Below are 144,179 nucleotides of genomic sequence, written 5' to 3' on the forward strand. Positions count from 1 at the left end.
CGGGGCCTGAGTCCTGGATTGCATCTCCTTGGGAAACGCTGATGTTCTTGATGTGCAACAAGTCTGGCATGAGAAAGGCAGCTCTCCCTGTGAGGTCCACCAGGTCCTACCTTTGTAATTGCCTACATTCAGGCTCTGAAAAAGCACAGGAGTTTTGAATCAGGAGTCAGTCTGCTAGAGCGTGCATCTGGCACTTTGCGTAAGCAAGGCACTTTCTGCTATTTGAAAGTGATGTGGTTTAATCGTTGTAAGCGCCAACTGGACAGACCATTTCCATTTTGTACGTGGGAAAACTGAGGCACACAGATATTTAAGTGATTTACCCCAAGTCTCAGAGCTGGAAAGTAGGAGAGCCAGTTTTTGAGACCAAGAAATCTAGCTTAGAGAGTTTCCACTTTAAATCACCACACACTACTCATTTTGTTTATGAGCTAGAATTGAACTCTCTCCATATTAAATCTAAACATCATTATAGGCTTTACTGTACAACGAGTTTTCTAGAAGTGTAACTACTACATAAAATACGAAAATGTTATTTTTAATTTTAAACTTACCAAGAATTGCTTGTCATTTCAGAAAATCGAACTTTTAATATTGCTAGCAGTATTTGAGTTGTCGGTACCTCCCTACTGTACAATGTTCATCTGTAGCAGATGACATAAATATAAGCATCTGACTGCTTAATTGTAACCCGTAGTGTCTTTCTGAGTATTGACATGCTGAAATGCATATTATTTTCTAGTTCAATCTGTTCAGGTTTTGGGTCAGGTTTTTTTGTCTAGTAATGTTTATTGAAGGATAATTTAATACACTAAAATTCAGCTTATTTAGTGTGCACAGTTCTATCAGTTTTGACAAATGCATAGTTCTGTAGCTACCAATCAAGATACAAAGCTATTCCATCAACCTTCAAAATTACCCTTGTGCCCATTTGTAGATTGGAGCTCCATTCACAAAAGACATGCAGAATACACACCTATAAGCAGTAATTGCATCATTTATAACACTGTGAATCAGTGTGTGTCAGTAGTTTATCCATTTTATTGCTGAGGAATATTCCATTAAATGGATATACCTCAGTCATTTGTCCATTCATCCACTGAAGCGCACTTGGTTTAATTCTAATTGGGGTGCGTGCATGCCTGCTAAGTGGCTTCAGTCGAGTAGGACTCTTTGCAACCCTATGGACTGTAGCCTGCCAGGCTCCTCTGTCCATGGGATTCTCCAGGCAAGGTAATTGTTAATAAATCCTTTACAAATATTTACATGCAATTTGAGTGTGAATATCAATTTCATTTATGTTGGATAATGACTTGGGAATGAAATGACTGGGTCGTATGATAACTATGTATTAAATTTTTAAGAAACTGTCAAACAATTCTGCAAAGTGGTTGAATCATTTTCCATTTCGACCAGCATGTGTGGTAGTTCTACATAGCGGACATCCTCACCAGGGTTTAGACTAGTCATGGCTTCTGTTATTGCTTTTACTGAACATGTACTGAAGCATACGGAGTTTTCTTTTATTATTGAACCATAATTGCTTGATAACATTTTGCTAGTTTCTGCTGTACAAAGAAGTGGATCAGCTATACATATACACATTTCTCCTCTGTCTTGGACCTCCCACAGATCCATCCCACACGTTTACGTCACCACAGAGCACCGAGTTGAGCTTCCTGTGCTTTATAAAGATAGGTTCCCACTAGCTATCTATTTATGTCAAACCTAATCCTCCAACTCATCCCACCTTCCCCTTCCCCCACTGGGCATACTCATCTGTCTCTATGTCTGCAACTCTATTCCTGCCTTGGGAATAGAGGCATCTACATCTGTACCATTTTTCTAGATTTCACATAGATGTTGATATACAATATTTGTTTTTCTATCTCTGACTTACTTAACTCTGCATGACAGACTAATTAGGTCCATCCACATCTCTACAAATGACCCAATTTCTTTTCTTCTTATGACTGAGTAATAATCCATTGTATATATATACCAGCATATTGTAGCTTTAATTTGAAATTTTTATTAGTGTCAGACTTTATTTTTGGGGGCTCCAAAATCACAGCAGATGGTGATTGCAGCCATGAAATTAAAAGACGCTTACTCCTTGGAAGGAAAGTTATGACCAACCTAGATAGCATATTCAAAAGCAGAGACATTACTTTGCCAACAAAGGTCCATCTAGTCAAAGCTATGGTTTTTCCTGTGGTCATGTATGGATGTGAGAGTTGGACTGTGAAGAAGGCTGAGTGCCGAAGAATTGATGCTTTTGAACTGTGGTGCTGGAGAAGACTCTTGAGAGTCCCTTGGACTGCAAGGAGATCCAACCAGTCCATTCTGAAGGAGACCAGCCCTGGGATTTCTTTGGAAGGAATGATGCTGAAGCTGAAACTCCAGTACTTTGGCCACCTCATGCGAAGAGTTGACTCATTGGAAAAGACTCTGATGCTGGGAGGGATTGGGGGCAGGAGGAGAAGGGGACGACAGAGGATGAGATGGCTGGATGGCATCACTGACTCGATGGACGTGAGTCTGAGTGAACTCCGGGAGTTTGTGATGGACAGGGAGGCCTGGCATGCTTCGATTCATGGGGTCTCAAAGAGTCAGACATGACTGAGTGACTGAACTGAACTGAATACTGTTTAACACTTTTTTCGTGAGATAATTTGATATCTGTATATGTTCATTTGTCAGCTGTCTGTTCAAAAATTGCCCAATTTTTATTCTGTTGTTTATTTTCATATATTGATTTCTGAGATTTCTCAATGCTTTCAATTCAAGTTTTATCAAATATTTATTTTCTAATATCTTGTCCAAATGTGTGGCTTGTCTCTTTATCACTGTAAAAGTGGCATTTGAAGAGGAATTTTTAATTTTGATGCACCAAATTTATCACTTTTTTCTTCCTTTATGAGCCATGCTTTCAGAAAAGTCCAAGGTATTTTTGCCAAATCTAAGATCAAATATATTTTCCCTAATGCTTTCCTTCAGTATTTTATATTTATTATGAGCCACTTCAAATCCTAAATGGTGATGCTGTGAAAGTGCTGCACTCAATATGCCAGCAAATTTGGAAAACTCAGCAATGGCCACAAGACTGATAAAGTTCAGTTTTCATTCCAAAACCAAAGAAGGACAATGCCAAAGAATGTTCAAACTACCCCACAATTGCACTTATTTCACAACCTAGCAAGGTCTTACTCAAAATTCTCCAAACTAGTCTTCAACAGTACATGAACTGAGAACTTCCAGATGTACAAACTGGATTTAGAAAATGTAGAGGAATCAGAGATCAAATTGCCAACATCTGTTGGATCATAAAAAAGCAAGAGAATTTCAGAAAAAAACATCTACTTCTACTTCATTGGAGAAGGAAATGGCAACCCACTCCAGTAGTCTTGCCTGGAAAATCCCATGGACGGAGAATCCTGGTAGGCTACAATCCATGGGGTCACAGAGAGTTGGACATGACTGAGCGACTTTACTTACTTTACTTTACCTTCTGCTTCATTGACCATGCTAGAGCCATTAACTGTGTGAATCACAACAAAATGGAAAATTCTCAAGAGATGGGAATTCCAGACCACCTCACCTGCCTCCTGCCTAACCTGTATGCAAGTCAGGAAGCACCAGTTAGCACTGGTCATGGAACAACGGACTTGTTCCAAATTGGGAAAGGAGAACGTCAAGGCTGTATATTGTCAGTCTGCTTATTTAACTTCTATGCAGAGTGCATCATGTGAAATATTGGGCTAGATGAAGCGCAAGCTGGAATCAAGATTGTAGGGAGAAATATCAATAACCTCAGATATGCAGATGACACCACCTTTATGGCAGAAAGCAAAAATCAAAAAAAACTAAAGAGCCTATTGATGAAGATGAAACAAGAGAGTGAAAAAGCTGGCTTAAAACTCAACATTCAAAAACTAAGATCATGCCATCTGGTCCCATCACTTCATGGGAAATAGATGGGCAAGCAATGGAAACAGTAACATGCTTTATTTTTTTGGGCTCCAGAATCACTGGGGATGGTAACTGCAACCAGGAAATTAAAAGACACTTACTCCTTGCTTACTCTGAAGAAAAGCTATCACAAACGTAGACAGCATATTAAAAAGCAGAGATATTACCTAGGAGAAATAGAACACAGCCCCTTAACTCTCAAAATATAAAACAAAACATAATAAATCAGAAATCTAAATGTAAAATCTAAGTTCGTTAAATGTCTAAAGAAAAACGTTGCATAGACAAAATGTATTTCCCAGATGTGATATGAAAAGCATTAATCATAAAAAGTAATGACTGACTTTTTAAGAATTAAAACAACCTTTGTCTTATATGATACTGTTACCAAAAGAGGAAGTGAAAAAACAGATGTGAAAAAATAAAATATGTTTGCCAGATAATTTTTATCAACAATATATAAAGAGCTCTGGCAATTAGATAAAAACATAAATAACACAATTTGAAAAGTGCATACAATGTTTATTTATTTGGCATTTCACAAAGAATATACCTGAATGATGAATAAGTGAATAAAAAGCTTCTCAACATCATTAGTTAGTTATTAGAAAAATGCAGATTAAAATCACGATGAGATACCTCTTTATAGTTATTGAATGACTGATAATTAAAACAAAATAGAACAAAAAATAATAATCTCAAAGGCTGGCCTGAATGTGTAACAGGAGGAGTGGTCACACACTCCTTTAAAGAGCGTAAGATGCCACAGCCACTTTAATTTTTTTCACATTCATGTGCAAGTATTTTTTGGGGGGGAAGGAGAAGTATATGTTTTTATTTCTCTTGGAACAGAGTGGAATTACTGGGTTTTAGATAATCTATGTTTAACATTTGAAGAGGAGAATGAAACAATTACTTCTGTAGCTCAGAAGTTTCTTTAAAAGTTAAACATATGTTACTTTAAGATAACATATGAGAAGAGCTACTGCCTCAGAAATTACTCCTGGCTCACCACCCAGGGAAGGAAGACTTCACGGTCTTGATTTGCAGACCAAGAAGGGAGAAAAAGCTGGGAGGTTGTTCTCTTTAGCAAAACGATTGAGGACCTCCTAGCAGATCCCAAGGCATATTCTTTCAGCTGTGAAATGCTTCTTTTTTGTTTTAAGTTGCATTCTCCTTTTCCCCTTTCCTCTAGAAAGTCTCAATAAGCAAAGTCTTTTTCTGTCTTCCATCACTCTTGAGTGTGTGTCACAATTTATCTAACGTGAACATTAGGTAAGGATCATAATGACATAGTTTATATTTACTGACCACTTTCTATATTCCTTACATATATCACATTTACTTCTCTTGGGTGTTTTGGGGTATAAACCTCTGTTCTTTCTTTCACCTTATTTATGGAAAAAGTGGAGCTTAGACATTTTTCTCAAGGGCCCACAATTAGCTTGAGGGCCGGATTTTGATTTTAGGAATATTGATCTTATTTTTGCCACTGCAGGATCCAGAGGCAAAGACATTCGGTGAATAGCAGATGATTGAGGAACTGACCAAGGTATGCTTTTTACCATGAATGGTGATAGTTCCTCCAGAAACAAAAATAGTCAAGTATGTGGCTCCTTGGAAATCGGTGTTTCTCATTCTAGGCACATATATGGCCTGGGTCTCAACTGCCTGAAGCAAAGTCAAGCTGTGTAAGAGCTTAGTAGTTTTCTTACTATTTCCAGGTTGCATTACCTGCTGTCTACTAATATCTTTTTGACATTTTGATGGATATTGGTCAGAAAACTATTGTTAAGCCCATAATTTCATTTCTCCATAGGTGGTCTGAGCTTCTTCTAATTAATTACAAGCACATCTTGATGAACACTTTCTCTTGGTGCTCAGTTCTCCTAACGTACTTGAGCCAAAGTTTATATGTGTCATCCAGAGAAGATATAGTTATTCTTCTTATAAGACATAGCAAGTTAGGGTGTACAGTAGAAGGACCCTTAAAGATCACATTCTTTCATCAACTCGTAGCTTTAGCTAGGCTAAGAAACATTTTTTTGAAGTCTTGTGATTTCTTGTTCTATACAAATATTGAAGTGGCACAGTTATTCACTGAGACTCTTCACCTGTAGTTGAGAAAACTTACCAAGCTCTTCTTTCATGAGGCAGCTGTACGATTTGAAGAAATCAACCTTTAGCCCCTTTCATGAGCCTCAGTTTCCCCTTCTCTGACCTGGAGGGTTGAAGTAAGGCGTGTGTCTGGTCATCCTCAACTCTAAGGTCTTTAATTATTATATCCACTATTTCAAATAAAAAAAAAAGAATGATTTCAATCCTGTTCTGTCTTCTGTGATGATATAGTTATGTTCTCATCGGATAGAAAATCCATTTTTTATATGCTTTCATTTCAGTTCAGTTCAGTCATTCAGTCGTGTCTGACTCTTTGCAACCCCGTGAACTGCAGCACGCCAGGCCTCCCTGTCCATCACCAACTCCTGGAGTCCACCCAAACCCCTGTCCACTGAGTCGGGATGCCATCCAGCCATCTCATCCTCATCCCCTTCTCCTCCTGCCCCCAATCCCTCCCAGCATCAGGGTCTTTCCCAATGAGTCAGTTCTTTGCATCAGGTGGCCAAAGTATTGGAGTTTCAGCCTCAGCATCAGTCCTTTCAATGAACACCCAGGACTGATCTCCTTTAGGATGGACTGGCTGGATCTCCTTCCAGTCCAAGGGACTCTCAAGAGACTTCTCCAACACCACAGTTCAAAAGCATCAATTCTTCAGCGCTCAGCTTTCTTCACAGTCCAACTCTCACATCCATACATGACCACTGGAAAAACCACAGCCTTGACTAGACGGACCTTTGTTGTATGCTTTAGTTCTCCACGAATCTGTGTCTTTAGCAGAATGAATAGTATAAGGGCATGCATGAAAAGAGAGAGACATGCATACACTGCCTTGTTAAAAAGGTAAACTATGTGTTCACGAAGCCAAAATCATGACCTATATCTACCAACGGGTTTATTTTATCATAAACTCTGAAGTTTTAAGCAACTTTGTAGTGTTTCTTATCTCAGGTAATTGAATCATACTGGTATTATTTGAGTAGTTTATGCAAAGGGAATTAGAGCAATACAGTGGTTAAAAGTTTTCTTTGTAGTAAAATAAGCTGTGTTCAAATTTGATTTCTAACAATTACTAATAATAATGCCTACACAATTTTGTTATAAAAATAAATGAAAACATGTGTATAAGCTGCATGCATGCTCAGTCCCGAAGTTGTGTCTGACTTTTTTGTGGCTCCATCCACTGTGGCTGGCCAGGTTCCTCTGTCCGTGGATTTCCCAGGCAAAAATACTGTAGTGGGTTGCCATTTCCTTCTCCATTAGATCTTACCCACCAAGGGATCATCCCATATCCCCTGCATTGGAGGCAGATTCTTTACCACTGAGCCACCAGGAAAGCCAGTGTGTAAGGTAACTGGCCTCTGTTTTCTATATCTTTGAATAAAAGCATTGGCTTGGAAAGGTCATCAATCCTCTCCTCCCTCAGAGGTTTTGATAGACTCGGTGAGAAGTTCCACAGACTAATGGGGTGGTAGTGCCATAATTAAGCCAGATTTTGTTTTGATTATTATGTGTATCTCCCCACTCCTTTGTCTGGAAAGCAATAAAATAAATCTCACTTGAGCCACATTATAAGACAGTGAACTTCTTTCTGGAAATGGCACTCTAGAGACAAAGATAGTAAGTGCCTAACATGTTTGAGCAGATCATTTTTACAGGCAGAAAACTACTGCCAATAATAAATAGTCCAAATAGAATTATAATTATGATATATTCATGAACATGATGCATTTGACTTTTCTTCCTCATTCAGCCAGGAAAAGCAAAATAAAGTAACATCCCATTACTGTCGATGTATTTTGCTGGATGTGCATATTCATTTTTCATGTAGGATTATGCAGTGTTATCCCCATAAACAAGACTGGCACACATTATTAATTTGATAAATCAGCATAATTAAATGTGACTGCTTAATAAATAGATTCATAGATTCTTCTATCCACTGTAGAGAGAGTACATTAGTGCTCACTTTCATAGTCATTAGAGGCATTCCCAAATCTCCTCCTCTTTCTGGGCAAAGAGTAAGATGGTAGGGCTTTGCCCCTTTTTGAAGTATGTGTGGATTTATGATATGCTTTGGCAAATGTGAGCAGATGTGATGTATTGCTTCTGGATGGAAGCTTGAAGAAACGTATGCCATTTATAGCCTGCTGTCCCTCTGCCATGGTAATCACGGGAGGAGTACACATCAAAATGTGTATGTGCTTCAGTGGCTGAATCTGGTTCTTGCAAAATCCCCAAATGCTCAGAGTCCTCCTGCTGACCCAGTGGAATATATGATCTGGGGGAGAATTATGTTTATCATGTTAAGCTGTTGAGATTTGAGGCAGCGGAGTCGTGTGTATAGCCAACAAGCCGAATGCTCATCTTCCAGATTTTACAAGTCCTCCATTTGTTCCTCACTGCATGTAGAATGAAATCCAGATTTCTTGCTATGGCATAAGTTACTCTGCCTAAACACCAACCGCATCTCTTGCCTTCCACATTCTCGCTTCAGCCAGAGTGTATCTTTGCTTTGTCTTTGCCAATCTAGTACTTTAAAAAGCAGCATCTGCTATTATTAAGAATAAACTTGAACATCTTTTCTATATTTGAGAGCCATTTGTCTTTTATTTTCTGTGTGGTCCAAAAGGAAAATCTTAAATTCTGTGATTATAACACCCAATTAAATTCTTATATGCAGCCTTGTGATTGACGAGTCTATTGTCAATCTTTATTCTTCTTTATGCATAGATGATATTCTTTTTATTTTTGTAGAGTTGTAAAAGTTCTGTTTTGATAGCTTCAATGTTACTACAATATGGATTTCATGTATGTGCTTATTAATTCCATGTTCATATTTGAGTGTGTGCTACATGCGTGCTAAGTCACTTCAGTCGTATCTGACTCTTTGTGACCCTGTGGACTGTAGCCCACCAGGCTCCTCTGTCCATGGGATTCTCCAGGGAAGAATACTGGAGTGGGTTGCCTTGCCCTCCTCCAGGGCTCTTCCCACCCAGGGATGGAACCCGCGTCTCTCGCGGCTCCTGCATTGGCGGCTGTGCTCTATACACTAGTGCCCCCTGGAAAGCTCTCGTGTTCTGAGTAAAAACTACTAAATAGTAAATCTTTTTCTTTGGCGGGGGAGCATGGTAATTCTGGAAATCCTTGGTACTCATTTCTTGACGTTTTCTCCCTTTATTTTGATCAACTGTGAAAACTATTCTAAGAATGTTGACTTTTCTAATCCTCATTTTTAAACACATTGTATATTTTACCACTTCATTTCTTTCTGATGTATTATGGGAAAGTTCTTCAAATAATTTAACTCACCGATTGTCCTGTAGCTCTGTCAATTTCACTCTTCAAGTCTTTACTGATTTCTTTCTGTCAACCATCGTAGATTTATTCTGGGTTTTACCGTGTGATTCCTTGATTTTAGTTTATCTTTTCAATGTTATAGTTTCTTTGTTGATAGCTAATTTGATTTTATAAAATTTTATTTTGCTTGTTTCACTGATTCCTCAGAACATCCACCATGTGTATTTCCTAGTTTTTTAGTTATGGCATACAGGGATATGTACTTGACGCAAGACTCTCCAGCCTTCGCTTATGTCGGTTTTTGTGGATTCCGAGTGTGGTAGGGATGTTCCTCAAGGAAGGTGGACATTAACATTGCTCTCAGCGCCTTAGTCATAGTGTAGTCGCTAAGCGGTGCCCGACTCTCGTGACCCCACAGACTGCAGCCTACCAGTCTTCTCTGTCCATGGCATTCTCCAGGCAAGAGTACTGGAGTGGGTTGCCATTTCCTTCTCCAGGGGATCTTGCTGACCCAGGAATCGAACCCAGGTCTTCTGCATTGCGGGCAGGTTCTTTAATGCCTGAGCTACGAGGGAAGGTACCATTCAGGATCGTCAGTTCAGTTCAGGACAGTCGCTCAGTCGTGTCCGACTCTGCTGTGCCCTAGTATTTTTTAAGAGCTTGCTGCCTCAGTTGTAATTGCATAGCTCTTTGAGTATAGAAAAAGATATAAGGATGATAGAATTTTCAAGAGATGTTTTCATCTTGAAAGAAACTAGTCCTTTTGCCTCCAGTGTTAACTACTTTCATCACACCAGGGCTATTATATTTTCCAAGCTCAAGTTCATGCCAAAAAAGCTGATGTCTCTCTGATTCCAGTGAATGCATTCAAACAAAGCTTCAACCAAACAAAGTGGAAAATGAAGGACATGTGAATAAATTTTCTTCCATCTTATCTTTGGGTAGATGCTCAAGTATTCTGCCATTTGGACCACTGTTTTCTTCCTTGTGTAATTTTACCCTGTTGTCAGGTAAACAAGATTTCTTATGGAAATTTTCATAGGCCTCTGCAGCAATATTTACTGTCATATGTATTACACTATCCTAAGGTCCTCCTATAATAATACATCCAAGTTATTTCTTGTTTTTATTTTGAGATTGGCTGTGTCTACTTAAAGGCTTACATTTAATCATTTGTGTGCATTTAGAATTTGTGGGAAATAGTTCCCTTCATCTGTGTAACCTTGCCAAGTAACCAAAAATTACTTTGACTTTGCCAGTTATATTTTTGGAACTAATTGGTGTTATTGATTCCTTATATTACTCTCTTTTTATTGTTTGTGTTGGTCACTCAGTTGTGTCCAACTCTTGGTGACCTAAAGGAGCCCATCAAGCTCCTCTGTGCATGGAATTCAGGCAAGAATAATACTGAGCTGCCATTCCCTTCCCCAGGTGATCTTCCCAACCCAGGGATGGAACCCAGGTCTCTCACTGTGGACAGATTCTTTACCATCTGAGCCACCAGGGAAATCCATATTATTCTCTACCTATGATTAATTTATCAAAAGATCAAGCTAACAAAAACACATTGTTAAGAGAAGAACCAAATAAAATTAAAGCTAGCAAACACAATGGACCAAATCAATAAAGCAAAAAGCTGAATCCTAGAAAAGATCAGTAAAGTTGATAAATCACTAAAAGATGAACAAATAGGAAAAGTCACAAACTACTAATATCAAAATTAAAAGAGGTGATATAACTACAGAGCCAATAGACACTACAAGGATAAGTCAATACTACACACAACTCTACACACAAAATTTGATAACAGGAATGAAATGGACCAATTCATTGAAAAGTATTAAGTACCCAGTAAATACAGTATTATAATAATTTAGTCAAAATTTGAATATTCTTAGAAATATTTTAAATGTCTGTGTTTGTAAGCTCCTGAAAAATAAATCTCCAGCTCTAGGTTTCAGCTGAAAATACATTTACACAATAGGCTAACTTATGCACTCTTTTATAGAAAATAAAATAAGAGACAAAAGGCTTTCCTGGTAGTCCAGGTGTTAAGAATCTGCCTTATAATGCAAGGAACTCAAGTTTGATCCCTAGTTGGAGAACAAAGAGCACACATGCCTCAGAACAACTAAGCCAGTGAACAGAGAGTTTATGCACCACAAGGAAGGCTTGCACAGGACACAGGGAAGATCCCATGCGCTGCAGCAAAGGCCTGACACAGCCAAAGAAACTAAGTAATTAAAAAGAAAGAAAGAGCGAAGACTTTACAACTTGTTTTATGAAGCCAGCATTACCTTGAATGGAAACTAGATAAAGACTGTAAAAAAAGAATAAAGAAAATGAGACAAAAAGTATAAATATATGTATGTCCCTTAGGAATATAGATGAAAACATTCTTTATATAATGTTAGAAATTTAGAAATGTGTCAAGGCTATGGTTTTTCCTGTGGTCATGTATGGATGTGAGAGTTGGACTGTGAAGAAGGCTGAGCGCCGAAGAATTGATGCTTTTGAACTGTGGTGTTGGAGAAGACTCTTGAGAGTCCCTTGGACTGCAAGGAGATCCAACCAGTCCATTCTAAAGGAGATCAGCCCTGGGATTTCATTGGAAGGACTGATGCTAAAGCTGAAACTCCGGTACTTTGGCCACCTCATTCGAAGAGTTGACTCATTGGAAAAGACTCTGATTCTGGGAGGGATTGGGGGCAGGAGGAGAAGGGGATGACAGAGGATGAGATGGCTGGATGGCATCACTGACTCGATGGACGTGAGTCTGAGTGAACTCCGGGAGTTGGTGATGGACAAGGAGGCCTGGCGTGCTGCGATTCATGGGGTCGCAAAGAGTCGGACACGACTGAGCGACTGAAGTGAACTGAACTGAAAATGGATTATATACCATGACTAAAATAGAGTTTATTTTAAAGATGTAAAAGTAGGCCACTATTTAAAAATCAGTCAATGTAACCCATTATATACTGATAAATGATTAAATATTAATTAATTCACAATCCTTTAAAATAAGCTAGAGCCTCAGAAAAGATTTACAGCTTGAATCTAAAGATAACTATGCTGGAGAGGTAGGAAAAAGTGGAAGGATATCTATTTCCTTTTTCCTTAAGCTGCCTGGATGAGGTTTACCAACATTATGGAAGGTTATCTGTTTTACTGAGATCAATTTAAATGTTAATCTCATCTAGAAACACCCTCCCAGAAGCATCCAGAATAATAATGAACCATATACCTGGAAACTGTGACCCAGACAAGTTGACACACAAAATTAACCATCACAGAACTAGTCACATACCTTGAACAATTCCAATTTTCTAAAATTGAACTATAATTGTGTAAGATGTAACCACTGGGGAAAACTGAATATAGGGTACACAGAACTCTCTATAAAAACTTTTCAACTTTTAAATCCACAAATATTTCAAAATAAAAAGTTTTTCAAAACCACATTAGACGTTTAATAGTCAAAGAACATAAAATCCAGTTTACAATGACTGTTTCCCCATACCATCATAAAATTCATATTTGAAACTGAATTGCATTTCTGTTCAATTTTGCAGTGAAACTAAAACTACTCTAAAAAATAACATCTATTTAAAAGGAGAAAAATGGATTGGATAATTCCTCATTTCTTTTATTCAGTATTTTAGTTGGTTAATTTCCTATTGAGAAAATTCACAGGGGTTTCTCCCTCTGCCTGTGGAGTTGCATTTCTCTTTGTTCAAGCACTCTTACTCATTGTATTTCAGTTTAAATGTCATTTCCTTAGGAAATATTTCTCTGTCATTCAGATTTGTCCTGTTTTCTTGATTAGTTGTTATCACTGCACCGTGAGTTTTTCCTTTGTAACATTTGTCACAGTTGTAATTAATTCACAAAGCTCTTTTTCATAATATCTGTCTTTGATGGAATAAACTTTATTCATTTTCATAAGCTTTGACTAGTGCCAGTTTGGCAATTACATAACACTTAGTAAGTATGTACTAAATATTTGTTAAATAAGTTATTCCATCAGAGTTTGACTCACACAGAATTAAATGTGGAAATACTCTGAGAATTTAATAAGAAAACTCTGAGACACTGGCAGAGTTATTGACAACTATAAAAATGGAGTACCCTGTTTTGCAATAAGAGTCATGTAGCACAACAACAGAAAGGAAACAATAACAGAACAAAAAGCTCACAGATTGGGAGAAAGTATTTGCAAATGCTGTGACCAACAGGGGATTAGTCTCTAGAATCTGCAAGCAGCTCATGATGTTTAATAGCACCAAAACAAGCAACCCAGTCAACAAATGGGCAGAACGCCTAAATAGACATTTCTCCCAAGAAGACACATAGATGGCCAAGAGGCACACGAAAATATGCTCATCTCTAATTAATAGAGAAATGTAGATCCAAACTACAATGATGTTTTCACCTCACATGAGCCAGAATGGCTATCATCAAAAAATCAACAAACAATGAATGGTGGAGAGGGTGTGGAGAGGAGGGAAGCCTCCTTCACTATTGATGGGAATGTTCACTGGTTCAGCCACTATGGAGAACAGAATGGGGGCTCCTTAAAAAATGAAAAATAGAGCTACTATATATATATATATATATATATATATATATATATATATCTCCTATAATCCCATTCCTGGGCATATATCCAGAAAAAAAACATGATCTGAAAGGATACATGCACCCCAATGTTCATCACAGCAACTATTTACAACAGCCAAGACATGGAAGCAACCTACATGTCCATCGAGCTATGGATAAAGATGAAGTGCATATATACAAGGAACACTAGTCAGCCGTGACAAATAATGAAACAATGCCATTTGCAGCAGCATGGATGGATCTAGACATTGACTGATTGGAAAAGACTCTGATGCTGGGAGGGATTGGGGGCAGGAGGAGAGGGGACGACAGAGGGTGAGATGCTGGATGGCATCACCGGCTCGATGGACGTGAGTCTCAGTGAACTCCGGGAGTTGGTGATGGACAGGGAGGCCTGGCGTGCGATTCATGGGGTCGCAAAGAGCGGACACGACTGAGCGACTGAACTGAATTGAAGTGAAGAGATTGTCATACTGAGTGAAGTAAGTCAGACAGAGAAGGAGAAATATCATATGGCATATGTGGAATCAAAAAAGAAGCTAAACCAATGAACTTAAAAAATAGAAAGAGACTCACAGACTTAGAGAACCAACTCGTAGTTCCTAGGGGAAAGGATGGGGAAGGGATAGTTAGGGAGTGCGGTACGTCCGTGTACGCAGTGCTGTATTTAAGGTGGATAACCAACAAGAGCCCACTGCATAGCACAGGAACACTGCTCAATGTTAATTGGCTGCCTGGGTGGAAGGGTGCTTGGGGGAGAATGGATACATGTTTATGTATGGCTGAGTCCCTCTGCTGTTTACCTGAAACTGTCACAGCATTGTTAATTGGCTATATCCCAATACAAAATAAATAGTCGGAAAAAAAAAAAGTCACAGACCAAAACCAGCTGAGCAAGTAGGCTTTAACCTCACTATTATCTGTCTAGTTCCATGTTCGCAGAAACCTGCACCTTTGTACCTGCACAGAGAAGTAACCAATGCATACGTGCTGAATGAATTACTAAGACCACAATTATAGACAGGGCATGAGGTCTGAGAACTGAATGAGTTTCTGGCTACAAAACTGTACTGGAAGGAAGGAAAGCATGGGGCAGAATATTAGGTGAGTTCTACCAAAGCTCATTGGCCTATATGCTTTTTTTTCAGGTAAAATTTGTGTTAAACTGGAGGTAAAAAACCTAGCTTTATTATGTGTGTGCGTGATCAGTCATGTCTGATTCTTTGTGATCCCATTGACTGTAGCCTCCAGGCTCCCCTGTCCACGGCATTTTTCAGGCAAAAATACTGGAGAGGGTTGTCATTTCCTTCTCCAGGGGATCTTCCCAACCCAGGGATAGAACCCCTGTCGCCTGCCTTGCAGGTGGATTCTTTACTCCCTGAGCCATTAGGGAAGCAGCTTTATTATAAGCATGACGATTCCAAGAACTATTATAAGCATGAAGATTCAAAGAACAAGATAGAACTGCTATCATCTGTACATTGGCTTATCGGAAGAGCAAAAATTCTTTAACTTTAAATCACTGTTAGAGCAGCATTCAATATGTGGTAAACAAACCACTCATTCCCCAAAATTTAACTGCTCCTTGCTTTGCAAGTGAGCTTCTGAGAGCAATATAAGTGTTATCAACAGCCTCATACTGTCCAGGAATTTGTCTCACTTTCTGACAAGTGGTCCTTGTTTATTATTTTTTTAAGATGAGCAAGCTGCTTTTGCAATAAATGAGCAATGCACAGCTGTGCTTTTAGAAGACTCTTTTTTTTTTTTTTTAACCGAAAGACTGTAGCTCAATTCAATAAACATTTATTTATACTATTGACATTTTAAAATTTGCCTCTTTCTCCTAAAATGAAAAATAATGTAAGAAAAATTCTACTCATTAAAGATATTAGAAATTACAGTTATAGTTTTCATGGTTAAAACCCTTTCACAGAGAAATATATCCAAATAATCAAGAAAATAACACCAGAAATTAAAAAGAAGTTACAGCTTCCCTAGTGGTTCAGACGGTAAAGAATCTGCCTGCAATGTGGAAGACCCAGGTTCGATCCCTGGGCTGGGAAAATCCCTTAGAGAAGGAAATGACAACCCACTCAAGTATTCTTGCCTGGAGAATCCCATGGAGAGAGGAGCCTTGTGGGTTACAATCCATGGGATCGCAGAGAGTCAGACATGACTGAGCAACTAATACTTCTTCTACTTCTTTATATATATATGTGTGTGTGTGTGTGTGTGTGTGTGTGTGTGTGTGTGTGTGTATATATATATAAACAATTACTTTTTAAAATAAGAGTAAATGATGAACTTTAGGTCAATAAATTTGAAAACTTAGATCACAGGGGAAATTTTCTAGAAATGTGTTTCCAAAACATCACAAAAATAAATGTAGAACTTGAAGAGCCCTAAGAGCATTACACAAAAATAATCAGTAATTAAACATTCACTTATGTAGCAAACCAGGTCCAAATACTTTTACAGCAAGTCATAGATAACATGCAAAGTATTTCTATAATCTATAAATTCCTTTAGAATTTGAAAGCAGAGGGGATGGTTGCCTCTTATTTTGTGAGCCTAGAATAATTTTGTGTCAAATTAAATATGGATGATATAGAAAAGCAAAATCCCAATTCACCCATGAACAAAGATATTAGCAAAATATCTAAAGTACATATTAGCAGATTTAATTCAGCACTATATAAAGAATATAATATATCATGATTAAGTCAATTCAACTCCAAACATGAAAGAAAGACTTTTTAATAGAATATCACTCAATTCAATTTGCCACATTAAATTTAGAAGAAAAATATAATGATCTCAATAGATAGAAAAATAGCTGAAGTAATCAATGCACTGAAGGATGCTTATTGAACAGCTACCTTGTGTCAGATATAGATTCTAGAGATACAAGAAGAATTTTTTGCTGCGTGGGATTATAATGGATTATAGACTTAATAAGATTTAACAACTATAGGGCTATCCTGGCGACTCAGTGGTAAAGAATCTGACTGCAGTGCAGTAGACATGGATTCAGCAGCAGACAGGGGTTTGATCCCTGGGTTGAGAAGATCCCCTGGAGAAAGGAATGACAACCCACTCAGTATTTTTGCCTGGAGAATTCCATGGAGAGAGGAACCTGGCTAGCTACAGTCCATGGGGTTGCAAAGAGTTGGACACGACTGAATGACTAACACACAAGGAAAAAATAATAATAATAAAGAAGAAATATAATGGAAATACCATAACTACAAAAAGACATGGTTGCCAGTTCTATCAAAAACATGCCAAAATATAGTATTTAATTTTTACAATTGGGAATACTTCCTTTAAATGAGAAACCAGGCCAAAGTGACCAATATCATCATTTCTATCCCACATTTCTTTGGAGGTCGTACCAAGTTCTGTGAGAATAAAAAATTAAGGCATTGCAAAGAAGCAAAAATATATTTTTTATGCATTAAGATTAATCAATAAGATGATTTACTAAAATTGTTAAATGTAACAATCTTAACAAAATGTGTTAAATGTAAGCACAATATAACCAAATAATGTTCCAACATATCAGTGACAAAAGTTATGAAAAAAAAATGTAAGTAAAATATAATTTCCAACAGCTGTACACAAAAGTTATACATCACTCAAAAATAATACATTAACAATTTTATGGAGAAAACACACATATATTCAAAATATATCATTATTAAAAAGGTGATATACAGTATTCATGAAAAAGAATAGTCGATATTATAGATGTTAATTCTATCCCAATTAAAATCAATTAATTCAGTTGAATTTCAATTAATTTCTGACACAAGTATTACACATTTATAATATGATTATTGCTACAGAAATTATTATATGGTTAAAACTATGAGGCTGGTAAGGGAATAGAGGTCAATGGAACAAAATAGAAACCTCAGAAATAAATCAGTGTATATATTAGCACTTGATACATGACAGTTTTGATATTTTAGACGAGTGTGTAAAGAGTGGATATTTGGTAAATGTTACTGGGGCAGAAATTTATGTATGTGGGAGCTGTACTTAACAGATATTAATTCCTAGCATTCTGTGATGATAGCATCACAAATCTCCATGGGTTGAACTACTGAAAAAAGAGCAAATTTTTTTTTTTTAATTAACAACAGACATCTACATTAAACTGGAAAGTATGTAATTGGAAAAGGAAGGTTTGACCTCAGGAACAAATTAGAAAGTTTAAATTATTTAAGAAATAAAACTAAAATTAAAGAAGAGTACAACAGCAAAAAAAAAAAAAAAAAATCCCTGCAGATACTACCTTAAGGGGAAAAAATAAATAAAAGGGATAAAATGGAAGGGAGAAAAGGGAGAAAATGGAAGGGGTAAAGGAAATGAGTATCCTGTTCAGATGCAGACTGTGACATGAGACAACCTTCCTCGTCCTAACAGCCGCCACAAGCTGGATAATTTGTGAACTGAGGACTCAGGGATTCCCCGCGAGCCAAACCCCAGACAGTAAGGAGAGCCTCAGAAGAGAGCAGCAGCTTAATGCTGCTTTCGTCCCAGTTGCAAGTACAAGAGGAGGAGGACTGGGATCTGCCATAGACGGGGTGGGCGGGGGTGTTAGAAAGGAGCTGAACTTTTTAACGAAATATTAATGGCCACTTGTGGTCAGCTGGGACAGATTGTGATCGTGAAAGGTCCCCTTGCCATGGGTGATTACAGAATGCCCAGGACGGGTACCCTGAAAGCCAAGCCAGAGGAAGACAGTTGACAAAGTGCACCCTGGGGTGCATGGGGGGCGTCCCCGCAAGGGCAAAGCGTTCCCTGTCAGATATCAGACCAGAACTGAGAGAGATCCATTCGATGCGCTCTGGGGTTGATCATGAGGATGAGACAGAACTGCTGACCGAGTGGCCTCCTTTTCCCGTCTCTCTGAAATTTCACCCGAGTAATCCAGGACGTCAGAGTGGAGAGGCATCTTTCCATGGCATATTAGGTTGTCACAGCAGCTGGGACTGCTCCCTGAGGGGGTCGGCAGGACCGCAGGACTGGAAGAGACCAGGTAAAGGGGAAGGTGGGGAAAATTCCCGGGGGCCAGAGACAAGGCAGCTCGGTGACCAAGCAGAGGGAGGTCGCCCACAGACCCAGGACCCTGCAGGCTCCGCTACAAAGCAGGCGCACCTCTGCCAAGCAGCTTGTAGATTTTTAGTCTCAACATGTTTTTAGTTTTCTCAACATATTTTGATGAGCTCAAACACAGACCGGTCTGCAGCACGTTTGCTAAGCCCCACCCAGGATTACCCGTCAAATCTATTTGACTATAACATAGTGACCTGACAGGAGAAAGGGGTGCCTCATTCTGGAATATTAATATAAGTTATTTCGGTTTCTATTCTTCTTTTAGACAAACTGTCACAGTATTAAAAATAGAATGAATGACAGAAGCAGACTATATCTTTATTCAACGTTCATGTGTAACATTCACCTATTTCAAGCAAATGTTATTTACGAGGCTTCTCCATAAAACCTCAATAAATCCCAAGGTATAAAAATAATAAAAATAGCATTCTTTGATCATAATGAGAAAAAAATAGAAATTGATTTAAAAGACAGAAGGGAATGCTTTTCCATATTGCAATATAAATATAAATATTAAATAATTCTTAGGTCAAAGGGTACATACAAAGGGGTTTTACAATTACTTTAAAGTAAAAAGAATAAAAATATGATACAAAATAATTTGCGGAATACAGTTAAAACTGTATGTGAGTAAAAAATTATAGTATTAAATATCTATATAAATAAAAACAAGACAAAAATAAAATGGAATAATTATCCAGTTCAAAAAACAAATAAAGGACAAATTTTAAAAGAACTGATAGAAAGTTTCATAAACATAAATCAGAAATAAATGAATTAGAAAACTGATACACATAGAACTAATAAATAAATGTCAAATTTAGGTTCTTTGCAAAATCTATCCTGCTTCCAAAGCAAAAATTTAAACCTAGATCAAGTAGATCTTTTTCTTACAAAACTTACCAAAACGAAATTGAATATATAGAAAATATAAGCAGATTAATTACCCTAGAAGAAATGCAGAAAGTAACTAAAGAGCCCCCACCAAACAGCTTCACCCCTAGATGACTTAATCTAGGAATTTTACCCATTTTCTGTCAGGTTGTCTAAAACTATATAAACTGCTCCAGAGCATTGAAAAGAACTCCAAACTTCTTTATAACATGAATTAACATTTATCTTATACACTGCATAAAACTGAATATATCTCACTTATAAATATCAATGCAATATTATAAGATGTAACACTAGCAAATAGAATCTAATAGTACATTAGTACATTAGAAATAATACAAGATAAACAACTGTAGTTAATTCAGTAACGGAGGTATGGTTCCATTTTACAAAGACTACAAATATGGTCATAAATAAAATCATATAAATTAATTTTGAAAGAATTCCAAAGATTCAGAGAAAGCATTGCCAAATATCAGCAGACATAACAATAAAAATACACTGAATCAAGTAAGACTTAATTGACCTCACTAACGTGATAAAGCATACCACTTAATCAATAAGCAAGCATTTTACTTAAATCAAAGCACCACAGGTTTTCCAACTGTAGGCAAGAAAAGACAAAGATATCTTCTTGGCTGTCTCATGGTGCCAGCGAAGAAAACAAAATATCAGAATATAAGATCCAAGGCTTCAAATCAGAAACCCTGAGAGTTGCACTCATATATACCAGAAAGTGACAGTTTCTTGCAAAAACTACAGTGTGGTTGAGTCAGCTCAGGCTCCGTTTGGATTAAGGTCATCTGTTGTCACCTTATATACCTTATAGAGAATATGATGAGCCTCTAGGGAAAATAATAGAGCCTGGAGTTTGTGGAGATTGCATATTTTTCCTGAGCAGGTTGTGTATTTATACACACACACACACATACAGGATCAAATGAAAAAGGAAACAATAGAAACAAAAATATATCCATAGGTATTTGAGTAATTATAGATATCAAACATGAGTGAGGGATAGTCATTCAGTTGTGTTAGATTTTTTGCAACCCCATGAACCATAACCCACCAGGTTCCTTTGTGGAATTCTCCAGGCAAGGATACTGGACTGGGTTGCCATTACCTTCTTCAGATATAAAACATTGATATTAAAATAATTGTGATTAAAATATTTGAACAAAATAGATAAAAAAGAATTCATCACACAACAGAAATTCTTTAAAGTGTAGATAGAATAAAAGGCCTAGAATTTAAAATAGAACTTAATAGATGGTTTCAACAGCACATAAAGCAAAATAGACAGGAACATTAATTAAAGGATGATAGAAAACTTACAAACAGATTCATGAAAGATTTCAAAGATCAGAGAAATAGCAAAATTTATGTGAGGGAAAGTTTGGCCATGTTGTCTCAGAGGATAAATTTGCAGAAATGAAGAAAGGTATATAAAGGGCCATTCAGTGAAGTACTAGAAATAGAGTAAGTCACAAAACTACCCGTATGTGTGTTAACAGGGAATTTTTAGTTAAGTTACAAGTTGATTACTATGCAAGCTGCTAAACGCAAAAAGTAATAAGAGTCAGAAAAAGAGGTATTACATTTATAAGAATCATGAAATAAATGATGGCCAACACCACAAATAACAAACACCAGAGGAAGATAATTAAATCAGTATCGAGAAAAATTAGAAATGTTTGGAAATTGAGCATCACACACTTAAAAACTCATGAGTGATAAAGAAACTATTAGCAAAATTAGAAGGTATGTTGAATTAAATAACAATAAAAATGCATCTTAAGAAACTTCATGTACTTTTGATAAACAAATGCACAGAAAGAAATGTATTTAAAAGAAAGGTATAGTTTTTAAAAACTCATGTTAAATGTGAAAAATGTGTCCAATTTATGACCTATGCTTCTGAGGAAGCTAATTTTAAAAAAGAGTGGTTATAACAAAATATAGACAGAAGGTAAGAATAAAAATATAAATAAGATGCTAATTTAAGATCAGAAAATAAACAATAGAATTAGTGAAAATGAAGATGGATCTCCTGCCTAGATCAATAAAATTAGTTTTATTAGGAATAAAGAATAATTATTAAGATGTGAAATAAAAGATAGGACATCCCAAGTGGCTCTGTGGTCATGAACACACCTGCAATGCAGAAGACACAGGAGACTTGGGTTTAATTCCTGGGTTGGGAAGATCTCCCGGAGGAGGAAATGACAGCCCTCTCTAGTATTCTTGCTTGGAAGATTTTGTGGACAGAGGAACCTGGTGGGCTATATAGCCCATGGAGTTGCAGAGAGTGGACATAACTGAGCACCCATGCATGCAAGGGAGTACTAGAAGCAACTGTATGCACAGATATTCATCAACTCTAAGTAGACAGATTCTTCAAATCCCATGAACTATAAAAATTCACCCCAAATAAAATAACATAAACAGTCCTATAAGCATTAAACAAATTTTACTTTTAGTTTTAAATCTGCTCAAATAGAAATCCCTAATCAGATAGTTTTGCTGGTGAGTGATATAAAATCTTTGAAAAATAAATAATTTCAACTTTACACAATCTCTTCCAGGAAATAGAAGGAACACTTCTAAACAGCATTGCCTTGACATCAAATTCAAACAAGGTATAAGAAAAAAAGAAAAAACAAGCAAAAAATACTCTTGAATTTAATATTTATCCTGAATATAGAAGCAAATCTTTAATGAAGTATTATCAAATTGATCCAATAATATAGAAAAAAAGGAAATTACATAATATCCAATTAGAATTTATCTCATGTATGCAAAGTTGATAATTTTTTCTAAAATCAATCAGTGTAATCTATAATCAGAAAGATAAAAAGGATAAAAACATATAATTTTGCCAATAGTGGCAGAAAATCATTTGGTAAATTCAATACCTGTTCTTCGTAAGTCATCACTTAGCATCTGAGTCTTTGTTACCCTAAGGACTGTAGCCCGCCAGACTCCTCTGTCCATAGGATTCTCCAAAACTGGAGTGGGTTGCCATGCAGGCAGCTCTACTGCTAGCGCCTCCTAGAAATTCATCAAATCAGACAAAAAGAAAACTTCCTGAACCCAATAAAAGGTGTCTACAGTAAACCCTGTAGCTGGAATCATACTTACTGGTGAAAGACTGAATAACATCTAAAAACCATCAGAAACAGGGCCTATTTAGTGAAATAAGTCAGGCAGAGAAAGACAAATATTCTGTCATCACTTATACTTGGAATTTAAATAATAAAAGAAATAAATATATATAACACAACAGAAACAGACTCACAGATATAGAATGCAAGCTAGTAGTTGCTATGGGTTGAGGAAAGGAAGAAGGGCAAGGTAGGAGTATCAGTTCAGTTTAGTTCAGTTTAGTTGCTCAGTTGTGTCCGTATCTTTGCAATCCCATGGACTGCAGCACGCCAGGCCTCCCTGTCCATCACCAACTCCCGGAACTTGCTCAAACTCATGTCCATTGTGTTGGTGATGCCATCCAACCATATCATCCTGTCGTCCCCTTCTCCTCCTGCCCTCAATCTTTCCTAAAATCGGGGTCTTTTCAAATGAGTCAGCTCTTCGCATCAGGTGGCCAAAGTATTGGAGTTTCAGCTTCAGCATCAGTCCTTCCAATGAACGTTCAGGACTGATTTCCTTCAGAATGGACTGGTTGGATCTCCTTGCAGTCCAAGGGACCCTCAAGAGTCTCTCCAACACCACAGTTCAAAAGCATCATTTAGAAAGATGGCAATGATGACCCTGTATGTGAGACAGCAAAAGAGACACAGATGTAAAGAACACTGTTGGACTCCACGGGAGAAGGCGAGGGTGGGATGATTTGAGAGAGTAGCACTGACACATGTATATTACCATATGTGAAATGGATTGCCAGTCCAGGTTTGATACATGAGAGAGGGTGCTCAGGGCTGGTGCACTGGGATGACCCTGAGAGAGGGGATGGGGAAGGAGGTGGGAGGGAGGGTCAGAATGGGGAACACATGTACACCCATGGCTGATTCATGTGAATGTATGCCAAAAACCACCACAATATTGTAAAGTAATTAGCCTCCAATTAAAAATAAGATGATAAAAAAAGCATCAATTCTTCGACACTCAGCTTTCTTTATAGTCCAACTCTCACACTCATATATGACTACTGGAAAAACCATAGCCTTGACTAGACAGACCTTTGTTGGCAAAGTAATGTCTCTGCTTTTGAATATGCTGTCTAGGTTGGTCATAACTTTTCTTCAAAGGAGTAAGTGCCTTTTAATTTCATGGCTGCAGTCACCATCTGCAGTGATTTTGGAGCCCAAAAAAATAAAGTTTGACACTGTCTCCACTGTTTCCCCATCTATTTGCCATGAAGTGGTGGGACCAGATGCCATGATCTTAGTTTTCTGAATGTTGAGCTTTAAGCAAACTTTTTCACTCTCCTCTTTCACTTTTATCAAGAGGCTCTTTAGTTCTTCTTCCCTTTCTGCCATAAGGGTGGTGTCGTCTGCATATCTGAGGTTACTGATATTTCTCCTGGCAATCTTGATTCCAGTTTGTGCTTCTTCCAGCCCAGTGTTTCTCATGATGTACTCTGCATATAAGTTAAATAATCAGGGTGACAATATACAGCCTTGATGTACTCCTTTTCCTATTTGGAACCAGTCTGCTGTTCCATGTCCAGTTCTAACTGTTGCTTCCTGACCTGCATATAGGTTTCTCAAGAGGCAGGTCAGGTGGTCTGGTATTCCCATCTCTTTCAGAATTTTCCACAGTTTATTGTGATCCACACAGTCAAAAGTTTTGGCATAGTCAATAAAGCAGAAATAGATGTTTTTCTGGAACTCTCTTGCTTTTTCGATGATCCAGCAGATGTTGGCAATTTGATCTCTGATTCATCTGCCTTTTCTAAAACCAGCTTGAACATCTGGAAGTTCACAGTTCATCTACTATTGAAGCCTGGCTTGGAGAATTTTGAGCATTACTTTGCTAGCATGTGAGATGAGTGCAATTGTGTAGTGGTTTGAGCATTCTTTGGCATTGCCCTTCTTTGGGATTGGAATGAAAACTGACGTTTTACAGTCCTGTGGTCACTGCTATATATACAAACTTCTTTGTATCAAACAGATAAGCAACAAGGATATGTTGTACAGCATAAGGAAATATAGCCATTGTTTCATAGTATTTTCAAATGGAAAATAGTGTATAAAAATATTCAGTCACTATGTTTTACGTTTAAAACTAATATTTTAAGTCAACTGTACTTCAACTAAAAATAAATTAAAGCATTGTTTAAGATATCCCAAAATAAATAAAATGTGAATGAAAGCAAATAAACTATGATCTAGTCATATAATTCTAAATAGCAATGAAAATGAATAAATTATAGTTATAACTGCCAACATTAGTTAAAATTATAAACATTATGTTGAGGAAAGTAAGTCACTAATAGGAAAATACGGGTATACCATTTGACTATATTTGTATAATGTCTCAAACCTGGATATTTTAAATTATATATAGTATATGGATATGTACTTAGGTGATAGAATTATAAAGTAAACCACAAAACCAAGGGACTGATTATCCTGATCTAGAAGGGAAGGATATGTGACCCAAACACAGCCTATAGAAAGCACCTCAGTTACTGGAAGTGTCTGAACTTGGGTGATGCTTATGGAGATTTTATTTTGTTAATGTTTTTAAAACAGACACTACGAAATTTTCTGTATTTGTTAGAATGAATTTTATTATAAAAAATTCTGAAATACAAGTTATTTTTTAGTTTAATAATATAGTATAGTTGATTTGCAACGTTTGTTTCTGCTGTGAAGCAAAGTGATTCAGTTACATATATATAATTTTCAAGACTCTCTGTCTATGATGGTTATTAAAGAATATTAAGTAAAATTTTCTATGTTATACAGCATATTCTTGTTGGCTATCTAATTTATATATAATACTGGGTATATGTTAATCCTTAACTCCTGATTTATTCCTCCCTCCCCCCACCATCTTTGCACTTTGGTAACCATAAGTTTGCTTTCAAAGTCTGTGAGTCTGTTTCTGCTTTGCAAATAAGTTCATTTGTCTTACTTTTTTTTTTTTTTTTCTAGATTTCAAGTTCTTAAAAAGAATGCTTCCAGTTGATTTTAATTTAATTTGTAGATCTGTTTAATCAGTATTGAATGTTTTAGCTGATTGCATAAAGTAGTTAAAACATTGGCCTTCTTCTCAGAGTGTAAATAAATAGAAATAGAATTTAGATAAAAATTTATTTATAAAACATTAAAATCTGTCTATCTCTGAAACTATGGGACTTTGTGTCTAATTATTCTCTCAGAACTATCAGTGTTAAATAGGAATAATGTTGTGTCATCTCCAACTCAGCAGAAGCCCTATGCTTTTATTTGGGATAAAGTATCATGTCTAGAGAAGAGTGAAAGGGGAAATCAACTGTTATATGGCCTCCCCACCGAGATAAATATCCACCTCCCATCAAAAGAATAGAGAGGCCCCATCCAGAACAAGACCATCCCATTCAATAGCTATATTTTTAATTGTTATCTTTTTTCTTACAAATCACTAAGTCAAGGCAAGAAGCAAAACTGGGTTCCAGATAATTTATTCATATAAATGTTGTTTATAATTGAAGGAACATTTACTCAATACCTGTTCGAGGCCAATGTAGGAAAAGCATGAATTGCATGTCATGATCTACACCTCAAAGAATTCACAGACTGATCAAAGAGAAAGTATCTAAACATATCATTGCAACATCTATCAGTACAGAAAATGAAGTACATACTCCATACAAGGACACCAGTGAGAAGAGGTAATAGACGTTATTCAGAAAAAAAAAAAAAAAATGTTGAGCCAATCGTCAGAAAAGATAATGTATTTGTAGTTTTCTGGGTGGCATTGCTTAATGATATACAAGTCATTGTACAAAAAATAGCGAAAGTGACCATGCATTGTTTAATAATAATATCAAAGTTGTAATTTCGAAGATGGCAGAAATACAGTACCATTTTTATCTTCTTTTTCAGTTATCAGTTTTCAAAGATGCGTGTCACATCCTGAAAAATGCAAGCTTTCCATTTATCCATTCACTCAGCACAGACCGAAGGCCGTCTGTGAGCTTTGGCTGGGACAGTGACAAAGCCGTGGCCCCTGGCCAGCCCCTGGTGCTCACAGTCAAGAAGTAACAATTCCATAGGTTTTATTGTCAGTCTCTTCATACGTTTGCTTTCTCATGACTCACCCTCACACTCCATTTATATCTTCTCATTTGGAGAGAAATCTTTTATAAGTAGAGTGTAGTCGTTTCTTTTGTCCCGGGGAAGGTTCACAGAGGCTACAAATTATCCTTTCTTTATAGAAAAGTTGGCCTCATAATAATAACTCCCTTTATAAAGGCCTTGCAAAGACTTTTCCTTTCCATGTGGTGTTCAGAGATTAATGGGAGTGGTGTCCACATATTTGTGTCCCTGCCAGACGGCACCACTTATCTGAAGCCAGTGTCAGGGCCTTATGACTATTAATCACCTCTCCAGTCCCTGAAATAAAATCTGCATTGTATACTTCTTGGACTGAGCAGGGGAAAGGGAATGGTTTGGGTTGGGGCTGCTTCTCATCATTAATTTTCAATTATGAGTGCAAGAACCATCCCAGCTAGGCCTCAAGTTGGAGGGCAGGGGGTAAGAAAGCCCTCAGGGAAGAGTAATAAGGGCCACATGGAAGAGGGGGAAATCTGAGACTTATAAGCTCTTTTTTTGGAAAAGAAAAATAATAAACAATTTATAAAATTCCTCACAGGGAGGTATATAAAATATGCCCGTGCTAATTGGGAAAAGTCATATGAAGGACAAAACATGCAGACCTTTTAAAGGTGTAAATAAAAATTACTAGGCTTCACCTTTGCTTAGAGCTGAAATTATGAACCCAACTTTCTTTACTAGTTAAGATAATCGTTCCATTAAAAAAAATTATTTTCTTGACGCTTCTTTAGTTCTACTGGCACTTATTTCTCAGCCAAAGGAAAATGTTTCATAGTCTTTAGAGACCTGTTTAGGAGTTCTTCTCATGAGCAAGCACAGATGATCTGTTTAAAAAGGAGGGGGGAAAAATAATTAGCCTCCTTTGTTAGAACCAAGAAATCTGCATAATAAAAAAGTAACATTATGGGTGTTGTTCTATATTTTAGAAACAGCTTTCTCATAGAATATCCTCCTCTAACAACATTCCATGATGTCACTTTCATATGAATCCTATCCTTCACCTAAAGCACCTAACGATCAAGAAGGAAAATCAAATGCTCCATATCATAGATTCAAAGTAACATAGGATTTCAATTGCAGCCGCCTGACTCTAAAGACATTCTTTACCTAACATTTTGGTTCCTTTGAGTCTTTGGAAATTGATATATTTATATGGAGCTATTTTATACAAGCATTCAGGCATTATTCTTATGAACAGAAAAAGCCACCACCCAATACACACACAAACACACACAACCCTCATGTCATTTCAGATTTTACTCACATTTGGGGATATTAGTCAGATTTGGATCTGTCCTTCTCATTCCATCCCCATCTCAGTCCCTTCTTCCATTTTCTTCTCCTTGAGGAATAATTCCTTGTTTTAAACATTTTGGATGGTGTAGTGCCTTCATCTGACTACAAATGCTCTGTAGGTCAACTGATTTGTTCCTACTTCGCTAATCAGACGTTCACTCTAAGGACCTTGAATCCTGAAGGAGGAAAACGAAGACCTGAGGTATCCTAAAATGTGACTATGGCTCTTGCTGTTACTCCTTAAATTCTAGTGCAAAATCCTGGCACTTGTCAGCTTCACCAGGATTCAATGAATCCTTCACATTCTTCTAATATAGACCCTGTTTGAGAAATCAATAATCCGTTTATGTGATTTACATTCAAAGATGTGACTGATCCATGCAACCTTGAAGAGTTATGGATTGTGAAGATACCAGTTTGACTCTTACACTGTGATTTCTTTCATATATGAAATGGATTCTTAAGACATAGACTAGGTAAATTGTTCAAACATCACTTGGAACATGACGTAATGCTCACATAATAAACATCATAGTGCTGATGTCATGATAACATTTTAATGAGGTGTTTCCTCCTTTATCTCTGACTCAGAAAATACACAGTTTATGTATGTGTAGAGAACTTTGATTGCACTGTTCAAATTGGCTATGTAAGGTAAAAATTCAAGGCTGAGCAAACATTGAAAGTGTTTAACACCTTTTGAAGGCACAATTCATAAAATATAAGATGAAAAATCTATTTCTCAACCATTTTTATAGGTATTAGACATGAAAAAAATTCCCATTACTGAATTATACTTATGCATTTTTAACTGCACACTGTTTACAAAATCTTACAATAAAAGCTATCATAGGTTATTATTTTTTTATTGTTCTATGAACAGTATCTTTAGAAAGACTTCTCCTTGATTAACCAAGAATTTTAATTCTAGGACCGAAACCATCAATTTTATGTGGCTTTTCCCATTCAAGACTTCATGTTGATCTAGCTGTCTGAATTATGTGTAATAATTCTGGCTTGGGAAATGAAAATGGCAAATTTTATGAAAAATAATCCTGTGTTTAAGAATTTTCAATCTTATTTTCAAGATTCATTATTGCTCTCTTATACTTTTAAGTCTTTGTCACCAAATGGGCTTTTATAGTAGCATAATACCAAAGTAAAACCACTGGAGAATAGATTTACGTAGAAAATGTGTTAGAGGAAATCCCTCATTGAGCGGCAAAAGCACGTGTTAAATTTCAAGTCTGATGAGAGTGACGCTGGCTTTTATTTATAACGACAGCTGCTTATAAAGCTGTGGAGACAAAATAGATTAAGAATTTCCTGATGCTTTTGCTCTGAAGATCATGTGGCAGGAAGGAACTTGGATTTGGAAATTGAAGGAGAAATATAAATTTAGTTTCCCACTTACCCCTAGGAGTTAAGAGTAGAGGTTGACTGGTCAAAGCAGTTGATTAAGTAAAAATGGGCCTGGATCTGAAACCTAGGTAATGTATCCACGTGAAGTATCCCTCCTCCATCTCTGCAGAGCATATGTGTCTCTGAAGAATACATCAGTAAGGACTGACTTTATTTTCTTGAATCTTTAATGTGGATTGGCACTTACGATAAGTAAGTTCTTCAATCAGAAGGAGCATATAAAAATAAAAGATGCTTAAAATTTTTAGTTTTACTCCTTAAAAATTATAGGAAGGAAGAAAGGAAAGAAGGAGGGATGAAGCAAACAAGGAAGGAAAGGCATGGATGATAAGACAAGGAAAAGGAGAAGGAAGGAAATAAGTGGCTAAATACTGAAGTGTTAAGCCACATGGCTCAAAGACTGAATCTTTACTGCCTGGATTCAGACCATGATCTAGGTTCACAAACCATGTGATCCAAAGCACACTACTTAACCTCCTGGTGATTGAGTTTCATCATCCGCGATATGAACTAACATGTCCCCTAGTTCATAAGGTCATATTAAGTATTGCAAACACTGAGTAAGTAGAATTTTAGAACAGGGCTTAGCACATCATAAGCATTACAGTGTTTATCATTATAAATGAAGTTTCCACAAATCTCAGGACTGTCGCAAGAGCTTCCACAGATACTCAAGGCAGTTATATAACTGAGTCAAGCCCACCTGGTGCCCCCCCAGGTCCAGTATTCTCACAAACCAACAGCTTAACTTCACAGCAAAGTGGAGACTTGGCAGGTGGCTCCATGGTAAGAACCCACCTGCCAATGCAGGAGACAGGGGTTCGATACCTGGGTGTGGGGGAGATCCCCTGGAGAAGAAAATGGCAACCACTCCAGTATTCTTGCCTGGGAAACCCTATGGACAGAGGAGTCTTGGGGGCTATAGTCCATGGGGTCGCAAAAGAGTTGGACATGACTTAGCAACTAAACAGCCATGTAGCAAAGACAGAACGCCCCTTGCTTATTCCTTACCCATCCTCATCTACAGCATTCTTCTGCTTCTGTGTAAAAGTTTCCCCTTAGAAACGTTATGTCCTTCCTTGGTCTCTCTTATGGGTTGAATTTTATCCTCCCAAAATTCATATGGTGAAGTCCTAACCCACAGTACCTCAGAATGTCATCTTGTTTGGAAACGGAGTTGTTGCAGATATAACTAGTTAAATTGGGATGAGGTTTTACTGGAGGAAGGCGAGCTCCTGATCCGATATGTGTGACGACCCTGGACGCTGATGAGGTGGACAGAGAACATCACTGTGAGGACTGGAGTTATGTGACCACAAGCTTAGAAACACCAAGTGCTGCGTGTGTGTGTTCAGTCGTGTCAGTCTCCTTGCAACACCATGGACTGTAGCCCACCAGGCTCCACTGTCCTTGGAATTCTCCAGGCAAGAACACAAGAGCGGATTGCCATTTCCTTCTCCAAAGGATCTTCTCGACCCAGGGATCAAACCCAAACCCCTTGCATCTCCTGCATGGGCAGGCAGATTCTTTACCCCCTGTGCCACTTGGGAAGCCAAAGGACACCCAAGATTCTGGTAAATCAACCATAGACAGAGGTGTGTACGAGATTCTCCAAGATAGTACTCAGAGGGAACCAGCCAGGTCAACGCACTGACTTCAGGCTTCTAAGCCTTCAGAATTCTGAGACAACGTGCTTCTGTGGTTTAGCCGCTCAGGTTGTGGTACTTTGTCACAAAAGCCCTGGCGCACTAGCAGGACCTCACTGAAGAGAAAACCTGCCGCCTATCCAACTGGCTAAAGTTTGTGACCATCAGAAACCTTGGGTCTGGAAGCATCTGTGTCTGGCCAGGGCTCTGAAGCCCTTGTGGCCCCAGGACACTGACAGAAAATGCCGTCTGTCCTGGTGCCTTTTGCACGACTTGTGACAGATGCCTAGTGAGTGTTTCACGTCCTCTATGTAGACAAGGTCTTCGTATCGTTGCATGAAGTCACTTTATATGGGAAAATAAGAGAAAGATCAAGAGACTTGCAGTTTGCCTTTGTCAGTTCTGCCACTGGTGAAAGTGCAAACTGGAGCAAATTATTTACTGTCTTCTAATTCCCGGGCAACTGAAGATGCAAATAGCCTCTTTTTTGCCCCAAAATTTTAAAAAAAGTTATCATTCATGCCAGTAGTAGATATGTACTGAACATTACTGGTAGACATTAAACAAGATGCTGTGGAATTTAAAAAAAAAATACATAAAACGTCTACACTTGAAGAATTTAAAATACAGGAAGGGAGGCAGACACATGCATATACAATTACAATATGCAATGAGAAATATTTGATTAGAATTGAAGCTACATGGTTCTATAGGTGAATGGTGAATTCAGAGAAGAAAGGCATTGACATTGCTTGGGCATTGGTGGAGGAGAGAGAAATCACTTAGCAAGCATATGTGGCTGAGCAAAAGCTTGACAGATTCCATGACATTTGAACCAAACCTTGAGGAATGAATGGCAATTTACCAAACAGAGAAATGCAGGAAAGTGTGGCTGCCTCACAGGTCCATGGTGCAGTTGTGCTTCTGGGAGGCTTGCCTCAGTCTATGTGGCTCAATCTTATGATGCACACACCAGCAAACAGCTGGAGATAAAGTCAGGAAAAGATGAGTTTCAAAACTTCTCTAATCTTAAAGTGCTAGATTATCAGAAATAAAAATTTCCTATCCTCCAAGTTGAAGAAAAGGAAAAACTGTCCTTTGGTCAATGGTCTCAAACCCTCATCAGAGACGTTTTTAAAACCATTTCAATATTTTGGTAGCAACTTATCTTCTTAACTTGACTTCTCAGCCAATCAGCAACTATCTGGCTCCAGTGATTATGTCTGTTAGAGGCTGAAAGATCAGGCAATCTGTATCTGGATCAGGCAATTCCAAACACGTTTGCTTCTAAATGCCTGCATATCCCTTACTTCATACATCCCCAAGCCCAACATAACATAAATTTCTTATTAAGCTCTTTCTTTCTTTGTTCAGAGATATTATATGACTAGAGCTATCCTTTGCTTAGTTCTATCCTTTGCTTATACTTTTACCAGGTGGAATTCAGCTTTGATTTCATATTATCCTCATCTCCCTCATTTACTAAAATATTTAATAAGCACTGACTCTATGCTTACCACAGTGTAACCTGAGGTTGCACAAACTGGCTCCATGAAGTATGGGAACTGGTCCAGGGATTCATCTACAGAATCATATGGATGCTAAAATAAACACACATATCGTTCTACAAATAAAAGTGGATGTAGAACTAACAGTTGTTGGCTATCTATAATGAGACATGAATTGTACTACTTGCCGTGTATAGCTACTTCCATTAAACATCACAGCAAGACACAACTTGGAGACTGAACAGCATAGAATTATAAACTATTGCTTTCCGCATTTTACTTTGTAAAGAAATAGATAAAAATAGGTAAAAGGACTACTTACACGGGTATATGTTGAGCACCTACTTACATTTGTACATTTTAGTCCACTGATACTTTGGGTTTGAAGATTATATTATTCCTACTTTACAGATGAGGAAACTGAGACATGAAGAGGTTATGTAAATTTCCGAAAGACTTACAGCAACCCACTCCAGTATTTTTGCCTGGAGAATCCCATGGACAGAGGAGCCTGGCGGGCTACAGTCCATGGAGCTGTACGGAGTCAGACACAACTGGAGCAACTTAACATAGCACAGCTTATGTCTCACTCGCTCGCTTGCTAAGTCGCTTCAATCGTGTCTGACTCTGTGTGACCCCATAGACAGCAGCCCACCAGGCTCCCCCGTCCCTGGGATTCTCCAGGCAAGAACACTGGACTGGGTTGCCATTTCCTTCTCCAAAGCATGAAAGTGAAAAGTGAAAGTGAAGTCGCTCAGTCATGTCCGACTCTTAGCAACCCCATGTACTGCAGCCTACCAGGCTCCTCCATCCATGGGATTTTCCAGGCAAGAGTACTGGAGTGGGGTACCATTGCCTACCAAGATGTGACGTTTGACTTTCATGATGACATTTAATTTTTTTTTATTGGAGTGTCATTGATTTACAGTGTTGTGTTAATTTCAGATATACAGTAAAGTGAATCAGTCACACATATACATACATACACTCTTTTTAAAAAATACTATTTTTCCATATAGGCCATCTCAGAGTATTGGTTAAAGTTCCCTGTACTGTAGAGTAAGTCCTTATTAGTTATATATTCTACATATAGTACTGTGTAAATGTCAGTCCCAATCCCCTCTCTACCCCGATAACCACAGTGTGCTTTCTACACTGTGACTCTACTGCTGTTTTACAAATGAGTTCATCTGTACCATTTTTTAGGTTCCATACATAAGCAGTGTCATATGACATCTGTCTTTCTCTATCTGACGCGTCGCTCAGTATGACAATCTCTAGGTCCATCCATATTGTTACAAATGACATTATGTGCCCTTTTCTATGGATAAGTAGTATTTCATTGTATACATGTATCACAACTTTATTATCCATTCCTCTGTCAATGGGCATTTAGGTTGCTTCTGGCTCTTGGCTATTGTAAATAGAGCCACAATGAACATAGGAGAGTGCACATATCTTTCTGAATTATAGTTTTCTCTGGGTATATGCCTAGGAGTGTGATAGTCATATTTTTAGTTTCTTTAAGGACCTGCCATTCTCTCCTCCATAGGGGATGTACCAATTTATATTACCACCAACAACACAAGAGGGTTCCCTTTTCCATGATGATATTTTTGTTTTAAAAATTAACATCTCATAAAAATATATTTGTGAATAAAACATTAAGTAAATAAGTAAAATGAGATTTAAAGAAAAAAAAATAGTTCCAGTAGTCATGTACAGATTTGAGAGTTGGACCATAAAGAAAGCTGAGCACTGAAGAATTGATGCTTTCAAACTGTGATGTTGGAAAAGATTCTTGAGGGTCCCTTGGACAGCAAGGAAATCAAACCAGTCAACCATAAAGGAAATCAACCCTGAATATTCATTGGAAGGGCTGATGCTAAAGTCGAAGCTCCAATATTTTGGCCACCTGATGTGAAGAGCCAACTCATTAGAAGAGTCCCTGATGCTGGGAAAGTTTGAGGGCAGGAGTAGAAAAGGGTGACAGAGGATGAGATGGCTGGATGGCATCACTGACTCAGTGGACATGAGTTTGAGTAAACTTAGGGAGATAAGTGAAGGACAGGGAAGCCTGGAGCGCTGCCGTTCATGGGGTCACGAAGAGTCAGACCTGCCCACTGAACACAACGGCAATATGTATTTATTTATTCGGCTTGCTGGGTCTTAGTTGCTGCGCAACACACAGGATCCTCAATCTTCCCTGTGGCATACAGGGTCTTTAGTTGTGGCATGCAAACTCAGTTTCGTCATTCAGGATTTAGTCCCCTGACCAAATTTCAAACTGGAGTCCTTTGCGTCAGGAGCATGGAGTCTGAACTATTAAAGGGAAGTCCTAGTAAAATGCATTTTGACACGATTCTAAGCAGTTTAAAGTCATAAGTTTTTATAGTTAAAAGCAAATACATTTCTCCTTTTGGTCAAAAATCACTTGAAAGACACTAAAGATTTATGTGTATTTTTCTTAATTTCATACTGAAAATGTGAGTGCTTTCTCCTCAATGATACCCTTCTGAATAGAGATTAAGTAAGCCATGTTCAGAATTTCATACCCATATACCTCAGCGAGGGATGTGATAATGAGTCAATTAATTTTGCTTCTTAATATAGTTACAGAAAATGCTGAGTTTTAGGCAGAAGAGTTTTCTACAACACTTTATTTTGATTTGCAAAGGGCTAGGAAAATATCCATATCTTGTAAGATCAGAAAACATAAGGAAAGTATAGCTATGTTTATAAAGTTCTACTTCAAGTTTCTGAATGATGGCAATGGGTTCATCTCTTTTCTTGTATTATGATTTCTGGTATTGCATTCTAAGGGATTTCCCTGGTGGCTCAGATGGTAAAGCATCTGCCTACAATGCGGGAGACCTGGGTTCGATCCCTGGGTTAGGAAGATCCTCTTGAGAAAGAAATGGCAACCCACTCCAGTATTCTTGCCTGGAGAATCCTACGGATGGAGGAGCCTGGTGGGCTACAGTCCCTGGGGTCGCAAAGAGTCAGACATGACTGAGCCTCTTCACTTCACTTCACTTACTGTATTCTAAAATAAACACTTGCTGAAACTTATAGGAAATAACATTAATACTAAATGGATAAACCCTCAAATTAATACAAAAATAAAATAATTTACCCTTTCTTGCTCTGGGTCTTTTGATGTAAGTCTTTTGAGACATAGCCTAAGGGAACAACTTTGCAGGCCTTTAATATGGCAGGATCAAAGAACTTACTAGAAGGAGTTACTTGAGAGGAATCAGTGATTGCATTCCCCTAACCTACAAAAACAAAATAAAAATTTTAAAAGGCAGAAAACACTCTCTAAATCATATGGGAACCTATTCGGAGGTATCGTGTTCCTTTTATTCAACCAAATAACAGGAAAGTATGTCTACAACTATACATTCTGATGTATGGTCCCCAGCATTGAATTGTTAACAAGCCCTCTACATATTTAAACATATTCCACAGCTTTATAAACTAATTTTAACAAACAATTAGAAGATTATTTAAAGCTTTTTATTTGAAAAAAAAATTTAGATTAACAGGAGAATCGCAACAATAACGCAGAGTTGGTTTAATTCTTCACCCAGCAATGGACAATATTGTGATTTTACAGAGCTAGGTATATGCATCAAAGCTAAGAAATGAGAATTAATATAAGATTTATTACTAACTAAACTTCAGGCTTATTTTGAATTTTACCGGATTTTGTACTTAATGTCCTTTTTCTCATCCATGAGCCAACCTAAGAACAGTGCTTATATATGTCATGTCTTAGTCTCGAAACAGCGAGAACTTCTTTTTCTTCTCCTTCTGTCTTGTCTGTGCTTTTTGTTTGTTTGTCTGTTTGTTTTTGGCGTTCCATGACCTTAACACTGTTAAAGAGTTACAGAGTTTTGGTAAGTTATTTTATAGAAAATCCCTCATTGGACTTTGTCTGATGTTTCCCTCTGACTGAATCAGAGTTCTGGGTTTTGAGGAAGAATACCACCATGAGGCGCCTTTCTCACGAGAAATCAGCAACAACCTGATGATAACTTGATGCACTGCTGTTGTCAACCGTGATCACTTGGATAAAGTGCTATCTGCCTACAGGGGGCAGTAAGTAGTTACCACTTTCTCCTTCTGACTTTCTAATCCCTGCTTCTGCTGCTGCTGTTCCTGCTAAATCACGTGAGTCGTGTCCGACTCTGTGTGACCCCATAGACGGCAGCCCACCAGGCTCCTCCGTCCCTGGGATTCTCCAGGCAAGAACACTGGAGTGGGTTGCCATTTCCTTCTCCAGTGCATGAAAGTGAAAAGTGAACGTGAAGTCGCTCAGTCATGTCCAACTCTTCGCGACCCCATGGACTGCAGCCTACCAGGCTCCTCCGTCCATGGGATTTCCCAGGCAAGAGTACTGGAGTGGGGGCCATCGCCTTCTCCGTTCTAATTCCTAGATTCTGCAAAATCCATTCCACATTCAAAGGGAGGGGAATTAAGCTCCTTTTTTTGGAAAAAGAGTATGAATAAATCTATAGTCCTATGTTAATGCCACCATGGTAATTAATAAATATTAATATTTTGGAAAAATGCTTTGGGACCAGCTAAATATCTGTTACTCTTTAAGGTTTGTCCACTAATTTCATCCTTCATCAATTGCCTGGAAGAATGGTTACTGCGCTGTTCTAATGGTTATTTTCTGTTTCTCTCATCCTTTCTTAGTTTATTATTTGGAATTCTTCTGTAAGGAAGATCTACACAATTTCTCTCATTTGTGCATCCCTTATTTATTCAATCCTGTGTTTATGTCGATATGGATACATAATACTAAACCCTACATTAATTAATTTTGGTATTCTAGGTATATTAGGACTTCATATTTTTTATCTCTACTGCTGATATTAACTATTTCATGAATAGTTTTGATGCACTGAACATCACACATTTTATCCAGAAGAGGAACTATTCTTTTTAATGAAGTTATATTAAGGAACTTGGGTTTGGAAACAAAAATACTGAATCAGGTTATTATCTTCACTCCCATTCCAAAGGAAACTTGCTGGTGTTTTTTGTTTGTTTGTTTGTTTTAACTCCCTAAAGGCACTTAAAGTCTTTCTTTTTTTCTATTTGGTGGGGCTAAAAATAAAAATTTTGGAGCAGGTTTACATGAGAAGATTCAAAGAGAGGAAAGGATTAAAATACAAGGGAGGAAGATAACCAGGATTCATTTCATTTTATGTACAATATAAATGCCCAGGAATGGGGGATTTGTAATAAATTGTGATTACCCATAGAAAGAAATATTACTCTTTGAGACCCCATGGACTATACAGTCCATGGAGTTCTCCAGGCCAGAATACTGCAGTGGGTAGCGTTTCCCTTCTCCAGGGGATCTTCCCAACCCAGGGATCAAACCCAGGTCTCCCTCATTGCAGGAGGATTCTTTACCAGCTGAATCACAAGGGAAGCAGAGATATTACACAACCATTCTAAAAGTGTTTTTAAAGAATTTGTAATAGCATGGTAAAGGTCAATGATAAAATAAAGCAAACTATGGCAGGATTAAAACTAGACATGCAACATGATCCTGATTTTGTTTTCCAAAAAAAAAGAAAAAAAAGAAGAAGAAAGTAAAAGAATATAAAGAAAATAAATATTTTCATAAATATGCAAAATATTTAAAAAAATTAAAAATCACTAAAGGGTTTCCACCACCTAATAGGATATCATGACACCTAATAGCCTACTTGGCATCTCCTGAATTAATTATTGAATATAAGAAAATATGGATAGTAGTTAAAGCTGGGTGGTAGAATATTTGATGACTTAATATTTCTTCTTTATGGTCTTTGTATATTTTCCAAGCATTTTTATTTTCAACATGTATTATTGGGCATTGCGATAAGAAATTGCAGTTTAAAAATGACAGATAGCAGTTGGTTTCCAAATGTCCTCAAGCTTGCAAAAGTGACCCTTGATGAGAATTATTTTGCTACTATATCTCCTAGACATTATTTTTAGAAAGAAACAATATTGAGGAAAAAATAAATTAAAGCAGGTCTTTTCTAATTAATCAACCCAAGAACTTGGCCGCTCTATATGAACGGGGTAGGTCACCTGAAAAGCAAACAGAATAATCATAACTGCTTTAAGAGTCTTTGAAGTTATAGATTAAGCCAGTGGGAAATCAGCCAGATTGCCATTATAGCTGAACAGCGCCGGAAGGCCCCAGCAGCCAGTGTAATTATGCAAGCTTTGTGAGCCTTGAAAATTTTGTGATTGTAATGCGTGCTCTCAGCCTTCATAAAGTTCTATACCAACCTGCATTCTTTAAACTGCTGTCTGGCCCAAGGCTGAGCAATAAATTAGGAGAGAAAAACTAGTAGAGCAAACTCTGCCTTCCTATCAGAAGTTTCTTGACCTATTGTGTTCCTATATGATGCAGGAGCAAACTTGCTTCACCCTTGAGTCACTAGCACCACTTGGGTAGGGTGGAGAAGCTGTCCTGCCCATGAGCTTTTTCTTAGTGGGCGGGCACCGGCATACACACATCTGTGTCTAATTATGGCTGGAATCTCAATTATAAGAGACCAGCTGGGTGCAGACAGGGGTCATTGATAAGATTAAGGACTCATCGTGGTGTGGCACAGTGTTCTAGGGAATAGGAGAGGTGAGTTTTAAAAGGATGCTCCGATAATCAGTGTAGGCAGATTTCTGGGGGGCTCTCTTGAACGTGAGCGCTGCTCTGTACTCAAATTCTACTCGAATGCAGACTGAACTGAAAGAAAGGGAGGTCTACTGCCATCCTAACATGGACCCTTATTTAAGTAATGACATAATTCAGGGAATGGGTGGGAGGGAGAACAGATCATTAAAATGTCTTCACGATTGTACAAGGACAGAACCAGAAGTGAGAGGTTAAAGGTTGATGCTCAGAAGAAAGACTTTCATTCCCACTTGAAGATGAACGTCTGAAGATAGCCAGAGGTTGAAGGAGAACTCCAGGGAGAAGGAGTCTCCAGTGAAAACGAGTGTGTTCCATCAAACTTAAGCAGTAAAACCTTTCTTATGTGCGACCTTTGATTCTTCTATAGATTCTTTGCCAAAGACAGCATTTCAGACAAGCAGCATCTGGTTTGGGATATCTAGCAAAAAATATCCTGTAGGACAATGGCCTTAAAATGTGAGGGGATCAGATCACATTAAGGACTTAGTATAAACTATTGACTCGTCTACCCCCTATACATATTTCTCAATACCTCAAAAAATGCACGAATCTAGACCTTCAGAAACACCTCCCCACCCATATTGCACTAAAGCACATGAATGCATGAGCCCTAGATTAACAATTTCTGATGTGCAAGTTGATGACATAAAAAGTAATAAACAGAAATATCCATTACGTAGAGTTGGGGGAGTAGAAGGAAGAGCTTTCACACCCCATCATAAAAGCAGAGCCCAATAGGAGGAAGACAGACTTCCTTGTCTTTCCTGGCAAGAGCTCAGCCATTAAGAAACCGTCACACTTCAGTCAGTGAAAAGACATGGAATCTTGGTTTGCTGTAGCCTTCTCGACTTTCTTTTTCCCTCTATAAAAGAATTCTCTCCATTTTTTCTGGGGACTTGTACATGACTCACCATGGTTGAATTGTAATTCTTTGCTGACTTTGAATAAGCCCATTTTACTTGAGAAATAGAACTTCGACTATTTGTTTTAAATCAACAATGATGAGTAATTTCTTATAACTTTTTCTCCTAGAAATTGAAGAAACACCTCAAATCTTACTGCTAACCTAGTTTAATTTTTTATAAGAGAGACCATTTTTTTTTAATTAACTGGGACAATGAAGCAAAGAGAAGTCAAATATCATTGATAGTTATTTGGCTGTGATTTAAAGCTGAGAAATGTGGTCATCTTTTTATTTTTATCTTTTCTATTGTTTATTTAGCTATTGCTCACCTCCAGTCTATCAACTGGTTTGTAAAAGTAAGAAGGAAGTTTTAGGGTTGGTAAATTTTGTCTGTGGAGTCAAGAACATTCAGTTTATAAACATGAAATATAGCCTATTCTTTTGTGTTTTAACATTTCACATGATGTGAACACAAAGCTACACAGACCATCGGAAACCATTTATGTAATTAAAATTATATGATAACTAAAATTTTTATTCTCAATATTACAAAAAACGTTTATTTTTAAATGGTTGATTTACTCGCATTTATTATTGCTGTTGTTCAGTCACTAAGTTGTGTCTGACTCTTTGTGACCACATGAGCTGTAGCACACCAGGTTTCCCTGTCCTTCACCATCCCCTGGAGTTTGCTCAAATTCATATCCATTGAATCAGCGATGCTATCTAACCATCTCATCCTTTGCTGTCCCCTTCTCCTTTTGCCTTCACTCTTTCCCAGCATCAGGACCTTTTCCAGTGAATCAGCTCTTTGCATCAGGTGGCCAAAGTATTGGAGCTTAAGCCCCTGCATCTATTCCTCCAGTGAATATTTGGGGTTGATTTCCTTTAGGATTAACTCATTTGATATCCTTGCAGTCCAAAGAACTGGACGTTTAACATTTGTGTAAAAAAGAAAATGTATTTCAATTAGTTTAGAAGAGCACAAAATCTAAAACAATTTAAAAATTAACAAAATTTGATAGGGCTTTCAAAAATAATAGCCCCAAAGCAAATGTTAAAATAATGTAAGTATTATATTCTCATCCTGTTCTTTCCACTGCACTCAGTTGCCTCACTTTATAACTGGAGATCAATGCCCATAGGAAATTTCCTAAAATCCCTTTATGCATATTTTTCCCTATCCCTAAAGGAATTAAAGTTTATAGAATATCCACTTATCTTTAGAATCTGAGACGTTTTATAAAAATGTGTAAACAATACACTCACACATGTTAATATTCTAACAATATAAACATAATATTTTACCATAATATTTATCATTTTATTCTGGGAGCATTTAACGTTGCTTCACAGACAGCTGAAGAAGAGAGGTGGTTCTTGATGCATATAGTAGAGATGATGATGTCTTTCCTCCTAAGCCTACCCAACTTCCCTCTTTAGAGCCAGACCCTTCCCCAAGCAGCTGCCAGCTACTGATGTTCAGAACTGAGCCCTTATGAACACTTACCCAAGATTGTGGTCTTCCCAATGAGTGATTGAGGCAAGATAAGTGATAAGTCCAGAGGACCATTCCAGTCCCAGAGCATCCAATCCTCAAGGGCAATTGGAATCTGGTCACCTTTCACTGTCCAACCAGTCATCCTCACTTCTTACTTTGGGGGGAGGGGGTTGTATCCAATTCATACTTATTCTTTTCTTGCATGTTTTCCTTATATATATTATATTTATGGGCTTCCCTGGTAGTGCAGTGATAAAGAATCTGCTTGCAAATGCAGAAGATCTGGATTCAATCTCTAGATCTGGAAGATCCCCTGGAGAAAGAAATGGCTACCCACTACAGTATTCTTCCCTGAAAAATCCCATAGACAGAGGAGCTTGGCAGGCTGTTGTCCATGGGGTAGCAAAAGAGACACAACTGAGCAACTAACATTTCCTTCCTCATCTTTATCTTAATCAATAGAAAAAAAAAATTTTAACTAAAGACTTTATTTGGATTCTATCTGTTTCCATGAATGTCATTTTTCTGTTCCAACACTTAAATCGGGACACCACATTGTGTTCAAAAACTGTATCTTGTTAGTCTCCTCCAATTTATTGTAACTCCTCAGTGTTTTTCATTATCTTAACAATGGCAAAGACTCGTGGTCAGGTATTTTATAGAAGGTGTCTCACTTTGGGTTTGTCTGATATTTTCTCATCATCACTCTAGAGTTACTGATGGGGTAAAATTACCTCAGAGCTAAAGTGTTCTTCTCATTACATCCTATCGAGGGTACCTGATATCCACAAGACTTATTACTTGTGACTTCATCTTTGATTATTTGCAGCAGGTAGCATCTGCCATGGAGAAGGCAATGGCATCCCACTCCAGTGCTCTTGCCTGGAGAATCCCAGGGACGTCGGAGCCTGCTGGGCTGCCGTCTATGGGGTCGCACAGAGTCGGACATGACTGAAGTGACTTAGCAGCAGAAGCAGCATCTGCCAGGTTTCCCACTGTAAAATTGCTATTTCTCCTTCTTCTACTTCTCTCCTGAACAAATTCTCTCTTCTCAATAAAACTCCTGCATGCAACTCTTAGTCTCAGAGTCTGTTTCTACAAGATCCAAATTAAGAAAACATGTATAGCAACATTCGTTGTAACTTGAAAAAATAAACGCTAAATAATTTTTCTTTTAAATTTAATTTTGTCAATATGTACAGGATAAGGGCTTCCCAGGTGGCGCTAATGATATAGACTCTGCCTGCTCAAGCAGGAGAAGCAAAAGAAGCAGATTTGATCCTTGAGTCAGAAAGACCCTCTGGAGAAAAAAATGGCTACCCATTCTGGTATTCTTGCCTGTAAAATTCCATAAACAGAGGAGCCTGGAGGTCTACAGTCCATGCGGTTGCAAAGAGTTGGACACAATTGAGTGACTGAGCACACACACATAGGATAATGGCAATATAGTCACAGTTAGTATCAATTTTGCAAGCATACTGTTACACTAAGAAGAATATACATTTACAATGTCTAGCTAGTTTAATAGTATTTTTAATGCAACAGCTCTAATTCGAGGAGCTCATAGAAATAACAATATTTATTCAATATCTGCATATATTTTATTACTTACCTATATGTTATTCCTGGTTGTGATCTGATATGGAAAATGCACAAAGTCATGTTACAAAATACTGTGGTACAAGGATATAAACCTCTATCTTCACCAATTGCCCAAACTACTAATTAACCACACCAAAAATCAGAACATTCCATTCTGAATCCTTTAAACCACTTTAGTGAAATCATATTTTATGAAAATCCTTAACATTAGTAGAATTTACACTGAAAATTACTGAACCCAACATTCTCACTGACCAATCAAACTTTCCACTGGAAAAATCTTTTGAGAAAGCTTAGTCAACCATATAATGCCATTGTCATTTCAATTTCAGCTAATTTTTATTTTCAGAAAATAAATACTTTTTGAAAATAATTAAGTTATTAACTTTGTTTTTTCCTCTCAATTTATCCAAACTGGAAGGTTTTTATAATAAAAACCTTCAAATTCTCTCTGGCTAATCTCAGCCTCACATGGGCTATTTGAATATATCTGTCAAATTGATAGGTGCAGCATAAACTCTGTATTTTCTGCTCATTTGCTAAATTACTTACTTTGTGAAAAGTCACACATTTTTCACATATTTTAGGTAAACAGTAGTATCTAGCCTCAAAAAAGCCAGCTTCCCCCTACTCCTTACTTCCCCAAGCTAAGCAACAGTATTCTTGGTAGTTTTTCTAAAAACGCACAGGAAAGGTGATGATTTAGACTCAGGCTTTGATGACGTTTACTGCAATCACCTCAGAAGACAAAACATCCTTCATTTTTGTGGGTGGAATCTTTGAGAAAAGTGCACACTGGTGCAACTTATCATGTGTGATCATGATACCAGATTACTCTTCCCTGACAGCAGACACAAATCCTGAATTTCCCCCTTGGCATGGTGGGGTCATCCTTGCTATAAATTGAGCCACATATATCAAGTTAAAATGAAAGTCTCCTTGGGGATTGAACAGACTGATTTCCTTCATAGTTCAATGAAATCGTCCTGGATGGACACATGGCTTTCCTCTCGCCATTGCATTCTTTGGGCCACTGCTCAAGTGTTATCTTATCAGTGAGAAGGATCCAAAGATTTGATTTAAAATAACTCACTCCCCCTGCACTGTACTTCTATTCCTCTTCCCTACTTAATTTTTTTTTTTCTCTGTGACACTCATTATTACTATCCTCATGGGCTCTGTATCTTCCTTATTTTTAAATGTTTCTCCTTGTTCCGGAATGCCAAGAATATGAGAACAGATACTCCTTATTTTTTCCGTGTTTCATTCCTAGTGCCTACAACAGTGCCCGACATGTAGTAGATGCTTCCATGTTTTTAATGAATGCATGAATTAATCCATCTGTTTAACAAATATATGTGGATTGCATGCTACTCTCCATACAGGGAAAGACAACATGTCATGCTGACCTTTTATGTTACTTTAAAACACACAAACAAAATATATTAAAAAATTTAATCTATTTCCAAATAGTTTTTCAGCATTATAATGACTTCTCTCTACTTAAAACTAATAGCTTTTGCTCCTCTCCACCTCCTTCTGTACATTTTCTATGAAAAAAAAAAAAAGAGCAATGTGGTACTGTGTCTTTGTCAAACTGCTTTTGCTATATCATTAAAATGTCAAATTAATTTCAATGATTCAAATAATAGCTTCTTAGAAGGCCCATTTTTCTCGAGCAAATTCGTAGCCTAGAAATTATCTGCTGTGCTTTTCTTTGTCAGAACCAAGATTTTTCAGAACTTCAAAGTCTATAAACATGTGCACTCTACCTAACTGTGCTCATGTGCATTTCTGCCTAACTGTATTGACCATTACCGTAGGGTTGCTTAAGCCTCCAGGGTTATACCATGGTTTAAATAACGTTTCACTCACTCTCTACCAATCTGGTTGCATCTTGCTGAATGTACTGAGGTGTCTCCTATTTGCTATTAATTCTTGCAACCTTAAAAAAATACAGTAAACGTTTGAAAGTAATAAGCATTTCTTTGTATTTTTTTTTCCCCCAAAAGAAAGTTTGGTTGTGTCACAGGATATGTTCAACGATGATCAATGTCATTAGTCTATAAAAGATCAGAACCAAGAAGTCAAATTGTCACAATTTTATCCTAGTAACATATGATTGTTACCTGAATATATGGAAAAATATACTAATATGCATCATCTTCCTTAGTACATCAGGCCAGTCTTAAGAATGATATTCATATCTGAAAGGCCATTTTCAAGTGAGACGATAGCATGATGCCTCATGATTTTCAGAACTTCATCACTACTGATACTCTTATGTAGCTAAGACTATCAACTTGTACCATTTTTTTAAAGCTACGATTTAAAGGTTTTCTTCAGAAATTGCAGAAAATTCAACATTCAGAAAACTAAGATCATGGCATCTGGTCCCATCACTTCATGGCAAATAGATGGGGAAACAATGGAAACAGTGGCTGACTTTATTTTGGGGGGCTCCAAAATCACTGCAGATGGTGACTGCAGCCATGACATTAAAAGACACTTGCTCCTTGGAAGAAAAGTTATGACTAACCTAGACAGCCTATTAAAAAGCAGAGACATTACTTTGCCAACAAGGGTCCATCTGGTCATAGCTATGTTTTCTCCAGTAGTCATGTATGGATGTGAGAGTTGGACCATAAAGAAAGCGGAGTGCTGAAGAATTGATGCTTTTGAATTGTGGCGTTAGAGAACACTCTTGAGAGTCCTTTGGACTGCAAGGAGATCAAACCAGTCCATCCTAAAGGAAATCAGTTCTGAGTATCCATTGGAAGGGCTGATGTTGAAACTGAAACTCCAGTACTTTGGCCATCTGATGCGAAGTGTTGACTCATTTGAAAAGACCCTGATGCTGGGAAAGATTGAAGGAGGGAGGAGAAGGGGCGCCAGAGGATGAGATGGTTGGATGGCATCACTGACTCAATGGACATGAGTTTGAGCAAGCTCAGGGAGTTGGCGATGGACAGAGAGGCCTGGCGTGCTGCAGTCCATGGGGATACAAAGAGTCGGACATGACTGAGCAAATGAACTGAACTGAACTCAGAAAATTCAAAACCAATGAACATGCCTTTGTCTATGAGTTTACAGGGGCCATCCCTGAAAGGATGTGTCACAGGTAACAACATAAGGCAGCTGGTGAAGGAAGTTGATGTGACAGACTTATTCATTGTTTGGCTGTTGGGGTGGTTATAGGCTATAGCAATTGGTTCCATATATACATTCCCAGTCTAGGTCCTTCCAATGCTATTATGAAAATTGCCTTCACACTGAGATGATGCGTAGCTCTTTCTTGTCACTTTGATAGTAGTCATCACCAGACAAGATGCGCAGTGGCTATGAATTAGCCCTTGCTGGAAATGTCTTCCTTTTGCTTTGGTTACATTGCATTTGGTTTACTAGATTCCACACTATCCTCCTCTTCCAGGTTCAATAGCTTATTATTTAAGTTAGACTTTCTTATTACAGGAAACTTTCCATTAAAGAAGATTTCAATTTATGAACATTTACTCCTAACATGTTTTTCAATTTTCTTGTCGTTTTTCTTCATTGTCAGAAGAAACAGAATAATCTTATCCATACTTTCAAAGGCAATTATTCATAAAACAAGAAGGATGGAATCTATTTCACATTGTTTAAAATTTGTGTCTTTTCTTTGTCAGTTCTTGTTTCTATCCTAACAGCCTTTGGGTAAAATATTTTATAGTTTGGGAAAAAATTGCTTTTTACTATACAAAAATTATTAAGAGCACTGGTACTATAAATTTTTCTTGCAATTATAAATGTTACTGTATGAAAAAACATCTCAGTTAAAATGTTACTCACAGAAACAACCAGGAGATTAACAGAGTGACAATCTCATTTCCTTTCATAAAACACTTGAAACATCCACAATAACGAATTCCCTAAAATAAGCATTTCCTTTAAAATATTGAGGGTTAACTTGGAAGTATATTGTTTTAGTAATTCTCCTTTGTTGGAAAAGATTGAGAGATGTCAAGTCCTTTCTTAGTTGTGTCTCTTTCCATGTTTCATAAGTTGCAATGTGTATTTCACTGCTGATATCGCTAAGTCACTTCAGTCATGTCCAACTCTGTGCAACCCCATGGATGGCAGCCCACCAGGCTCCCCCATCCCTGGGATTCTCCAGGCAAGAACACTGGCATGGGTTGCCATTTCCTTCTCCAATGCATGAAAGTGAAAAGTGAAAGTGAAGTCCTGTCCGACTCAGCGACCCCATGAACTGCAGCCCACCAGGCTCCTCCGTCCATGGGATTTTCCAGGCAAGAGTACTGGAGTGGGTTGCCAGTACCTTCTCCAGTGTATTTCACTAGAATGAATCAAATTCATTCCTCTAAGTAGAGGTATTATTTCTCATGGCTACCCTTAGCGTAGGCATTTTTTCCTTTGTCATACATATAATAGACATTCAATGAATATATGATAAAAATATAAGTGAATGATACTTTTAAATGCACTTTCTAATGTACTCAGAATATCAGAATAGTGAACAGTCTCTGCCTCATGACACATGTTTTATGAAGCCACCTTGATGAAATTAATTCGATTGTGTAGTCAATACATTTTTCACTGTCACATATTATTCTCTGCAGGGGATGAAAAGAGTAAGGTACATCTGGTAAAAAGAGTTATGCATATTATATATATATATATATGTAGAAAACTTGGTGGAATACCATGACATGTAACATGATCAAATATGGAACTGTCATTGCACAAAACATATTCTAGGAAATACATGAGAAGAGATCATCGTTTTCTCATGCTAAAATATTCTCTCAGTCATTAGTTACTATTTTTAAAAGATATAAAATAGCTGGATTTCTTTGAACACTCTCCAACACACTGGTCAGTCTACAGGCTCACCCCCTTTTTACTTAAATATATATTGGCTGCCACTGACTGGCACCATCTGGAGAGGGCAGAAGGAGGTCATTTTTGACACCTGGAAGCTTTTTCTCTGGGTAATGGGCCATAACTATTCTGTCAGGCATACATCTCATGGTTTCTACCACCTTCTCCAGTGAATGCCCTGTGGTAAGTAGGTCGGGGGAAGAGCGGCAAAGTGGAATAGGTGCACGTGACTTCTTTTCATTAAGTTTCATTCCAGGAGGCACCAACAAACTGTCTGGAAAGTAGAATTACACAGGTTCACAGGCAGGTCTGAGACTTCAATATTCTGAACTACATTTTGATCTTATTAGCATCTTAAATTTATCTTATTACATTCCTGAGATGATCACTTCTGATCGGCTATGTCAAGGGGTAAGCCCAATGACCAGCATATTATTAAAATGGATACACATATTAATATTACCTTACTTTACCCATTTTGAGCCAGAGAAAAAGGAAGAAATACTTTATTTTCACCTGATTAAAATGATTATAACTGCTGGTTGAAACTAACAGAGTACATAAAAGTATAAAGATAAAAATGAAATTACTCTGAATATTCAGCCATTCACACTTTGATATATTAAACATTTCTTCATGTTCTCAAATAGTTTGCTATTTTTGAAAACTGAGGAAACGAACATCTCAGCAAGTAATCTTCATTTGTGTTTCTGATTATGCCCATGATGTAGTCCTAGATATAGAATCGAGTTTAGTTTTAGAGTCAATATTTTATCATATGCTCTATGGAAAAGTCTTATCAATTTATACTATGGCAATATAATTGTTACCTGATAATCTCATCTTGACTAGTGTCTCTTGTTTTACATTTTACAAAGGAAATTGCACTCTAATGTTTATTTGTTTAATTTGACATCTTCATATTATTAACTGTCTTGACTTTGATTATATTTATTTTAATTTTGGCAAAATATGTTGGAGTTTAAATATTCTTTTTGATAATCCATATGCACTTTGTCCTAATCATTTGTTTACAATAATAGATGAAAATGCATCTTCTGATTTGTTAATTGCTTTTTACTTTTACTTATGCCAGCTTTGATAAACCACTCCAAGTTGGTTGTCAACTTTTTCTTTATTTTCCCTCTGCTTTCTTCTATTATATATGCCCTATAAAGGCTTTCTGCATAGGATTTTATGCTATATTTTCTTCATTTTGGGTACTCTTTTAACTTTTTCATATTAAACTTTTTAATCCCTCTAATTGTGTGAATGTAAGTGTATGAGTATCAGTCAAACCTAAAGGAAATCAACCCTGAATATTCATTGGGAGGACTAATGCTGAAGCTGAAACTCCAATACTTTGGCCCCCTGATGCAAAGACCTGACTCTTTGGGAAAGACCCTGATGCTAGGAAAGATTGAAGGCAGGAGGAGAAGGGGAAGACAGACGATGAGATGGTTGGATGGCATCACCGACTCAATGGACTGAGTTGGAGTAATCTCCGGGAGACAGCGAAAGACAGGAAAGCTGGGAGTGCTGCGGTTCATGGGGTTGCAAACGACTGGACTCGACTGAGTGACTGAGCAGCAACACCAACGTGGTTTTGCACCTATTCATTATTTAATATAAAAAGAAACCTTAAATTTCTCTTAAAGATTAAAAAGTTTTCAAAAATTGTACACTTTGCTTTATTTACATCTCTCCTTCAGTGGCTGAAAGATTGGTGTGTTGTTTTAAGTCCATTAGTAGTTCACTTTGTGCTTGAAATATTTTCTAGAGTTTTCCTTTCTCTTTTTATTATACCAAAATAATTAAGCAGGATACTTTGAAGAGTCTTTGTAAGATCTGAAACAATATCAAATTCACCACTTTTTAAAAAAATTGGAGTATTAGATTCTTATTATTAATGAAGTGTTTTTTTTTTTTCATTTTATATCTTCCTTCTCAAATGTGTAAACTGGTATTTGTAATTAGACAATTGTTAGTATTATACTACATAACCAGTTTTAGCACCCAACAGCAAATTTTACATTTTAAATTTTGATTAATTTTATTTGTCCAACTTTCATAATTTAATATATGTTTTCAAAGAAAGTTTTATGCTAAAAATGATTCTCCATTTCTTACCTAAATTAGTAACCCAGAATATTAACTACAATAGATATTTCTTGACTTCTTTAAGCATCCCATCCATCCTTTGAGAAAAGCCATATTACCTGACTCATAAACTTGGTGTGGGAATTACGTGAACTAAAGTGAGTTAACCACTGTGTTTGATGCTATTCAGTTAATATCATTACTGTGAAATTCTTTTAATTTCAGTGACAAGGGATGTAACTTGGCTAGCGGGAAAAGTCCTTGGCTATAGGACTGGTCCCTCAAATCAATGACCTGTCTTTTAGCATTTAGTGTGCTAGAGGAGATATCTGAAGCTTGTCTGAATTTTATTCCATTTTTATTATTATGTTTTTGTTATAGAAGATAGATGCTTACTTGTTTTTACAATTGATGAAAATATGTGTCACTTTCTCAAGACTGATTATCCCTGATTCATGACGACACATTTCAATCCATACAGTTAGACGTTTTTTCATCTTTGGAAATTCTTCATTTATACTGATAAATTTTTTTTTTCATTTCACTTTTTTTTTTTTAATTTTCTGCACTCATCTCCAGATGCTCCTTTAATTCAAAGGTTGTCTTTCCATTATCTTTTTAAATCACATCTGAACCAGTTTTCCTTTTTCCTGCCTCTGGGAGAACCTCTCTGGTTTATCATACACTCACTGATTTAATATCGCACTGTGTTTCTGCCCTAGATGTGGCATGCATCTGTTTTTCTTTCTTTTTTTTCTTTTAGTTTACTCCTTCATAGTGGGTTGAACTTTATCCTCCCAAAAGTCAGGTTCAAGTTTTAAGCCCTAGTAGCTGTAAATATGAACTTCCGCAGAAATAAGGTCTTTACAAACGTAATAAATTTAAAGATTTTAAGATGAGATACACTGAATTTAGAATGAACCCTAAATCCAATGACTTGCATTATTTTGTTTTTAAGAGAATGACATTTGAGACACAGAGACATGGATGGTGAGGCAATCTGTAAAAGGAAACAGATTTAAACCGAAGAACTCCAAGGATCACTGGCAACCAACAGTAGGCAAGAGAAAAGTGTGGAAAACATTTTCCCCCACATCCTCCAGAAGGAGCCAACTATTTGGGATGCCTGCGTTTGATCATGTGATTTCCATAACTGTGAGACAATAAATTTATTGTGTTTTCATATGCAAGATTTGTGGTAATTTGTTGTGGCAGCACTAGAAAACCCAATTTTTATTTTATATTTTTAAAATTTATTTGACTCTGTTTTCTACTAAATAACAAGAGTCCAAGAATTAGGAAATAAGTTGTCAATTCTATTGTTTATTGCTTTTTTTTTTATTTCCTTACTTTTCTTCTTTTCCTTTCAAAGATATTTTAGTAGGAAATTATGGAGGTCTCACTGGGGAATAGAAGCCAAATACTATATTAAATAGAACCTTTAACTGTATTGATAATGAAATGACTACATGTATAATTATAAATAGGCGATACATTGAAGATCAACTCACATTGTATAGGATATGAGAAAAAGAAAATCTAATATACTGTATGATATTTAATATTAAATGCTAGAATAACCCTTTATAACTCTAAAAAGAAAGTTATATTCAAGATGGGTATCTTTTTAAATTCAATGCACAAAAACTGTCTTAGTTTAGATTTCCCCAGAACAAAATCCTAAAACAAAGATTAGAGTACAATTAGTTTATTTGGGAGGAGATTCCCCTGGTAAAGGAGTGAGGAAGTGAGACTGGGATGCAAAGTCAGCCAGTAATGGTTGCTATCAAGTAATAATATGACTGTAGATATCTGGAGCTTAGTCATTCAGAGAACTCTGGACATTAGTGTAAACCATGTTACTTCACATGAGAGGAAGTATTTATATACCAACTGCCTTCTGTCATTGGTGAGTCTGTTCTTCTAGGTGGGAACGACAGCATTTTCTGAACACTAGTTTGCTAACTGGGTGGGAAATCAGGCTCTGATTAACTAAGATAGGTCTTAGGGAAAGAATACAGATTTTGTAAATTAAAACTCAAGTCAGTGCCCTCAAGTAGAGGGCATGAACTGGATACCAATCGCATCTGCCACAGTGGCATTAAAATGCAGGGATCCTCTCTGAATTTCTGAAGGTCCAAGGTTAGCATTGCCAGCATTGAGTCCATATGGACAGAGCGCTGACACCGTGGGAGCTCTGGATGGCATTTCTGCAGTTCTCTTGACCTTCCTGTCACGGTTGCTAGTTGACTGTAATATCTCTGAGCTTCGTGTTCCTTTAACTACAAGTCAAAGGAGAAGAAAAAAAGGACCAATGCTCAGCAGAGATTTTCTCTGCATGAATCTCTTTTTAACAGGAGAGAAAAATCTAGCATGGAACCCCCAGTAGTTCACTGATGTTATGGAAAGAGGAAGGGACCTATTTTACCTCAGAGGAAGGACTCTTAGTCTAGTGTTTGAACAAATCTAAGGTTTGACAGCAAGGGAGATGTGGAGAATGGAAATGACTTCTGGAAACAACAGCCTAGCCTACTAAAACACATAAAAGGAAAAATGAGCCTGCAGATGTTTTATGTGTGAAAACTGTTGCCTCAGTTTAATTTTCTTAACTATTCTCATATAATAATTCTTAGAGGTAACAAGCTAACATACTCATATACATTATACATATATAATGTATATACACATGTATATAATATACACATGTATAAGTATATATATGCATGTATATATATATACACATGTATACATACACATGTATATAATGTATCAGATCAGATCAGATCAGTGGCTCAGTCATGTCTGACTCTTTGCGACCCCATGTACATATAAATATATATACACACACACCCCTGTGTCTGAGTGGGTATCTATCTCTTTGAATTTCTTTCAACGTGATCAGTTCAAATTTTTCAGCATCGTCAAAATTTAGGGAGATTATCTCCTAGTTTTTAAGTATTTCAAGTCCCTTCTTGTTACTTTATTTTCTAGCAGTTAGTACTCTATGTAATCATAGATCTTAATCATTATTCCCATCTAAAATTTTAAGTTTGAGTCATACATAACTAAAATGCACCCAGTGAAGACTCTACAAGGACAGTGAGTCTCTCTCTTGGACAATTTTTGGACTCATTTAATTAGAAATTGTAAACATGAGTGGCGTCTGTCCTTTCATATATTAGTATTGACATGTGTGCTATCTTAGGTAGGTCTTGTTTTTAATTTCCATTGCATTTCATTCAATAGCTCCCCAGAACTTAACAGATTTATAAGCCTAAATTAAATTTAATTAGACAAAGAAAAACAAATTGTTCAGAAAATAATGAAGCATTATCCTAGATTTTTATGAACTTACTTTTAGATCTAAAAAACTTCCCACACCCTTTGATTTGGGAATTGTTCACTTCTCTAATAGACACAACTCCAAAGCTCAGAGGCTTGACACCATACATTTGTTTCTCACTTCATCAAAATGAAATTTAAAGCAGAGTTCTTAGCTAGTCTAAGTGGTGACTCCAAGATCAGATCTTAACTTTGGTTTTATTATCTTCAGTAAATGGTTTCCAAGACCACTAAGCTGGGGCAGATAGAAAGCACATGTAGGGAAAGGCTTGAGAGATTTGTGAGGGTAAGTCCTAGAAGCAGCATGCATGAAATGCTCACATTTCATTGTCTAGACTCAGACACATAGTCAAAACTAATTGCAAACCAGTCTAGGAAATATAGCCTAACACTGTGACCAATAAAAAAAAAAATACACTTGGTGATCAATTCACACCACCACGACATTCTAATAATTGTAAATTGCAAGAAAACAGTTGCCATTCACTAACAAGCAAGTAAATAACAATATGAGGTGCTTTCTAAAGTTTATTCATTAAAATATGTTGTCATTTTAGTAAATATTAGACCAAACATTGAGTATCAGGTTTGTGATTTTCATATCAGATCAGTCGCTCAGTTGTGTCCGACTCTTTGCAACCCCATGAAATCACAGCACGGCAGCCCTCTCTGTCCAACACCAACTCCCAGAGTTCACTCAAACTCACGTCCATCAAGTCAGTGATGCCATCCAACCATCTCATCCTCTGTCATCCCCTTCTCCTCCTGTCCCCATCCCTCCCAGCATCAGAGTCTTTTCCAATGAGTCAACTCTTCGCATGAGGTGGCCAAAGTACTGGAGTTTCAGCTTTAGCATCATTGTGATTTTAGATCTCGCCAAAATGCTTTTTGAAAAAAAAAATGCTTTATTCTACAAATATTGTTGTCTACTATCCACTAAGAATTGTAAGTGCATTTAGCATTGTACATTAATAATATTTTAATTGTTTAGTCTAACCTAATACAGATAACACTTAAGAAATAATACTGATTTATTTTGAATAAATACTAATTTATTCAGGTCTTTATACATATAAGAATAAGAGAACTTCTCATTTCATAAAAAAAAAAAAAAAACGAGAAGTAACTGGTGCTGATTTTATTCACTATCACAGAAAACACACTGGTCATAGAAAACACTCTTCCAACAAAATAAGAGGCAGCTCTACACATGGACAGATGGTCAACACCGAAATCAGATTGATTATATTCTTTGCAGCCAAGGATGGAGAAGCTCTATACAGTCAGCAAAAACAAGACCTGAAGCTGACTGTGGCTCAGATCATGAACTCCTTATTGCAAAATTCAGACTTAAATTGTAGAAGGTAGGGAAAACCGCTAGACCATTTAGGTATGACCTAAATCAAATCCCCTACGATTATACAGTAGAAGGGACAAATAGATTCAAGTGATTAGATCTGATTGAAAGAGTGACGGAAGAATGATGCATGGAGGTTCATGATATTGTATAAGAGGCAGTGATCAAGACCATTCCCACAAAAAAGAAATGCAAAAAGGCAAAATGGTTATCTGAAGAGGCCTTACAAATAGATGAGAAAAGAAGAGAAGCTAAAGGCAAATGAGAAATGAAAGATACAAGCATCTGAATGCAGAGTTCGAAAGAATAGCAAGGAGAGATAAGAAAGCCTTCCTCAGTGATCAATGCAAAGAAATAGAGGAAAACAATAGAATGGGAAAGACTAGAGATTGCTTCTGGAGAAGGAAATGGCAACCCACTCCAGTGTTCTTGCCTGGAGAATCCCAGGGACAGGGGAGCCTGGTGGGCTGCCGTCTATGGGGTCGCACAGAGGAGATTGCTTCAAGAAAATTAGAGACAACAAGGGAACATTTCATGCAAAGATGGGCTCAATAAAGGACAGAAATGGTATGAACCTAACAGAAGCAGAAGATATTAAGAAGAGATGACAAGAATAACAAGGCTTCCCTCATAGTTCAGTTGGTAAAGCATCTGCCTGCAGTGAAGAAGACCTGGATTTGATTCCTGGGTTGGGAAGATGCCTTGGAGAAGGAAATGGCAACCCACTCCAGTATTCTTGCCTGGAGAATCCCGTATACAGAGGAGCCTGGCAGGAGTCCGACAGGACATAGAGACTAAACCACCACCACCATACAAAAAAGATCCTAATGACCCAGATAATCATGATGGTGTGATCACTCACCTAGATAGAGCCAGACCTCCTAGAATGTGAAGTCAAGTGGGCTTTATGAAGAATCACTACAAACAAAGCTAGTGGAGGTGATGGAATTCCAGTTGAGCTATTTCAAATATTTAAAAGATGATGCTGTGAAAGTGCTGCACTCAATATGCCAGCAAATTTGGAAAACTCAACAGTGGCCACAGGACTAGAAAAGTTCAGTTTTACTCCTATTACAAAGAAGGGCAATGTCAAAGGATGTTTAAACTACCGCACAATTGGACTCATCTCACACTAGCAAAGTAATGCTCAAAATACTCCAAGTAAGGCTTCAACAGAACTTGAACTGAAAACTTCCAGATGTTCCAGCTGGGTTTAAAAAGGCTGAAGAACCAGAAATCAAATTGGCAACATCCATTGGATCATAGAAAAAGCAAGAGAGTTTCAGAAAAACATCTACTTCTGCTTTATTGACTATGCCAAAGCCTTTGCCTGTATAGATAACAACAAACTGTGGAAAACTCTCTAAAAGATGGGAATACCAGACTTCCTTACCTGCCTCCTGAGAATTCTGTATGCAGGTCAAGAGCAACAGTTAGAACTAGACATGGAACAACAGACTGGTTCCAAATCAGAAAAGGAGTACGTCAGGGCTGTATATTGTCACCCTGTTTTTATTTAACTTACATGCACAATACATAACGGGAAACGCTGGGCTGAACGAAGCACAAGCTGGAATCAAGATTGTGGAGAGAAATATCAATAGCCTCAGATATGCAGATGGCACCACCCTTATGGCAGAAAGAAAAGAGGAATGAAAGAGACTATTGGTAAAATTGAAAGAAGACAGTAAAAAAGCTGGCTTAAAACTCAACATTCAAAAAACTTAAGATCATGACATCCGGTCCTGTCACATAATGGAAAATAGAAGGGAAACAATGGAAACAGTGACAGACTTTATTTTCTCGGGCTCCAAAATCACTGCAGATGGTGACTGCAGCCGTGAAATTAAAAAAAAAAAAAAAAAAAAACACTTGCACCTAGGGAAAAAGCTATGACAAACCTAGACAGCATAAAAGCAGAGACAAAGAGATGAAAAAAGAGAAAAAGAGATGATTGCTTTACTGACAAAGGTCCATCTATTCAAAGCTATGGATTTTCCAATAGTCATGTGAAAATTGGACCATAAAGAAAGCTGAGTGCTGAAGATTCAATGCTTTTGAATTATGGTGTTGGAAAAGACTCTTAAGAGTCCCTTGGACTGTAAGAAGATCGTGCCAGTCAAACATAAAGGAAATCAACCCTGAATATTCATTGCAAAGACTAATGCTGAAGCTGAAGCTGCAGTACTTTGGCCACCTGATGTGAAGAACTGACTCATTGGATAAAACCCTGATGCTGGGAAAGATTGAAGGTGTATGAAGAAGGGACAACAGAGAATGAGATGGTTGGATGACATCACCGACTCAATGGACATGAGACTGAGTATGCAGGAAGTTGGTGATGGACAGGGAAGCCTGGCGTGCTGCAGGCCATGGGGTCACAAAGAGTCAGACATGACTGAGCGACTGAACTGACTGAACTGAAGGCGACTTCTCTTATGCGATGTAAATGGATGACAATCATTCTCACCTAATTACTAGTACAATGATGTAAACATGCTGGCTTTTATGGAGAAATGTCATATTTAATTTCAGATTTGTATTCAGTGAAGAGCAGAGTTTCTATATTTATTCTAGTTCACTCCCAGAGCTTGAAATATTGTGGCTATGCAGTATATTTTCAACTTCTGGAAAAAAATTAAAAACTCTGTCTCAGGCAAATTGCAAAAGCATGAATTTTTAAAGCAGATTTATTTGCATGGCTAGCTTTTGTGTAGTTTGCTTTTGTTTAGCTTAACCTGTTTGCTTTTTAAATGACGTTAGGGAATGTGTTAAATTTGTAAAATTTGGACTAGTACATCTTCTCAGAATTTTTTTTTAATTTATTGAGGTATATTTGCTTTAAAATATTGTTATTTTTTGCTGTACAGCAGAGTGAATCAGTTATACATATACATATACGTCATCCTTTTTGGATTTCTTTCCCATTTAGTTCACCACGGAGTATTGAGTACAGTTCTCTGTGCTATACATCAGGTCCTGAAGTAAACACCGAAATGCAAGGCTGGACACTATAAAACTCTTAGAGGAAAACATAAGCAAACACTCTGACATAAAACCCAGCGTGATCTTTTTAGACCCACCTTCAAAGATAATAGCAAAATTAAAACAAAATTACAAAAATAAAACCAAAAATAAATGGGGCCTAATAAAACTTAAAAGCTTTTCCGCAGCAGAGGAAACCACAGACAAAGACAAAAAGCAATCCTCAGAATGGGAGAAAATGTTTGCAAATGAAGCAACTGAGAGGGCTCCTTGCTGTTCAGTCCGGCTCTTTGTGACCCCAGCTCTTTGTGACCCCACGGACTTGGAACATGCCAGTCTTCTCTGTTCTTCACTGTCTCCCGGAGTTTGCTCATGCTCATGTCCATTGAGATGATGATGACATATAACCATCTTATCTTATTCTCCAAAATACATGAATACAAACAACTCATGTAGCTCGATATCAAACAACAAACAAACAACCCAATGAAACCAAAGTGGAAGACCTAAATAGACCTTTCTCCAAAAAAGGCATACAGATGGCCAAGGAGCATATGAAAAGTTGCTCCGCATCACTGATTATTAGAGAAATGCAAATAAAAACCGTAGTGAAGTATCATCTAACACTGGTCATCATCTTCACAGAAATTTAATATTACAAAGGTTCTTTCATCATTTTTGTTTATCTATGAATTATACCTCTAGTTAATCGTTACTGATATTATTTTTGCTTTATCATTTTCTTGTTGGAATTGAGAAACAGTGAAACCTTAAATCACTTCCTGGGGACTCCACTGACCCCTAGATGCTCCACCTTGATTACAAAGAAATCAAAATTCCTGACTCAGACAGAGGCTGTTTCCCCACCTCAAGGAAGATAAAGAATTAAGAATTGCCCACACACACACACACACACACACACATATCCTTGAAAAATAGAATGAATGATGGTTTAGGAACAAGGCATAGGCATATGTTTTCTGGTCTCAAGTCAGACTTCTTCATTAACCTTCTTTCTGCAAAATGTAAAGAGAGATCTATGTTATTTTTTTTCTCTTAAATGTAAAATGAAACCTCAAACTGCCAAGGTTTATTCCCTTGTTTCAAGTTTATTCCCAATACTTGAGTAACCTTTCTTGTGAGGTCTGCATAACATAAAAAGAGAGAGAGTTATTCCTTTAAGAATAGCATCATATATATATATATATATATATATATATATATACACACACACACACACACACACACACACACACTATATACAACAAATCAATAAGCAGAAAGTGTACCTAATTATTGATCTTTATATTTGTGAAGAGCTGTTTTGGAAGGTAGGAACTAAGGGCTACAAATCAAGTTGTATTTTTATTTGTTAAAGTAAGAAGTTAAGAGAAAATGTCTGAGGAATTACAGAGTTGGATAGTGCCTATTTTGTAATAAAATTATCTTAGGATTATGACACAAATATAAGTATATACTCTCAGTAATTACCACCTGTGCCTAGTATAAGGCAACAATAACCTAATGACCAAATATTTTGTCTTAATGTGAGACTCGTCGTGTATTGTTTGTAATATTATGCTATTATAATGTTATATTATATTATTATATATTATAATATGTATTATATATTCAAAATTAGGCAGTAAGTTCTACTTACTTAACAAAAGAGAGTATGAATGGAGTTGAGAGTCCTTGCTTTGAAAACTTTTCCTCCACGCATATTTACCAGGGAAACGTGATCTGCTAACCCATTGTGATAGCCGGGCTCCAAGACGGTCCACAGTAATTCTCACCATCTGGAGCTTGCACCACGATTATCCCTTTCACAGTTCATATGACTGACCTGTTCAATCAAGAAAATATTGCAGAATTTATGATGTGTGACTTTCTAGGCTAGGTCATAGAAGATAATGTTACTTCTACCTTGCTCTTGACCATATCATTATTCTATAGGAAGCCATCCATTAAAGCCAGCTCCCATGCCTTGAGGACTTTCAAACAGTCTGTGGAGAGGTACACACAGCAAAGAAACGAAGCTTCCTGCCAATAGCCAGTATCAGCTTGCTGGTGATCAAAGTCAGCCAGTTTGGAAGAAAGTCCCCCAGACTCAGTCAAGCCTTCAGAAGCTGCTTTATTAGCTAGCATTTTTAAAACAAACAGTTAAATCAGAACCATCCAGCACAAATAGCATATTCAAAATGTGGAGGCAAGAAAGACCATTTCAGAACTGAAAGGTGTTATATTTGCCTTGGATATCGATTTCACTCAATGGCTTCAGGTTAAAAACTCCTGGAAAGGTTGGAAAGGACATTCTCAATGATTACATAAGAAGGTTGTGCTGCATGCAGTTCAGGTTTCCTAGGCTCTTTAGTAGATAAGACAACAAAGACTCCCGTATGTATCTCCTCTCTTTGACTTGCTTCAGCTCATATCCACATGTTTCTCACAGATCCAAGTTGGATTGTGTCTTTGAGTGGGATGAGATGAGAGAGGCTTTGCTTTAATATCCACTTCAAATGTAGAAATGACTTCATGTGAATTCTCCTCAGTTCCCCTCTGTATCTTCTTTTAGAGGCTGGTTATTTTGAAAAAAATATTTTTTCCTCCTAGTTGAAAGTCTGCTTTCTTAATCGCAGTGCATTATTATTCTTTGATAAGCCTTAGAAATTTAGGCGATATAAATATTTCCCCATATCCTGACAATTAATTTGCATGCTCAATGTAAGCGAACTTGAGCTAGTTTAACCAAAAAGGGGAAGCTTATTTTGAGGTGGTAACTCTGGCTAGAAAGGTTGAAATTACTGCATAAACAAGACTTCTAGTTCATTGCTTTTGAGGATTGTGACAGTTAACAGAATTACTGTGAGCTCAGTAACACTCAAAGCTATAATAAATATAAAGACTAAATTTTGCAAGAAAATTTATGACAAAGTGTTGTAAAGATTACTTCTTTTTACATATATCCACATGGCAACAGATCACCGTAGTTTCAAGAAAGTTATCTGTGAAACTGACATATGTTAGATGAATCTGTGTAAACATGATGTACTGTTGGTGGTTTTTAGTATCCGACTTTTTTCTAAAGCAAAATTTAAAAAAGTATTTTATGAATCTCAACATTAATTAATTAATTAATATTTATTGTTTTTCAGTTGCCAAGTTGTGTCTGACTTTTTTTGACTCCATGGACTGCAGCATATCAGGCTTCCTTGTCCCTCACCATCTTCCAGAGTTTGCCCAAGTTCAAGTCCATTGAATCAGTAATTAATTAATAAGTATAATTAATTGATTATATTGAGCTGTGCTTCCTATACATCCTACTGTTTTATTTGAAATGTAGTTGTTTATTAAAGTACAATGAATCTATCCACTTTTCTTCAGCAGTTTTATTAAATCCTCATTGGAAATTCTGGTCTGGCAAGAAGAAAAAAAAAGTTTTATTTATGTGGATAAAATATCTGAACATTCTTAGTTAATGGTATCAAAAACTTCTAAGGACACAGAGCAAGAAAGAATTATTTCAGACTGAGTGCTAGTGAAGGAAAAAATATATAAAAAGCATCTACATATGAGAAAATATATATCACTGTCAGCATCATTTTCTCTTATAAATATCTTAATCCATAAAGCAGGACTCTTTTCTTTATGGAAAACTCTACAGATACTGAATGTTTTAACTGCTTCTAAGATAAAGTATACTTAAGTGGATTCGTATGATTAACTGGTGATGGACTATGCATACTCTAAGACCAAATCAGAAAAAGGGACCTTTCTCAAAGCATGCTTTTAGTTTCCTGGCCTAAATTTGAACCAGTGATTTGAAGGACACTACTCTTCACGTTTTCAGGTTAGGAGCATATATAGGAAGAGGTCAGATTTTTCCAGAGAATATTATCTAGTTTTTTTTTTTTTTTTTTTTTTAATGATATAAGGGAGACTGTCAGGCTGGGAGTTCTCTCTCTAATGTCTTCATGTTCACCCTCTGGTGTGTCCTTGCCTGTTATGACTCCATACTGCCCCCACTGTAGGAAGTACATGCAATATAGAACCGCTTCAAATGAAAACTGTGTATATATGCATACCTATCTCCTCAGTCTTCCTCAATTTCGCTGTTGATTACCTTTAGAACTAAGCTTTATACCCCCTTCCCTTATCTCACAAAGTTCCAGGAACACAAGCTTGTAATTTATAACAAAGATTTAGTGAACATTCAGAGGTGATGGAGATTAGAGCATAAACAGCACTCAGCTTTAAGCAGAATGTCAAATATTAATGCTCCTGGAAAATCTTCATCCATTTCTTACTGCAGGAAACTTCTTGGGGGTCATGTCCTTCCTAACCCCCAGCTGTCAACAGAACATTTGTATCTAAGGATCCTCCCTCTTAGGTTTGCTTTAAGGTTCCCAAAATACTTCTCTGGGAATGAGAGAGAAAGCCCAACCCCTATTATTAGAATATGTAGAATATGTAATTATTAGAATACGTAGGAAAAAACCAGAAACTAAAAAGCTTTCTATCTAGACTATAACCAAAGACATTTTCTTTCATAGCCATTAGTTTGCACTTTTTCCCTTAGCAAATGAGTAATTCCCTTTATAAAAGAATGTTATTTATTTATTCAGTGTTTCAAGGCAAGATGACTCAAATTGTAGCTCAGTGTTAATCAAACTTATGTGCCCCCTACCTGATGGCTCCATGGTAAAAAATCTGCCTGCACTGCAGGAGACATGGGTTTGATCCTGGGTCAGGAAGATTCCCTGGAGAAGGAAATGGCAACCCACTGCAGTATTCGTGCCTGGGAAATCCCATGAACAGAGGAGCCTGGTGGGCTGCAGTCCATGGGGTCACGAAAGAGTCTTGTACACGACTTAGTTACTAAACAACGACACAGCAACCCCTACTTACAGGGTTAAGCAGTACGTGGGGGAAGTAACGTGGTTGGGAGAGCTGCGAATAGTGAAGCAGCGTGTAACATCAGCGTGGTTGCCCAGCATCTCCAGGTGGCTAAAATAAAAACCAGACATATTACAAAGAAACAACTAAAAAATCTAATTTAGTTCCTAGGGGGAAGAATTCATAATAAATATTATTCTTATTCCAACTATATTTTTTTACAGAAATAGCATTCATCTAATTTGATAAACATAACCCACACTTGAAAGAAAAATTCATTTGCCAGGAGTCTAACATTTCTCAGGTTAGCTGATGGGTTTATGTCACTTGACTTCATAATGATATTTCTATGTAGTCTACGTTTTTCATGAATATTTGATAAATTTTAAATTTTTTGTGTATGACCATTTGAGTGGAATTTTATACAATGTTAATTTTCTGAGCATTTGAAATGAAAATTTGGTATGAAAATTTACTTTGGAGAGAATACCACCACTATTTGGTGGCATAAATGGAATAGATATTAATGCTATTGACTTATTTTTTGCACATAAACACAAGTCCAAAATCATTTGCAGATTTAACCCAAGGAAGCAATTTCTTCCTCAGGGCATTTTGGCATTTTGGCAGGGGTCTTGAGTTGCTTTTTCCTCTCCTTTTTGGCTGTTCTCCTTGGGGCTCAGAGCAGGGACTATCCATTAAGATCAGATGCATGTAATCATGATCAATTTCCTGCAAAAGCAGAAGGGGTGGGCACACAGATGCTTGGCCTCTCATTTTTTATTGTGTGTCCATGGGGGTGTTTTTCTATCCATAATATAGCAGCTGGAATCCAAGTCTGTAGTGGAGAGGAGAAGAGAGAAAATGAAACTCCTCTTAGGTATAAGATTATTCCCTATTTCTCTGGTTTCTTTTTCTTTAAGTGAATTTTCCACAGTTCCAGTTCTTCTACTACATGCAATGTGATGAAAGCTATGGGAACCTGGACTCAACTCAATGCATACTTATTTGACACCACAAACCTGAAGGAATGTCACTTTATTTCAAATGTCAGTATCCAGTGTTTCACAGAGAACAAATCTGCCATAGAAAGTCCCCAAAGTACCCATAACTGGCTATTGCTTGCTGGAAGTCTCAGCTGTGAAAAGGCACTTTCATTTTTGTTGGCACTCAATATATTTGGGGATATAAGGACACTAGGTACATTGGTAAGTTACACAATGAATAACAAAGAGAAAGCAGAAAGCTCTCTCGTTCTACAGAACATATGTACGATATATGCATGTATGTGTTTGCATGTGTGTATATATACCTACATAACTATTTTGTATATAACCTTTCATATATGAGTTGTGAATTCTATTGCTCATTTTACATATTAACTCAATTTTCTCATGAAAATGAAGGTTCTGACTTAAAGCTTCCTGAAAAAGCAGATTTTTCAATACCTCAATGCCATTTTCTTTCAGTTCCCTTGAAAATACTTTACTAGACCTACAATTTTATGATTATACTCTTAGCTTCATATCAAGAATAGAGATTATAAAATGTGCCACATGAAGAATATTCGGAATCTTTTATGAAACAGTTCCTTCAGAAATTGTTCATTATGATATTCAGTTCCTCTAATAATCAGAGCTTCAAAATGGTAGAACTAGGAAAAAGCATCTCATTATATAATTATTATGTAAAGAGAGTATATAAAATAATTTCTTTTCCGTTGGCAGGGAACTCATTGACAAAAGTTTAAACTTACCTCCAGTTAACTCTCCTTAGCTCCGACATCTTAATAAACCTTTCCACTCATCTTTAAAAATTAATAATAAGAATAGTAGTTATTGTAATAAAAGGTTTACTTCCCTTACAAACTCAGCAGACCTCAGGGCAGAGGGTGTGGTGCCTTAACAGTCGTTCTAGAGTGCTGTAAAAAGATATTTCCTCGGGACAGCTGGAAAAGTCACAGTTGGCTCTACACCAGTCCTACTTAACAGCTGGACAACAAGAAGGTTTGGTGCCAACAGCTAGACGTTTGTCCTCACATGAGGGCTGGCTGGTTGATTGGCTCCGTTTCTTAATCCAGGTGATATTAATTTTCCACGTATGCACAAACAGCCCAGCCAGTTGGTGAAGGTTCCAATGCAATAGACCTTCTGGGAATGCGAGCAGTTACCCTCCCAGTAGGCGTTCTCTTAGGCAGACTTCTTCTGGCATCTTCTGGACAGATGTTTTCATCTCAAAACAATGTCCCACTTGAGGCTTCCCATCACCAAGTTTCCCCAATTCTTCCCAAGCTTCCCTGGTTTCATGTACTCAACTGTCTATCCCTGTAGACCACAAACATTCTGCCCATCTTTTCTCAATTGGAAAATCCCCATGGTTGATCAACATGAAACTTTGTTTCTTGTGAAAACTAGACCACAGATTATTAGCAACAGACAACATTTGCCTCTCCTGTTGCTGAATGCAGAGAAGACTTGGTCTTCAGCAACAAGACCAAGTGTCATCTTCCCTGAGGAAAAGAATGAATTTTCTATTCAACATGACAGAATCATCTCTCTGCTATACATGGGTGCATGCTAAGTCCCTTCAATCATGTCCATCTCTTTGTGACCCCATGGACTATAGCCCACCAGGCTCCACTGTCCATGAAGATTCTCCAGGCAAGAATACTGGAGTGGGCTGCCATGCCCTCCTTCAGGAGAGCTTTCCAACCCAAGGATAGAACCCAGGTCTCCTGTATTGCAGGTATGTTCTCTACTGTCCGAGCCACCAGAGAATACATAAATCAATTCATATAGTAAAGAAAATAAGGTAGATTTTCATATGCAAATAGTTTGAAGATTGAAATTCTGCTGATCTTCATTGGTCATTAGTGCATTACGATTCACAGGAAGATTTTGTACAATTTCCCTCCATCTTCATTAGAAACATAATTAATTACTATTATCCTTAATACACTGATGAAGACTTAGATGCTCAGGTAACTTGTCTGGGAGAGCAGGACAGAGACTTAAAAGCTAGATTTCTCAGTCTCTTTCCTTTCTATCACATATCTAAACCATGCAGAAGCCTTCTGTTAATCCTTCAATCAAATCATTTTGTATTACCAGTTTTAGTACAGATTTTCTTTTTTTTTTTGTTTATGTTTTTATGGCAACACTTGCTCATGATTTTGAAAGAAGATGGAATAAAAATCTTAAGTACAATAATAAATGATGATTTATGTTTAAAAACAATGAAAATTTCACCAATATTATTAGTCAATTAAACTTCCAAATTTCAAAAGATGATGCCTTGTTTTGGAGGAAATGGAAAAACTATCCAATATGTGCTTTGAATGGTTTAAATGATTAATGCTTAGAATTTGTGCTAAAGTAATGGTACCTGCAAAAATCACTCTATTTTGTAAAGCAGAGAATCAACCTCATGGAAAGCTTTAATCTTAATTCTAGCTCTCTATGAGGATTTTACTCATTCACTTTAATAGGATGGATGTTTAGCCTCCATCATTCACCTTAAGAGACTTATGAGAGGCTCAAGTTAAGCAAATGACTAGAAATGTCAGGTAATTAAACATCTGGTCTCTAATCTAAAACAAATCTGCCCATGCCTGTGGTCTCTGTGACTTGATTCCTCCCAGGGCTCTCAGACTTTCAGCTGCTTTTGGCTACATTTAACCACTTTGTCAAGCCAGGCATCACTCCAAGTTCCTATAGTTCCTTAGATATTGTTTTCCCCAAGGATTTTACCTCAGTTTGCTGTGTCTGGTGCTCACACCTAAGTTTAGAGTCTCATTTCTCTCTCACTCTCCCTAGGCTAAACTATTGTTGAAAATAGTAATACTTACATATGTTTAACTTGGACTTTCAATTTCTCTGAGCCAGCATAGTCATGAAGAGAATCTTTACTTCCTCCAATCCTTTCCTCAAAAGCCACATCTGATTTTTGAGATGGACCTCAACCAGATCTTTAAAGCTCTTTAATTGAATACATTTTGCAAGGGTTCCACTAACTGCTATGAAAACAGTGTTTTCTCACTTGTACTCACTACAAACAGGCAAGATCTGGGACACTTCTCGAATTCCCTTTACATAATTTGAGTCAGCAGACTGTGTGTTCTTCTGTATGCCGCACATCCAAAAGATGTCATGCCAATGACGTTGACTCGAGTTTCCCTGGTGGCTCAGCAGTAAAGAATCTGCCTGACAATGCACAGGACCCCGATTCGATCCCTACATCAGGAAGATCCCCTCTAGAAGGAAATGGCAGCCCACTCCAGTATTCTTGCCTGGGAAAATCCCATAAATAGCAGAGCCAGGCAAGCTGTACTCTAAGGGGTTGCAAAGAGTTGGATGGGACTTAGGGACTAAACAACAGCAAGTGAGGTTGACAGCTAAGTGTTGCCCCAATAGTGGATAGAGAATGTTTGTAAATTTTGTCCTCCAGGAATCTGATTCCTGTTTTGGCTTATGTTTGGAGACCACTGCTCCTTCAGTCTCTCTCCATGAGCTTGGGGGTTGGGTAGGGGCGTGTTGAGAAGATGGATGGGTAAGGGGATGAGAGTGGAAGGGGCACTTCTAACCTTGTTTCAAGGCTAAACCAGGCTAATAAGCTTATTCTATCCCTTACACAGAGTAACTAGTTCAGGCGTGAGAACAGGAAGAATCAGTGCTTTTCAATAAGATTCAATCATGGGACTTTCTTGGAAAAGTTAGGAAGAAGCAGCTCTTCTTTTGTTGAGCTTGCTAAAAGAAGAGAATACAAGCAAAAAGCTTCTCCTGCAATCTTGCTTTAATGTTAATAATATGAAAAAATAGAGGAGATAATGCAAAACAGAGTCAAATAATTAGGCTGTCGGAGCCTCTCTTTATGTGTTTTAATAGAATAAATTCATGCATTCCTTTCTTTAAAAAATTGATTTGATTTGAATATTTTTTGGTTGTTTTTTACTTTTATCTTTTACAATCAGGAGATTCTTGACCAATATAACTTCACTTTAAAGGCTCAGAAAATTTCAGTTCAGAGGTAAGCTCTATTTGGGCAATGGTATAAATTGAAGCTTCTGAGTCCTGTTTTAACCCCAATTTGATTTCTTGTCTCAATTTTCAAATAGAATGGAGGGGAAGGAATTATTAGTTAGGTTTTCTGAAACTTCCAACATCCCATGGCACTTTGATTCCTCTTTTGTAAGGGATGGTGGTTTACAATTCTTCTTTCCATCACATAAACCCTAATCTCCTCTGTCTATACTGGCTCACCTGGGGTTGCCCATCTATTTGCCTGATTGCCTAATGTATAATCTTACTTGATAAAACAGGCATGGAACATACTTAAAGTAAAGAATTACTTGTTGTTTAGTTGAAACTCAAAGACAACTGGTGTCTATCTTTGTTTGTTACATCTGGCAACTCTACTCATTGTGATCATACAACCACATGAAAGAGCTGTCACTTACTACAGTTTCATCTGAATTAAATGTTAGCATCCCTTAATTATAGACCTAGTCCTAGTATTATCTATACTAGCAAGATTTTATCTGACTATTGCTTTTTATATTTACTGTTTTAATCAAGCCTTTATTGTGAAGTATCCAGGGAAATATAAAAAGAATATGGGAAAATGTGAGGTTCTTCAACATCCTGGGATTATTTAGTTTAAAGAAAAGACCACTAAAGGCCAGTGATGGGGGAGATATTTCCTCAGATAACCAAATGTGTATTAGATAAAGAGGTGGCAAATGCAATCCATAGTTCTATAAAATTTTCAGCTCAAATTATATGGAAAGTTATAGGATAGCATGTTAGATTCTAATTCCAACTAAAAAAAAAAATGACTGTAAAAAGTGGGCATTTGCTATGGAATGAAATAGAATGGATTTCTGCTTATAAAGACTGCAGGCATTTCAGGAAATAACCTGTCAAGACAATTATAGAAAACGTCCCTCTAGTGCTGGATTTTGCTGGCAGATCATGGAGAATAGTTTGGGGAAGTCAACACAAGCACAGATCTGGGAAAAAAAGAGAGATAGTGAACATTTCTGGGTATATGTACGTGAAAGTCGTTCCCACAAAAAGGCATGTCTATGGGATTATGGATAAAAAATGAACAGTAAAAATGTGTCACAGCTGGACCACCAGAACCTTTTAAAAAAAGGCAGGAAAATATTCAATTTAAATTGTTTCTTACATTTTGCTGGAATGTGAGTTCCTTCTATAATCTCAAAACCTTCTCTTAATGAGGTGCAAGCACAAGTATCATGTCATTAGATTTTGGGAATATAAGGGATAGGAGCAGTGAAGTGGAATTCTAAGGAAATGGGGTGGGTGTCACAGGTCTTAAAAAAATAAAAGGAAATAAGGAAGCTGGCAGAGAAGGAAGGTAAGGCAGGATGAAGTTAGGAGAATTCAAGCTGTCATGTGGAACTTTGGAAATTTAAGAAGAAATAATAGATGCCACAGGAGATAATATCTCAATACTTTTGCCCCATGTTTGAATATTAAAATATTTATCTCTTTATGTGAAGAGTGTGTGGAGCTATGCCAATGACATGAGGAAAACTGTATTTAACTTTTAGAACTTTCCATCAAGGTGATGTGCTTCTGTATATCACAATGGATTCCTGTAGTTATCCTTTCTGGCAAGAACATTGTAGAAGGCAGGCTTGCATTGGGTGGGGAAGTAGATGGAAGCCTCTCTCACCCTTTATATTCCACAATTATTTTATTGAATTCCCTGCAGCTCTGCAGAAGGCTGTTCTCTGACCATCCACTACACGGTGCTCACATACCCAGAACATGCTCAGACGGAGTTCAAGCTTCCTGAAGAATGAGTTTCTTATATGACTCTATGGCATCTATAATATGCATTAGAAATTATGTAATAGAAAATTAATGACAAACTTAATGAGTAAGTACAAATTCTTACAACTCTGCCAACAAATCAAGGAAATGTAGAAGCAAAATCAAAACAAAATGACAAAATACTGTGCTCAACTTGCTGTAAGATTAAGGTGCATCTATTGGGATCATGTAATTCTACGATAAGCTGATATATTTTTAAACTACAATAAGAGCAGAATTGTGAAAAAGATAGGAAGATAATGACCTTTCTTTCTCAAGCCATAAGCAATATCTAAAATATTATTCTTAGTTTTAGCTCTCTTTAATAATTGAGTAAGTTATTCATCTTCTAATCAAAAGATACAATGATAAATTTCTATACGTAGAAATACTAAAATTTATAAGGAAAATAAATATTTTTATATCCATTACTTCAATTAGCCAGTTTCCACTAATGTATTTTCTCAAAATGTTTAATACCTTTCAATGTGATTGCAGTGTATAAAATGCTTTATATTGCTTTTTTTTCCTGGTAGAATTTTATGGAATTATGCAATTTACAAATTCTTACAATTTTAATTCCTCTTGAATATTCCATTATGTAGTTATTATATTACAGTTTAATGATTCCTTTATCCTAAGGTTGTATCTTAAAAATTATAATTACCATGAAAATAAATTAACTTGAAAATCAGGCCTTTCTGTATTTTAAATTATGTTCTTTAGAGTCACAGAAATAGAATTTTTATATAAATGGAATGGACATCTTAAAAGGAATATAGATATAGTCTTATTCTATATTAATTGCCCATATTAATATATGATGTATATTAATACATGAACTTTATATGTTATTATTACATATAAATACTGTAATATTATTACTAAGCCTTTATAGTTTTATGATGTTCAAAATAGAAATTTGCATTTTTAAGATACTGGTCAGTCTTAATATTTTCCCCAATGTATATTAGCTATTCATATTTACTTTATTCATATTTGTTCTTTAGTTATTTGTTCAAGTTTTGCATATATATAATTGTGTATTATAATGTTGCACATCAATATTTACTATACTTTATTTCAGTTCAGTTCAGTCACTCAGTCGTGTCCGACTCCTTGCGACCCCATGAATTGTAGCACGCCAGGCCTCCCTGTCCATCACCAACTCCTGGAGTTCACTCAAACTCATGTCCATCGAGTCGGTGATGCCATGCAGCCATCTCATCCTCTGTCGTCCCCTTTTCCTCCTGCCCCCAATCCCTCCCAGCATCAGAGTCTTTTCTAATGAGTCAACTCTTCGCATGAGGTGGCCAAAGTATTGTAGTTTCAGCTTTAGCATCAGTCCTTCCAAAGAACACCCAGGACTGATCTCCTTTAGGATTTACTGGTTGGGTCTCCTTGCAGTCCAAGGGACTCTCAAGAGTCTTCTCCAACACCACACTTTAAAAGCATCAATTCTTCAGCACTCAGCTTTCTTCACAGTCCAACTCTCACATCCATACATGACCACTGGAAAAACCATAGCCTTGACTAGACGGACCTTTGTTGGCAAAGTAATGTCTCTGCTTTTGAATATGCTATCTACTTTATTTAGAATACATTAATCCTATATATTTTAATTTATTGCATTTATTTCTACTTTTTGATACTTGAATTTTTCGTTTGGTAATGTTACAGAGGCACAATTTTAAGACTTTTATGAGCTGAAATGTTTTGACCTATTAAGTATTATTTGGGTACATCTGACATTCAGTATAATATTGCATGATTTTTCCTATCTGTGAACCAACTAGATATTTTCACTTTTATTATTTTTCTTTTTTTTCTTTTTATTTTTTGTATATATATTTTTTTACTTTACAATATTGTATTAGTTTTGCCATACATCAACATGAATCCACCACAGGTGTACATGTGTTCCCCATCCTGAACCCCCCTCCCACCTCCCTCCCCATGTGAATTTTTAATTCATCTAACAAGTGGTTAATCTATTATATTAGGTTTATGAAGTAAGAGAGAAAGATCTACACTGATTCTTTTCTAAATGATTAACTGGCAAAGGTCTATTTATTAGATTATCTTTCCCTTCTTTATTGAAACAAGATAACTTTTTGCATCTATTTATTTATTTAACAAAATTGAATAAATTTCCCATCAAGTTATTTTTATTGCCCTTTCATTTTGAGTCCAATATATTTTTAACATTTGTATGTATACAAGAGTTGGACCATAAAGAATGGTGAGAGCCAAAGAATTGATGCTTTTGAACTGTGGTGATGGAGAAGACTCTTGAGAGTCCCTTGGATGGCAAGAAGATGAAACCAGTTAATCCTAAAGGAAATCAACCTTGAATGTCCTTTGGAAGGACTGCTGCTGAACCTGAAACTCCAATTCTCTAGCCACCTGATGAAAAGAGCTTACTCTTGGGAAAATATCCTGATGCTGGGAAAGATTAAAGGCAAAAGGAGAAAGGGGTGGCAGAGGATGAGATGGTTGGATGGCATTGTCAACTCAATGGACATGAGTTTGAGCAAATTCTGGGAGATAGTGGAAGACAGGGAAGTTTGGCATGCTGCAGCCCATGGGGTCACAAAGAGTTGGTGACTGAACAACAACAAAATTAATCTAAAAAATTTAAATCCATTAGTGTTATCTATCGATACTCTTCAAATCCAAAATTCCCTATGTTATCCTCATATCTTTTTCTGTCCACATTAATTTAAAAGTTATTTTACTAATTGAAAGATTGCTATGAAGATTTTTATTAAAATCACACTAAAGCAGGTAGTTATCTTTGTATTTGGGGTATATTGAATTCTGTTATTTTTAGCTGCCTTGAGACTAGGCAAGATAAAGTGAGTATCTCTGATCAGTAGAAGCTGGGTAATGCGACCTCTTGCTTCTAAACTAAAACGTGAAGAAATGAAGAAATATTCATGAACATTCTTCCGTAGCAAGTTGAAAAAGAAAGTCACATTTTCAATATGGTAAACTCTCCATCAGCATTATAGAGATACCACTACATGTAGAGCTCACTGGATATTTAATGTGGAAGGAGTTGGGCCTTTTCTGTGTCCCAGGATTGGTGATAACTTTCTTATTCCAACTTTTAATCTATCTTGACCTCTGCAGCACTGTTTTTGAATAATATTTATTTATCCTGGAGGAAAATCCTACAGGCATACTTTTCCTTTCTTTATGATACAGACTTCCCCTGACCTGCCACCCCATGGGCTTTTTGTGTTTCTTTTCCTTATTAGTTTAGTCTAGTTTTTTTTTTTTTTTTTTTTTTTTTTTTTTTTTTTATAGTAAGTGTGTAGGAACTCTGACTGCTGCTGCTACTTTGCAAAACCAGCTCCCAGATGTGATCCACTTTTAAGGATATGACTAGAGTCACAACATAAATATGAATCAAGAAGTAGGGGCTGTAGGCACAGATTTGGGGAGGGTGTAGCATTCCAGTGCTCCAAACTATGCTGTGTCCCAGGGAACTAAGGAATTTGAGGCTAGGAACAGGAACAAGAAAAGCTGGGATTCAGAGAAGTGAAGAAAAGAGAACTAGATTGGATAAGTAGAAGTACAGGTTAAAGTCCATTCTTAGCACATTATAGTGGTGAGGAATATTGATATTGAAATAGAAACTACATCAGGAACTGAGTCTGAAGCTCTAACTTTTCACTAAAACACTTAAGAGAAGTTAAGATAGACCTCAATTGGAATTGTCCTCTGAATACTCTCAGTCAGAAGCAAATCCACTTTGGTGTAAAGGTTCTTCAAGCAAGATCCACCAGATGCTCACAGAGTAATAACAAGCAAAACTTTACAAAGATTACCAGATATATAAGAAGGCAAGCCACTATACTTGTAACTCAGAAGAAAAATAGAGACATAAATTTTTGTTCGTTGATAACTCAAGATGTGAGTCAAGATTCAAAACAAATTGAAGATATGTAAAATTTTAGGGAAAAAAATGCTAATACAAGGATGAGTTTAAAAACAGAAACTCTCGGCAACAGAAACACAATCATTAAAAGGGGAACTTAAGAAAATGGAACATATAATTGTTAAAACTTAACTGATGAGTTAAGCAGAGGAATATAAACACTTGAAGAGTAAATTAGCAATATTAAAGAGTTTGTTAATTTAAGTATGTATTTTGTGTTAAAAATGTTTATGAAGTGGGAAGTATGAAATAGAAGTAAGATACATGAAAGACAAAATAAAGCCTGACACTTGATGAAGGCTTCGGAAGAGAAAAAGAGACTGCAGAAGAAATAGTTTAAGAAATGCTAAAAGTTAATTAACACATGAATCCACATCATGTTGATGTATGGCAAAACCAATATAATATTGTAAAGTAATTAACCTCCAATTAAAATACATAAATTTATATTAAAAAATAAGCACAAAATATTCCATACCATATTAAATATACATGTATCTCTACTTATTTTGTGAAACCATAGAACATCAAGGCAAATAAAAGATATAAAAAGTTGCTAGAAAGAATGAAAAGAAACTGAATAAAAAATGCTATTAGAATGAGAGCAATTGTAATTCACAATGCAGTGGGATAATATTTACAGACTTGTACAAAATTAACTGTTATACCAAAATATTGCTCACTTTGAAACAAAAATGGACAACTTGGAAGAAATGGACAAATTCTTAGAAAAGTGCAACTTTCCAAAACTGAACCAGGAAGAAGTAGAAAATCTTAACAGACCCATCACAAGCAGAGAAATTGAAACTGTAATCAGAAATCTTCCAACAAACAAAAGCCCAAGTCCAGACGGCTTCACAGCTGAATTCTACCAAAAATTTAGAGAAGAGCTAACACCTATCCTACTCAAACTCTTCCAGAAAATTGCAGAGAAAGGTAAACTTCCAAACTCATTCTATGAGGCCACCAACACCCTAATACCAAAACCTGACAAAGATGCCACAAAAAAAAAAAAGAAAAGAAAAAAAAAGAAAAAGAAAACTACAGGCCAATATCACTGATGAACATAGATGCAAAAATCCTTAACAAAATTCTAGCAAACAGAATACAACAACATATTAAAAAGATCATACATTATGACCAAGTGGGCTTTATCCCAGGGATGCAAGGATTCTTCAATATCCGCAAATCAATCAATGTAATACACCACATTAACAAATTGAAAAATAAAAACCATATGATTATCTCAATAGATGCAGAGAGAGCCTTTGACAAAATTCAACATCCATTTATGATAAAAACCCTCCAGAAAGCAAGAATAGATGGAACATACCTCAACATAACAAAAGCTATATATGATAAACCCACAGCAAACATTATCCTCAATGGTGAAAAATTGAAAGCATTTCCCCTAAAGTCAGGAACAAGACAAGGGTGCCCACTCTCACCACTACTATTCAACATAGTTTTGGAAGTTTTGGCCACAGCAATCAGAGCAGAAAAAGGAATAAAAGGAATCCAGATTGGAAAAGAAGAAGTAAAACTCACTGTTTGCAGATGGCATGATCCTCTACATAGAAAACCCTAAAGACTCCACCAGAAAATTACTAGAGCTAATCAATGAATATAGTAAAGTTGCAGGATATAAAATCAACACACAGAAATCCCTTGCATTCCTATACACTAATAATGAGAAAACAAGAAGAGAAATTAAGGAAACAATTCCATTCACCATTGTAACAAAAAGAATAAAATACTTAGGAATATATCTACCTAAAGAAACTAAAGACCTATATATAGAAAACTACAAAACACTGGTGAAAGAAATCAAAGAGGACGCAAATAGATGGAGAAATATATCATGTTCATGGATCAGAAGAATCAATATCGTGAAAATGAGTATACTACCCAAAGCAATCTGTAGATTCAATGCAATCCTTATCAAGCTACCAATGGTATTTTTCAGAGCTAGAACAAATAATTTCACCATTTGCATGGAAATACAAAAAACCTTGAATAGCCAAAGCAATCTTGAGAAAGAAGAATGGAACTGGAGGAATCAACCTGCCTGACTTCAGACTCTACTACAAAGCCACAGTTACTGGCACAAAGAGAGAAGTATAGATCAATGGAACAAAATAGAAAGCCCAGAGATAAATCCACGCACATATGCACACCTTATCTTTGCCAAAGAGGCAAGAATATACAATGGATTAAAGACAATCTCTTTAACAAGTGGTGCTGGGAAAACTGGTCAACCACTTGTTAAAGAATGAAACTAGAGCACTTTCTAACACCATGCATAAAAATAAACTCAAAATGGATTAAAGATCTAAACATAAGACCAGAAACTATAAAACTCCTAGAGGAAAACATAGGCAAAACACTCTCCAACATAAACCACAGCAGGATCTTCTATGACCCACTTCCCAGAATATTGGAAATAAAAGCAAAAATAAACAAATGGGACCTAATTAAACTTAAAAGCTTCTGCACAACAAAGGAAACTATAAGCAAGGTGAAAAGACAGCCTTCAGAATGGGAGAAAATAATAGCAAATGAAGCAACAAAGAATTATTCTCAAAAATATACAAGCAACTCCTGCAGCTCAATTCCAGAAAAATAAATAACCCAGTCAAAAGTGGGCCAAAGAACTAAACAGACATTTCACCAAAGAAGACATACAGATGGCTAACAAACATATGAAAAGATGCTCAACATCACACATTACCAGAGAAATGCAAAACAAAACCACTATGAGGTACCATTTCACGCCAGTCAGAATGGTTGTGATCCAAAAGTCTACAAGCAATAAATGCTGGAAAGGGTGTGGATAAAAGGGAACCCTCTTACACTGTTGCTGGGAATGCAAACTGGTACAGCCACTATGGAGAACAGTGTGGAAATTCCTTTAAAAACTGGAAATAGAACTGCCATATGACCCAGCAATCCCACTGCTGGGCATACACACCGAGGAAACCAGAATTGAAAGAGACACGTATACCCCAGTGTTCATGGCAGCACTGTTTATAACAGCCAGGACATGGAAACAACCTAGATGTCCATCATCAGATGAATGGATAAGAAAGCTGTGGTACATATACACAATCGAATATTACTCAGCCATTAAAAAGTACATTTGAATCAGTTCTAATGAGGTGGATGAAACTGGAGCCTATTATACAGAGTGAAGTAAGCCAGAAAGAAAAACAGCAATACAGTATACTAACGCATATATATGTAATTTAGAAAGATGGTAATGATAACCCTGTATGCGAGACAGAAAAAGAGACACAGATGTATAGAAAGTCTTTTGGACTCTGTGGGAGAGGGCAAGGGTGGGATGATATGGGAGAATGGCATTGAAACATGTAAATTATCACATGTGAAATGAATCACCAGTCCAGGTTCAATGCATGAGACAGGGTACTTGGGGCTGGTGCACTGGGATGACCCAGAGGGATGGGATGGGGAGGGAAGAGGGAGGGGGGTTCAGGATGGGGAACACATGTACACCCATGGGTGATTCATGTCAATGTATGGCAAAACCAATACAATATTGTAAAGTAAAATAAATAAATAAAACTGAGATTTTTTAAAAAATGAAATAAAAATGGTTAGAATTACTTCAAGAAGTTATCATAAGGAGAACTTAAAATTCTAAAAGAAGACTATCAGAGATCAAAAAATAATGGTGACTAAAAAGAAGATAAGTTCAGAAAAACATTTTCTCATACAATATTAATATTGAGTTTAATAAGCTACATAATTTTAAGTAGGAAAAAAATATCATGTAAATAGGGATAAAATATTTTAACACAATTTGTTTTCTTTGGGGGTTCCTGGACTATCAGTAATTTATTCAAGACTTAGAAAAGTTCAATATACTTGATAAAATGATCATTTTAATTGGAAAAATAGTGTAAAATCTCAAATCACTAGGATGAAAATGGAAATAGAACAAGATCCATTACATTCCAAAAAAAAAAAATGAATGAAAATGAAAATACATATAACACGTCAGTCCTAATCTCCAAAATCATCTCACCTTCCCCTTTTGCCCCTGTGTTCACACATCCATTCTCTACACTGTATCTTATGCGTGCCCTGGGTGTAGGTTGTTGGGAATGTAAATTGATACAGCTACTGTGGAAAACAGTATGAAGATTACATAAAAAACTGAAATAGAGCTACCATATGATCAAGTAATCCTGCTACTAGGCATATAACCAGAGTGTTAGTTGCTCAGTCATGTCAGACTCTTTGTGACCCCATGGACTATAGCCTGCAAGGATCCTCCATCCATGGGATTCTCCAGGCAAGAATTCTGGAGTGGGTTGCCACTTCCTTCTTCAAGGGATCTTCTCAACCCAGGGATTCAACCTGGGTCTCCCACATTGCAGGCAGACTCTTTATCATCTGAGTCAGCAGGGAAGCCCAAGAAAACCACAACCCAGAGAAAACCACAATTCCAATCGACCCATGTACCCAAATGTTCATTGCAGCACTATTTACAATAGCCAGGGCATGGAAACAACCTACATGTCCAATGACAGATGAGTGCATAGAGTAGGCGTCGCATAGATATACAAAGGGGTTTACTCAGTCATAGAAAGGAGTGAAACTGGACCATTTGTAGAGAATTATGTACTTCTATATTAACTTTTATTCCACATGTAGTTTATTTGTGCCCTATTCCCATGCCTTTTTGATATCACAAATTAATACTTTACTCAACACATTCTCTCTTTGCCTCTATTATGGCATTGTGCTAGATGCTATAACTGAGTAAATATGAATGACAACATTCTTCATTTACTGAATTTAAATCTATTTTGGGAGAAATCTTTCTTAAAAAGCAATGCAAAGACTGCAGAGAATCTGTCACTAAGGAAAAACAACAATTTATACATAAATTAATATTTGACTAATTTATATAGTCCACATTATCTATTTAAAAAGATGAAACCTTAAAAGCAACTTTTTTCTTTGACTTTAGACTTGTAATGAAATTTTATATTGACTAAAAAGAATCCATCATTAATTGAAGATATTAGAGATCTAAAAGAGGACAAATGAGAACTCTGTCAGGAGGTTAACAATTCAGTTCAGTCACTCAGTCATATACGACTCTTTGTGACCACACTGACTGCAGCATGCCAGACTTCCCTGTCCACATTCAACTCCTGGAGCTTGCTCAGACTCATATCTGTTGATTCGGTGATGCCATCCAACCATCTCATCCTCTGTTGTCCCCTTCTCCTCCTGCCTTCAATCTTTCACAGCATCAGTGTCTTTTCAGATGAGTTAGCTCTTCACATCAGGTGGCCAAAGTACTGGAGTTTCAGCTTCAGCATCAGTCCTTCCAATGAATATTCAGGACTGATTTCCCTTAGGATGGACTGGTTGGATCCCCTTGAAGTCCAAGGGACTTTCAAGAGCCTTCTCCAACACCACAGTTCAAAAACATCAATTTTTAATTGTGCAGCTTTGTTTCATGGTCCAACTCTCACATGACTACTGGGAAAACTACAGCTTTGACCAGACAGACCTTTCTTGGCAAAGCAATGTCTCTGCTTTTAGTATGATGTTCAGGTTTGTCATAGCTTTTTTTTTTTCCCCCCAAGGAGCAAGCATCTTATGATTTCATGATTACAGTCACCATTTTGCAGTGATGTTTTGAAGCCCAAGAAAATAAATTCTGTCACTATTTCCATTGTTTCCCCCATCTATTTCCCATGAAGTGATGAGACCAGATGCCATGATCTTTATTTTTTGAATGTTGAGTTTTAAGCCAACTTTTTGCTCTCTTCTTTCACTTTCATCCAGAGGCTCTTTGGATTCTCTTCTCTTTCTGCCATAAGGATGGTGTTATCTACATCTGAGGTTATTGATATTCCTCCCAGCAATCTTGATTTCAGCTTGTGCTTCATCCAGCCTAGCATTTCGCATAATATACTCGGCATAGAAGCTAAATAAGTTGTGTGACAGTACACAGCCATGACGTACTCCTCTCCCAATTTTGAACCAGTCTGTTGTTCCACGACTGGTGCTAACTGTTGCTTCTTGACCTGCATACAGGTTTTTCAGGAAGCAGGTAAGGTGCTCTGATAAATAATTTCCACAGCAAAGACTTGGAGTCTAAGGACGTTTGAAAACAGAAACATTTCAAATGTTCTGGGCCTAGAGCCTCTCCTCATCCAGACACACTAAATTAAGGCATCAGAAAGCAGTGCTATGTTTGCATGCATATGTGTGGTGCAAACACAGGTATTTTTCCTAATAAAAAAGTCCTGATACCTTCCTTACCATCTCTCCAGCCTGAGACTCTTTTAAAAACTGTTTTAAGTTTTTGGCTTCCTGACACCCAAGCAGACTGAGAAGCAAGATGTTCATTTGATTATGTAAAAGCTGGCAAAGTAGAAGTTAAGTGTATCCCCTTTAAGTGACCTTTCTCATAAGCTTTTCTCCAGGTCTCTCCTCTCTGTGGGAATCAGCTGTATATTGCTAATTAGTTTCTTTATTAGCTTAACTTTTCCTGTTAATGGGCACTGATCACTTTGCTTCTTATCACCTCCATTCCAGTATGATATTATTCATTAGGAATACTAACAAAAAATGATTATTCATGCTTATGTATTCAATTTGCTGATTTGGAAAGCATACAGTATTGGCAATTAAATCTAGGCAATAGCTTTTGGATGAAAGATAATTATGAAGACATTTTGATAAGTAGTGTTTATGGGTGTGGCAAAGCATGCAATTTCAGTCACCTGATTGCCCAGAAAATTTGAGTTGGAGATTGAGACTATAGAGGAGAAAAGGTAACTTTTTCTTCTATCCTTCTAAGTTCTTGACTGAGATTCCTGTGGCAAAACATAGATTAACAGGAGAAAAATATAAATTTTCTTATATAAATTTTATGTAACATGGAAAACTTTATAAGGAAATGGAGATGCTAAGAAATTGTTAAAAAAAAAAAAAACAGTCTTAAAAATGAGTGTTTTTATGTTAGTTTTGCTGATGAGCAGAAAGTTCTTGAACAATGTGATAAGACAAAAGGTATGAGTTAAGGAATTTAGTACCTATTGGTTCAGATAGTTCTCTGTGACCCTTGCCTTCTGAGATAAGAGTGTTCCTTTCCTCTGTGTTTAGGGACAACACTTCTAACACGAGGCTTTTATCATCTGCTTTGCAGAAGGTTAGAAATTCTTTCCTAGGTTTCATGACCTGCTGTAGAGGATGGTCAGAATTTCATTCCTGCACATGCTATTTCTCAAATTCTTTCACCTTGAAATATTTCATATACCAAACACCACATTGAGGTACCAATTCCTGAACCCCATCAGACAGAATCGGGGTTTTGTGGACACCCAAAAGTGGTTTTTGTACTCCTAAGCTCATGGAACTCCACTTCAACAATTAGTTATAAAGGTATAGGCCATGTCAAAGATTTATATACCAAATCAATTGTCCTGATATTGAAAAACTAATATTATGATTGATTTTTCATTTCACAGCAGATTAAAGAGCAAGTGATTTTTTTATACAAGTGCATTGTCCTTTTTGAAATTCTCCTCTCATTCTGCCAGAAATATAATATATGCCTTTTATAAAACTATTTATTCTAAACATATATGCTTTCTTGTGTTCATATAGTCATATATGTGAGCATGTGAAAAACAAAATTTTATGAACAGGCTTGACATAGAAAACATATAAGAAGCACCTCTGAATCGATTGAGGCAAAGTCTTCTTCACTCCTTAATCATAAGTACAGTGAATCCTTAATTTCAATTGAATCCACAATCTGTTTTAATTTCATCGTTTCATAAATGACAGAAGGTCCATAAATGACATTTCCTAAAGGACTGGAACAGTAAAAATTGCTTAGTATTAAAATACATCAGACATAGACCTGAGGCTGTCTTTCCTATGCCCATGGCAGACTCCATGGATAACACCTGTGTGTGCATGCTCAGTCACACAGTCCTTTGTAAATCTTCGAGACCCCATGGACTGTAGCCCACCAGGCTCTTCTGTGCATGGGATTATACCAGCAAGAACACTGAAGTAGTTTGCCATTTCCTCCTCCAGGGGATCTTCCCAACCCAGGGATCATACCAGAGCCTCCTGGAATTTCTGCATTGGCAGGTGAACTCTTTGCTACTGAGACACCTGGGAAGCACATGGACAAACCACATTCCTGCATCTAAAAAACAAGCACAGAAGTCCATCTCACAAGTGAAATGAAGCACAAAGATTTAAGAACTTTTTTTTTTTTTTTTGGCTATAAAAAGCTTTATTGTTTTCATTCGGTCCAGGATTTTGGAGATGGCTCTGGTGTGTTAAGGAGCCTCCTAGTGGCTTCAGAGAGGAGCTCTAGGCAGAAGCCCTGACATTAAGGGGGCTCCTCAAGGGCTGCTGGGCTCCTGAGGCTCCTAGCTGTGCTTGAGGGTGAGCCTTTCAAAGAAATATTCACCCAGCCTGAAGACCAGCCAGACTGCGGAGGTCAGTCAGGTGGTCACCCATCTTCTTGATGAGACTTACCTCTTCATCTTGGAACTGTCTCTCCAGGAGTCACAGAGGTAGGGGACTGCACGGGCAGAACCCAGGCCAAGCAGACCCAAAAGGGGGTGGTTCAGCTTCTCCATGGGAAGGGCGGTTCCCGTAGCGTCCTGGGTTTTACCCCCGCGCATCCAATACTTTGGCCACCTCTTGCGAAGAGCTGACTCATTGGAAAAGACCCTGATGCTGGGAGGGATTGGGGGCAGGAGGAGAAGGAATGACAGGATGAGATGGCTGGATGGCATCACCGACTCAATGGACATGAGTTTAAGTAAACTCCGGGAGTTGGTGATAGACAGGGAGGCCTGGCGTACTGCGATTCATGCGGTTGCAGAGTTGGACGCGACTGAGCAACTGAACTGAACTGAACTGATCTTGAGATGGCTTCTGCATTTTCCAGTAAGACGGTGCAGCTGCTGTGCTGGTTTTGCATTTTCAAGAGACACTGCCTTCCTTCATGCTTCTCCTTGGCCAATTCACAGAAAAAGCGGCCCACACCCTGCAGAGCCACATCGCCATGGTTGAAATAGAAGCCCAGAGATAGGGAGGTGTGAAGTGAAGTGAAGCTTAGCAGGCTCCTCTGTCCATGGAATTTTCCAAGCAAGAATACTGGAGTGGGTTACCATTTCCTTCTTCAGGGGTTCTTCCCAACCCAGGGATCGAACCCTGGTCTCCCACATTGCTGGCAGACGCTTTACCATCTGAGCCACCAGGGAAGCGCTGGGGTAACGAGGTGTAGGAGCCCGCCATACACATGTTGACCACACCACCGATGGCAGCTTCCAGCTCGGTGGAGTAATTCTGATAAATCCGGGAGTTCATGGTTAATGGGTTATAAGAAGTTAAGCTCAAACAATGGTGTTGACTAGTCCTGGTGATTACAGACAGCTGAGTGGCTGATTCTGAAGGCTGCTACTGGACAAGAGGTTGGAGGGTGGCCAGAAACTGGGGCAAGGGGCGTGCTGGGTCTGTTCTCTCCAAGCACAGTTGAAGCAGGAGACAGATTCACAGGACTGGCAAGTGAGTTTTTAGACAGATTTGCAGGACCACCAGTTAAGAGTTTTTAATCATGATATTTGAGAGAAAAATCTTTGTTTTTTTCTTTTCCTGGTACCTGATGGGTGAAAGACACCCACCTTCCAATGCTCTACTTATAGTTAGAAATCAGTCCATTTCTGTGATGCTGTTTATGCCTAACGGGACAGCACATGAGGGGAAGGGTTGGTCCTATGTCACTGCCAGAAGCATTTGTTTCTCTGGAGTTTGGTGGTCCGCACTGGTAACCTCCAAGGAATGAAATTTCAGTGGGATGCTATTTAAGTTGGCCAAATATTAAATAGCATTCATATAACAAACCAGCAAATTTAAAACATCAGCCTTTATAATTGAAAGTAAAATTTGGTAATTCTCAATGGATTAGAAAATATTAGAGACTATATTCCAAAGAAGTTATATAATTATGCTGATCACATTTTGTATTCTTATAATTTTATTGGCTTATAAATTATTCCATGTATTTTGTTCAATAAAATTATTTAATTGGGAAAAGAAATTATAGTTTGGATAAAGATACAATTTAGCTCATTTTATGCATTTTGGCATATTATTTCATTGTGAAATTTATAAATTACAATTAATGAGGTCATATAAGTGGCAGTAGAAAATAAAATGCATCAATATACATACATTTTTAATAGGATTCAGCAGTTATCAGAACACAAAAGCAATGTGAAGCAGAGGCTTTTTATAAATATTGAAAAACAGCATTCAAGGAACCATGTTTCTAAAATAATGTTTTGCTACTTTTTTCTCTGATTTCATTATGAAAACTTCTCTTGTGTTTAGTTTGTAATTTGCATCCTAAGAATTGGATTCCAATTTTTTTTTAGATATACAAGAAAAAAACCCAAGGCAGTGTTTTAGTTTTTTTAAAAAATTAATTAATATATTTTAATTGGAGAATAATTACTTTACAGTATTGTGATGGGTTCTGCCATACATTGACATGAATCAGCCACAGATGCACATGTTTCCCCCATCCTGAACCCCTCTTCCAATTCCCTTCCCACCCCATCCTTCTGGGTTGTCCCAGAGCAGCAGCTCTGAGTGCCCCGCTTCATGCATCCAACTTGCACTGGTCATCTATTTCCCATATAGTAATATATATGTTTCAATGCTGCTCTCTCAAATCATCCCACCCTTGCCTTCTCCCACAGAGTCTTAAAGTCTGTTCTTTACATCTGTGTCTCTTTTGCTACCTTGCATAGAGGATCATCATTACCATCTTTCTAAATTCTATATACGTGTATTAGTATACTATATTGGTGTTTCTCTTTTTGGCTTACTTCACTCTGTATAATAGGCTATAGCTTCATCCACCTCCTTAGAACTGACTCAAACATGGTCCTTTATAGTTGAGTAATAGTCCATCGTGTATATGTAGTACAACTTCCTTATCCATTCATCTGCCAGTGGACATCTGGGTTGCTTCTATGTCCTAACCATTGTAAACAGTGCCACAGTGAACATCGGGGTACACGTGTCTCTTTCAATTCTCGTTTCCTTGGTGTATGTGCCCAACCATGAGATTGCTGGGTCGTACGGCAGTTCTATTTCCAGTTTTTTTAGGAATCTACACAGCGTTCTCCATAGTGGCTGTACCAGTTTGCATTCCCACCAACAGTGTAAGAGGGTTCCCTTTTCTACACACCTTCCCCCAGTGTTTGTTGTTCGTAGATTTTTTGACCATGGCCATTCTGACCAGTGTGAGATCATACCTCCTTTTGGCTTTGATTTGAATTTCTCTAATAATGAGTGATTTTTGAGCATCTTTTCATGTCTTTATTAGCCACCTGTATATCTTCTTTGGAAAAATGTCTGTTTAGTTTTTTGGCCCACTTCTTGACTGGGTTGTTTGTTTTCCCAGAAGACAAAAAGAAACAGCAAGGCAGTGTTATTTATTAAGATAAATTGTCATAGATAAGTGGTATAAATAGGCAGGTAGGTAGGTAGGTAGGTAGGTAGATGACAGATAGATACAACTTTATACACTCACAGCTACACACCCATACACACACAACTTCAACTGCAGACATAACATTGCTTTGGAAAAGCACCACTTCTGTCCAGTCTTCCATCACCTGTGTGCACCCCAGTCTAGCATTTTTTTGTTCTATCTGTATTAACCTGGTTTCCAAAACATTTTGACCTGTTCCTCATCATTTTTGCACCTATTCTTTCCTTGTGACTAGACTGGCAAAAAGCATGGGGTCTGGAAAAATAATTTCCATGAAATCTATTTATTTTCTGAATAAAATCTTTCCTACTGGCCAAAATAGTAACTTATATCTTCTCAAATTGCCTCACATATAATGTCACCTCTCTCTTTCTTCCATTTAATAAACAGAATAGAATAGTAGTTGCCAGTGGCTGGAGGGAGGGAGAAATGGGGAGTTGTTTGTTGGGTATAAAATTTTAGTTATGCAAGATGAATGAGATCTAGAAATCTGTACAACACAGGATGCATAGTTAACAACGTTCTATTGTGCATGTAAAATTTTGGGGAAAGGGTAGAGTTCATGTTTTATGTTCTCCCAACACAAAACCAATAACATAATGACAAATCAATAACATAACAACAAAAGCTCAAAATAAACAAAGAAACACTTAGATTTTGGAGTTGATAGATATGGCTATTACTGTGATTGTGGCAATGGTTTCATAGGTATGCATATGTCCAAACTCATCAAATTTCATACATTAAATACATTGAGTTTTTGAATATCAAGTATACATCAATCAAGTTTTTAAATAATTAAATATTGGATGCCAATAAACCCTGTGAAGCTTGAGAACCAAATGAATCACTCCTGAATAATTAACACTATAGTCTTGAAGTTATGGTCAGTCTATGTATACATATTAATATAGTCCCCGATTGTCCCAGGAAAGATTTTTAAGAACCATTTTGAAGGTTTCAATGCATATTATTCTATTTGTATACTAGGCAGATGTATATCATTATGCTCTGTACAGATATAAGTGAAATATCATCTCCAGCATCATGTTGCATCTTTTTTTTCATTTTGTTTTTCTTTTTAAGATTCATCCTTGTTGTTATAAAAACATTTAATGCATTGTTCTTAGCTTCTGTCTGATGTTGCTTTACACCATGAATAATATTCCAGTGAACTTCTTTGAGTCCCCTGTGGACATATATGAGGATTCAGTTTACAAGTCAATTATAAATACCTTCCCTATTTCATTATTTAATGACTTTGTTGTATCATTGAATACATATATTGGTTTTGGTCTAATAGGCTATTCTTAACTTTTTGTCTTATATTTTTTGTAATTTTGAACTTTTGCCTAAGAAGTTTTTATACCTAGTCCTGAGTCAGTTTTTTTTTTTGTCAATAACTTATTTTACTTATGTTACAATTTTTCATTTCATAATTGCATCTTCATTTTTGTCTGCTCTTCATTTGCTAGTAGATGAGGATCAAGTTTTATTTTTGTTGGTTTGTTTGGTTGGTTTTCTTCTCCATGTTATTTATCATATTCTCAGTGGTCTCCATAATAATATTTTCTTTACCTGATTATCCATGGAACAACTTTTACCATGTAAGTTCTCACGCCTATATAAAAGTCTAGCTCTGAGATATCAATATATTCCATTTTCTTGCCTAATGATTTCCAAAAGACATGATGGTTTTGTGTTTATTATTGATAGCATTTTAAAAATGTCAGTATCTGTTAGGCAAGTCTCATTCATGTTTTTTTAGTTAAATGTATTCAACTGCTTGTGAATTTTTAATACTCCTTTTACAGTTTAGTGTAATTTACTTGTATTTTAAAAATATTCAAATGCTATTTTGATTTTATCATATATATATTCATTATGGGAGGATTAGCGACTGTGGTAGTTAAGCTGTCCTATTCATGAGCAAGCATGGTCTCTCCATTTAATCATTTAACACTCTTAATTTGGGATTTAGATTTTTCCTTTATAGAGATGGGGATGCATGCATGCTTAGCCGCTTCAGTCCTATCTGACTCTTTGCCATTCTATGGAGTGTAGCCCACCAGGCTCCTCTGTCCCTAGGATTCTCCAGGCACAGATAATGGAGTGAGCTGTCATTTCCTCCTCCAGGGAATCTTCAGGACCCAGGGATTGAACCTGTGTCTCTTTTGTCTTCTGTATTGTAGGTGGATTCTTTACCCACTGAGCCACCTGAGAAGCCCCAGAGAGATGGGAGTACACTTGAATAATTATTTACTTTCATTGGTTTGTAGATAATGTAAATGCCAACTTATTTCTATATTTCTTCATTGGTGTTTGATGATTAAAAATAAAAGTGTTGACTTTCTAAAGGCTAATTGTTTCTTTGACAAAATTACTGAATTATATCTAAGTTCCAACAGGTGTGTTGTTAATTATATTCATTTTTCAAAATACATGATCATAGGCTCTTTACAAATAATGGCATATTTTCTGTATCCATTCAGCACGTTATCTATTTGTAGTATTTTTTTTTTTCTTTTCTTTTTCAATAGCGTTGTCCAGAGCCTCTAGTGCTGCATTAAATAGAGCACTGGGCCTAAGAGTACTTCCCTTTTTCCTGATAATAAAGTTACCCATTGAAAGATTTCCTTAGGAAGTAAAATACTTTATGTTAGCTTTGTTTTATAACAAATGTAAATTGGAAAGAGCCCTTTCTGCTCCTACTGTAGTAAAAGCTTCTCATAATCAGTCTTGTTAGAAATGTAAGTTTGTACATTTAATAACAAGTTCAATTTGATTAAACTTATTTATTACTTTTGATATCTATTTTATTAAATTTTTCATTTTCTTTGTTTTTTGTTTTTGTTTTTCTTCTGTGAGAATTTGCCTCCAAGCAAAAATGCTTGGCTTATTTTTAATCTTTTCAATTTCTTTTTTTTAAATTAATTTATTTTTTATTGAAGGATAATTGCTTTACAGAATTTTGCTGTTTTCTGTCAAACTTCAGCGTGAATCAGCCATAGACATACATATATCCCCTCCCTTCTGAAACCCCCTCCCATTCCTCTAGGTTGATGCAGAGCCCCTGCTTGAGTTTCCGGAAATATACAGCTGTCTATTTTAAGTATGGTAACATAAGTTTCCATGTTACTCTTTCCATCCATCTCACCCTCTCCTCCCCTCTTCCCATGTCCATAAGTCTATTCTCTACATCTGTTTCTCCACTGTTGCCCTGCAAATAAATTCTTCAGTACCATTTTTCTAGATTCTGTATATATGTGTTAGAATACAGTATTTATCTTTCTCTTTATGACTCACTTCACTCTGTATAAAAGGTTCTAGGTTCATCCACCCCATTAGACTGACTTAAATGTGTTCCTTTTACGGCTGAGTAGTATTCCATTCTGCATATATATCACAACCTTTAATCCTGTATCCTGTGTATGCAACACCTTGGATTTATTAATGCTATTTTTCAGATCTTCAATATTTCTACTTGTTTGTCTGCTTGATTAATCAGTTAAATCTGATGACTTGCATACTCTTCCCTCTATACTATATTGTAAAAGAATATATTATTAACTAAACAACTTTATGATGGACATGTCTTCTTGTTCTATTGTTTCTTTACTATTATTATGCATTACAGTTCCATGTGATATATTTTGCTTTAAAATTTAGTTTGATAGATTTCAAGAATATTATTCTCCTGTTGTTTTCATTCATACTTGCACAGTATGGCTTCATTCAACATTTTGTTCTAACATTTTTGATTGCTGAGCATTTTTCTCTTATTTATTATAAGATCTCTGAAAACCTATTTGTGGTATTTAATTTAATGGTACATTGAGAGAGTGATACATTGGAAATAAACTAAGTATCCATTAGGAGGATAACTATACTATTTTATATAAAGCAGCACTATAAAAGAACTAGATGAAATAATAGACAAGAGCTATAAGAGTAATTTCAGTAAAAAAGTTACACAGAAACATGTATAAGATAAAATATTTTTATGTGAATTTCTAAAATTTCTTTGTAATTTACCAAATACAGTGAACATGTAAGATTTCCATTGGTTGAAGTCCAGAAATACTTACATTTTATATACAAGCAATTGTTTCTTAAAATCATAATGATAAAACATTAGCATGACTTTAAATTTACATGGTGATTATTTTTATATATATACATATATATTGTATCTATGTATTTTCAAAAGTTTTCAAAACATAAGAAAATCCATAACCTTAAGTGATAAAAGCACAGTATATATTCAGTGCGATAGGAAATCCTATATTAGGATACAAAATAATTTAAATAAGTGATTGAAACATAAGATTTATATTGGTAATAGTAAATCCCAATGTGTATTTATTTAAAGTTTAGATAAAACTCATTATGTAATAACTTTATTCAGACTGTTCTAGCCTCAGGGGTTTCTGAACATATAAGTTCCTTGACTGTAAACGTTTTTTATTAATTTGTTTAGTTCTTGCTAACCAGCTTTAAATGCCAGGAGAGAGAATTTCAATCAATTTAAATTTTTATCATAAATAATATACAAGCATAAACACATTTTCTTGTGTTTGAAATAAAATGTAACGTTCTCAGGGAGCTATTTGTTTGTTTTGTGTTTGAAATAAAGTGTAACATTCTCAGGGAGCTATTTGTTTGTTTTGTGTTTGAAATAAAATGTAACATTCTCAGGGAGCTATTTGTTTGTCTCATTACTATTAAAACACACACCTCCAAACCATAGATAGATATATATAGATACATAGATAACAGATTTTTCTCTCACACATGAATAAGGCAAAACTCCATGGTTAAAAATGCACTTCTTCCTGAAGTAAAAACCCCATCCAGGCTGGGAATTTGAGTTAATCATCCAATAAGGACCACGTGCTTCAGTGAACTAGTTTTATGCAGGAATATTTATCATTGGTTCAACAATGAAATAAAAAAAAAGAAAGAAAGATTACTGGACATATTTTAACAGTAGTTTTTTAAATTACATTTTAAAATAAAAATCCAGTTTTGATTTCATATTATCTGATTATATCAATTGGAAACTGAAAAGAAAATTTGGTGCAACTGACATTAAGTCTTCAGCGAAGATTTCACATTGACCATGGTCTTTGCTAACATGGAAGCCTAACTTGACATTACATAAGTGCTTTTGGTGGAGAAACAGGTTTGATGCGGAAAGAATCAAATGGAAAGAAAGGGGAAATAATGACTACATTTAACTCTTACAGTAATTTTTCCTCTAAAGAAGAAAAGGGATATGGATAAACACTAGAAGTTACTTGGAGACAATGGACATTGTTTTTTGTTTGCTCGTTTTTGCTTTCTTTTGCATAAGGTATTTTAGGCCAGAGAGAATGATCTTTAAGCAAGAATAATATGTAAGATACATTGAGAAAGGAGATCTTTGAATAGCCAGCTCCTAGAGCTGAAAAGAAAGAATAGAATACCAATCTCAAATACAAAATGGTTTTAATAGAAATAATAATAGTTTGTTTATTGGAATGAAAGGAAAATCCAACTGTGCTAAGACAGATGATTATATGCTGGTATATTTAGTGGTGGTACTATGAAATTTCTTTCTACTGCTTCTACTTTGTCAATAATGAAATAAATTGTTGACATTTTGAGATGATGATATGAAAGAAAATATAATTTTCTCAGTGATGTGGTGAACCACCTAATCAGGAAATTTTAGTAATATTGTTTGGTACTGTTGAAGGCACACAAGATTTGTAGCTATAATTTTAAAATGAAGTTCATAGACTGTTATTCAAATAGCTTCAGTTACTTGGGTGCACACACAAAACAGACAGAGACTTGGTTTAATCAGAATCAGTGTGTGGGCTGAAAAATATGATAAAGGCACAATAAGATTGTGGGTATTCAAAGAATGTTTAAAGGACTGGAGCACAGAATACGAACTAGTCATTCATGCTATAGAATGCTCTGCTTTTCAAGATTTCGCTTGTGTTCTTGTAAATTTGAAGTGTCAAATTTACTACAAGATCCAAGTTTAAGCATGCACTCTGTCAGATCAGGAACTATAGAATAGGAAGAAGAGTCAGAACAAAAGAAGGATCCTTGACTGCAATCAGCATGTTTCACAATAGGTATAAACAACTAAAGCAGGAATTTTGAAAATGAATAAAGTTGGGGAAAAAAGTCTTGGTAAGAACATTAGAGAACAAAACATTAGAAAACATTAGAATAACAAAAATGTGCATGAAGATTTTACAGTTCTGAGAATACCATGTTGGCTTTTCTGACCATGCCTTTGGTGAAATGCATTTTTCACATGGTGCCTACTTAGGCTGATCAAAATATTGAGCATAATGAAGCTGAAATGATCAATCTTGAGGAAGATGGTCAATCAATGATCTCCCACCATTCCCTTTCTTGACCTATGTATTCTGTTTGCATAGATTATCATTTAGTGGTGACTGTACTCCTTAGTTTAGGCAGTGAGAGTATATAAAATTCAAGGGAAATTGTCTTAGTTTGGGTCACTATAGCAGAATGCCACAGGTTCGGTGACTGAGGCAACAAACATTTATTTCTCTCAATGCTGGAGGCTGGAAAGTCTAAGAGGAAGACTCTAACAGATTGAATGTGTGGTGAGAGCTCTCCCCCTAGCTTGCAAGTTGGCTGCTTTGCTGCTGTAGTCTCACCTGCAGGAGAGACATGCTCTTTCTCTTTTCCTATAAGTTCGATAATTCCATTCAAGGGGACGCTGCCCCAGGACCTAGTTACCTCTCAGAGGCCCCACTTCTAAAAGTCATCACCTTGGTCATTAGGGCTTCAACATAGGGATTTGGGGGACACAGGCATTTCATCTATTGCCGATATTTTAACAGAAATCATATAACTGGGGAACAAAGAAGATATTGCAAAGTCTCTTCCTTTATTTTTTTTCCTCTAAATTTGATTAAAGAAAAAAAAAAACTTACTGGAGTATGAAAATTAAAGTGAAAGTGTTAGTCACTTAGCCATGTCCAGCTATTTGCAACCCCATAGACTGTAGCCCGCCAGGCTCCTCCGTCCATGGGATTCTCCAGGCAAGAATACTGGACTGGGTTGCCATTTCCTTCTCCAGGGGATCTTCCCAACCTAGGGATCAAACTCAGGTCTCCCACACATTCTTTACCATTTGAACACGGATATAAAATATTTTAGTTTCTCGGGGTCTTCTACTAGCCCTAGAAATCCTGTGTGACATTTTGTTAAGATTTTTTTTTCCCACAAAAATGTTTGTTTCAAAAGAAGTTAACCAGCAAATTTGAAGCTTGAAAACAATGCTTTCTCTGCTAGCTGAAGTTTTCGCTGCCCAGAGAAATTACTTGGAAAGATTGTTGTAATATCTAATAAGTAAAGGACTTTTTTTCCTAAAAACCTATCACAAATCTCCAAACAAATAGCAATTATTATGAAAATGTTTGGATAAATGTACTGCACCATTAGTGGTATTTCTCAGTAATGACACAGAAAGGGGAAAGGAAAAAAAAAATCCCAAACACATAACTAGTCAGAAATAGCTATGGACACAGTGAATCTGGTCCTCACAGCAATTCAGCAGAAAAATGTTCTTCAGGAGAGTTCTGTCAGCATAAAATTAATTTAACTTTAAGAGTCTGTCTTTCTTTACTGCTAATTTGAGTTGAATGAATCCATCTGTCCCAGCCAATATTGATAAAAAGATATGTTCTGTCAGAAAAATGAGTGTGTATATATACTTGAGTATGTGTCTGTATTTGGTTGGATCATATAGAATCACCATTTTTATAAGCAAAAATAGTCTAATATAACTAATTTTATATAGTTCATACTTAAAAATATATGCATCTACTTGAATATATGTAAAATATATTTTGTTATAATAGTGTCATGATAAACAATATTTTGACTATATACAAAATATGGCATTTGACAACTATATATCATTTGATAACTTAACTCTATTAACCTTTGCAAATGTCTTAATTCTTTTACCCAGTTACCATGATAGCACTGTGACAGCTTTCTTGAAAAGGAAAATCAGTACTCAGACTATTTGATTTAACCAGAACAAGAAATATTGTACTTTTGAAAACAGAAAAATATGAAGTTTGTAAAATTTCAGAGTATTTTTAACAGAACTATCTCCTTTCAAAGCATTTTTTTATGCTATGAAATCTAAATTGCACCAATTTTTGTATGACTACATTGTCATCAAGCATTTATCACAGCAGAAAGTTTCTGGCAGTTAGAGCTCTGTGTCCTCACTGCTGAGGGCCAGATTCAACTCCTGGTTGGGGAACTAAGATCCCTTAAGCCACATGGTTAGGTTCAGCCACAACAGGAAAAAAAAAAAAAAAGACGTATTGATCATGTAGAGAGAAGAAGGGCACCGAGGCCAGTTTTAAGGAATATGTAAGTAGTAGAATTTGTCATTTTCTTCCTCTCTCTTTTCACGTAGTGTTGCTTCATGACTTGTAGGTACAAAGCAGTTGGCACAAAAGGATGCTGTGTGTAGTAAGCTGAAATCTCTGCTGGCTTTGCTGTGTTCCGTCCATATGCTATCTAACCCAGAGTAGTCTACAATCAAATTAGAAAAACTGAGCATATTTTAGCTATGTGCAATCAAATTAAAATTACAGTATGTTAATTTGTGTAGTATATAATCAAACCCTTCGTCTTTATTGCCTACATAGTAATTAGACACAAAGGTAAGTAATAAGCATATATGTCATATAATGTTACTTTGTTTTAGTCTGTCTAGGTTTTTGTTTTTTGTTAGCTTTGCACTATACGCTGGCTCAGTGGCAAATAATCTGCCTGCCAACACAGGAAACACAAGAGCCTCTGGTTTGATCCCAGGGTTGGGAAGATCCGCTGAAGCAGGAAATGCAACCCACTTGAGTATCCTTGCCTGGAAAATCCATGGGCACAGAAACCTGGTGGGGTACAGTCCATGGGGTCACAAAGAATCAGACACTACTAAATGACTGAGCACACACATACATAAATTCATTAAACAACTTTCTGTAAGCTTCTATTGTGAGCCAGAACAGTCACAGATATGGGAGAAACAGTTCTAAACAAGGCAACTTATCTATATAAATGTCATAATAGCATCTCACTTCTTTAATTTCATTACTATCCTAATCAGTAACACATATAGCATAAATATGCTCTTACCCATGAATCACTATTTCTGAATCAAAAGCCCCAGTATGTGTTTTTCATTTGCTTCCACCTCTGTTTTTCTGCCAAGCCTTACCTAAGCACACCAATATATAAAACTCTGGGGCAGAGATTACAAACTCATTTTTCTTTTTTTAGGAACACAATCAAATTATTTCCTGGTCTCCTTTTTCTGGATAAGTGAGGTTGTGTTACTGCATTCTTGGTAATGCAATGTGGATAAAAACGGTGAATGCTACTCAGAAAAGGCTGGCTTTTTCTAGTTGTGAAGAGTGAATAGATGGGGAAACAGTGTCAGACTTTATTTTTGGGGCTCCAAAATCACTGCAGATGGTGACTACAGCCATGAAATTAGAAGATGCTTACTCCTTGGAAGGAAAGTTATGACCAACCTAGATAGCATATTCAAAAGCAGAGACATTACTTTGCCAACAAAGGTCCATCTAGTCAAGGCTATGGTTTTTCCTGTGGTCATGTATGGATGTGAGAATTGGACTATAAAGAAAGCTGAGCACCGAAGAACTGATGCTATTGAAGTGTGGTGTTGGAGAAGACTCTTGAGAGTCCCTTGGACTGCAAGAAGATCCAACCAGTCCATTCTGAAGGAGATCAGTCCTGGGATTTCTTTGGAAGGACTAATGCTAAAGCCGAAACTCCAGTACTTTGGCCACCTCATGAGAAGAGTTGACTCATTGGAAAAGACTCTGATGCTGGGAGGGATTGCGGGCAGGAGGAGAAGGGGATGACAGAGGCTGAGATGGCTGGATGGCATCACTGACTCGATGGATGTGAGTTTGAGTGAACTCTGGGAGTTGGTGATGGACAGGGAGGCCTGGCATGCTGCGATTCATGGGGTCTCAAAGAGTCAGACACAACTGAGCGAATGAACTGAACTGAACTGAACTCAGGAAAAAAAAAGATTTCCAGTTTAGAAATAGAAAAAAAGAAGATATCATGAATTCAATTCTAAAGCAATAGGAGATGATAGAGAAAAATGAAAAAATATGGCCCCTCAAATGTTGTATGAGAGAAAAAATGAGTGTGCTAGAATCATGTACCCTCACCCAATCATATGGATGGTGACCGTGGTATCCCAGTCCTGGAGACAGTGTTAAATTCACAATAGAAGGAGCGATTTAGTTTCTCACCGCGTTAGCTCCTCAAGTGCCGTAGAGCTAGAGTTTGAAGATAGGACATAAATGATTGTCTTAACATTCTTACTGAACTGCAAATGAATCTTGCTGAAAAAGTAAAAGGGAAAGTTGCTCAGTGGTAGTAACTGATAAAATCTAATCCTTTTTTATGGAGTAAAGAAGATGAATTCAGAAATGCGCTGAAGGAGAATTTCATTGATTTCAGAGTTGAAACACACAATGGTGGTATTATTAATATTCACTTTCACTTTTCACTTTCATGCATTGGAGAAGGAAATGGCAACCCACTCCAGTGTTCTTGCCTGGAGAATCCCAGGGATGGGGAGCCAGGTGGGCTGCTGTCTATGAGACCGCACAGAGTCGGACATGACTGAAGCGACTCAGCAGCAGCAGAGAGGGCACATATTTGTTGCTATTCAGTCACTAAGTCATGTCTGAGTTTTTGTGACCCCATGACCTGCAGTATGCCTGGCTTCCATGTCCTTCACTATCTCTCAGAGTTTGCTCAAACTCATGTCCATTGATCCAGTGATGCCATCCAACTATCTAATTCTCTATCCCTCCCTTTTCCTTCTGCCTCAATCTTTCCCAGCATCAGGGTCTTTTCCAATTAGTTGGTTCTTCGCAACAGGTGGCCAAAGTATTGGAGCTATAGCTTGAGCATCAGTCTTTCCAATGAATATTCAGGGCTGATTTATTTAGGGTTGATATACTAATTAATTAATTATAGTTACAGAGAGCATAGCAAAGGTTCACAGTTGTCTTTAGTGGAGGAAGAGTCGTGCTTAATACCAAAAGAAATTATTTCTGATTACAAGTACCCCAAATAGTTCTCCATCGCTAGAAATACCTAGGGATAGAATGACTAACTCTCAGACAGACCCCCTCAATCATCACCTGGTCTTGCTGCTGTGCTTCCGTTTCCAAGGCTGTGATGGCTATTTGAGTACCCTCATCAGAGCCCCCGAATCTCTTTCTGTAAGACGTTCTGGGTTATGCTCAAACGTCTTACAAGCTACAGGCATCCGATTCAAAGGCCACGATCCCCATGTCTCATTTGGAATCTTACTGTATATTATCTTAATATTTCATGGCATTGGCCACATTTTTGTGTAAATAGAATTACCTCAAGAAATAAACAACAAAATAAACGTTTATTTTAGAAACCCTTCTACTTATACTCACAATACAATTTGAATAAATCACTTCTGTCCTTGAATTTAGTACAGACCAGATGCCTCTGAGAACTCACCAATTCTAAACTCTCTTCCTTGCTAAAGTGGAAAATGAAAATTTAATCAGGTGTCTTTTTTGGGCTGTTGAGAGACATGAGAACATTTTCAGAGGCATCAGGTGCTTCTAGGAGGCTGGAACATTCAATATGATATTTTAGGATCTCACTTCCACCTCTGTCTTAAAGCTTTTCTTCTCCTCCAACATCATACCATGTTTGGTTTTTCCCACCACTCGCTTTTATGTAAACTCTTCTCTGTATATCAAGAATGTCTCCTTTACATTCTCTTTTAAATGTCCATCCCAGTATTTCACTTAAAAATATAGAAGAATAATCTTTGCTTCCATCAATGAACAATTTTTCTCTCTACTTCCATCTGTATATATATATATATCTAATACATATATGAGCATATACAAATAATATATATGTAATGTAGCATATATATAGTACATATAAATGAATATGTATTACATATATTAATGTGTACATATTTCTGTCTCCATCACATATATAGACTTTTTTATATTTTGTATAAAAATATATATTTTATATTATTCAGTATGTTATATATCAAAATATATTTCATATATATACATCTTATACATAAGATGTAAATAAATAAGATGCATGCATCATATATATATACACCTGTGTATATATTGCATACTATATTATGTATATCATCACAATATATATTATACAGGATAGTATATTTTTTCATATATTGACAATACATATATTTCAAAGACGATATCATCTTGCATTCAAACATTAGCTATCTGATGAAAAATATATTTATTCAATACCCTATGTCTCAGTTCCCTTATATGTGAAAGAAGAAATATTATTTATCTCATAAAATTACCAAAAGTATTAAAATATATCATACTGGTTACATGCTGAAAATGTCTCCTTACACATCAGATCAGATCAGATCAAATCAGTCGCTCAGTCGTGTCCGACTCTTTGCAACCCCATAAATCGCAGCACGCCAGGCCTCCCTGTCTATCACCAACTCCCGGAGTTCACTCAGACTCACGTCCATCGAGTCAGTGATGCCATCCAGCCATCTCAGCCTCTGTTGTCCCCTTCTCCTCCTGCCCCCAATCCCTCCCAGCATCAGAGTCTTTTCCAATGAGTCAACTCTTTGCATGAGGTAGCCAAAGTACTGGAATTTCAGCTTTAGCATTAGTCCTTCCAAAGAAATCCCAGGGCTGATCTCCTTTAGAATGGACTGGTTGGATCTTCTTGCAGTCCAAGGGACTCTCAAGAGTCTTCTCCAACACCACAGTTCAAAAGCATCAGTTCTTCGGCGCTCAGCCTTCTTCACGGTCCAACTCTCACATCCATACATGACCACAGGAAAAACCATAGCCTTGACTAGACGGACCTTTGTTGGCAAAGTAATGTCTCTGCTTTTGAATATGCTATCTAGGTTGGTCATAACTTTCCACACATAGTATGCCTCAAATAAATTCTGGTTGCTTATTAATATTAAAATCATATCTAGTGTCTAGCTACTGGAGTGCCTGCAAATAATGGTGCTTGAGAATACTTGCTGAAATGAGGTAGACATATTTATATATCTTTATTTATAATAATAATGAAAAAAAAGAACTATATCTCATATCTTATTATCCCAAGAAATGTCTTGTGAAAGAATTCAGTTCAGTTCAGTCGATCAGTCGTGTCTGACTTTGCAACCCCATGGACTGCAGCATGCAAGGCTTCCCTGTCCATCACCAACTCCCAAAGCTTGCTCAAACTCATGTCCATTGAGTCAGTGATGCCATCCAACCATCTCATCCTCTGTCGTCCATTTCTCCTCCCTCCTTAAATCTTTCCTAGCATCAGGGTCTTTTCCAATGAGTCAGTTCTTCGCATCAGATGGCCAAAGTATTGGAGTTTCAGCTTCAGCATCAGTCCTTCCAAAGAAAATTCAGGACTGATTTAGGATTCTTTATGATGGACTGGTTGGATCTCTTTGAAGTCCAAGGGACTCACAAGAGTCTTCTCCAACACCACAATTCAAAAACATCAATTCTTCAGTGCTCAGCTTTCTTTATAGTCCAAATTTCACATCCATATATGACCACTGGAAAAACCATAGCCTTGACTAGACAGACTTTTTTTGGCAAAGTAATATCTCTGCATTTTAATATGCTGTCTAGGTTGGTCATAACTTTTCTTCAAAGGAGCAAGTGTCTTTTAATTTTATGGCTGCAGTCACATCTGTAGTGATTTTTGAGCCCCCCAAAAATAAAGTCTCTCACCATTACCATTGTTTCCCCATGTATTTGCCATGAAGTGATGGGACTAGATGCCAGTATCTTAGTTTTCTGAATGTTGAGTTTTAAGCAAACTTTTTAAATCTCCTCTTACACCTCATGCGAAGAGTTGATTCATTGGAAAAGACTGATGCTGGGAGGGATTGGGGGCAGGAGGAAAAAGGGATGACAGAGGATGAGATGGCTGGATGGCATCACCGACTCGATGGACGTGAGTTTGAGCGAACTCCGGGAGTTGGTGATGGACAGGGAGGCCTGGCGTGCTGCAATTCATGGGGTCATAAAGAGTCAGACACAACTGAGTGACTGAACTGAACTTATACTTTCACCAATAGGTGTTTTAGTTCTTTGCTTTTTCCATAAGGGTGTTTTAATCTGCATATCTGAGGTTATTGATATTTCTCCTGACAGTCTTGATTCCAGCTTGTGCTTCATTCAGTCTGACATTTCTGATGATGTATTCTGCATATAAGTTAAATAAGCAGGGTGACAATATACAGCCTTCATGTACTCTTTTCCCAATTTGGAACCAGTCTGTTGTTCCCTATCTAGTACTAACTGTTGCTTCTTGATTTGCATACAGAACTCTCAGGAGGCAGGTCAGGTGGTCTGGTATTCCCATCTCTCTAAGAATTTTCCACAGTTTGTTGTAATCCATACAGTCAAAGGCTTTGGCATATTCAATAAAGTAAAAGTAGATGTTTTTCTGGAACTCTTATTTTTCTATGAGCCAACAGATGTTGGCAATTTGATCTCTGGTTCCTCTGACTTTTCTAAATCCAGCTTGAACATCTGGAAGTTTCAGTTAATGTACTGTTGAAGCCTGGCTTGGAGACTTTTCAGCATTACTTTCATAGCATGTGAGATGAGTGCAACTGTGTGGTAGTATGAACACTCTTTGGCATTACCTTTATTTGGATTAGAATGAAAGGTGACCTTTTCCCAGTCCTGTTGCCACTGCTGAGCTTTTCAAATTTGCTGGCATATTGAGTGCAGCACTTTCACAGCATCAACTTTTAGCATTTGAAACAGCTCAACTGGGATTCCATCACCTCCACTAGCTTTGTTCCTAGTGATGCTTCCTCAGGCCCACTTGACTTCTCATTCCAGGAAGTCTGGCTCTAGGTGAGTGATCACACCATTGTGATCACACTGGGTCATTATGATCTTTTTGTATAGTTCTTCTGTGTATTCTTGCCATCTCTGCTTAATATCTTCTGCTCCTGTAAGGGCCATAAAATATGGTCCTTTATTGTGCCCATGTTTGTATAAAATGTTCCCTTGATGTCTCTAATTTTCTTGAAAAGATCTATAGGCTTTCTCATTCTATTGTTTTCCTCTATTTCTTTGCATTGATCACCAAGGAAGGCTTTATTATCTCTTCTTGCTATTCTTTGAAACTGCATTTAGATGCTTATACCTTTCCTTTTCTCCTTTATGTTTAGCTTCTTTTTTTTCTCAGCTATTTGGAAGCCCTCCTTAGCAACCATTTCACCTTTTTGTGTTTCTTTTTCTTGGGGATGGTCCTGATCACCACCTTTTGTACAATGTCACGAACCTCCATCCATAGTTCTTCAGGCATTCTGTCTATCAGATCTAATTCCTTGAATCTATTTGTAATTTCCACTGTATAATTGTAAGGGATTTGATTTAGGTCATACCTGAATGGTTAATGGTTTTCCCTACTTTCTTCAATTTAAGTCTGAATTTTGCAGTAAGGAGCTCATGATCCGAGCCACAGTCAGCTCCCAGTTTTGTTTTTCCTGACTGTATAGAGCTTCTCCATCTTTGGCTGCAAAGACTATAATCATTCTGGTTTCAGTATTAACCATCTGGTGATATCCATATGTAGTGCTATCTCTTGTGTTGTTGGAAGAGTGTGTGAAAGTAACACTTATATCTTATATCTCAGCCTAGGGGTTCTAGGGGTATTACTGTATTACTTGATGGTATGCCAAATTGGTCAGAAAACCTCAGCTTCCAGGCAATTCTATATTAGTAGTTATAATCTTTTTATGCTTTCAGCAGAAGCCTCATTCTGAAATTTGTTGTTATTGTTCCTTCACTAAGTCAAGTTCGACTTGTTGCAATCCCATGGACTGCAGCACACCAGGCTTCTCTGTTCTCCACTATCTCCTGGAGTTTTCTCAATGTCATGTCCTTTGAGTCAGTGATGCTCTCTAACCACCTTATCCTCTACTGCCCCTTCTCCTATTAGCTTCATTCTTTCCCAGAATCAGGATCTTTTCTAGTGAGTCAGCTCTTTTCATTAGGTGGCACATTTTTGGAGCTTCAGCTTCAGCATCAGTCCTTCCAATGAATAGTCAGAGTTGATTCCCTTTAGGATTGACTGGTTTGATCTCCTTGATGTCCAAGGGACTTTCAAGAGTCTTCTCCAGCACCACAGTTTGAAAGCAGCTTTTTTTTGGCACCCAGCCTTCTTTATGATCCCACTCTCACATCCATAGATGACTATTGGGGAGCTACATAATGCTGAGTCCCACTATCTCTGCGTGAGATGAATGAAAATAGAAGTCTTCTTTAAAAAGTGATTTTAAGTCTTATAAGTTCTGTATGTAACAAAGCAACTTGCATGTGATAATTCCCTATCCCAGTGAGTAATGAACCATACACAGTTCACTCAATACGTGCTCAAATGAGTTTGCCAGTTGTAATTCCTGGTTTCTCACCTTATAGCTCAAACTGGCATAGAGCATTATGAGACTCAAGGGCAAAAAAAAAAAAACAGCATTGTTGAGTTTATTAATACCCCTCCCCAAGCCCCCTTATTCATCCTCCTACTGAACTATGAGCAAGTGACTTGGGGCTGAAAGACCTTCCGCAGGCCTCCTCTGGTGTTTCTCAGCCCGGCACATATAACAAAGTTTACTGTACACATATGAGCCTGTTTATTGAGTGTTATAGGGAGAACATTTTCAGTGTAACCTGATAGGGAGACTCATGTGGTAGATATGTTTTAGCTTGATGTGGTTACCAAGTCATGCTGTCAAGGCAAAGAATTCTATAATTTGCTTGTAAAGAATGAAAAGATACATATATCCTTTCATTCATTCTTGGTGAGTTTGTAAATTAGTATGTGAAAAATCCACATGACTTGTCAGTGTGGAAGTTAACATAGCTCGGGAATTGGTCCATAATACACACTGGGCTCTTTAAATCATTTAAAACATTATTTGGCGAGTGGTTACATGGACTTGACAAATTGGAATCCATTATTAGTGCTGGTGTTGCTTTTGGCTCTGGTCTCCTTGACCATCCCCCCACCCCTAATTTCAAGCTGCATAATAGCAGTCTTGGACATATTAAAAAGGTTGTGTGTGGTGGAAGAAGGGGATGGGGTAAGATAAGCAAATTGTAATGTATTAAAAAAGTTTAAAGTATACTTATGGGCTCTCTTTGAATAGTGTAGAATGTGCTGGATCAGAACTTTTTTAAACTTTCTGGAATTCTTGAAATACAAAATCAGCTTACATATCAAGAGAAGAGAAAGTTGCTGACAGGAAGTTCTGCCTGCCCCCAGAGATGGGATAGCCACTTATGAGCAAGTCATACTGTAAACTCTCAAATATGGCCAGCTCCCAAGGGCACTCAACCACAAGGAAGGGACTTGGCAGTGACAACCTTCCCACTATCAACTAAGCCAGGTTCTGACATCAGCAAGTCAATTACAGTCAACCATGATCAGTGACTTTCTAGAATACAGAAAGGAGAGTATTTTAACACAGAGGAGACTTTTAAAAAATCCCTGTTCCCATTTTTTTTTTTTTAATTTAGCAGATGTGGAAAGATTGGCTCAAAGACATTAAGTAACTTGATTAAAGTGAAACAACTAAGTGTGATGCCTGTATGAGTCTTCCATACAATGTTGCTCATTTAAATTTGAAACAAGCTATTCTAAGACTAGATTCAGATCTTCTAAAACAGTATACCAACTTTCTTTTATATAATGGCATTGCCAAAGATTAGAAGCCAAACTATTTCTGAGGAGTAGCACAGCACAGTTGCCTTATTTTCTTTCCCCAGTGTGCCTTACTTTGGTATTCTACTAAAATTAAACTATGATATACTTAATGTATATCATAGCACTGCTAATTGTACATTAGACACAAGAAAGCACAGATATAATTCCTACAAGTGTTAAGGAAAGAAATAGGTTTTTAAAATTATAACACAGACATTAGAGGGAGTAAATATATAAAACATTCTCAACTTCTTACAAAGATATGAAAATACATTGAAAAAAAAAAAAAAAACTGTTGAAAAGAATATGGCCAAGTAGAAATGTTATCTGGAGGAATTCATGGAGAGAGTAAGTAATTAGACTCTTAGAAAAATATGCCAATAACCTTTTAATGGCCGACAGAAGTGAGGTGAAATATGTGAAAGATTCATTTCAATTGAGCAATTGAGAGTCCAGTGGCAGTTTACACTTGGGACAGAAGCCTAAGGAGAGAGGAACTTGAAGACTCTGAGTCGTCATTCTTCTTTTGTAGGTTAGAGACTTTGGAGAAAGTAGTAAACTTGTATAAAGAGCTTATATGATCTGAATCTTCACTACTATACCTAGGTCAAAAGGTAGTTTAATCTATAATATATATAAACAGCTCATACAGCTCAACAACAAATGACCCGAATGAAAAATAGGCTGAAGACCTTAACAGAAATTTCTCCAGAGAAGATATATAGGTGGTCAGTAGGCATATTAAAAAAATGCTCAATATCGCTAATTATTAGAGAAATGCACATCAAAAATGCAATGAGGTACCACCTCAAAATCATCAAAATGGCCATCATTAAAAAGTCTACAAATAACAACCTCTGGAAAGACGTAGAGAAAAGGGAAAAGGGAAACCTCCTACACTGTTGGTAGGAATGTAAGTTGATGTATGACTATGGAAAATAATATGGAGATTCCTCAGAAAAGTCAAAATAGAATTACCATATGATCCAGCAATCCCATTCTGGACACGTACAACTCCCCCCTCCAAAAAAAAAAGTCATTCAAAAAGATACATGGAACCCTCTGTTCATAGCATCACTATTTAATTGTCCATCAACAGATGAATTGTTAAAAAGATATCATAAATATATATGATGGAATACTACTCAGCCATAAAAATGAATAAAATAATGTCATTTGCAGCAACATAGATGCAATTAGAGATTATCATATATAAGTGAAGTAAGTCAAAAGAGACAGACACATACCACGTAACATCACTTATATGTGGAATCTGAACTACAGCACAAATGAACTTATCCACGAGACAGACACAAACCAGTAAGCATGGAGAGCTGTCTCGTGGTCGCCAAATGGGAGAGATTAGGGGAGAGAAGGCCTGGGAATTTGGAATTAGCAGGTGTCAGCCATCATACATAGGACTGATAAACAACAAATTCTACTGTATAGTACAGGGAACTGTATTCAATATCCTGATAAATCATAATGGCAAAGAATATTTTTAGAGTGGAATGACTTCATGTGTATGACTGAGTCACTTTGCTGTACAGTAGAAATGGGCACATCACTGTAAATCAACTATAAGTCAATAAAAAAGAAAAGATAAAAAATGTAACCAGGAAAACAGTGGCAGCTATGCAGTCCACACAGCTATGGTTGGGTCAGATAATAGGTTTCCTTGGTAGCTTAGCTGGTAAATAATCTGTCTGCAGTGCAGGAGACCCTGGTTTGATTCCTGGGTCAGGAAGATCTGCTGAAGAAGGGATAGGCTACCCACTCCAGTATTCTTTGGCTTCCTTGGTGGCTCAGTTGGTAAAGAATCTGTCTGCAATTCAGGAGACCAGGGTTCAATCCCTGGGTTGAAAAGATCCCCTAGAGAAGGGAACTACCCACTCGAGTATTCTGGCCCGAAGAATTTCATGGGTTTGTAGCCCATGGGTCGCAGAGTCATACCCCACTGAGCAACTTTCACTTTCACAACCATGAAGACAAGAGAAGACACACTCTTATGGATTCTAAGTGAGGGACTCTGGTGAGGGATTAGATGTTGTGAGTGCAGTAAAGATTCAGCTGTCCAAAGTGGCCTAGGGAAGAATAATACATAGCAGATTGAAGTGATGTGGCTGCACTGATGCATGTGAGGGAACACATTTGGAAGAGCAATGGAGAAAATTGCCAACAAAGGTTCATCTAGTCAGGCTATGGTTTTTCCTGTGGTCTAGTATGGATGTGAGAGTTGGACTGTGAAGAAGGCTGAGCGCCGAAGAATTGATGCTTTTGAACTGTGGTGTTGGAGAAGACTCTTGAGAGTCCCTTGGACTGCAAGGAGATCCAACCAGTCCATTCTGAAGGAGATCAGCCCTGGGATTTCTTTGGAGGGAATGATGCTAAAGCTGAACCTCCAGTACTTTGGCCACCTCATGCAAAGAGTTGACTCATTGGAAAAGACTCTGATGCTGGGAGGGATTGGGGGCAGGAGGAGAAGGGGACAACAGAGGATGAGATGGCTGGATGACATCACTGACTCGATGGACGTGAGTCTGGGTTAACTCTGGGAGTTGGTGATGGACAGGGAGGCCTGGCGTGCTGCGATTCATGGGGTCGCAAAGAGTCGGACACAACTGAGCGACTGAACTGAACTGAGACCATAAATCTCTTAATCAACACTGTTTTAAAAAAATTCAGAATGGGTACCTATCAGTAAGAAGCTTTGCAAACCGCTACACATCAAAATCAACAGTTTAAATGGTGAAGATGTTATAAATCCATCACTTAGAGTACAAATGATCTAAATGGAGAAACCTTCATTCAAGAAAATCTACTAAATCTTGGTAAAAACAGTAAAATAACCTACTCTCTAATCTGTTGCTCAGCTCAGCTTCATATTATGTGGCCTGTACCCATGGCATGTACAGCCAAGAAGAGACGGAGTATAGGTTCTCCCAGATCTAAGTTTGAGATTTCAGTTTCAAACCAGAAAGGGCAGATTGTTGTTACTTCACTGTCTTGCTTTCCTAGCCCCCAGTGAAAACCCCCTTTTTTACTCATCCTCCCTCAGAGGGTGGAAACTTTATTTTAGGAGTTACAGACCAATAATACTGAGTCCCTACTCACCCAGACCCCTAAGGGCAAGGATATCTCTCCAGGCAAAGCAGGTTCTGCTTTGGCCCCAGCTCCAAACACTGACGTAAGGATTTTGACTAGAATGAAAGGAGGTACTTAGGAATAAAAAGCTTCAGAACTGTGCCTAAGGATGCATTTAGAACAAGAATGGAGAAAGTAAAAACTAAGGGCATTTTTGATAGTAGCAGAGATCGTTGTTGTTGCTTTCAGTTGCTAAGTCATGTCCGACTCTTTGCAACCCCATGGACCGCAGCATGCTAGGCTTCCCTGTCCTTCACTCTCTCCCAGAGTTTGCTCAAACTCATGTCCATTGATTCAGTGATGCCATCCAACCATCTCATCCTCTGCCACGCCCTTCTCCTCCTGCCCTCAATCTTTTCCAACATCTGGGTCTTTTCCAATGAGCAAGCTCTTTGAATCAAGTGGCCAAAGTATTGGAGCTTCAGCTTCAGCATCAGTCCTTCCAATGAATATTCAGGGTTGATTTCCTTTAGGATTGACTGGTTTGATCTCCTTGCTGTCCATGGGACTCTCAAAAGTATTCTCCACACCATAAATGATAATTTCTTAATGTCCACAAAATGGTAGAATAGTAGGAAGCTTAATAGAAAACCAAGAAAAGGCACAACCAAAAAAAGCCCTTCTGGGATCAGAAGAAGCTCTGAATCTGGAAGACTGTGCATTTGTGATGAGCTGCACCCACTCAGGAGCAATCACAGCAGGGCCTGGGTCAAATTTTACAGCATTACCCAAGAAAGAACACACAGATCTATTAAGACAGGACAGAAGCTTCACTGGGAAAAGAGGCTTAAATCAAATACTGGCTGAATGAACTATTCTGACTCAAAAGTAACTCCCTGAAAATCAGGTTCAAAAATAAAATTACACACATCCTTGGAGTTCTGGAAGAATGCATGAATGCCCAAGGCTATAGACTCTGGAGAGATCACAGAGGAAACATTCAACCTAAAAGTTCCTAGCTAAATGCAAAACATAAATAAACACATAAACTCATTGAAACTTAAGTACAAGCCACATGTGCACACATGTGATGCTACTAGGTAAATATCTGACTGACTAAGGGACTTAAGCAGAACCTTTGATCCCTAAGTGGACTATGGTGACATAGGAGAAATCCCTAAGCAGCTAAATTAAAAGGTAAAAGCAAGGGAGAATCAGAGTAGGGACATTGAAGGTTGCACATTTTTGGGGTGGCTGTGGGATTTCACAGAATCAGTTCAGCCAAGTTCTAAAGAAATAAACAGATGATTAAGCAAACAGCAACAGCAGCCTCTGGTGGGGGTGGAGAAGAAGTTAGCTGTTTCCTAATGTATTATCTAAAATGATCAGTTTCCAACATAACATTTGAGTCATCTAAAGAGATAAGGAAGTATAACATACATCCGGGTATCGAATGGAGATAAAAATAAAAATCATTTTGAAGTGGATGAGATGATAGACTATGCTAAGATTTCAAAGCATTTTAATACATATGTTAAAGGAACTAAAGGATACCATGCTTAAATGATTAAAGGAGGGTTAATGATATTGATCGAAGAAGGCAATGGCACCCCATTCCAGTACTCTTGCCTGGAAAATCCCATGGATGGAGGAGCCTGGCAGGCTACAGTCCATGGGGTCGCTAGGAGTCAGACACGACTGAGTGACTTCACTTTCACTTTCCACTTTCATGCATTGGAGAAGGAAATGGCAACCCACTCCAGTGTTCTTGCCTGGAGAATCCCAGGGACAGGGGAGCCGGGTGGGCTGCCGTCTCTGGGGTCGCACAGAGTCGGACACGACTGAAGCGACTTAGCAGCAGCAGCAGCAGCAGCAGCAATGATATTGATAAAGTGTCCCTCCATCCAGAAGATACAACACTTTTATAAAAGTATATTCATCTAAAAGCAGCCCCCAAATATATGAAGCAAACACTGAATTGACAGGAGAAATATATAACTCAATAAGAGTTAGAGACGTCTATATACTACTTTTAGTAATGGAGGGGCAAGATCAAAAGAAGAAGAAGAAAAAAAAAAGAAACCTGATTATGTTGCAAGTTAACTAGAAATAATAGATATTTGTAAACCACCCTACTCAACTGCAGCAGAATACACATACTTTTCAAGCACATATGAAATATTCTCTAAGATAGGACATATTCTAGGACATAAAACAAGCTTCAATAAATATAAAAACATTTTGATCCTATAAAGTACACTCTCCTACTACAGTGAAATCAAATTGAGAGATATACAGAAGAAAGTTTTGGAAATGCAAATTATTTGGAGGTTAAACAACTCACTCCTAAATGATCAATGGGTGGAAGAGGAACTCACAAAGAAATAAGAAAATAACTTGCCGTGAAACTAGATAAAAATACCACATATCAAGACTTATAGAAAGCAGGGATATCATTCTCAGAGGGAATTTTTTGTCTGCCAAAACCTACATTTAAAAGAAAAAAAAATTGTTCACAAATTAGCAATCTAAACTTCCAACTTAAAACAAAACAAAACAAAACATAGTAAAACAAGATTAAATGAAACTGAAAGCAAGCAGAAGTAGGAAATAATAAAGATTAAAGTTGTTGTTATTTAGCCACTAAGTCATGACTGACTCTTTATAGACTCTTCTATAGCCCAGCAGACTCCTCTGTCCATGTGCTATCTCAGGCAGGAATGCTAGAGTGGATTGCCATTTCCTTCTCCAGGAGATCTTCCCCACCAGGGATTGAACCTGGGTTTCCTGCTTTGGCAGGTGGATTCTTTACTGTTGATCCTCCAAGGAAGCCCAAAGATAAAAGTAGAGATAGGTAAAACAGGGAATGGAAAAAAAAGAGAGAAATGCATAGAAAATCAATGACGCAGTTGTCGCTTGGAATTTGAGATGGTGTCAAAATCCTTAACGTATGCTTTGTAAATTCACAATATATGTAAAGCATGATTATCACATTAGAAAGGCAGAGAAGAAGTTGGAGTAGCAAAGCATGGGTTTGCTGTGTCCTCTGTTAAGGATATCATCAGGCTGAGATCAAGGTTTCAGCTGGGAATATGATATTGCCTGAAGTTTGGGGCTTTCTTCTAAGATCACTGGTTTTTGGCACAGTTTATTTCTTTGTACTTCTGTGGCTAAGACTCCTATTTTCTTGTTGGCTTTTGTTTGGGGATACTCTTAGCTCCTAGAATCCTCCTTCAGGGATTTGCTACATGCTCCCTTAGTCTTGATATATGGCTCTTTACTGTCTTCCAAGCCAGTAAGAGATCAATAGAGACCTCAACTGATTAGGTCAGACCCACTCAGGGTAACTTCTGTTTTTTTGGACACAAATTCAACTGATTGGGCTTTTAATTATATGGATCAAATTCATTTTGCCATATAACCTAACATAATCAGATAAGTAAAACCCTCTCATATGAATGTATATATAGTAGCTGTTGCCAAGTCCAACTAATAGATACATATCTTCTTCATGAACTCACAAAACAATACAAATGGAATCATGAACCTTATAAGTGATCAAATAATTTATGGCAACCAAAAAAATCCGTACATTCAGTTGGAAGAGAAGAACTAAATAGATTCAGATGTTTTTATACAAGTTGAAGATTGAATTAGCTGACATTCTCTTGTTGATCTGTCTTAGACATGTGTAAAGAATAATGAAAAAAAATAGTAGTATGTTAAAGATGTAGAGTCATTTCACAAGTATTTTATCATTTCATATTGATTAAAATAATGAATATTTCCAAGCCAGTGGGAAGTACTGGGTTGGCCAAAAAGTCTGCTCATTTTCCATGGAAGACCTTAAAGAACTTTTTGGCCAACTCAATATTTACTTAACACCAAGATTATAATTTTTATCTATCTTTATGACTTACATTTCTCCATCCTGGGCCTGTAAGTATTGAAAATAAATCGTATGCTTGTTTTAAAAGTGTGAAGTTCCCTTTCAACTTTATAATTCATTACATTAGTATTATAAGGAGTAATCTAGAAGGAAAATAGAGGGAAATGAGAAAATGAACAAAAGTAAAGAAATATATGGTTAAGAAAGAAGATAAAATACAGAGAAAAGGAGAAAACCCAGCTCTTAACTATTTAGAACTAGCTTCAGGTCTCAAGTTTGAAAGCACTTCAGAACTCTTAGCTCTCAGATATGTATCTGTACTGTGCTCTTCTCTGAAATAGAAGCCCTAAATTCTTTCATATTTATTTTAAATTGCCTCATTTATAAAAATGATTCATGTTTGTTTTCCTGACTTTTCTTATTTGCTACCACTGACAAAAGATTCCAGCCAAAATATTTGAGTCACTTAGAGATTATTTTTTTCATGCCTATTTATCTTCCACATTCAGAATCCTTCTCTTGTCCTTTCCTGGTTCGGGAATCACTGACTACATCTATCTACCATCTTTTTAGACATCACCAAACAACTCAGATTTTCTTCTAGGTCTTGGCTTTTCTCAATGCAAATGTGCCTGTCCTGTGGAGTTGCAGCTTAAAGCATTTTGTTGTATTTCATGCTGCCCTTTGAAAGGCGACTGGTAGATCCCAGATTAATTTAGTGCAAGTCGTTCTGGTCTGCACATTCCTGTTGATGTAGCTTTAACAGAATTCATGTGTGTGCATGCGTGCTCAGTTGCGTCTGACTCCTTTTGACCCCATGCGCTGTAGCTTGCCAGACTCTCTCTCCATGGAATTTTCAAGGCGAGAATACTGGAGGGAGTTGCCATTTTCTACTCTAGAGAGATGTTTCCAACACAGAGTTTGAACCTGCGTCTCCTGTATCTTCTGCCTTGGTTGGCAGATTCTTTACCACTGTGCCATCTAGGAAGCCCATATTATGGTCAATAACAATAGATCAATATAGCAAGTATTTATATCTATATATCTAAATAGATATTTGCATGAAGGTATACATTTATATTGGAGAAGGCAATGGCACCCCACTCCAGTACTCTCGCCTGGAAAATCCCATGGACGGAGGAGCCTGGTAGGCTGCAGTCCATGGGGTCACTAGGAGTCGGACACAACTGAGCGACTTCACTTTCACTTTCACTTTCATGCATTGGAGAAGGAAATGGCAACTCACTCCAATGTTCTTGCCTGGAGAATCCCAGGGACAGGGGAGCCTGGTGGGCTGCAGTCTATGGGGTCGCACAGAGTCGGACACGACTGAAGCGACTTAGCAGCAGCAGCAGCAGCATACATTTATATATGTCTTCAACTAATATTAGCAAATTGAATCCAGCAACATACAAAAGAATTATTATATTGCAAATAAGTGAAATTTATCCAATAATGCAAAAAAAGTGAAAGTGTTAGCTACTCAGTTGTATCCAATTCTTTGTGACCCCATGGACTGTAGCCCACCAGGCTCCTCTGTCCATGGAATTCTCTAAGCAAGATTCGAGAGTAGGTTGTCATTTTCTTCTCTGGGGTATCTTCCTGAACCAGGGATTGAATCCAGGTCTCCTGCATTGCAGGCATACTCTTTACTGACTGAGCCACCAGGGGATTCCTCAAGTAATGAAAGGTTGATTAAATACACAAAAATCAGTTAATGTAAATACACATTATAAATGAAATAAAATTCAAAAACCATGTGAGTATCTCCAGAACCAAACAAAAAGTATTTGACAAAATTCTACACTCATTAATTAAAACAACAAAGACAACTCTCAACAAGCTGGGAATAAATGAAAAATTATTCCACCTGATAAAGGACATTTAATACACCCTTAATGGTGAACATGAATGTTTCCCTCTTAAGGTCAGAAACAAGACCAGGAAGTCCATTCTCATCAGTGTTATTCAATATTGTACTAAGAATTCTAGACAATGCAATCAGGAAAGACAAAGAAGTAAAGTTATCCAAACTGGAAAGATAGAAGTAAAATTGTTTTTATTCACAGATGATACAAGCGTGCAGGGTGAAAATTCTAAGATTCACACACAAAAAAGTACAATATCAAAAGTAATAAGTCACAAAGGTTGCAAGATGTAAAATCAGCGGGGCGCGGCGCGGCGGTGAGGCGGCGGCTGGAGTGTGTGGCGGCGCGGGCGCTCAGCATGGCTCGCCTGGTGCTTGGTCTGATGATCTGTACCCTCTTTATAACAGTTAATGGTCTGTATTCGTCTAGTGATGATGTAATTGAATCAACCCCCTCAAACTTCAACCGAGAAGTTATTCAGAGTGACAGTTTGTGGCTTGTAGAATTCTATGCTCCATGGTGTGGCCACTGCCAGAGGTTAACACCAGAATGGAAGAAAGCAGCAACTGCCTTGAAAGATGTTGTCAAAGTTGGTGCAGTTGACGCAGACAAACATCAGTCCCTAGGGGGTCAGCATGGTGTTCAGGGATTTCCTACCATTAAGATTTTTGGATCCAACAAAAACAAACCAGAAGATTATCAGGGTGGCGGAACTGGTGAAGCCATCGTGGACGCTGCCCTCAGTGCTCTGTGCCAGCTTGTGAAAGACCGCCTTGGCGGCCGGGGCAGAGGCTACCGCTCTGGAAAACAAGGCAGAGGTGACAGTTCAAGTAAGAAGGACGTGATTGAGCTGACGGACGACAACTTTGACAAGAATGTCCTTGACAGTGAAGATGTTTGGATGGTTGAGTTTTATGCTCCCTGGTGTGGACACTGCAAAAACCTAGAGCCAGAATGGGCCGCGGCCGCTACAGAGGTGAAAGAGCAAACGAAAGGCAAAGTGAAACTCGCAGCTGTGGATGCCAGTGTGAACCAGGTTCTCGCCAGCAGATACGGGATTAGGGGATTCCCTACAATCAAGATATTTCAGAAAGGTGAGTCTCCTGTGGATTACGACGGGGGACGCAGGAGATCCGACATTGTTTCCCGGGCCCTCGATCTGTTTTCTGATAATAATGCTCCACCTCCTGAGCTGCTTGAGATCATCAACGAGGACGTCGCCAAGAAGACGTGTGAGGAGCATCAGCTCTGTGTCGTGGCCGTGGTGCCCCACATTCTTGACACAGGAGCTGCAGGCAGAAATTCTTACTTGGAAGTTCTTCTGAAGTTGGCGGACAAATACAAGAAGAAAATGTGGGGGTGGCTGTGGACAGAAGCTGGAGCCCAATCTGAACCTGAGAACACGCTGGGGATTGGAGAGTTTGGATACCCTGCTATGGCAGCTATTAACGCACGCGAGATGAAATTTGCTCTCCTAAAGGGATCGTTCAGTGAGCAAGGCATTAATGAGTTTCTCAGGGAGCTGTCTTTTGGGCGTGGATCTACGGCGCCTGTAGGCGGTGGTGCTTTCCCCACCATCAGCACCAGGGAGCCCTGGGACGGCAAGGACGGCGAGCTTCCCGTGGAAGATGACATTGACCTGAGTGACGTGGAGCTGGACTACCTGGAGAAAGGTGAATTGTGAGAGGCTCCGCAAAGACTTCAGCTTTCTTTTCTTGGGAGCAGATTTTCCTGTGGTGAAGGAACGTCCTTTCCAGTCCAAGGAACCTACCAGTGGCCTTTTTAACGGAGAAGTAACCCTTGACTGGTCATTTGAAAACACTGCAGCAGTGAACTTTTGCATCTCAAGAAAACAATGAAAAATTCTATGAGTTGTCATAGCCAGTGAAATGAGTTGTATCCTGTCAAGTAATATTTTGAAGAAAACGGATGGGCTGTTGAAGCGTTTTTCCCTCCCTCTGAGTTGCTGCTTGGATGTTCTTGGAGGCTGTTTCTTACATACAGGTTTTTTAATGTGACCCTTTTCATTTGAATATTAATAGCTTTTTTCCATTAAAGAATAAAACAATATTTTGGACAATGCCAAAAAAAGAAAAATCAATGTATAACATATTGATGGCAGGATGGAAAAATCTAATAAAAAGCAAGGTGGCCAAAAATGGATACAGGGAAAGACTAAAGTTGAAGAAGAAGGGAAAAAAAAAAAAAAAAAAATGGCAGCAGTGTTTCGGAAACAGAGTGCTCTGCCCTCAAAATATGACCTGCTAAACACCCTAGGTGGGAGGAAAGTTTTGTGACTTTTTTGCAGGGAAATCTTGGAAAGACTTGAAAATTAGAAGAAATTAGAAGAACTAAATGGGCATGTTTACACCTCATTTTAAATTAATATCAGCATGAAAATAGAACAGACTCCAGTGGTAATAAAATTGAATTTCAAGGTAAATAAAATAGTGTCTTTTAAAATACCCAAACAATGAGATGTTAGACTGGGGTGGCTCTAATGCCTTTGATGGTTACATAAGCAAAGCAAAATCCTGTAAATCCCTCAAGATTAAGAAGAAAACCAATCATAGCCAAGTAGACTTTCCTAAATTATGCAATCACTTAAGCTATAGACAATCAAATAGTTTCCTTACTTTGTCTCCTTGTCTTCTTTATAAAAACCCTCACGCAAGTTCCTTTCAGTGGAGCACTCCTAACCAACTCTGGTTTGACACTGCTAATGTAAATCCATGATAGCCCAAATAAACTCTTCAAAAATTAAATTCATCCTTTAAGATCTGTTTGTGAGCACTTACATGTTTTAACTATGTTAAAAAAAGGAAAACATTTTATTTCTCTGGCAAGTTTCCCAATTTGGGGTATAATTCTCTGCTGTTTCCCTTGGGTCTAGTAATGAGCCTAGCTCATTTCATATCAGCAATCCTAGGGAACTAGGGCAAGGAAAAATAAAAGGGAGCAGCAGTGGATTTAATATTTTTCGCTTGTAACCTTTCATGAAATGAAAAGGAAAATACCTTACCTGTTGTCTCCTCTACTCAACTATTCTATAAATACAGCACTACTTCACTACAGATGTCACACAATAAGCAATTCTGCAACCCTAGCTGGGGGGTCCTACAAATGTAACACCATCTACCTGGAGGAAACATCGGATTAAGGCTCAGTCCCAAAGGCACCTCCTCTGTCCACTTCAGACACCAACAGCGAGTCCAGATTATCCCCTGTGCCTCCAACTAACTTCCTATAAACCAGAGTTCCTATAAGCCCCTGCCGTGTTCAACTAATTTGCTTGAGGGGCTAACAGAATTCAGCAAAACAGTTTGCTCACTAAAATACTGGTTTCCTACAAATGATATTAAAGGATAAAAATCAATTTCCAAAGAAAAACAGAAGGTAAGGTCCAGAAGGAACTGGTGCTTGTGTTATAAGATTGAACTGGCCTTTTTAACACCTGAGAATGACCCAGAAAACAAAGCAATCTTCTGGAGAATGAATCAAAAGGGAAGAAGAATAATTGAATAGAGAGGGTTTTAAAAGTCAACTTCAAACTAAATAAATAGTTATTTTTTTACATGATCAATAACAAACAGAATAGGTATGTGTATGATGAATGCCTTAAAAGTAGGCAGATGAATAAATCAAATGAGCCATATTCAAACCAGTATAATAAAACCAGAATTCAGACACATTTTTGTTAACTTCTCCTTCATTCATCTCCCTGAGAACTTGCAATTATATTGTAAATCTAGTTTTACATCCTACTCTTTTACTTAATATTAACATTAAGCATGTCTATGTATGATTAAATCTTATTTATATTATTTCTAATACTGGATCACTCCAGAATATTAAATAAATGTACTATGCATTAGCAAATCACACTTACACTTTGAAATATTTAATTTTTTCATATATTTTCAAAATAGATGATACTGCATTAAACATATTTATAGATAGGAGCTGTTTAAAATTTATTTTCAATTATTTATTTGGATAGATTCCCAGAGTATGTTTCAAATTTTAATACAAATATGCAAATTCTTTGATTACTTTCCATAAAGATTATATCGTTACACTCTCATAATCAGTGTGTGCAAGCACATATTTCTGTATTGCTGATAACAGATTTTTTGAGAAATTCTAAAGATCTAGTTAGATTTCATTCCAAGAAAAATTTAAAGGGATGTCTGAAAAAAAAAATAAATAAAGGGATGTCTGTTAATTAGTAATCAAATATCAGGATTATGATATGGAATAAATATTTAGATCTCCCCTGTATCTAAAGATATATAAATGTCTATACAAATGGAGAAATTCTAATCTCCACTTTTCAAAGAATATATTTTCTGATACTGGCCTCAATAATATCTATATTCTGATTCACAACCTGATATTTACTATTGGGTCTCTAATATCTCAAGATTACTGGTTATCTTTCAGAAAACAAAAGTATCATTCAAAGAGTAGAAAGAAAATAAAATAATAGGGTTCTCATTTAACTTTACAGTTTTAAAAAAATTGGGCTACAGTAAAGCCCTAAACTGAGCTTCCCAGGTGGCACAGTGATAAAGAATCCTCCTACCAATGCAGGAGATACAAGAGATGTGGGTCCAATCCCTGGGTGGGGAAGATCACCTGGAGAAAGAAATGACAACCCCCTGAGTATTCTTGTGTAGAAAATTCCATGGACAGAGGAGGCTGGTGGGCTACAGTCCAGGGGGTTGTGAAGAATCAGATACAACTGAGCAAACATGCACACACACGCACACACAAAGCCCTAAGCTCCGCATCAACCACTTGTAAATATCAGTATAACTAGAACCAGCAGTTTTTCCCCCTCTCTCTCTAATGAGTAGCTGTTCTGCAAATATTACTCATAAAAATACTTTATAGGACGGAATAAAATCAGTTCCAGTTTTAGGCTATCTAATTTCATGGTTAAAAAAATTAGAATATGCATTGCAGTTTTCTCTTTAATCTGATACACAATGCCTGCAAATCAAAATGGATTCTTTCTAATTTCAACTTAAATTGGTGAAAATATAAAATAAAGGACTGAGAAAGAAAAGACGGAAAATAGGCAGGAAACAAAATTGAAGGAATCTTATATGTTCTTTTCCTAAAATTGTGTACCTTGTAATTGTATTCCCAAGCATCAGTTTTAAACTTTGGGTTCCTTGCCATGAAATTAGCTCTCCCTTTCACCCTCAAGTTTAAAGAACAGAAAATGAAGTGCATCATGTGGACTTCAAGCTGTAATTTCCTTTAAAGTTGTTAAAGTCATAAACTGTAAGTGGGAACCGAAAGTCAAAATTACAACCTTTCTAATATCCCAACCAGGTATGCTTTATTTTTATATAATGGAGGTTTCCGCCAACTCCACTAACACCAAATTTGCACACAATTGCCATTAAAAATAACTTTTTTCCCATTTTATATAAAGAAAAAGGCAAGAACACCACTGAGTTTAAAACTGTTGCCACTTTTAATAAAATGTTTCAGGTATTTTCAATAATTAAAATAAAAAATAAATCAATAGCAAAGAAAAGATAACCATTTAAAGAAATAGCTCATTTACCTCACTTGAGATGGTGTAAGTCTAATATGTTTATTAATTATTTTTGCTTCAGTAGAATTCTTTGTAAATGACAGTGTAAGCAGAAATAAGGTGGCAGCAAATGGAAAGGGTTTGAAAGTATTTTAAACTAACTTTAAACTAACTTTCAAATAAATAATTTCACTATATAACTGATACGAGGGTCATTTACTTCCTAAAGATGACAATGCTTTTTGCATAGTGATTGTACAAAATATTTTTAAAACAATAGCAATATTCTGTCATCCAAAATGTTATGCTTTACTTAATATTCTAATACATATTACCCCAAACTGGACTACATAGGGTATCACATGAAAGGGAAATTGGAGATAAGGATATTTTAAGTCACTCAAGTAGACATTACAGCTATATTTTGGGAATGGATACAGTGATTCAAGAGCATCTTATATTTTTTAAAAGTGATGAAAAAAGGACATTGGAGATACCCCTAGTTAAGCGGTTGGCATAAGTAAAAAATGGACACCCCAAATCATATCAAAATAGAATATGATACATGATATAAGAAAGAGTTATGCAAATGTTGGGATTCATAGACATCCATCCAAGAAGAATGAAAATATGTATCACAAATATTAATATATGAAAATTCATAATGGAACTCACTTTAGCAAAAATGTGGAATGTCCATCAATCAGTGGATGGATAAACACAATTATGTGCCTGTACACTGGGATACTTTTCAGTAATAAAAAGAACAAAGTCCTAGTATATGCTCCTACTTGATAAACCTCCCCGAAAATACATCAGTGAAAAAACTCAGCTGTAGAACATCACTTACCATATGAAGTGGTCAATTTATAGAAAATGTTCAGAAAAGACAAATGCGTATGAGAAGAAAGTAGGCTGGTGGTTGCCCGGGACGGGGGCGGGAACAGTGTGTGCTAATGATTTCCTTTTGGAGTGACAGAAATGTTCTATAGCTAGACTGTGCTGTTGCCTGGCAACACCCTGAACTTCTCAAAAATCATTGAATTGTGCACATTGAATAAGTCAACAATGTGATACGTACGTTAAAATCAATAAAGTGGAAATATGTTTGGTTAGGATTCAAAAGATGAAATTGTGGTTATAGGAAGATCTCATAGAAGAGGATATATTTGGAAGCATTTTAAAGCTTAATGTGATTTGATTTTATTTATATGTGTCATGCAGGTCTACATAGAAAAAAGAACAAAGGTAGCATAAGTAAAAGTAATATTTGAATTTGAATTAGACATTAATACAATATGAAAGATGCACATTAAGTAAGCATAAGGAATGAAGCAAATAAAACACACTCAAAATTTTCTGTTTCAGTTATAAAATATTGACTTGGATAATGAAATCCTCAGTACAACTTGAAACATCAGAAAGAAACATAATTCTCATTATTTCAGCCAAGCAGGACTTGGTGATGTGAAATTCACTTGTACAAGTGGAGAGGACGATGGGGTGGGGGCATCTGAGTAAGAGGAGAGAAACTAGAATTTATGAGCATGCATAGAAACAGCTCATTAACAGCACTCAGAGTTTACTAAGCTCTTTATTATGTTTTACCCCAAGCTAAATGCCGTCTGTACTGTATCTCATTTAATCTGGACAACTCTATTAGTTAAATACCATTATCACATTCATTCTGCAAATGAAGAAACTGATTCAACAACAGTTACATAACTTCAAAATTCACAAAAGCTGGTATGTGAGAGACCTGAGAATTAAACTTAGGCAGACATTCCAATTGCTGTTGTTATTTAGTTGCTAAGTCATGTCCAAGTTTTTGTGACTCCAAGGACTGTAAATTTGCAAGGCTCCTCTGTCCATGGGTGGAGGAGCGTGGTGGGCTACAGTTCATGGGGTCCCATGGATGGAGGAGCGTGGTAGGCTACAGTCCATGGGGTCGCAAAGAGTCGGACATGACTGAGAGACTTCACGTTCTTTCACTTTCTGTCCATGAGATTTTCCAGGCAAGAATTCTGGGGTGGATAGCCATTTTCTTCTCCAAGAGACCTTCCCAACCCAGGGATCGAACCCATGTGATTGGCAGGTAGATTCTTTACCTCTAAGCCATCAAGGAAGCCCAGACACTTCAATACTGTCCACCTGTCTATTCAACAACACTGCCCCTCGCACTTAATCAAGATGTTCTTTCAAGTAGTGAGGCCATGTCCACCCTCCAACATGATTTCTGCTGCCCTACAGCAGCAAATTGTATTGATTCCATCTACATTGTTTTCACGGACCTACCATGATTTTCACTGCAGATGGTGAAATTAGATGACTGCTTCTTGGCAGGAAAGCTGTAACAAACCTAGACAGTATGTTAAAAAGGAAAGGCATCAGTTTGCTGACAAAGGTCCATAGAGTCAACCCTACGGTCTTTCCAGTAGTCACATAAAGTTGTGAGAGCTGGAACACAAAGAAGGCAGAGAAGCAAAGAATTGATGCTTTTGAACTGTGGTGCTGAGAATCCCTTGGACAGCAAAGAGATCAAACCTGTCAATCCTAAGGCAATCAACCCTGAATACTCATTGGAAGGTCTAATGTTGAAGCTGAAGCTGCAATATTTTGGCCACCTGAAGAGAACAGCTGACCCAAAGGAAAAGATGCCGGTGTTGGGAAAGATTGAAGGCTGAAGGAAAGAGGCTGAAAGAGGATGAGATGGTTGGGTGGCATCACTGATGCAATGGACACGAACTTAGGCAAACACCAGGAGATGATGGGGGAGAGGGAGGCCTGGGGTGCTGCAGTCCATGGGGTCACAAAGAGCTGGACACAACTCGGCAACTTAGCAACTTAGCAACAACAACCATGATTTTCAACGTTTTTCTACCTGGACCCCCGTATCCAGAATCTCCACTCTTTACTTTCAGCCTTTTCTCAACTCACCTTGTGATTTAGTCCCAAACTAAACTACCCACTGCTCATTGACCCCACCATCACTGGTATCTGCTTACCTAGACTCTTGGAAAATAGTTCACTATGTAAATCTAAATTTGTAGGGAATATGCCTCATCGTACATAATCGGTTTAGACGCATTCTTTCCCATTCTAACCCAGATATCAAGAAGCTCAGAATAGTCACTTGATTTTGTAAACAGTTTAATTAGCAGGCATTCTACCCTTTATTTGCTACTTCTAAAAATCACTACTATAGGTATTTAAGGGTAACCATTTTCTTAGGATAATTCACCCTGAATCCCATATCAGCACAGGAACCTCTACCTTCCTGGCACAGTAACATTCGAAGAGATGTAGTTAGAATTTCTATGGCTTTTTTCTAACTTAGCAGGGGAATAATATTTTAAAACAGGAATAAGATGTGACAGTTTAAATACAGCTGATGATCTTAGCTCCTCTGAGAAACTCCCCAGTGAAAAAAAATAAGAAATCTTAAATGCATAAACATGCAAACAGAAAGAGAACAGAGAATGTGACAGCAGTAAATGAGAGATATCAACAGTTTTCCAAGGCTGGAAGTCAAACTTACGAATCATGTTATTTGACTTAATAAAGAAGAGGAAATTGGAATCAGTGTGTGCAGAGGCAGGTTGACTCAGGGAATCAAAGAACGTTTGTGAGCCCTGAGGACCCAGTACAGGCAACCCTAGAAGAGACTGGCAGAACAGAAAATGTAGGAATGAGTTCAGGGATATGCCATGATCTATTGCTCAAGTCTCCCCAACACACAAAAACTTCAGAAATTAGGTGGGTACTTCTGGTCCACCCACCCTAGAAAGACACTAGTTTTGCTTTTGTTTGTTTTGGTGGAGAAATAAAGCCTAAGAGGATTGGCACTTGGACGCACTGAATGTAAGAAAGCAGATGTCAGAATGGCAGAGAAGAGAAGGGGGATTGAATGAGTCAGCACCCTGAATGGGGAGTTATTCTTCCAATGTCTTCTCTCATTCAGAGAAATCCAGGCAGATAACAGAAGCATTTTCCTCTGAAAAAAATGGAAAAACCTCCAAGAAAGAGAAAAACAGAATGACAAACTTTTGAGAGATCTGCAAATCACAGAAGACCCTATCTGCGTATCATTATTCAGGGGAGGAGGAGAACACACCTAGCTAAGCATGAATAAAGCATGTCAAAAACAAAACCTTTTCAGAAAGCAAACATTTCTTTGTAATTTAACCCAAATATCTTTTATTAAAAAGTTTCTAAAGGCTCTGGTTCTGAAAAATGAGTCAAACCAATAAACAAGAAGATACGTTATTCAGGGAACATACAAGATTGCTAACTGAAATACCAAGATGAGCATTTGTGCATGGGCTCCGCAGCTGGAGCGGCAGTAAAGACTCTATTTGCTAATGCAGGAGATGCAAGAGACCTGGGTTTGGTCCCTGGTCAAGAAGGTCCCCTGGAGGAGGAAATGGCAATTCTCTCCAGTATTTTTTGCCTGAAAAATCCCATGGACAAAGGAGCCTGGGGGCTACTGTCTACGGGCTCGCAAAGACTGAGCAAATAAGCAAGCATGCAAGCAAGTGTGCAGTTCAACCAATAAGCATCCAATCTTGATCGGAGCAGGAGAATAAGGTGTAGAATAAGGTGTTAGAGAGGAAGATCTCCCAACAAAAGGGATGGATGAAGGGAGGAAGAGACAGTATGTGTGTGTGTGTGTGTGTGTGTATGTGTGTGTGAGAGAGAGAGAGAGAGAAAGAGAGAGAGATACTCTAAGGTATATCAAAATATTTCTCACCAAAAATCTAAACTTTCAAAGGTATCCATTGTCTTCCTGTTGGGATCTGTACCAACAATCTTTTTCCTCCCGAAAAAAAAAAAGTTATTTCTCTGTTTCATATCAGTGCCTTAATCATATTAACACAAACAAAAGAAAATTAATCTTTTATTAAGGGCAAATCCATGCACGTAGACAACAGATATTTTAATTCAAAGGGGAAATTGTTATTTTGTACTATTTGTATTGTCTCTGAAAGCAAATACAAATATTGTTGCCATGACAACATCCATGCTTCTGATTTATTTATTGTTTGCTTCTTAGTAAATACTGTAAAATGAGTGCAGTGTCTGGATTTATATCTCCAAAGAGTAATAAACAAGAGACAATTAACAGGTAATTATTTCCACCTGCTGAACTCTATTTTGAGGAGATTTGATTAATTAACAGCAAAGATCTGTCATCATTAGTTCCAGAGTCTTTTATTTCTTATTTATCAAAACATGGAAATACTATTAACATTAACTTGGAGTAGAGTCTCCTGTCCATTTTCTGGGTCATTGCTCGTGAACTCATTATCCACATAATTGTAAAATATGGCTACTGTTAAACAATGTGAAAATATGATTTACCATTTAAAAGTTAATAATAATTTTGAAAAATGAAAACTATATTTGAAAAAGATAAAAATTGCATTCTTGGTAATTATGCCAACTGTTTGACATCATTCAAAGATGGGAATATTTTTTGTTGAAATCAAATTTACTTTTTAATTTCTTTTGATAGGAAGTTACTAACTGATGGATTTACTTGTGTCCCAATAGACTTTTAATCTTTTTTTATTTTATTATAAGAATTGTGCAAGACAGTCCTTTAAATTAACTGCATCCGGAATTCTTCCTGATTTAAGGTAGTCTAGAAATGAATAGCTCCATCTCTTGGCTCTCTTTCCATCCTCTCAGATTAATGCTTTGCAAACCTGTGTGAACTTTCTGATCAGAGCATAGAACTGGGAAATTTCCCATTTTTGATCTTTGTTATGTATGGTAGGCAATAAACAGGCCAGCATGAACGTTGAAGCAAAAATGTAAAGGATTGTTTTTTCTTTAAAAAAAATTATGAACCTGCTGGCACAACAGCCCAACTGTGAGTGTTTAGGAAATATCTTAAACTTCATAAATCCAAATTGACAGTCAATCTCACAAATGCTATGTGCATCAAGCTGAAGAAATTCATTATTCTTTCCGTTTGACTTGAAGAAAAAAATCATATCCTGAGAAAGTATAAAGTAATGAACATTTACCTTTCTGAAAGCTTAATTTCCTCACTTTGGGATTCAGAGCATAAAATTTGCCTTTACCATTATGAGTGCTGGCTGGAGGAGAGAAGACAGATGTCTCCAGTACTTCCTACGGCTTATTTGCTATGTTGTATCAGAAGTCTTGCTCCTCTTGTCATAAGCATGCCATTACTTTGTGGATTTAGCTAGCCTCTGGGAGGGTGGTTTGGGAGACTGAGAAGTAACCTATAGTTCAGGTTAGTTTCTAAATGCAATCTCAACCATGAGACTGTAATTCAAAGACATTAAAAATATCAAAAGCTCAGTTCATATGTGTATGATTATCCTCCTTCATAATCTCTTTTCGGGAGAAGACTGTCACACCAACTCGTTTTTTTTTTTTTTAAACCATCTTAGCCATTTTTAAGTGTGCATTTCAGTACTGTAAAGCATATTCAAATTATTGGGAGACAGAGGTCCAGAAACTCTCATCTTATATATCTAAAATTATAGCCAATAAGCACTCCCCTGCCCCCTCCTCTTAGCCTCTAGTAACCAGCATTCTGCTTTCTGCTTCTATGAATATGACTACTTTAAAAAAACTCAAAGAGGTGGTATCATACAGTATTTGTATTTTTGTGACATATTTATTTCACTTAAAATAGTGTCTCAAGGTTCATCCATGTTGTGGTTTGTGGCATTCTCTCCTTTTCAAGACTGAAAAACATTCCACTGTGGGTGTAAACCGCATTTTCTCTCTTCATTCATTCATCAGTGGACATCTGGGTTGTGCCCACCTCTTGGCATTTGTGAATAGTGGTGCTAGTAACACGGGAGTACAAGTATCACTCCCCATTTTTAATTTAAAAGTGACAATTTGAGCCATCTCCAGTTTAGTTCAGTTCAGTCGCTCAGTCATGTCCGACTCTTTGCGACCCCATGAATCACAGCACACCAGGCCACCCTGTCCATCACCAACTCCTGGAGTTCACCCAGACTCACGTCCATCGAGTCAGTGATACCATCCACCCATCTCATCCTCTGTTGTCCCCTTCTCCTCCTGCCCCCAATCCCTCCCAGCATCAGAGTCTTTTCCAATGAGTTAACTCTTCGCATGAGGTGGCCAAGGTACTGGAGTTTCAGCTTTAGCATCATTCCCTCCAAAGAAATCCCAGGGCTGATCTCCTTCAGAATGGACTGGTTGGATCTCCTTGCAGTCCAAGGGACTCTCAAGAGTCTTCTCCAAAACCACAGTTCAAAAGCATCAATTCTTCAGCGCTCAGCCTTCTTCACAGTCCAACTCTCACATCCATATATGACCACAGGAAAAACCATAGCCTTCTCCAAGTAATGTCATATCCTGTTTCTTTGATGTTTGTTTTCTCCTAAACAAGGAATGCTCAGAATTGAAAAACTATTTAGATTTAATGTGATTATCCCTCAATAAAGGTGTTTACAATATTGTTATCCATATTTGCAGCATTCGTACAAAAACATTTAAAGTCATAGCTTAAACTGAGTGGACAAATGATTAGCTTTGATGTTCCTAGATTTCACAGATTTCTGGTTGAAAATTTTACCTAAAACTTCCAAACAATTCCTGAGCCAAAATTAACTAGTCCTTAGTCAGTGAAGTTCTAAGGCAGATCTGTGCCTATTCAAAATTTTAGTTCCTTCTCCCTCCCTTCAGTTTCAAGTCTCAGTTGTCATTTTAACGCCAAAATAAAGCACGTTAATTTTTTTCATTGATGTCATATTCAAGATCCTGATGGTATCACATTCATCCTTTCACTGATGTCATATTTAAGAGGGTTTTTTAAAATTTTATGTTATTTTATGTAAAGAAGTAGAAGGAAAGAGATGAGGAGAGTAAAGGGAGAGAGGAAAAGAAGAGGAAAAGGAAGAACATGGTACTGTATAAGCAATATGGCTTTAGTGGTTAATACGGTAGATTTGGGGTCTGGCCGCTTGGATTTGCATCCAGATGCTGCTAACTTAGAGGTACTTGAGCTTGGAAAAATTATTTATTTCAGTTTGTAGCTCAGTTTCCCGATATGAAAAACAAGTTAATTACCTACTTTTTGAGATTTCTGTGAAAATTGTATGGATTATTTCCATACAAGCTTCTCAGCACAGAGTCTGGCATATAACAAACTCTCAGGACGTAACTCTTAGCTCTTAAATAATGACTCCATGGTTCTTATAACTAACTTTGGTCAGGTTTAAATCTAAACCAAACCCAATTCAAAATTGTGCTTATTCCATAAGAAAACAAACCGCCCAATGTTAATGCACTTTGTTCCTCTGGAATTTGGGCCCAAGATGAAGCAATTTTAATTTAGGGGTGACATTTTAAACTCATAACTTAATTTAAATTCAGTTTTCAAGGTGCCTGGATGACACATCTGGAAAAAATGGAGTTCTTTGGCACAAAAAATCATTTCACATGCAGTAATGTCTGATTTGTGATACCGTTGTTTGGCTTCACAGTTGATCATGTGATAGAACAATCCAGATGTGTGGCAAGCCCTGTGTCCAACGTGATCTTGCTAATGCACACAGTGATGGAGCAAGGCCTGGTGATGTTATCAAGAGCCAGAGCAGAAGAGTGATGCAATGCAGATGGTGGATCGTATTGTATGTTTACAGTCTATGACCACAGAACATGTGTGTCTCACAACTGTGTTCTGTGGCCTTTTGATGATATTTTAACAAGGTCTGTGTGAATAATTTAAGCAGAAGGTATCCAAATCTACTAAGTGCACCTGTATCTGAGTTTGAAAATTGAATCTGAACTGGGAAACATTTTCAATAGGAAAATGACAATGGAGCTTTGGGAGCGGGTTAAACATCAGGTATCACTGGACTTGCCTAATTAAGTTCTAAAGTCCAGATTAAGGACTTTTGATCTTCTACTTCAAAGCCCAGAGTTGCTACTTACAGGGCATGCAAACTTGGGAAATTTACTTGAATTTTTCATGTTTTAGTTTTCACATTTGTTAAAAAAGGGTAATATTAATCACCTTTTTTAGTCTCTTAAAATAACGCCTGGTACATGAGAAGCCCCAGCTGACATCAAGAACAGATGCAAAATGCATACAAAGCGCACAGAAATTAGGAAGAACAAACTCAGACCGACGCTCTAGTGTGTGCCAAGAAGTTGGCATCTTCTAAAACAGGATCTTTTTTAAAGATTTTTTTGTCATGTGGATCATTTTTAAAGTCTTTATTTAATTTGTTACAATATTGTTTCTGTTTTATGTTTTGGAATTTTGGCCATGATTCATGTGGGATCTTAGCCGAGGATGGAATGCTTACCCCCTGAATTAGAAGGTGAAGTCTTAACCACTGGATAGGAGAGGATTGTATCTGACCCAGTTTCCCTCCCGCCAAATCAGGGTTATGTTATAACTTCCAGGGGCCTCTTTCACCAAAACATGATTTAAAAATATATTTTATGCTTGTGTTGGTATAAAGGCAAATATATTAATATATTTCAATATTTTCGACCTGAATGTCCAAGGTTTTTTCCCGTTTTTTTTTTTTTTTTTCATAAGATATTCATTGGCCCCTAAGAGCACCATGGGCCAAAGGCACTGTGCCTAGTGGAGATCAGTCTTACACCAAATACCATTACTTCCACTCTACTGTTAAAAATCTGAAAGATTAAGGAACTTAATGTAGACTTACATACTTAACAAGTGGCAGAACAGGGATTTAAACTCAAGTTTAACATCAAAGATCATATTCTTCCCTCCTCACCTGATCTTCTCCAGCGGCACATCAGAAATGGTCCATGTTTTCCTTCACCATAGTCCCTCCTCTCACTCAGGGCAAGCTTCTCCCTGTTGACTTTCTGTTGGTAGCATCTCTCTTCCCTCTTCCCGTCTCTGAATTCTCCCTTTAAGATCTCACAAGATTTTCCTCTCCTTTGCAATATCAAATATTCATTCCCTTCTAGGTATTGATTGCGTTAAAAACAATCCAATAGACAACCTGTCACAAAGACATTAATGACTGATAATGACATGCTTCCCACTGAAGAATGTTCTCATTTTAACAAAAGAATCCTGAAGTTGAAGCTTTTATGTAAAACAGTGCCTTCCTAATTTTGCTACTCTGTCTGGCCTGCCTTAACAAGATACCACAGACTAGGTGGCTTAAAAAACAGAAATGTATTATTTCACAGATTTGGAGGTTACAAGGCCCAAATCAAGATGTTAATAGGGCTTATTCCTTCCAAGGGCTCTGAGCAAAGAATCTGTTACAAGCCTCTCTTCTTAGCTTGTTAGAGGGCTGTCTTTTCCCTGTATCCCCTCATATTGTTTTCCCTCTGTGTGTGTCTGTGAGTCCAAATGTCCCTTTTTTATATTGTATTGGAACATACAATATAAAATATTGGAAGTCATATTGTATTGGAACCCACCCTAATAAAAAACCCTGACTTAAAATAAAGGCATATTCTGAGGTTCTGGGGTTAGGACCTCCACATGGGAATTGTGAAGGGATACAACTCCATTTATTATAATAATATTACAGGTTGAAGTATAATGAAAGTCCAATGTGGAGAAAATTTTGTGATTGAAAGATATTTTCCAACCTCCCTATCACTCTATTAAAAGAAAAAAAAAACCTCATATTCATGAACAATGCATTCATTCAGACCAATATTTTCTTTTCCCAGTCTGCTCAAAAATTTGCCTTTTTGTGTTTCTGTTTAAATTGGTCACAACTTCTTAAAAATAAATCAAAATGTATTAATACTATTAGGCAAAGAATAGTAATGCATCAAGCCGGAACCAAACCACTTTGGCACTGTTGACATTTGGGAAGACTGTTTTGTGCCTTGTAGGATATCTAACCACACCTCTGGCCTCTGCTCACTAAATGCTGGCAGCATCTCCTTCCCCAAGTTCTGAGGACCAAAAGTGTCTCCAGGTATTACAAATGTCCCCTGAGGAAGAGGGAGGCAAAATCACCTCTAGATGAGAACCACAAATGCTTAGCCAAAAAGTATTGTTACTTTATTCAGTTCAGTTCAGTCGCTCAGTCGTGTCCAACTCTTTGCGACCCCATGAACTGCAGCACACAAGGCCTTCCTGTCCATCACCAACCCCCAGAGCATACCCAAACTCATGCCCATTGAGTCAGTGATGCTAGAAAAAAACCTATTAACGAATATTGAGTAATCATCTTGCATGTCAATCACACAAAGAGCGTGTCCGACTCTTTGTGACCCTACAGACTATAGCCCACCAGGCTCCTCTGTCCATGGGATTCTCCAGGCAAGAATACTGGAATGGGTTGAGTAATCATCTTAAAAGAACTTAACTGAGAACAAAGGTATGATCTATTTCCACATGGTAGGATGTATATGTCAATCACAGTCTCCTAATTCCCATCATGCCCCTGCCGCTATCCCGTGCTCACAGGTCTGTTCTCTGTGTCTGCCCCTCTATTCCTGCACTGCAAATACAGTCATCTGTACCATTTTTCTAGATTCCACATATACGCATTAATGTATGATATGTGTTTTTCTCTTTCTGACTTACTTTACTCTAGTGGGAGTCTGCTGTTCATAGCAGGGAGCTCAGTTGCTCTGTGAGGACCTAGATGGGTGGGATGGGGGGAAGTGGAAAGGAGGTCCCAGAAGGAGGAGATAATGGGCTTCCTAGGTGGTGCTAGTGGTAAAGAACCCACTTACCAATGCAGGAGACTTAAGAGATGTGGGCTACATCTCTGGGTCAGGAAGATCCTCTGGAGGAGGACATGGCAACCACTCCACTATTCTTGCCTGAAAAGCCCCATGGACAGAGGAGCCTGGTAGCCTACAGTCCATAGCACTGTAAAGAGTGGGACATGCTGTGGCAACTTAGCATGGAAGCACACATAGCTGATTCACTTTGTTATACAGTAGAAACTGACACATTTGTTCACAGGAACTAAACCTGAATTTAAAACAAAATAAATCTACTTTTTTTTTTCTTGTAAGACAAAGTGGGAGCTAAAAAGTTTGACCATCAACACCTAGAGATAAGTGCCAGGACAGAGAATTCATGGTAATTAAACAAAAAAAGCTGACTGAAATTAATGATTGATAAAACAAGATGTCTCTCTTGGCGTTCCTTCTGACACTGGGAAATGAATTATGTGCCCTTTTACATCTAAATTATTTTTCAAAAACTGTGCATGTTTATAACATTGATAAACAATTTATTACAACACATTTGTGTGAAGTGTCAAGGAAATAGTGCCCTTTTGGAATCCAAAAGACTTTGGCTCATGCTTCTAGTCCTAGTCTGTCATTATTTAAGGCACACATTTATATTTGTTTGCATCCATTCATGTGTTAACTCATTAGTTCACTCATTCATTCATTTGCCATAGTACCAGAGGCTATTCTAGACATTGTGAAAAGACAATCATAGATTACATAGATTACAAATGCATTTGATAAGTTCTATTATTGAGGAAACAAAAGATATAAAGAGATCTGAGAACTTGAAAACTAAAACTAATATCCCAATAATTGGGTCAGCGGAGGATAAGTAGAGGCTTATCTAATCTGTGTATAAGTCACGATTTTTGTACAATTAGGAAAAGAAACTTTTGTTTCTACTGAACCTGAATGAAGGTGCCGATAGCTTTGGTTGTGACTGCAGCTGACTTACAACCACAGAGAGAAGCTGTCTTAGGTGAGAAAAGCAGAATTACTGAACAGAGAGATGAAAGGATGCTTGGTAATTGACGGCATCATTAGGTAACCATATATATATTTTTTTTTTTCTGATAATTGACGTGCAGAAACTATTTTCCGACACTATGTCAATTATTCCTCTTTTCTCAAAAAAAAAAATTGCAGATTTGCTTATAATCTGCAATTAAAAGACTTCTGCCCATCCAATACTCCATGAACAAATATAGCAATGTCGAGGGGGCATTGCCTTTGGTTTTTTCCTTTGAGCTTCTTTATTTTAATCAAATTAAATATCTCTTCTAGGTTGATGCAAAGCACAGAAAGTTTTAGATGCCCTTTGATATTGATGAGCTGTGGATTCAGCTTCTCCCTTTCTTATCCTCCATAAAAGCAGACGTCTATGAGTTCTATCTGGTTATGATTTATTTATGAAAAACAAAGATGCAGTTTTGAGCTTGCCTGAGAGCCTCTCATGGAACCATATTGATGGCCCGACCTTTCTAATCCACATGTTCTCATTTCCATAACTCTTATACTTCAACTCATACCTCAACTCTGTCACCACAGATGCCTTAAGAACAGCTTTGATTGTTAGTCTTTGTGAGCTAAGGGATAGAAATATTAAAAAAATAAAATAAAATACAAATTATTTTGGCAAGGAAAATATTGTTTCTTACAGATGAAAATGCAGAAATTCCAAGTCTTTGAGGAAGTGATAATGAAGAAGGATTCCTGCTCTTTCTGTGTGTATGGTCTCTCCTTGGATAGCCATAAAACTGACCCTGGTCTAAGCGGGCCCCAGCGGGTCCTGCATGCTACTCAGATGTTCCCTAGTCATCTGTGTTCTCATCTTCTTTCAATTCGTCTTGGGAGCCTGTGAAACTTTACTCCTGCAGTCTTCAGTCAGCTTGATGAATAACTTTCCAAATATTTCCATAACACCCCCTCTACATCAGTTTTCAGATCAGCAAACTTGGCAGATGGTTTATTTTGATCAAATATATCAGTGTAAAACTGCATTTGATAAAGGAAAGTATGAATTTTAAATCCCTGAAAATTGTCATGCTTTTCATTGGTTGTATTCAGTGACAAAATACAATTGTAAAAGAATTAATTATTTGGGCTTGTCTTTATGGGATCTATCTATCTATCTATCCATTTATCCAACTTTCTGGAAGGAACATCAGGTCTCAGTCATTGCACGAGAACAATATCGACTGAACTCTACTTGCTTTGTGCTTGGTGGCACTATCTTTAATGTGTTGACAAGCAAACCACAGCAGAACCAAAGACATAAAGCATATTTATACTTCAAAGAACTTTGAATCTGACTAAGGAAATAATACCAAACAAAAGCATTTTTTTTTAAGCATGATACTGACTCAACCTGCATGTACTGAGGGATACAGCAGTCAGAAAAATCCTGTGAAGGACGGAGCAATGGAACAGAGGAAATGATAAATTAAAACAGACAGAAACACTGAAAGAGAGTATTACAAACCAGAGTGATGAAAATGGGAACCAGGCCAAAGACTCAGACATGAGAGTAGGCACATAATAGGCACACAGTACTACAAGTAATGATAAAGATAACAGAGAATTTGCAGGTCTCTTCAGTTCAGTTCAGTTCAGTTCAGCAGCTCAGTTGTGCCCGACTCTTCGCGACCCCATGAACCACAGCAGGCCAGGCCTCCCTGTCCATCACCAACTCTCTAACTTGGGTGAACAGTCTACAGGGCATTTTGCATATGTTGTTTTTCAGCCTGAGAATTGAAACATGTCCTCCCATATCAGTAAACAAAGGCTGTCACAGTCATCAGTAACTGCAGCCTCCAATGAGCCCTGAGGAAACTCAGGAAGGAAGGTAATACCTACCCTTGAGACACCATTAGCCTGCAGCCACTGTCTATGGTGAGCCCTGAGGAAACTCATGAAGGAAGACAATGCCTACCCTCGAGAGACCATTAGACTGCAGCCACTGTCTATGGTGAGCCCTGAGGAAACTCAGGAAGGAAGGTAATGCCTACCCTCGAGAGACCATTAGACTGCAGCCACTGTCCATGGTGAGCCCTGAGGAAACTCAGGGTGTGAAAATACAAGGATACTGGCCCCAGATAGCTGAGGCGCATATCAAAGGGATGATTTCAGTAAGCCCAGACTCTTGCATCTAAATTCCTTAACTTTATGTCTACTTTTCTTAAATTAACCATAATCTTTCAATGTTCAGACTACCTGTCCTTTGTTGCAAAACTTCTGTATAACCTCGATCCCCCCATCCCATCACCTCCTCAGAGCAGTTCTCTCAGGATTATTTGAGATGCTGCCTCTTGGGCCAGAAGTACTAAAGTTTCTTGCCAAATAAAACATAGCTCTCAAATTTTAGGCTGTGAATATTTTTTAAAGTCAACAAGCCAAATAGGTATTATTACCAGTCTACTTTCCATAATAAAGGCCAGTTTTTTTGCTTAAATGTAAATCATTATGTTCATCATAAAAGAAGTTTGACTATGTATAAACATACTATATATATATGTGCATATGTAAATATATGCTATTGCATTGTATGTGCATAGATAAGCATATATAATGATCTGAAATCTCGCCTTTGAGAGAATTACTTAGCCTTTCATATTTTTATATGCCTCTTTTATGTATTTATATACAAAATATGCAAGAGAGTCTACCAAATACTCTAGTAGGATGTGCCTGTGTGTGTGTATTTTGCATAAAGCAATTTGTTGGAGGGAAACTCTTTCCATCAGTGTGTAGTTGTTGTTTCATTGCTTCTGTTGTTGCTTTGGGGGAGATTCGTGTCAGACTCCCTAGTTTGTCATCTTATTGACGTCACTTGCAGTCCTCAAAACAATCTGATAGAAGAATATTACTATTTATGAAAGATATGTTTCTATTGTTATCTTTCTTATATTTATTCACACTTCTTTTACCCTAATTTTCCTGTTTTTCTGTTAACTTGACAAAATATTCTTCAATCAATTTTTCACTTGTAAATGTAGATATCCTATTGCCTTTCAAACTATTAATATGTACATTCCCTTACAATCATGCCTGATCAAACATATTTATATACTATTATATGAACAAGATGCTAAGTATTTTCCCTACTAACTCACTAAATTTCCTCCTTGATCCTATATTTAACTCAATAGAGTAAAACATTTAGAATCATTTTGTCATTGTGTTAACATCAGATGTGACTTTTAGAATATTATAATTGTCTTCATTATGAAAAATATTTCATCACTTAGTGATCAGGGACCCGGTTATAAATATGAATATACCTTATTTAAACTAATGAAAAATAACTCATGGAATCCTAAAGGAGGAGATAGAAGATCCAACAGAAGTTGTTATGATCAAATATGCAATTTATTTTTAATGTTAAAAATTTTGTTTGGAATGTAGAATTAAAACAGCCATAAAACAACAAATTTGAGTTAGTTAAAATGAGGTGGATGAACCTAGAGCCTGTTATACAGAATGAAGTAAGCCAGAAAGGAAAAAAAAAGTAGCAAACACAGTGCATGTATATGAAATCTAGAAAGATGGTACTGATGAACGTATCTGCAGGGCAGGAATAGAGAGTCAGACATAGACAGCAGACCCGCGGACACAGCGGGGGAAGGAGAGGGAGGGATGAATAGGGGGAAAAGCAACGGCATATCCCGCGGACACAGCGGGGGAAGGAGAGGCAGGGATGAATAGGGAGAAAAGCAACGGCATATGTACACTATCACACGTGAAACAGACAGCTAGTGCAAGCTGCTCTACAACACAAGTTGGTCAATTCTTCAGGGTTCTGTGATGTCATGGAGAGTGAGATGTGGGTGAGACAGACGCTCCAGGGGGAAGGGATATATGCATTATTACAGGATATATGTACAATCACATGTATATATGATTCAATTGTTATACAGTAGAAACTAACACAATATTTTAAAGCAATTATCCTCCACAATTAAAGATAAATTAAAAAAATTTAAAAGTAATTCATTTAAGTTATGAAGGTCTTAATGACAGATAAAATAGGCAACTATTATTTGTAACAACCAACGTTTTTAGTTCCTATCTCAAATTCAGACAGCACATCCAGAGCAAAATTTCTCCAGCTTTTTTTTTTTTCTTTAATTCTTCTCTATTAAAAAAATATCAGGAAGTATCCCATTTCATAAGAAAGATTCTAATAATACTGTACCTCAAAAGGGTAATGACCAGAGAAAGCATTTCCTGCTTCCTAAGAGGCTTATTAGACTTCATGCAAACACACCTATGTCCTCCCCTGGGGTCAGCTTTACTACTGAGGGTCTTTCTACAATGATCTTCAGTAGACTCTGAAGTGTCTGCTACGGAATGCCTACTTACCTGTCATTGGCATCATCTTAAAAATACATTTAAATGTTCTAGAAAGAGGAACGAGAATCCCAACTAGGCAAGTTTGAAATCTTAAAGTATTGCTTTCTTCTCAAGCCATCACATTTTAAATTCTATCCCATCAGGTAAGGGGTTAGCTGCTTAGAATGAGTGATACTCAGAATTCTTACAAGGATCAATATTCATGGAAGTATATAAATATATCACTCATAAGAAACAGTTAAGAACAGTTTTTAGACAGCATATGATTTCAGGCATGTAGCCCACAAAAACCAGAAATAATTTATAATCCCTATTATGTGGGTTTTAGCTATCTAATCTTAACTTGTGGTATTTGATAATATGGGTATTTCATAAAAGAAAAATTTATAAATATCTCTTCCTCCAAGTTAATTCTGAATAAGTGGCTGAAATGGAATCAAACAACATAACTAATTTAGGGATGCATTCCCAGAGTAACTTGGGATTATATTTATTGCTCAGAAGAGAACTGGTTTCTAGGAGCTTTTAGACACTAGGCTTTGAAAACAATTATAGTAATAAATAGGACTTTCTATGTATGTCTTTCATGGCTGTCAGGGAAAAATAAGCTCTTGGGATTTTGTTTGGGGACCATTCACATCCAATACTCAGAGGAAAATAATCAGATATTTAGGGGAAAGTGGATACTCAAGTGGTACCTATAATCATAAAGAACATTCTTTAGAAATATATAAAATAAAAGCAATAAAGTCTAGTTTATTCTATTGATGACCTAAGAGATCATCAAGTTTTAGAAATAAAGTTCAGTGTCTTGGTCCCTAGTCTGCACAAATCAATTTTTTATGTATCAACATGAGATATCTTTTGCTTAACTTTATACGGTGCTTTAGAGTGCAGCATCAGTTTCTCATTTGACAATTTTTGATTCAAAAGAAAGCCACCTAATATCTCAGAACCTCAATATTCTCTTCTGAAAAGCATAAGGATAGTGATCTTAACTGTTATATAATTGTGACAAATTATATTGATTATATACAAGGATCCTGCAGCATATTCCCTGTCTTAAAGCTGACATTTGAAAATTTATTTCCTTGACATCATTTCTTGTCATGTAACTCCCTAATTTCAAAAAATCTAGGGGTCTAATGAGCTGTCTCAAATTTTTGACTTTAAGTATAAACAGGTTCCCCTGAAGAGGTTAAAAAAAATACCCCAAGTTTGGTGTGTTTGGCTATTATTTTATCAAAGAATTAGAGATTATAAGGAGAATGGCTCAGATGGAAAAGAATCTGCCTGCAATGGAGACCTGGGCTTGATCCCTGGATCGGTAAGACCCCCCTGGAGAAGGGGACTCCAGTATTCTTCCCTGGAGAACCCCATGGACAGAGGAGCCTGGCAGGCTACAGTCCCTCCTATCCCAGAGTTGGACACAGCTGAGCGACTAACACTTTCACTTTTTTCAAACCATTTCAAAAATAGATTAAGGGACAAATGGGAGTTTATTGAAAGGTCAGAGAGATTTCACAAGGACAGAGAAAGTGCTCAAGGCTGGGAGGAGCTGGTCAGAGCAACTGGCATGTCATTGGCTGTGAAGTTGTTTATTCCCACTGTCTCCAGACCAACCTCCTCTGCACTTTTATGGCTTGACCTGGTGGCCCCACTTAGTTTTATTTCCCAGGGCCTCAAATCATCAAGGGTCATCCAGAGACCACAGATGGCTAGCTCCTTCTCGTCTGAATTGTCTGCTTGACTCAGACTCCCTGGGTTAAAAGTCCATGTGTAGTTTCACTTTCCCTGGGCACACTGGTCAGATGAAGGAAGGGGACAGGGAGTACGTAACAGAATGTCATAGACTCCTGGCTCCAAGATTATGAGTCAGATTAAGTTTTCCAAGAAGAGACTTTAGAATGAGGAGAAGATGTGGACTATTTCACGAGCATTCACCTTCTGCTAGGCTGAGACATGCACAGAGGGCTCTCAACCACTGATTTTCCAGGAGAAATGACATGGTTACCATGATAAATGACAAGTCACTAAGCTTATGACTTCAGGGTATGGTGCTCAAAAGATAATCAGAGATCATTGGAGGTTGTTGTTAAGGCCGTATCTTAGTCATATTTCATCTGTCTCGCACTGTTTCTTTTTATCCAGCTCCTTTAAGCTCAGAGCTACTTTATTTAATTCTTTATTTGATAAGTAGTAAGTGTAAAATACAAATACCACAGTTATTAAAAATATTCACCTGAGCCTAGCTTTCTGGAGAATGAACAAAGTGAAATGTTAGTTGCTCAGTCATATCCAACTCTTTGTGACCCCATGGACTATATATAGCCCACCAGGCTCCTCTGTCATGGAATTCTCCAGGCAAGAATCCTGGAGTCGGCTATCATTCCCTTCTCCACGGGATCTTCCCAACCCAGGGATTGAACCCTGCTCTCCGGCATTGCAGGCAGATTCTTTACCGTCTGAGTCACCAGGGAACAACACAATAGAAATTCACTCCTATAATACTTCCATTTCTCTCCCTAAAAAATAGTGTTGTAAATATCTTATCTCTATTTATATTTAAATCAAGATATATTAAAATGCATATTTTGAGGTGGGATAACCAAGACATTCTGAATTACACAAATCAGACATTTTTTTATGTCATTTCAAGTATATTCTTTCAAAATCTAACAAAAGAAATTTTTTTCCTCTTGCACCTTAGCGATGAGCTGATTTTTTTTTTTTTTAAGCAACATCTGCTAGGGCTATAAAACAAATGAAAAATTAATTAGGTATTTGAAAATCTCCTTTTGAGACAATGGAGTTTAGTCGTGTCTTAAATCCTCTTCCAGCTTAAACTGTGTGTTCAGTCTGGAAAAGATCTTTTCTTGTTTCCTGACCATTGTGTTTTCAGATCATTTTCTTCCTCTTGGCTGGCCTGGGAGTTTTGGTTGGAGGAGCTGCATTGTCCTTCATTAAGTTACAAATGCTTCATCAGCACCCAGAAAGCCAGCTCAGGACATCTTCATGCCTTCAATAACTTTCTCATCCTTAAATCCTGCAGGACTAAAATAGCTTGTGAAAAATATTTTTAACTGTATTTAATAAGTGTTTTGTGACAATCTATTTTGCACCTTATGTCTAACTTTTAAACCTCCTCTTGCCTTCCTGTTGGTTCTCTTAATTCTGAAGTATTAGACCTCAAGATACTTCATATTATGGGAGTATTTTTGAAAATACATACACTAAATACTTGTAGGTACCCAATAGCATACTGAGTACCAGAATCATACAAATTAAAAACAAACACAAACAACACGGGTTCCGCCTCCTAGGAAGTTTCCACGATAATGCTCTCTGGTGACCTACAGGGGAAAGGAAATCCAAAACAGAGGGGATACTTGTGTGTGTGGTTGATTCCCCGGTGGCACCAGTGGTGAGGAATCTGCCTGCCAATGCAGGAGACATGGTTTCTACACCTGGGTCGGGAAGATCCCCTGGAGGAGGAAAATGGCAACCTGCTCCAGTACTCATGCCTGAAAAATCCCATGGACTAGAGGAGACTGGTGGGCTACAAACCACAGGATGCAGCAAAGAACTGGCCATGACTGAGTGACTGAGCACATAGCTGATTCACTTTGCTGTTCAACAGAAAATAACACAATATAGTAAAGCAATTATACACAATTTTTTTTAAAAAATTAATATAGAATGTAGTGTGTTGAACAGTTTGATAGTAGTTTGTTACAGAGTCTGCAGGATTTTATCTCCAGGGGTATTTCACTCATGTGTGGGATTTAGGTATGGTTTCTAAGAGAAGGAGACTTCTCATACGTGTTTGGAAAGATGAGGAAAAGTCTTATCAGAGTGAGTGGGAAGTATTCCAGGTGCTAAAAGAACACAGGCAGCAACTATATTATGAATGACAAGACACATTTTGAATATTGAATTATTTTAAAAATTTGGAACATAAGAGTTACCGTCATACAGTGAATTCACACAGAGACAAATACACAAAGCAAGAGCAGTAGAGAACAAAAACCATCTACACTTTATTTATTTTAATAGAATTTGTCAAATCTAGTTAAGGGCTAGGAGAGGAGTTTAGTTTGCTTGACAAACTCCTAAGAAGAAAAGCCCTTTTACATTTGAGAGTTTGAAGATGTGGTCCTCAAACACTGTAACCCTTCTTCCTGCCACTGTTACAACTGCAATGAGACTCACCTCTGTGGCCGCTGGCCAAAGCACAACTAGACCTTCCACGGCTTGCAATGATCCAGCCAAGAACTTCAGGAGCTTGAATCCTGGGCAAATAATAAGAGACATGACACACGGTGGAGTCTCTATTCTGCAGTGTTCAGGTCATAACTAAAAGCAAACAGACGAAAAATATCCTAATGTAATTACAGTCCTTGAGCTCATGGCCTATATCTGATCCTCATGGATCAAGTCAAAGCACCAAAAGGCTATCACTTCTGTCTCCTGCTGTTCCTACATCTACTAACCCCCAAATTGTTATCTTCAGGTTAGTTTTATAATCCCTCTCTCCCTAGATTTTATCAGAAAGGGAATAAGGGAAATAATTGACAGCTATTTCTTTTCAAATGGGCTACCCAGATGAGATTTAAAGACTCTTGTTTCCAGCACCCATTCCTAAATAAAATGCCTTGCCCTCATATCTGGTTTTTCTTGCCAAGCCCAGAAATAAATTAATTATCCTCTCACAGGAATGACAGAGGTGATAGGAAATGATAATAATAATGAAACCCACCTTTTTGTCACAAAGATCCCTTCCCTTCTGGACATAAAATGTTCTCACTTACTCTTAAAGCATTCCAAAGAGCTCATCCAATCACAGCATTAGGGTCAAAGTTTGGAATCTTGTGGCATTTTCTATATGGCATGCAGATAAGGCTTCTGTCGATGCAGAAAGTGATGAGCTCTAAAGGTAAATTTCAGGCTTCCTAGGGGGCACTGGGATTCCCTGGTAGCTCAGATGGTAAAGAATCCACCCGCAATGCAGGAGACCTGAATTTGATCCCTGGGTTGGGAAGATCCCCTGGAGAAGGGAACAGCTACACATTCCAGTAATCTGGCCTGGAGAATTACATGGACTGTATAGTCCATGGGGTCACACAGAGTTGGACACAACTGAATGACTTTCACTTCCAGGTGGCACTAGTGGTAAAGACCCCACCTGCCAATGCGGGGGACGCAAGAGATGCAGTATTGATCCCTGGATCGGGAAGATCTCCTGGAGGAGGGCGTGGCAACCCCCTCCAGTATTCTTGCCTGGAGAATCCCGTGGACAGAGAGGCCTGGTGGGCTACCATCCAAGGGGTTGCAAAGAGTCTAACACAACTGAGCATCTGAGCAAATGTAAATTATCTGTTCCCTCCCCCAGAAAACATAGTAGGTCATGGATAAAGAGCAGAATATACACAAGTAACATTCCTGTTTAGAAAGCTGGATAATGGGAGGCACATGGCAACCCCTGGTCTAAAGCAACTCTGAAATCTTGTGCAGATATTTGAAGGGTTTTCAACCCTGAGAGTGCAGGATGCTCCTTGATTAGGTTCTGTTTCTCTTCTCTAGAAATATTAATGTAGTCCCTTGTAGTTCATAATTCTAGTATCAGAGGGAAGAGAGAAATGGCAGAACCATGAGATTCCTACACACGTGTCAGTTTCTGCTCATTACATGGGTCAACACCAGTCAAATGGACAGGCCTAATCTTAATGGTGGAGAAGGCACGGGCACCCTACTCCAGTACTCTTGCCTGGAAAATCCCATGGACGGAGGAGTCTAGTAGGCTGCAGTCCATGGGGTTGGTAAGAGTCGAGTCACTTTCCCTTTTCCCTTTCATGCATTGGAGAAGGAAATGGCAACCCACTCCAGTGTTCTTGCCTGGAGAATCCCAGGGACGGGGGGAGCCTGGTGGGCTGCCGTCTGTGGGGTCGCACAGAGTCGGACACGACTGAAGCGACTTAGCAGCAATGTTAATGGGACAGAGAAGAAGTTCACAGGGAGGTTCTGCAAGTCGAAAGGCAGTACGGTGCATGCGAGGTCCTCCGGGAGAGTGTGGGGAGGTGGGGAAAGGGTACTTGTAAACAATCTTGGAATCTGGACCAGTTGATACCATAATACAGAGTTCATTACAATTTGGTCTCTTGCTCAATGAAACAAAAATATGCAATTTTTATTTTCTAAACTTCAGAGTAGAATAATAACCTTTTGGGAAAATAGAGAAATGTCTTTTATTGCTGAGCAGTTAATTCTATACTTTGACCTCTTATACCTCACATAGGCCATTTTCATTTACTAATATTTACAAATAGATTAGTAAAACGTTTAAAACAGAAGGGATGGCCAATAAATAAAAAGTAAGCTAGATCTGCTTTGATTATTATTGATGCCAGTTAGCAACTGCAAGTTTGAGGGTACTGAGTGAAAATTCATGCAACTAGATTGTATATGGTTTAAGTCCTAGCTAATAATAAAAATATTTTAAAGGAAAAGAGAAAAAAAAAGGTGTTTCCAAACATCGCAGGTCCACCTGTCTTTGTCAAGGGTCAGCTCCTGTGCTCCTGTAATAAGAAGTTATTTTATTAGTTGTGTTCCCAGAAGATTATAGTTATTACTCTCCATTCTTAGGTTTTATTTTCAAAACCTAAGAAGAAAATTCAGAAGGTTTCTATGTCTGTGTCTTCGAAACCTCTGGCCCTACACTCAATTTTATTTTCTTGTTATTCTGAAAGATAGAGCTGGGTCAATAAAGAACTAGAGAAAACTGAATTTCCTGGAAGTCTCTGTAGCAAGGACATGAAGCTGTGCTGACTCACAGTATACTAGTTTTAAAACTAGAGACCGCTGTTGGCCAGCAGTAAAACTCAGAGGAAGTGGGGTCAGAATGAAAGAAACAGAAAAGAAACTCTATTATCTGATAGTAATAAAACACAGTCCCTCAATAGATAGTATTGGTATAAGGCAACGGATAAAATCTGTCATGTTTGAATGAAAAGAAATAGCTCTTTCCCAGAGTTTGCTAACCCTTGAACAGACATCTGTCTATGCGGTAAAAGTACTAAAAAATACAGAACATTTTTTCTGACATGTATATCTGCTTTTGTAAAATGAATTGTTCCCGAAAGTTTATGTGGGGACTTTTAAAAGAATCAGTGACAGAGTCGAACAATGCCTCCCTTACGAAGGTGAATCTCACAGCTAATCAGAAACATGGGGTAAATGCATGCATTCTTAGATTTATTTAGTGTGAAGCTTATCTGAGAAGAACAGATGCAACCAAAGACACATTGCCGCTACAAACTTCCCTACTGATGTCTGCACTCTGCTAACCACAGTTCAAAAGATTTTACAGTTGAGATTCAGACATCACAAAATTTACCCATTTAAACCTGTAAGTTTTTAAGTTTATTTAAAGTTATGCAAACATTATAACAATCTAATGTAGAATATTTTTACCACCTCTAAAAAGAAATTCTGTACCCATTAGCAGGCAGGCCCCCACCCTCAACCATAATCAACCATGACTCTCATTTTGGTCTCTATATAATTGGCTCTGTGTGTGTGTGTGTGCACGCGTGTGTGCGCACATGCACACACGGATCTGCTCAGTTGCTCAATCGTGTCCATTTGCAACCCCATGGACTGTAGTCTGCAAGGCTCCTCTGCCCTTGGAATTTTCCAGGCAAGAGTACTGGAATGGGTTGCCATTTCCTACTCTAGGGGATCTTCCTGACCCAGCGATCAAACCCTTGTCTCTTGTGTCTCCTGCACTGGCAGATGGATTCTTTACCGCTGTACCATCTGAGAAGCCCTATATAATTGCTACTCTGGACATTTCGTATAAACGGAATAATACAAAATGCACCTCCTTTTGCCACTGACATCTTTCACTTTGCATTATGTTTTCAAGATTCATCCATGTTGTAGTCTGTATCAACACCTTCATCCTTTTAATTGCCCAGTAACAGTCCCCTGAATAAATATGTCACAGTTCTTTCTTTTTTCCTCAGTTGATGGGGGCATTTGAATAGTTTCCACTTTTTGACTACTATGAATATTTCTTCTGTGAATCTCCATTTTTTTGTGAATATGTTTTTATTTATCCTGTGTAAGCATCTAGCAGTGGAACCACTGGCTCATAGAGAAACTCCGTGTGAAATCTTTTGAGGAACTACCAAATTATTTCAGAAGTGGCTGCACTGTTCCTGCTATCCACATTTTGCATCTGCATTTTAAACCCTCCACTTTTTATAATCCTAACTTATAGCAGGTGTGCTGGAATACCAATGAACTACCTACAGATAAGGGTCAAAATGTGGTTGACAGTGTAATAAAGTGAAGGTCAAATTAAATTAGCCCTGAAATCCCATAAGCCTCTTTTGAGAGTGTCAGTAAATAGTCTTAACAATTGCCATCATAACAATGAGCTGTGTAATTATACGCTGACGTCCAAAGAGATCCCGGCTCTCATTAATGCTTACAAACCCCTTGGGATTCAGGGAGGACGCCTTTACGCTTTTAAATACAGCAGAGCAAGCGGGTGCTGTGTGTCGGTGAGGTCCCCAGTCTGTCACTGGAAAGCTGCAGAAGGGATTCTCAGAGCATCAGCAAACCTGCATCAGGAAGAGAGATGCTCTGGTGGCTGAAAGTGCTTTATTTGTCACATTTAAAGCGAGAAACACTTTTAAGAGTTTGATAACAGAATGATAAGAAGTCAATCTCTTGTTGCAGGTTTTTTACTTAGGATCCAGAAAAACACATGTTGTCTGTTCATTTTTAGAGATGGATCTAAAATTTAGGAGCATTGATTTACCTGGCTGAAAATCTAAAAGGAAGGCCTTAAGGGGAAATTAGTTGGCATTATTAAATGAATGAAATAAGCACTAGAAATGTTAGAAATATCACACCCTTAAAGATCAAATAACGTTAGAAGGGGTCCATTTAGTCACATAAATTCTTTGCCCAGATGCTTGTTAAGAGCTGAAAGGGTAAGAATACAAATGGCTACA

The 144,179-nt window shown here is 37.4% G+C and overlaps 1 pseudogene across 1 annotated transcript; it reads left to right on the forward strand.

Annotated features, from left to right (window-relative positions):
• Nucleotides 1-112,834: 112,834 nt before the first annotated feature.
• Nucleotides 112,835-114,606, forward strand: LOC113899195 (annotated as a pseudogene). Its single transcript, XR_003512862.1, has one exon. The product of XR_003512862.1 is annotated as a protein disulfide-isomerase A6 pseudogene (transcript).
• Nucleotides 114,607-144,179: the final 29,573 nt, after the last annotated feature.

This window comes from Bos indicus x Bos taurus, chromosome 10 (genome assembly GCF_003369695.1).
Source record: "Bos indicus x Bos taurus breed Angus x Brahman F1 hybrid chromosome 10, Bos_hybrid_MaternalHap_v2.0, whole genome shotgun sequence".
In the NCBI taxonomy this organism is placed as follows: domain Eukaryota; kingdom Metazoa; phylum Chordata; class Mammalia; order Artiodactyla; family Bovidae; genus Bos; species Bos indicus x Bos taurus.